Genomic DNA, 144,179 nt, shown 5'->3' on the forward strand with positions numbered 1-144,179 from the left:
GGTTTTGCTTTCCTCCCTCTGCCCCTCAGCTGAAAGCCCAATGTAATTGTACTGGGAATTCGCTTCACAGATCTTAAACCATTAAAAATTGCAGCACTGTTTCCTCTTTGGGCAAAGTAGTTCTGTGAATCTGGTACATTTCTGGATAGTGACAGATCTCATTTGTGAGAGGGTAACAGGCCATCAAAAAGCAGTTTTTCTAGCTTAAATAAATAAAGCATATTCAGAAGCTTTCAGTTGCTGTTTAAGTTTTCCATTAGACTTTTTCCTATCATCTACTGGATGCTAGGTAGATCTAAGTAGGGGACTAGTCTACGTTTATGCAAAGCTGATCCATGTCTTTTCCTTCTGAAAATTTAGTTAGAAACATGTACAAATGCTTATGTTTCCTCAACAGGCTATCCTCATGTTTAACAGAGAAAAAAAAAATAAAAAATATATATATACACACACACACCCCCCCCCGGACCAGAAAGCTGAAAAGAATAATCATTACTTCCTCAGCTTCCGTTTTCCACTGGAGAAAAAGTCACACCTTCAGTGAGAAAAACTACAGAAAGAGCAAGTTATTTTCCTTGTCACTTCACTTTGGCAAATGCAGGGATGCTTACTTCATGCCCATGTAGTGTCCTTGTTAGTTGTGTGAAAGAACAACATAGCATAAATTAATTTCCATAAAGTAAGAGATGCAAAAATATCTGGAAAATGATCTGGTGCTGACTGCTAAACAGAGTCCCATAGAGTCTCTTATTGTTAAGTATTTTTTCATTTCACAGGCTGCTTTGGAAGGCCACTCTCAGGCTTTATCTGGACTCACTTCACCTCAAGTAAAGATTTTGGGGTCTTGGTTATTTTTTATGAACTAGCAAGGAAGTCTAATCAACATTGCCCTGGCAGAATGGCGCTGTCTTAGAGCTAGTCAGCTAAAGCAAATAGTACAAGCTTTTCCATGAACAGTGCTGACATACAAACAGCACTTTTTCAGTTTATCTCACTGTCTAGAAAGCGACTGATCTGACACAAGGTATTTCAATCACTACTGGTCATAAGTTAGGGTTGTCTTTGACAAGTTGTCAGTAAAAAAAAAAATTAATATTTCAAAACTATTGTCTTAAGGAAAAGCTCCTCTAGCCTCAGCTGCACAGCAGTAAACACAAACCCTTCAGAAGTCACTGACAAGAACTATCAACATTTGAAAATGCTCATCATGAGCCCCAGTACAACATATATCTTTTAAAAGCTACATATTTCATAGGAACCATAGAACAGCTCAGGTTGGAAGGAATCTTGATAGATCTTCCAGCCCAAACCTCCATGGGAAAGGGAGCCTAGATGAGATTATCTAGCACCTGACCAATTAAGTCTTGAAAACCTTCAGAGACAAGGACTCTTATTACCCACCTCCCTGGGAAGGTTGCTCCCAGTACCCTAGTATTTTATACTAGGATGTTCACAGCATTCTGAAATTCTCCATTTTGCTTTCTTTCAATTAAAAAAAAAAAAAAAAAAAAAAAAAAAATCAAACCCACACGAAAACATCCAGTTTGACACATTTACATATGATAGCTGCATATTAAAACATTTTTTTCATGCTACGTTGGGAAAAAGAAACTGGGGAACACTGAGGCATCTTCCTTACTGCACTCTCACATTTGTTGAGATAAGCCACTTGACAGTAACTTATTTTCAGAGAAAATGTTTCAAAGAGCTGATTTTTGCCTTTCTTGTGGCTGGAAAAATCTGGTTCACTATAATGCCAGGCTCCACAGTCTCATGGTTTCCAAGGGAAGTTTATTTCCCCCTGCCACCTATGTAAGATGTCTGCACTGTATACAACTTCAGGATGACATTCACACGTACATCCTACCCATAAAGGATATTATGGCTAACTATGGCCAATAGCCACCAAGTAGCTTTGTTATTAATTCTAGTAACCCAGCACTTTTTCCATTTTACTTTTGTTTTGCCTAACATCCTTCACTTATTCAAAGCAGGCTCCCACAGGTATCTAGACATGCATGATAATTAGAAAGCATTTTTCTGAAGTAATAATCAAAAACGGACTACCTTTAAGAAACAGCACTGTGAAACAAGGGCCATGCCGGTTATATTGAAGGTTTTTTCAAAGCACACTGCTTGATCTCACCTTTCATCATTTTTACATACTATCCTTTAAACAGAACATATCAGTAAAAGCATAAATGCTAGCATAACTCTAAATGCATTTCTAAAACCTGCCTTCTCTCTCTGCACCCGCTACAGCATCATAACAAAATTATTCTGCCTCATCTTTTATTATAGAAAGAAAAATAATCATCATAATTGAAGTCTGGATTCTTGATGGACATTGCTTAAACATCTGGAACACAGAAAATATTTGCATTTCATTTTTAAGCATTTTTAGTGAGGTTCACACAATTATTAATATCAGAGTTTACTCTAGTCATTGCTAATCTTTGTGAGATATTGAAATAAATTGTAAAACAAGCAAACAATTTATTAATGCCTGAGGAAGTAAAGAATTGAGATGCTTTCAAGAATCCCCTATGAATCAGTTTGGATTTGTTTTATATATAACTTGTATTATCACTTCTTTTTGAATTCAGTATATCTTTCTTTTTTCATTTGTGCAAACAGAGCTCTTGAACTAAATCAAAATTTGTCTGTTACTAATGCTGCTGAATGCTGTTCAAACAAAATGGAGATAGCAGTCATCTTCCTAAACGTGTTTTGTGGCCTTATGGGCTGACAAGGATGTCTTAAAAGCTTCAACTCTTCATCTATTCTTAAAAGCTTTTGATGAATGAGGTATTTTTGCCACCACAAAGAATATTTTGGACCGTATTCTAACAGAAGTATGCTGACATTCATGAAAACTGAGTCAAGTTTCCAGCAGCTCAGGCCAACTTGAAAGTCCTATGCATATATTAGTAACGTCTCACAGATGGCCTTTCTTCTTCATGTCCATCATTGGGGTTGTATCCAACAAGCTGTATGGATCTCACATCTATATTCAGTCACTCAGCTATGCCAAGAAGCTGATAAGAAAAGAATTTTTACTTCCATTTTAGACTTTGAAAAGAAATGAACTAGCAATACCATATAGCAGATTTTGAAAATAACTATAGATATTCTCCAGATTCAAGAACTTTTCTTTCTCCAAAGGATTTGAAGACAATTAGGTTCTTCTGAGAAACAAAAAATCAACTTCTTTGCTGACTTTTGTATTTCATTCTATTTCCCCAAAAGTGGTCTGAAACAATGCCAAAAATACAAGAACACAACTGCTGACAGCATCAGTTTGAATCTGTAGTCCTCAAGACTATATTCTCACCCTTCTGAGGCCCAAGGAATGCATAGCAGCTTATTTTATGTTTTGCTATTACTCCTTTCCTGTTCACTTGGTCTCATACTGCTAGGCATCCTAATTGGTGAACTGGCACACTACATTTGTAATGCAAGGCTATTTACATCCATATTGCAGTTTTTTCATCCAAATTTTATTCCAAGGAATAGGTTACAAAAATTCACTATAGGATTACTCACCAGTCAGAGACTATTTGAGTTCTGCACATTTACATCTCCAGATTGCAACTGTGCATCACTCTGCATCGTCTCTGCATACAGACCACAGCTCCATATCAACAATTATGAATGGATTTGAATTTGATCCATCAGGTTCTCATCGATTTCAAGACCTTACAATGAACTACTTGCATATTTCTTATTTGTGTCTCTCATCTCTTTCTTGAAAGAAATATATTTTGCTATTTTCAGCAAGAACCCTTACTGAAAACAAGGAACAAAAGTACCACCTATTTGTGATTGAAGCAGTGATGATAAATCAATCTCATTAATTCTTCCAGTAGCTCTAGAATTGTGCAGGGTTTAACTGAAACTGTAGTATTAAAAGACATTCTAACAATACACCCCGATTCCCATATGCTTTTGATGATTTCAGTGGAATTTGAACTTTAATGTCTGTATCTGTGAATGAAATAGAATTGTTTCATGTTCTGCATCTTCCTTTTTTAACAAGGTTAAAAAATAAAGCAAAAAAAGTGCAAAACCATAACAAGACCACCATTTAGAATAAAGCAGGTTCATACTCTAGATGAGACTGCAACTAGTATAATAAGCAGAACCAACACATTGTCCAATGAAACAAGCTGCTCAAGTCAGCAAAACCACATCACATTCTTCTGCCCCTGAAAGAAACACATATAGTAGCTGTTCCACCACTATTTTGTTGGCAGTCTCCTATTTTTGCTGCAGTTAAAAAAAAATAAATAAAAAAAAAAATACAGATTCCATTTATTTCCTGCCTTGCAGCCAATATGAGGATGAGAAAGAAGTCTTCCTCATCTCTTCTGAAAAAGGCAAGACACGTTTTGGTCAACATAGAGTGATAAACTGCAGAATTTCATCTCCATTTTCCTCTTCCCATTTCGTATTTCTACTGGTTAACACTCCTAGCAGTGCACCCCAGTTGCCTGAAGCTATGAGTTATTCCAGACTCCCATCACACTGGTGAACCATAAATCAACCAAAACAAACTGTTGAACAGTGCTGTAGACCACATCAATGAGCAGTGCATGGACTCAACTCTCCTAGATAAATGCCATCACCAATGAGGTATTTAAGCATACACACCTTAAATTGTTTTTTTGAGATCGAGCTGGACTCAAAATTTCCTTTGAAAGATTTGAAAATACCAGATGGGGAACAACTCAATACAGCTTCATTAGAGTCAACAGTTGTGTCTTCTGAAGTACCACCTCCCTCTGTTCCAAATGAAATTCTCTGAGGCATGTGGGCACTCAAAATATATGGGGGTGGGGGAGCGAGTACATATAGTGCATCCTTTTCTTCTATAAGCCAACAAAATAACGTTTTAAAAAAAAAAAACAACACACCAAAAAAAAAAAAACACAAAAAAAACAAAAAACACAACACCACCAACCAAAAAAACAAAACAAAACACCCAAACAAAAAACCCCACCAACTTAGAATCAGTTGCCAGCTAGAGATTGCACATAGAAGCCAGTTTTCCTTACTAATGTAAATATTCTATAATCATATAGTAGCAAATTGATTTTGTCTGGGGTTTATGGTTTGGGGTTTCTTGGCTGGTTTTGTTTGTTGGTGTGTTTTATTTTAGTTGTGAGTTGGTTTTATACTTTTTTTTTTTTTTCCTTTTTGTTTTATTCAGTTTGGTTTTGTTTTGGGTTTTTTTTTTTAAACTCAAAATGAATTTCCATTTGCAGTAAAATGCACCCCTTTCCCCAACATACTTCTTAAGCGGAAACGATAACTCTTCCCCTTATCTGCACAAAGGGGGATGATAATCACAAGAGATATTTCCATGCTTTCGTCTTTTAATGATGAAATTTTTAATTTCTTTCTTTATCATTTCCAAAATCCAGTAAGGCTAAAGCTATGAGATGTATGGGAACATGCCACCCTGCCAACATGCATGGAGCTCCCCTTCATGCATTCTGTTTTGTACATGTAGAAAGAAGATTTTTCACCCTGAAGTAACTATGCATTTTGATACTATGAGAACTCCAGCATGAGCATGTGAAGCTACATATTTCTACCGACCCCTTTATCTTCATGTCCCAGGCCATCCTCAAGGATATTGTAGTCCACAAACTTACAAAAATTAGAAACTTTAAGCAATTGTTAGCTTCCTATTCATTAGCTGAAGTATTAAAGTTACAGTAAAATGCAGCTTATGAAGTCTCACTGTTGTAACCATGTAATGCAAAAACATCCTGTGAAATACCACTCTGAATATTGCTTATAGAGCAGGGCACACTTCCTCCTAGGTAGGGCAGTACCATAGGGTCTTTCATGGGCCTGTGATTTGCAAGAACCTACTCAATGGCAAAGCAGATATTTTCTGAGCACAGAAACACATGCATGACCCAAGTGGATGGGATTCTGGGAGTAAGGTTCTTCTTCCATTTCCCAGCAGGTATCCTCTTGAAGTGGTTACATTAATAAGTCCACAACTTAGTTTTATTTATTAATGTAAAATCTTCATAAAGGCACTGCCATTTTTCACCTTAGGAAAACATTAGCTTAAATAAAACCTTGAAATAAAAATCTCACTTTGACTGTGATTGTATACTATCTAATGAGTTCACAAGTGAAGGAATACACTTCTGTATTTTTTTTTTAATGCAATGTCCATTTTCTGAATTTCTTTATCTAAGTTAGCTTATATGCTTTCTTTATTAATAAATGAAATAAAGTCTTCAGTTCCACATCAGCTTTACCTCTGTAGCTGAATTAAAATTCATGTTATGTTGAACTAAAGACACAGCCAAGAATATTAACTTTAATGTGAACTATATACTTTATTAAAAGATAACCTGTTTTTATGGTTCACTGTAATTTTCTACTTCTGAAGAGCCTTTGAATTAGTGTTGTGATTATGTCAAAGAAGAGACTTGCAAGTTCTAAAATTGTCTCCATTCAACAATACCATATAATCAAGACAATAGAAAATAAATATTTGAAACCAAGTTATAAATATGATCAATCACTAATTTAAGATGAGGTTTTCATATTTAAATCATTTTTCAGACAATTTAATGATTTATCTTATTTAAACATATGCTATATGTTCATTTATACATGTGCATTCAAAACAAATACACATATCTAATTCAGACCACATAGCTCTTAATAAAACAGAAAAGAAACAAAACAATATCTACAGCTAAGTAGTACAAGATGTCTGTCACATCTCTCCTCTGTCTACACTTTGACTACAGTCCAGAGCAGGGTAGTCACACCAGCTTCCTGCTGTTAAGTGTCTGGGGGTCACTCTAACCTCCTGTCAAAGCATCTAGGAGCACAGAGTTCAGATTTTCAGTAACTAGATCATCCAGGAACAAAATAATTGCTATACTGCATCAGAAAAGAGGTAGCAAAGAAACTTGCTTTCATTTTGGCTTCATTCAAGTAATCTTAAGAGTCAATTCAAGAAGATTCAACTGTTTCTAGATATTTTTAAAGGTGAGCTGCATCACAGGCATGATCATGACACATGTAGGAAATGACTACTGAATAGTGACTAAAAAAAAATTATTATATATAGACAAACATCTATTTTATATAAAAATGAATAGTCAGGAAATGAGTACCTCTGAGGCAAAAGCCTTTGGTTACAGTGCATTTGGAAGGGAAAAAGTGTTTCTCTAACATTTTATATTCAAGCAGATACAAGTTATAGAAGCACCAGTTTACCTTTAAATCTGACAAGCAAGAAAAAAAAAATGGTGTTTAATTATCTTGTTTGTTATCAACCTAATCTGTAACCCATAAAATTTTTACCAAAAAGAATACTTATGAAGCCACATCTTAAAGAATGAATCAAAATATTGACTACAAAGTAGGTTTATTAAATATAAGTGATGAGAACTGTTACTGAAAAAATTTCTTTGCTGGGACACTTATAGATTCTGTCTTAAAGGGAAAAAAAAAAAAAAAACAACCAACCAACCAAAAATAAAAATAAAAAAAAAAAGAAAAAATCCAGCTTCAGAAACATGTAGCTGTTCACTGTAAGACACAACAGTAAGGCACTAAATGCAAAAATCTAATAGTTTTCCTCTGCTCTTCCTTTTAAAGGATTACAACAAAGTGTATATCTGACTGAGCCAAAGATTACTTATTGGATATGGATACTTAGAGGCAGCATTGCATGGATATCAGAACAACAGATCAGGTCAGGACAATAATCTTCATAGAGCTATGAAGACAGCTATTGACTTTGAATTATACCAAATGAGGCAGTTTCTTATCAGTAGATATGAGGACTTTAAATTCAGTAAGTGTATGTAAACAATCACTTGGGCACCAAACTGAACTTCAGAATCACATTTTGTATAAACTATTTTAATACATGCTTAACCAACTTAAAAATTAACTATTTCATAAAATTCATAGAATCATTTAGGTTGGAAAAAACCCTTAGGATCAAACCCAACCATTAACCTAACACTGACAAGTCTGCCACTAAATCATGTCCCCAAGCACAACATCTGCATGTCTTTTAAGTACCTCCAGGGATGGCAACTCAATCATGTCCCTTGTCAGCCTGTTCCAAAGCTTGACAACCCTTTCCATGAAGAAATTTTTCCTAATATTCAACCTAAAACTCACCTCGTGAAACTCTGAGCCCTTTTCCTCTTGTCCTATCATTTGTTACCCAGAAGAGACCAATACACACTTTGCTACAACCTCCTTTCAGGTAGTTGTAGAGAGTGATAAGGTCTCAGCTGTACCTCCTTTTCTCCAGGCTGAACAACTCCAGTTGCCTCAGCCGTTCCTCATGACTTCTGCTCTAGACTCTTCGCCAGCTTTGTTACCCTTCTTCAGGCACACTCCAGTACCACAATGTCTTTCTTGCAGTGAGGGGCCCAAAACGGAACACAGTATTTGAGGTGCAGCCTCACCAGTGCCAAGTACCGAGGGAAGATCACTTGCCTAATCCTGCTAGCCTTACTATCTAGCACAATTTAGTGTTTAATATTCTCAGAATTATGTCCTTTCTGCATTTCTATTTAACCACACATACTGAAGAACTGTCCCACGGTCTGCGTGTGCCAGTCCTAGAGGAGTGAGCCTCGGAAGATGGACAGACTTGTTCCATAACACAAGTGAAACAAGTCACCTGCAGAAGCAGGCGAATCTCCTTTGTTCCAATTTTCTGACCTTAAGCAACTCTTAATACAAAAAGTCGCTTACTCAGTTTTAATGTTACTGAAAATTTACGATCTCAAGACTTGCATAAGGTTTTCAAATTATATCCCTTTAAGATATAAGTGTATGATGTACTTATCCCTTCCTCCTTCCCAGAAGGATAAGGCTAGAAATATATTCACTAAAAGGTCTGTCAAATAATTGGATTAAGTGAATAAACAAAGCAGGAGAAACTGTACAGAACTACATCTCTCAAAGCTTTCCTAGATGCCTCCCCATATAAAGCAATTTGCCACACACACATATAGAAACTAGACAGCAGCACAGTGCTTCTAAGAACACCCAGTGGTCAATTACTGAAACATTCTTCTTTCACTATCAAGCTACTCTTAGGCAGAAATACATATGTGCTTATGTATACACACCCCATTGATTTAGTTACACAACTGAATTTCAGACCACATTATGCTTGGTCATAGAAAAGTTCTTGCACTCTGGCACCACTTTCCTGTCTGTTCACATCAGCTCACTGAGCAATGTTCCTTCAACCTATGCTTACTTCCATTTCCCTATTATTTGCACTCATGTTGGAAGCAGAATTATCTAAACACTTTTCATTTAGGACAAACCCTGGAAGAAAGGCAATGCCAAACACCTCCTAGAAACAATTTCAAAGTGTAGGCACAAAACCAATACTGACTTCAGAAATGCTGTATTAACACCAGTCAACAGTCATTTTACAAGACCTTTTCAACACGTGTTTCCTCTCACCACATCTGTAATTCAGTGATGATCAGCACTGAAAGGGTTAAGTAGAAAGCATTAGAAGAAAAAAAACCTAAAGCCTATAAATTTATGAATTTGTTTCAGGAGAAACAAACAAACATGAAATCCCAAACGAATGCTAAAACAAAACCAAACCCCAGCCCTTACAGACATGAATTACAAATACTGCGAACATGAAAAAAGGCATAAGACAGTAAAAGCTTAAGTTAGGAGGGTAGGTTGATTTAAGAATTAATACAACGAAACAATCAAGCAGGGAAATAATATAAGTGTGGGAAGCCAAACAATCAGCTGTGCCTTTTTCATACTAGTAGTCAGCTAAATCTTGTCAGCACAACCTCCTCTCCCCTCAAAACTGCTTCTTTGTCTCTGCACGATAAGCTCCATACTGAAAACTGGAATAGAAAGAAAAGGTGAGAGGAAAGCAGAGACTTTCTCTAAACTCTTTATACTCCAACAGCACACAACTACAGTTATAAAACAGCTGAAACAGTCCCCTAGCATCCAAAAACAGAACAGTATTTTTCAACACTTCAAGGCATCCCTAGAATTTGTCAGAGAAGCATATTACAAAGAAACAGCAAGCCATCAACTGTATTAAGCTTCCCTACCTTAAAAATCATTACTTCATGTAATGGGTCCCTGTACTCAAAAAATACTAATAGAATGAAAACAAAACACACAAACCAAGCTACCACCTCCTTAAGCAACTCCAAAGAGCCATATTCCCAAAGAAAAAACAGCAGCCCAGCAACAGGAAATATTTAATTTAAAAAAATAAAAATATTGGGGGGCAAAACAAACGAACAAACAAACTTTAAAAAAAACCCCAAAAATAAAACCATATGTTGATTACCTTTCAGGGTAGCTGTACTGCTTCAGCAGGTTAGGGCATCAGAAGAGCATATCTGATCTGTTTCTCCTAATGTAAAAAAAGGAACAGTAGGTAGGAATCCAGGTTTTTTAGTTACCTTGTTAGGAGCTTAATTTAATTCACTTGCTGACTGTTTGATTTGGCCTGTACTTGCACTAGCCTCCATCTGGAGTGTGAATTAGAGCAGAGTGGCAGGGGCTGTGCTTGGGAAGAAATAATCTGGAGACAACTTTTAACCCTCAAAGTGGGTTTTTTTGCAATGTTTTATTACCAGAAGTTTTTCTCAAAACTTTTAGAGGAGATAAATAAGTTTTTGCTTCAGGATGTTTATGAATTTTAAACATGCTTTGTATAAACATCTTAAATTTTGTTTATACTTTGACACGGTGCTTATTAAAGTTAAAAAAAAAAAAAGTAGTAGTATCCATCATCAATAGGCTGTGGATGGTGCCTGTATTAACAGCATATTAGCATTCAAGTCAGCAGATAAATGTACAAACTCACATATTTTTGTTCTCTGCATTTCTGCATTGATAAAGATGTATTAGTACAGGAAAAAATGAAATTCAGTCAGGCACATCAAGTTGTTTAATACTTTTAGTTTGAAAGTTAGACACAAATTTATTTCATTGAAGTTGACATGAGAGGCATAAGCCAACGGAGAATACATTCTCTGAGAGCTGCAATGCTAGCAAATATTTTTATATTATCAAAGCATGGACATGGTTACAGTGAGCTGTATACAGTGTTGCTGAGTACTCACAGCCTGGCCTTTTGTAGGATCAAATTCGGCGTAAAGCACTACCTTGTGAAAACAGAAGCTTTTCATACCCACTCTTCAATGTGCTTTCACAGAGACTTTTCATTCTCCCAGAAGCTTACAGGTTCCCAGCTACACGTACAGCAAGGCATCAGGGAGCCGGGAGGGCTGGCTGACCCTGGAGAGAAGGCTAGCCAGGGGCCAAGGGCATGCCCTCTGTGATGGGGTGCAGTCCCACAGTACTCAAGCAGAGTGGGCACAGTCATGCTAGTAACAGGGTCCATCTGCAGCACCAGACATGGCAAGGGGTGAACCAGATCCGGGAATGAGATCCCTGAAGGGAAAGCAGTAGATGGGAGAAAAAGGGGACTAAAGGAAAGACACAGGTCCAGCCAACAGCAGCAAGAGACATGACTGGAAACTGGCACACCCACAGCATAGCTCAGGCTGGTACTGAAGGCTCAGTCTTGAGCTTAAATGGGGCTCCTACGCCCATGTGCAAGATTGTTTTGTGTTGAGGAGGTGCTGGTTCTTTTGGCATCTCAGTATGAAAGACACAGCCACTTCAAGCCAGTTAACAAATATCTTACGTAAAAGATGGAAATAACAAAAAAGTGATAGCAATCTTATGACCCTTCTGATGCTGAGTAAGGCTGGAGGCCACAGGTGGTGCTGTCAGGATCATTAATGGCATTAGTGCACTTAGGACCCTGACATGAGTGTACAGGATCACTACAGTACATTCCAGAATGTGATTAAATTATTGATAAAATGTTTTAACTTAAAAGCTATTGAATCCAGTAGATTTCACAAGCTCATGGTGGACCAAGATAAGCAAGACATCTAAAATAAAATCTAACTAGGTGGTCCAAAACCTATGAATGGAGAGATTTTTGTTTTCTTTGATTTGTTTCCCAAATGAATACTGCATATGTCCAGAATATTGGAAAAGTAGTTTTTTGGGAAAGTACTATGACCATTCTCTAAAGTCCTGAGCTGCCCTTAGGCAGAATATTGAATTTTATTCTCATCATTTAGTTTTGAGAAAAAGAAATTCAAATTGAAAAAAAAAAGGTGAGAAGAGCTACTCAGGAGACTGCAAGATCTTGGTTCATTTGGCAAATGCATTTCCTGAGGTAAACACAAAGGAAGGAAAATAATACTGTCAAAAAAACACACAAACAAACAAACAAAAAAAGAACAAAAACCAACGAATCAAACAGAAAACTGTATATGAATTTAAACTTGCCAGAAATTAATCAGGGCTTGAAATTAGAAAAAAAAGCTTCTAATCATGAAAGCAGTGAGATACTACTTGTCTAAGAGCAGCAGCAGAAAAAGAGATACTTTTACAATGTAACTTATGTTTGTCAAACTGTGGATGACTTTACATGGTGCAATTACCCAAAATAGCCATGGAATAAACCCAAAATCTCAAAAGTCAACTTCCAGACCTACTTACAGCTTTACAGCACACACAGAAATACCACTGTGTTGAAGAAACAAAGTATGTCATTAGATAGAGGAATTAGTGCTATGCAAACAGGTAAATAATTGTTCCCTTCCCACCACCTTTCCAAAATGACTAATTAGGCCAAGGCAGAGCACGGTTACCGGTGTTACCAAATTACTTCAAGCTGGCTTAAGTATCTTCATAGATTACTACCCTGAATTAGGTAGGATCAGAAGTAACAACACTTCTTTTAGTATAGTGCTCCTCAGACCGTTTGACAGAAGATTCATAGGGCAGTCCTCCTCTCTGTCCCAGGCACTGGTTTCATATTCATAGTCAAGCCTACTGAAAGCACTCTATGTTGAAAGTAGTTTAGTGGAAGCTAGGATAAACACAAAGTAAGAGAAAACTATAACCATGACTGTTAGCATGTGTTACTTTTCCAGTTTTCACATTTAGCAATTAATAATAAAATAAACAATAATAATACATAATGTTAATAAATTCCACCACTCTTAAGACAATTCTAAAATCACTACTAAAAGGAAAGTTGCTAACTGTAGAATATTTGCTTTGTAATGAAAAACTTTCAATCTTTTGCTAATACTGTTGCAATTTTTTATCTTCAAGACCTGATACCAATTAAGAAAATTATTTATGTGAAGTTGCTTGCTACTTCATATGTAATTTTGAAATAGCATGCATAATTGACTTTGAAGCTTTAAATCCTCTCCCTGACAACCATGGATTCAGATCAAGAACAACTGTTGCCTTTTTTACAGAAACTAGAACTTCAAAGCCCAGGTGACTTCAACAAAAAGAAAAGGAAGACATTGACAAGGATCAGTAAATTGAAAGTATTTGTTTCTGACTTAGAGCATGAACATCTTCAAAATCTTGTGAGTTATGAGGTATTTTATGTTTTACTGAGATCTAATGAATTCTGAGATTAAGGGCTGGGTTTTCAAGGGTTGAGGAACAACATTCAAGCTAAAACTGGGTCTTAAGCCCAAGTTTTACTTGTTATTCTTCCTGGATCTTTTCTCTAAACTCATTCTGCAGCAAGTCTGAGGGAGAAGCCTTCACTTTCCCTTGAGGAAGTTCTCACTGCTACTTCAAATTTCCTTTGTGAAAACATATAGCTCCTTTAAAGAAGATATAGTTCACAATGTGCCTCAGCAGGATTGCTCACATGAACATTTTCCAAAATCTTGAGGTATTATGTCACTTACTGTGAAAAGAATATACATTAGGGTGTGTTATAGTAATACATTCTACTCATAAATTATCATTTTACATACTGTGTCAATTTTTCCAAACTGTTATATTCTGACCAAATGGAAATGTCTAATAGTTTGGTTGCTGTAGAGAACAGTAAGGGATGGTTTCACTTTGTTCTATGATGTTTCTGAGATAATGTTTATTTGCTATATTTCTTGAAAGAGCTTCCAAGTACAGTATTCTCAAGTAGGCTGAAGAGGAAAGATCAGAAGGTGAATAATTACGCCTCAATATAAATGATTCAGTCATCCAAGCCCTTATAAACAAGTCAAAACATGTTGTCAAGGACTTATTCCATATGAAGAGTAATATGTATTAAAACTATTTTATGTAACTAATTATCACCAAATTAATATATTTTCCAGCAAATTAATTAGCTGAAATAAGTCAATAGGTGTCAAAATGTTTTTAAAAGAGCTATGGAGGAAAAAGTGGACAAAAATAATTTGGTTTTCAGTCACAACTCTGAAAAATAGTTTGGAGTAACAGTGTTGATCAAGTAACAGCCAGCTACCAAACTAAGCTACACCAGGTCTTGCATTTTGGAATAATTTCCCCGATCACTATAAAGGATTCTCTGCAAGTTATTTAACTCATAGAAGAATTCAAGAAGTTAACACTGCTCATAATTTTCTTAATAGATTTATGTCCTTTCTTTGTCCTTAGGCTGGATGTAGCATGTACAGTCAGTAGAAATATTGGAGCTGAGCACAGACCATAGCAAGAGAGGGACAGTGGGAGATTTTCCATGTTGGCCCACATCTTTAGAATTCACTCTCTTCCAAAATTCATACTTGTGTTTGTTAGCTTCCAGAACATGCTGCAAAATCTGTGTACTCTCCAATACGAACAAGAAAAAACACTGTTAAGTGTGGCAGGATGAGAAAATCTGGGTTCAGAGGTTTGATTCCTTCCATTTCACATACACCTGGTATCACTATGACTTTGCTGCATCTGTTCATGGGCACTGAAAAGTGCTTATTAGAAAGCTATTTTTTATGTGTCTATTTTATATATATAATATATATATAAAAATAAACATAAAATACTCCAGTAGAAACAAACTTCATCCAACACAAGCAGATTTTGAAAATGTCATATCTAAACCCCTGACTCTGAGGAGAAATATCAATACAGCCTAAAATATAAACCACTGAGGTGCCCTTTTAATAATTCCATTCATTTTTTTTTTTTTACAAGACCCACATTTTTTCAGCTATATCATTAAATGGTCTCAACCCATACTATGTTTTACACATGCAAGCAATCATATTTCTAGCATCAAAATCCATGTCCGTTAATTTACACAGGTACAATTTGCTTCTCAAAGTTAACTTTTTGTATGCAAAACTATCCCACAGGCAAAGGAGAAAAAAAAAAAACAACACTCAAAAAATGGAAGAAACTTAAAAGTTTCACACTGGGGAAATGGCAGCCTACTCTCGATATTTAAACATTGTTCTGCTATGATTAGCAGGAGTAATTAAATAAAAACAGAGCAAAGCTGACTAACTAGCAGGAACTGTCTCCCTTGAGGGTTGAGACAGCAAAACATTCACAGGGCCGCTGACTCCATCAGAACAGCTCACTTGCTTTGAGTCAAACAATGTTGAACAGACTGAAGCCTTGATTAGTAAAAGGAGCTAATAACAAAGTATGAGCTTAGGTTGAAAATATTTCTGCTTTTGACTGATCTCTGTGCACAGCAGTTCACATGCATTTCTGCCCCTTTTTTAGACCACTGTTTGTTCTGTTCTTTTTTGTAAAACAGAGAAAATACTAACTTCCCATTGACTCTCATTATCTAACAGAAAATCTGTTTATAAACATATAAAGCAAAGACCAGATTTTGCTCCAAGGCACTCAAGACACTGTAGTGAATATAAACATATCAGCTGCACTTCAGCACTTCTTTTCAGTGCTGACTACTTACGGAGTACAAATTTACACTGTATTTATATCCTTGCTTAGTTGTGTTCATATAAAGTGAATATGCACATATTTTGTAAACATAATTACTAGTATTTGATAATAATGTTATATTTAGATATTAGACAATTTCTGGGTGGTATTTTTTACATTTATACCTGTTGATTACAAAACACAGTGGGGTTTTTCATTGAAGTTTCCAATCTGTTCTCCTTGTATCAATATATTTTCCAAATTCTGCTGCATATGCACTTGATATGTACACGTGACATGTTATTACTCTGTAGTATACCACTCTTACTAACATTAGATGAGCTCTAATACTGCGAGTAAAATTCAGACTACCTAACTGCATTTTAATTTCTGCTACTTTGACCCACCTCCCTAGAGATTAGGACTCATAGTTTAGCACATGATGGATAGAAGGACATCAGTTGCCAATGGAACTGGGCAACTCCATCTGAATGAAGAGAATTAAGGCTTAAGATAGAAGGTGCTTAAGAAGAAAAACTATATGAACACCTGCAATTTGTTGGTCATGTCTCAGTTTGTTAAAAGACTGATAATCTAACTAACCATGAATTAGAAACAATTTGTATGCATCCAGAAATTAAATGCAACAGCCAACAGTTATGCAAACCAGACTATTTATTTTAGTTACACCAAGACTTACTTTTGAGGTAATACATTTTGAAGAATGTTATGTTACAGCCTTGTGGTGAACACCTGTATTTCTTATAGAGAGAGCTGGCAAATGCTCTTACACAGACTCTCCACTTTTTTTTCAGAGACTGAAATACATTGCTAAGCCTTTTCTTGCTTATAGAGGAATACTGAACAATTACATTTTTCTTTTTAGTGACTTTACTCCCATATTTTAAAGCTGGTCTTTCTATTTTAGGATTACATTTATCAAAAAACCTCTTTTCTATTTGTAGCTTTGTGTTTGGTAATAGGTCAAAGCCTCTGGGGTTTCACACTTCAATGAATTACATTCTGGGGAATCTTGTGTACCGAGAAAGCCAGATTAATCAACATAATCAAACATGTCTCAGTAAAACCAGAATCTGAAACTACAGTGATGTCATATCCCATCAAAACACCCTCTTACAATGCTGGAATATTCAAACTGGCAATACAAGTGTGGTAAAGACCACATATATGAGATCTTTATTCCTTACCATTAAGATATACGTGGTTTTCAACTCTGTCAACTTGGAAGCCAATCTTCTGTTTGTAAGGTCAATTCATTGCTTTTCTAAGAAAGCACATAACTTTAACTTTGTAGCTGAATATATAATGACAAAACATTTTGGGTTTATAGACTCACATTTTAACACTGGAGCCATTGGTTTGAACTTCTGAATCTCAAGGCTCATAAAACTTTACCCAGTGGCTTCTGGATCAAACCCAGAACATACAGCTGACCTACATTTAAAGAATTTAAATGGTGATCAGTTCCGCTCCCTTTTTAGTTGTTTCAATCTTTTAATTGCTTCAAAGTAAGGTTGTTTTTCTTTTTTTTATTCTGAATTAATCTTTTATCAGTTTTCAGTCTTGTTAATTTACTACCTCTGCTTATTTAAAAATTGTCTTTATTTCCCAGACTTTTTTCCACCATGAAGGTGTCTAAAGACAATTCTAAACCTTTCTGGTTTTTACAAGTTAATCTGCTTTAATCTTATGTTAGGAAAGTATTCCAAACTGTAATGTTCTTGTAGTTCTTTTCAGAAACTTTTCAGATTTCTCAGCATCCTTCTTACAGAATGATTATTTAAACATATTGAACTACAATATGTTCCAGGATTGGGCACACTAAAATAATTATAGCAACTTCTCATGACTACTACTATGATTAATTTGTCTTAATATTCCACAAAGTCTCTGTCACACCAAAAAGTATATCCAGTAATCCTTCAATCCATATCTGCACATTGGCTTCTCTCTATGAATACTGTTGAGTAACTGCATTATCTTGCATTCAATTGTAAAAATTGTGTGTTTAAATAAAAGTGGGTTACTTTATGAAATTGACTTATGCTAATCTTGCTGAGTGCAAATACACGAGGTTGTTCAAGTATCCCCATTTTGGGGACCAAAAAAAAAGGTAATCTACTGTTATGATTCACATTAGGATCATCTCCTTCTAGTAACCTTAAGGCATTTTTGATTCCCAGGCTACTCCTGATGTACAACTCTCAAGCTCGTAAATACAAGTGGTTTATTTTCAAAAATACCTAAATACTGGTTGGACCAGAAAAAGAGTAGCTATACACCCTGCTGGTTATGAGGAGACTTAGAGATTGATATTAACTTATTCTGTTGAAAACTTTTCATTTTAACATAGTATTGTTTTCCATTTGTGAAGACTATGCTTCAATTAACCTCCAATACTACTGAAAATAGATTAAATAGTTCAGCTTTGTATGCGCATGTTATACACATACCAGTTATCATGTTTTGAATGATGAGCAATATTGTTATGTTGTTCTCCAAGTATGTGAGACATATATAAGCAAACAACATGGATATTTTAAACAAATTCATACCACAGTGACACTCCATCAATTGCATTTTTTAAATGGATGTTCAAACAAGTCCTACCTTTGGTTTACTGTATCTACCAGAAGTATCAAGAAATACCATAAAGATCTTCTAAAGATTGGACTTAGCTTTGTGTTCAGATTTGTAGAATAGGTAAGTCTACCAGTAGTTATATGGAAGGAATAAGAAGATGGTAATTAAAACAATAGTGAAATAAAACACTTAAAACAGAGAATATTTTCTCAAAGCTTGTGATTAAAAACTAAGTATGCTTCTATACTTCTAAATCTCACTGAAGTCAACAGTTTGTGTTTGAGTGCTTTGTTGAAATGGAACTTTTCATGAATCAAAGGGAGTTGTCTGAATCCACTCATAAGAGAGTATTTTAATGTTCAAGACTACCTATATGAAAATTTTCAAGAGCTTGAAAACAACATTCTTATTTAGCAGAACAAAATGATGCAACAACAAAGTTGCTACTTAAAGCACAAGCAAGCATATGTTTTTCCCACAGCGATTTTGAGAAGTTTGAACTCTGCATATCTAAAGTATAGCCAATATTTACAATTAATAGAACTGTTCGTACTGGAGAGTTCATGCTGGTAGTTTCAACTAATACTATCATTAAAAAAAAAAATCACTTGCTTCAGCAGAAATAAACATTAGGCCAGTTAACTATTAAAGTACATAATACACAAAGATAAACAGCACATGGAGAAGCAGCCTCACTAAACACTAGTTTTAAGAGGAAAGATAAGACTCAAATGTTCTGAATACAGAAAGGAAGTACTCTACATTGATTCTGTAGAGCACCCGCCTTGACAGACTGTCCTTGAGCAATACAGGTATTCTTTACTTCATTTGCTATTATGTTTTCAGTTAAGGGTTTAAACAGGTTCTTTTCATGATCATTGTTTCCACCCAAGGCTATGGGGAGAACAAGAACAAAAGGATAAACTTTTTGCAAACTTGGAGTACTGAATACAAAGAGTCCCTGAATTTATGTAACCACTACTACTAAAAAAAACCCAAAACAGTTCAGGAAACAGAGGAAATAAGTTAGTGATATTCTAGGGCATTCTTCAGCCATACACTTGATAGATATCAAAAAAGAAATCCAAACTGGATCTAAAATGTTATTATTTAGTGATACCTGCCAGAACAACCTTGAAGAAGAGCTAAAAAAAAAGAATAAGGATATGCCAAAATGGAAAATGTAAGTTAAAAACTGAGGTGAAAGCAACATGTCAGATATTTTTGAAACAAAAAAGACAATATACCTGGAGGTGGAACATGTGATTACTTTAAAGATTTGTAATGAAATATCCTATTTCTAAGACACCCCGTATCCTTGGATATAAGGAATGCATAAAATCCCTCTTTCTTATTTATTTCCTGCATCTTCTCTACTGAACGGTCATTCAATTTTTTCTATTCTGTGTAAAAAGTTATTCTATATTTCATTCTGTCTTCCTTTTTCCGTAATTACTTTATTATACTTCCATCAGATTTCAGTTTCTTTTACTCTGCTTCATGTGCCTAATCTTGCTCAACCTTTGCCTTTTTCCACATCTGCTTCCTTCTTCAGCACTTGATCTTTGTATAGCATTTTAATAGTTAAATTAAACTCTGGCCCGAGACAATCATGTGGGCTGTGCAACCAGTGGAGCCACACAAGGAGTGGGGCTGCTGTCTAACACAAATTAGTGACTACAGGGGAAAGGAAGCCGGCAGATTATATTGAGGCTAACACTGGGAGGGACATACCCAGCCAGATATATTTCACATATGCAGAGATCTCTCCCTGAACTACTCCCAGAGTTCCCCTTCCATTGGGTCTCCAAGACATGATGCAGGTGTTCAAAGGCCATTGCTTTTTAGATTCACAGAATATCAGGACTCTACAATCTCAGACATACTTTCTTTTTCTGTCCCTCTCCAGGTATAGCCCTTCCTCACATTTATTATTTTACTGCATGCACAAACCATACAGACTTCCACAAGAATTTCTCAAACAATGTTTCTCAAGATCAATTCAGAAATCCTTATCATTTCTTAATGCAAGCAGCTCCTGGCTTGCATGAAATGTCGTTTGGTTTCTCTAACAACAACTGTAATAATTTCTCTTTCCTACTGTCATCTGTACTTGTAAACTCATTCTGTTCCTCTCTCTTCTGATTAATAAGTTTCCTGTTTCTCCCCTACAATGTTCTTTCCCTGTTGCTTCCCATAATCCCTTCCACTGTCCTCCCCAGAAAACCTTCCAAACTCTTTGGATATCCCTACTAGTCTGCCTTATGGCACTATACTAACTTCTATGAAAAGTGGAATAGAACAGGATAAACTTTTTGTGTGTACGTCAGCACTGAACTTTCAGAGAAAAGACTGAAATAGGATTTTTTTCCCCCTATTTCCTAAGAAAAGCTCTATAGGAGCTATAGGGAAAGCAGGATAACTCCCACCCCTCTTTCCCTCATCCTTTCTGACACCCAGGGTGCAGTGAATTCACCCCGACCAATTCTTGAACGCTACGTGCCTGACGCAGGCATCATCCTCGCCACCACCTCCCTCTTCCTGCAGGGGCAGGCACTCGGTCAGGGGCTTTTCTGCTCGCAAACACCGGCCCCGAACCCCAGCTAAGCTCCCCCCGCGCCCCCGGCAGTGCCATTTCCCCTGCCAGGGGCAGCCTCTTCAGAGCGCCCCCTCGCCGTCCCCGGTCCCTGGTCCCCGGTGCAGCCCCGCCGGCCTCCGCGGCGGCAGAGCGCTGCGAGGGGGACGGCCATGCCCAGCCCCCGCCTTGCCACCCCGCCCGCCCCGCGCCGCCGGGGCCGCGGCACCCCCCGCGCCCGGGATGCGGTCGGCTGCTGGGTGCCGGCTGCTGGCAGGAGCAGGGGGCAGGCGGGCGGAGCGGTGGGCTCCTGTCGCCGCTGCGGCTGGGATTAGGCGGCCGCTCGCCTGCGATGCGGCTCGGCGGGGCGGGCGCGGCGGGGCCCGGCGGGAGGGCGCGGGGCGCCGGCGGGCTCTAGGACGACGGCGGGCGCGGCTCTGCTGGAGCTCTCCAGGGTTCTGGGGAGCCTCCTGCCCGCGGGGAGCCGCTCAGCGCCGCTCCGAACCGAGCATAGCCGAGCCGCGGAGCACTTCCGATGCCTCGGACACCACTGCTCCAGGGCTCCGCGGAGCCTCCGAGCAGCATGGCCCGGATTAGGTACCTCCGAGCGGCTGTCTCGGGATTTTATCTGTGGGAAGCGGCGGTACTGCTCAGGTGAGTTGTTTTCCTCGGGGAAGCAAAAGTCCCTCCGCTGGCTTTCCCGGGCGGCTGAAATACCCGTGACTGGCTCGGAGAGTGGCCGCGGTCACTGCTTTTCCTCACCACTAACGCCTGGCCGGCTACCTTCGGCAGTCAGACTGTGGGCACAGGAACAATGTGCATGGGGTCTAAGCTTCGCAAATGACTTTTTAACATTGCACTGCCTCGAATTAGATTTCACATTTTGCTAGCTGAAGGCTGTGCCTTTCCTTCACTTGTTCACAGTAAGGGTTTCCCTATTTTATCACTGATTCTTTTTATCACTGTGAATTTTATCACTGCTTTCAGCAGGCATTATAACATTAATGATCTTAAAATTCTTCAGGTGCAAAGTGTCTGTATGTAAAAGTTATAGAAGATAATCTGAGTTGGGAATATATAGACTTCTTTATTACTGTCAGTTCTTTTCAGTAAAAGCAAAATCAAGGATTGCATTACGTCGGAGAAGTCTTATACAGAAACAGAAAGATGATAGCTGAATGAACAGAGAACATGGTCTAAAGGATTTCCCTTGAGAGAGAAAGCATTTGCTGTACTACTAGCAGTCTAGGATTTGTATTATGAAAGATAGCAACATACTCATAAATTATGACCTGAGTAGAAGACTGAGGTTATATGTTTTTTCTACTTTCTGCCCAGCAAACTTTTGTTAGCTAAAGTAATGCTATGATGTTGACGCAAGCATTCTTTTAATACATAGCTCTGGAATTGTGGTGAAAAAAGATTGAAATAAACTTGAGTCCTCTGTTTAAAGGTGAAGGAAAATCAGACATGTAAGGAAGCAGAGTTCAATGTCATTGTGCGTTCACTGCTGATGCAGAGTTAGCCATTCTTGTTATCAACACACATTCTAGCTCTGGATCACAATAAACAGACTGTGGCATACAACATGACAATGCTGGGCTTTTTTAAGAATCATATTGTTACTTGACAAAGATAAAAATGAAAACTTAAATTTGAAAAGTGGTTCTCCAGGAAGAGTTCGGGGATTATACATGTAAGGGATCTATAACCACAAAGTTAAAGTAGTAGCATGCAGCAGCCCACAAGGATGGCACACTTTACAGGTGCCCACAGGTTTCTAGAAATTCTTTCCTTTTGAAGTTACTTTAATGATCTCTTTTGTATCAACATGGGTAAGGTGAATAGTTTATAATGTGATTTTATTGTAATTGTGCCAAAATAAAGAGATTTTAAGAAACTGGGTCATGTGGTAGGGGATTGACACTGGGAGGAAAGAGTAAATGCACGTATATTACAGTTTGAATTTTCACAGTTGTATTGAGTATTTAATGTTCAAAGTAGATGACCAAACCCCTGTGTAGTGTAGGCAATACAAGAAGTACTGTGCTAATATTATTCTATTTCAACGTACTTATACAATTTATTTTTCCTTGGTGTATTATTTAAATGTCATCTTACTGTGGAATGATTCATCCTTTATTTTAATGATATAATAACACATATTATATTCCAAGTGAAAAAAGAAAAATTTTTAAAGTCAGTGTTGGAAAACATACATGTATTTTTCATCACATAATTCTGGACTACTACCAAATTGTTTCAAGACATATACAGGCATTTTATTTTGCATATATTCAAATTATTCTGTTCAGTGAGCAAATAACTGTTGCATTGCACTAGTCTTCTGCTCTTAAATTGTTGTTTTATCACAGTAAACATTCATTGATGTGCAAGGACTATGTAGTGTGAGGAAGACTTCAGCAAACTGCTCAGAACCTATGTATATCTTTGGCATATATCTCTATATAGAGACTGCTGATTTTAGGTCTGGCAGTATTACCTGACATACATGAGCCAGTCTGAGACACACAGGAGTCTTCTCCATGCTTTGAAATGGAAAAAGTGTTTAAAAAAGGGGAGAAAAAGGGTTAAAATACTAGAACCTTTAAAATTCCCAAGCTTCCTGAAGTCATTAATTCTATTTCTTTTCCAACTTAAGTCATGTGAAATGATTTCCATTAGAGCAAAAGGAACAGGGAATAGTAGGATGCTGCTTTCACTCTCTATAAGCCTACAGACTCCAGCCTTAGCACCTGTATAGCCCCATCTGTGAGAAGATGGATGTGCTAGGAATTTCTAGGAAAAAAGAAACCTTGTGTTTTATGTGCTCAGACATTATGAACAAAAAAAGTATCCTCTCTTACATCTTGCAGTATTAACACTTTTCTGTTCTTCATTAACAAGCAGTAAAGGATGTGTGAGAAGAACCTAGCAGGAAAAATATTCAATTCTTGTCCAACAGCCCTGAGGCTGTTGAAAGTGATTGTTTAAATTATATGTCTGTAAAGATAGACATTGAGTTTTATTTTCAGTACAGGTCACATGAAAGTATAAAGTTACAAGCTTGCTACTTTAAAGTCTCAGGATTGGCACGCTTCACTAGAGGAAACTGCACCCAATTTATTTTTTTTAACAATTAATTTTTCATCTCACATCTAAAGGCTTTTCAAATTAAAATGACTAAAAACGTATATTGATCATTGTAAGATCTAATTATTAATTTGATTAATTTAATTCATTTCATTAGGAAAGACTTATGGAGAGAATAAAACACTGTTAATAGTCTTTCATAATACTGTGTATGTTTGTACTACTATGTCTTAGATGAATAACATACTTATTGATAATATCATAGTAGATTTTAGACATGAAAAGCAAGGGTTTAAGAACTCTATTACATTTTCAGGGATATATCTGAGGACTGGGAGAACAGCTGTGTTCAGACACAAAATAAAAATTATTTATTAATAACTGCCCAGCCAAGCCCCAGTGTGATATTAAGAACAGAGTGGAGATGTAAAAATAATAGTAAAAGCTAGGGAAAATAATGTAATGGAGCCTAAAAATAACTCCCTACAAAAGAAGGAAAATAAACACTTCTAAGATATGGTATGAAGTTATAATAATGCCTAAGACCAAGTATTCCTCTGAGTTTTCATTAAAGTAATAGTGTTAATGAAAATTCCTTTTCATTTACCTGGATTCCAACAGGTCACACTGCAAGATAGATCATATGTGTAGAGTCAAACAGTTTTATGACAGCTCTTGAACTTGCATGGGCCCCAGCACACGTCTATCAGAACTACACTCTCTGGGACTTTTCAGAGACTCTGCTTTCCCTCTAAAGAGAGATAGGTATTTTATTTTTATTTACTATTTTTATTTATTATTTATTATTATTTATTTTTATTATTTATTTATTATTATTATATTTATTTATTATTAAAGGTATAGGTATTTTACACGTAGACCTGTGTATGGGAAAGCATAAGATGAAAAGGTAGGTGGCACTATGGAGATGCAAAATAGATTCTCCCTATGATATTTCTTTAGTTATCTATATTAGCATAGACCAAGAATCATGCCATGATTAAATTAGTGCCTCTTTCCTTGTTCTTATCATTACTCCACTGGCCTTACATTGAAGGAAACAGTACCACAGGCACAGCTAATTGCACTTAGAGACCAGATTCTTGTGGAAAAAACTTCCATGTAACCTAACTCTGGGGCATGTCTGAGCTCACGGTTAACTCATTTTGAAATTATTCCTGCATTATATTGCAAATTGATTGCAGATGAATAGCTTGAAGAAGCAGAAGTCAATATCCTTTAAGCCAGCATTAGTTCCTCCAAATAATGAAAGAGAAACAACAGCTAAAAAATATTAAATCTGACATAACATCACAAACATCTTTGAAAATAAAGATTTTCAGATGTTATAATGAGAACTCAGTAGCTTATTAATATGTTAAGAATTATATCTACAATACTATTCAAAAAACAAAACTGTCTGTTAAAATCAGGATGTGAATAAAATAGTGTGCATGTGTCAAAGGCAATGTAGTAATTCAAGATGAGAGCACTGGGGCACAGTGCCTTTCCTCAGCAGCCCAGACTGAATTTGAAAACATAGTTTCTGTGCGATAAATCAGTCAACAGGCTCCAGGTTCTAATAAAAAAGATCTGATATGTCTCAGGGAGCATAAGGGATAGAAAGGTGAGCTAGGAGTTCAGGATCAGAGCAAGGCAGGCAGGAGCAGGATCCTGCCAACAAAGTTTGCAGTCCCACAGCCCCTGTGCAGGAACAGAGCAGATCCAGTCCAAACAACCAATCAGACTGACAGACAAGGTCAGTAGTGATGAGGCAGGTCCAAGGTCAAGCCAAAAAGTCAGGTCAGAAGGTCAGAATTAAGAAAGTACAAGGCTGGGTAAAGGTTTCCTTGCACAGTAGCTTGTGCAGAGTCCAAGAGCATTTCCCCAGAACTCCTGAAGCAGAAATAACAAATAAAAAAACCACAAAAACAAATAAACAAACAAACAAACCAAAAAAACACCCAAAAAGAAACAAACAAACAAAACCCCAAAACCAAACAAAAACAAAACAACAGCCCCAAACAAATAAATAAAAAAAGAAAAACAGTTTTGAGAGAAGAGGGGTAAACCCCTGCCGAGGCTTATACAGCTTTTTATCAAACAGCTTTGCTTCAATGCTGCACTGCTGCATTACCAAAGCTGGATTCCTCCTGTGTCCAAGTAGCCAAACTCCTGCAATGAAGGAAATATGCTCAGGGTCCTTATAAAATGTTAGAGGGAGAGCATCTGGATTCCCTTGCAGAATGTATCAATACGCAGGCATTTATTTCCCAAAAGTCAGACAATAAAGAAGTGTGTATGTGGTAGGGTGACCAGAATATATAATTCAAATTTCAACTATACCAATGGAAACACTGAAATCCCTTTGAACCAAATATGAGTTTTGTCATAGGTAGGAATTTCATAAAAACTTTTAAAATCCATTTTATATCTATTTATATTCCCCTAATTTAAAAATTATGTGTAGATTTTTGAATTTATAACATTATAAACTGTAAGAAACTTAAATAATAGACATTTCAACTAAAAACATGAATCTTTTAATTCTTACCATGCTAGTGACATTTTCTTACTTTTCAACCTCTTCTAATTCATTCTTAGCCAATTGATGCTAACAATAACTGAAAGCAAGTAATACTGTGAGATCAGTGCTGTGCTTCTCTATGATGAAAAATGTAATAGCTCCTCTATCAGATTAGTCTTGTCCAGATATCCTAGGAATCATGACAATTAGAGAAAATGAAAACTTTTATAAGATTGAAGCTTCTTATTTTAACAGATTTAGAATGCGTGCTTCAAATGACCTTATTGGGTATTATGTAATAATACCTATAGGGAATTATTCCCGCAAATCAGCTTTTCTCAAGTTAACGAACAATGAAGAGTCCTTGTGTGTGGTGTTGCATCTTCTCCTTTTTATTGCTTTTCCTACTGATCTTCAAGATATTTATTGGAAGAATCAGCAAAAGGAGGTAGGAACTAAAAAGGAATAGCTTTACTTTCACTGGTACGTAGGCATTGTAAACAGATCAAGTAAAAGGCACCTTTTTGAGAACATCAACTACCAGGAGAAAGGGAACATCTCAGAGAACAGGAAAAGACACAGCTAGAAACTATGTGCAACAAGAATGGAGGCCCAAAGCAGAAAAGTGAGAATATCACCAGGAAGCAGAACAGTCTGCACAGTAAAGTCAAGAGAAAAGGTGAAAAAATTTGATGCTCTACTTTCTTCTAGCACAGAATATACTTCATTATTTTTCATGGCTTCTGAAGGAACATGATTCTTCCTGACTGATGTCTTTAGGTGCTGCATCCATACAAATGCTAAGTAGTGAGAGTAAAAAGAAAGAAAGAAGAAAAAAAGTACAAAAATAAACAGCATGTGGTTATGAAAGCATAAAAGAATGCATTTTGTTATTAGTCTTCCAGTCAGCTGTCTAATGAATTGCTCCAACGTTATTCAACAGCAAACAGGTAATAATACTTGGTCTATACTGCAGTGGACTTTCTACATAACGAACACTTCCTCCATAATTTTCCTATGCCACATACCACCCTCTAGACCTACCACAGACATACAAAATGAGCAGGGAAAAGTGAAGAGTGTTAGGAACATTTCCATGTAGGAAGTTCCCCAAGGAAGATCAGCCCTCTTCAATATTGTTATTACTGAAGTTTCTATTTGGTGAAATGAAACATTAAAGAAATGCAGTTTCCAAGGGAAACAGTTTGAAACCACAGAAAATATAGAAAAGTTCAAAAAGGCTCTGGCCTGAGATAATCTTGTGGTCACTGGTGGGACTGTTAGAATAATGGAGCTGCAAAAATGGTGGGGCTGCTGTCTAATACAGATCAATGGCTACAGGAAAAAGCAAGCCAGCAGATTACCCTGAGACTGTTTGAGTGAAACAACAGAATAGAAAGCAAAACCAGGAGTACTAAATTATCTCAAACTGTGAGGTTAAGTGCTATTAACCTGTATGTGATTTTTACAGCTGAAACTAATCTAGGAAGGATATCATAAGCAGAAACAGTACAACTATGACATTTAAAAAAGCAAACTTTTTTCCTCTTCCTGGTTAAAATTCAAGCTGCAATTATAACTACATAACTTACTGTCTTAACATTTTGCTTTTGTCGCATTCCATCTTTGCTATAAAATACGTACAAAAATACCTGTGATATAAAAAATTAATATTGGAATATGCTACCCATCTCACCACTGCCCAAGGCTTCACATACTATGTATAGTTTGCATAAGAGTCCACTATGTCTAGAATTTGTCTCCAGTTTCTTATAAAATACATTTTTCTTCTTTTCAGAATTTTGAAAGGTAAAAAATGAGTCTAGTGTAATCCTACCTAGCATCTCTGAAGATCCACAAGCTCCAGAATATACCATTTCCGAGATGACTTTCTATAAAACTGGCTAATCTAATTATCTAATTTTTACTAACAATTAATTAACTTGAATTACCTACTCAGCAGAAATGCCCAGTACATACAGTTATACCAATATGGTTATTCAAAAGGTTGGGTATTAAAATTATTGTTACTTTATATTTTAGTTGGAGACTGCAGAGCTCATGGACTTTTTTGTGAAAAGTTGGTTTATAATGCTCTGTGGTACAATGGGGCTTGAATATGAAAAAGATCATGAGGTTTTGTCCTGCTGATGCTTTTAATTTCATAAAGTTTTCAAAACTGCACTGTTATCTGTTAGATTCAGTAACATACAGGAGCATCCATGCTCTGAGCACGTGTAGGCTAAGACATATTCATCTGCAGGGACCAAGTAAACTTCCAGTTTTGTGAGCAACATGTCTGCTGGCTAAGGGTGCCCTACTAGATAAATAAAATAAATGTCACAAAGCAGTAACTTGCTGGCAAAAGTAGGGTAAAACTTTTAATTTTTTGAAGGGAAAAACAAAGGTTTTGAAATCAATCAGGACTAAAGCACTGACTTCACACACCTAAACTAACAACTGCATTATTCCAAGGTAAATGTTAATTCTGTGCCTAAGCACCTACATAACGCCTCCATGAAGGGATGCTCATCTTAGCTATGTTTTCCCTGATGCTATCAGATCAGATCCATTACCTCTGACTCAGCAGTATTAGAATTAAAATCAAAATGGACAGATTTCAACGTCACAGCTGGACTAAATCCCATAAAAGACTTTTTTTGAAATTCATGGTGTGTTTTCTCATTGCTTTATACTACCAGAAGGAATGCTGGATGCAAATTTTCTTTTTTTTTTTTTTTTTAATAAAAAAAAAGAAAGAAGATTTATCAGAGTTTTCAAGATTTCTTAGAGTTTGCTTTAACTCTTAATTTGCAAGAGTTAAAGTAAAATAAACTATTTTCTGTTTTGTTGCAGATCTTGCATGCTAAAGATTGGATGCTCAATTGTTTTCAACATAATATTGCAATTTTTTACTACACAAAGTGAATATGAAATGCACCCCCTGGAAACAGTAATCCATGATTACAAAAGGTACAATACACCAGAGAACTGAAATTAAAAATTATATTTGAAAGGAGTTTCTCACATATGCATTAAAATTTTACCTCTAAAAGTTATCCCAAACTTCTAACACTGTGCAAATGAACTCTAAGAATTTATCTAACTCTTTAGATATTTTTGTTGCTCCTGCACTCTGCTCCTTTGGATGTATGAGTACTCAGATTTTCACCTCTAATCAAAATCTGAGCACAAATACATTTCTTCAGATTCACTAAGTAATGGTTAACAGAATGTCCTTTATCACTCTTTTTAACAGTGATGACTCCTCAGAAGATGAAGTGTCTTGCACGTTACAAAGGCTGCAACAGCACTTGGGGATGTCCTTTATGCCTTAGCGATCACCCAGGGAAGGGTGTCTACCTGGAGCCCCTAAGTCCCCCCATCCAGCCTGCTTAGTATGTGCAGGGGGGCAAAGGGGAATCAACACAGGTCATGATCTTTCCTTTACCTAGCATATTTCCATTTCTTTATATGAAGCTTAGAAGTCTCAGGTGATAATTAATGGGGGTTCTGAGTATGTGGCACAAGACTACAATAGCAAAAACAAAATATATATCTGAGGGGAAGTTTAAACAACATTTTCCATGTGTGAAAGAGAATGTATGTACCTGACCAGGATAATTCTGGTGGACACATGAAAGGCTACAAGCACTGGTTTTTTTACCTTCACATTATTTTCTCTGACTTATTCAGTAAGGAATATGCTTCAGTGAATGCATTAGGGATACTGGATTCTGTCATTATGTGGCATGAATCCTGCCACTCCCATCATCACCCTGAAGCTCAATCCTGTTTTTACTTAAAGAAAGTCTTATGCTGAATTATTATAGTGTTGTTTCTAATAGAAATACTGAAAAGGAAAAAATTATGTAATCCATATATCTCATGTAAATTAACACAGCTGGTTGAACACCACCATTCCTGTCTCACAGAAAATTCCAAAGCTCTGAAAATATTGTATCGCTTTTTCAATGCATAAAAGGAAGTTTAAGTTTCAGAAAGCAGGAAAAACTCTCTGCCAATTCTGGGGGTGAGGGAAGATGTTCAGAGAAGTTTTTGAAAATTAGAACCCAAAACCTCAACTTCAGTTCCTATCAACGTTAGAAAATTGATAGTGGCTGACAGAATGGAAAGGAAACAAGAATATTGCACACAGGCCTGCCAGCATTTCATTAAAACAGCATTGAAATAGATATGTTTCTGTAAAATCCTGTTTCAAGAAAGCAGGATTTTTCCAACTAGAAAAATTTTGGCTTAATGGAAAATTCTTAACCAATAGTAATAACACAGTATCTACACTATAATTAGCTAACTAATCAAAATAAATCTAATGAGAAGTATTTTGGGAGAGAAATTTATATAGCACTGTGTTCTATTTACTGGTAAGTTTTGACTTGCCTGGGTTGTAGTCCTGTTTGTTGAAACACTTTATTTTAAGGTGAGTGACTCTTCAGGATATATTCAGCTTTTTTTTAACTGAAATTATATTTTATCAAACTTGTTTTGGAGATAAAGTCTCATCTTCTGAGCAGCCATCTGACATACTCACTGAAGATACAGGACAACACTGTTGTGCTGATACAAGCAGATCTTCCCTAAGGCAAATGGAATAGTGTTTAATTGAATTGTGCTTCAGTCATCACAGACCCTAAGGTTTTAATTCAAAATCAAATTTTTATTTAGTTTTGATAAATCTCAACCATTTCATTCTATTGTAAGTTTTTCCATGAAGTTTTTTATGAATAATAAAAGAATCGCTTGAGAAGAGACATATCAAAGAACCCCAGTTTTCAGTTTCAGTTATGTTTTTCAACTCATAAATTGGATTTTTAAAGTAAAACACAGCAAAGGAGGAGCAGAAGACTTATGACATTCTAAATGGTCATTAAATATGATTATGACAAATATCTTTTTTTCTACATACACTTCATGGGACACTGTTACTGTTATATTGAGTGAAAGTAAAGCAACCTAGCGGATTCAAAGTAAGCTGCTGGGGAAATGCCACAACAGTATTAAAAAATCTAAGCAGTGAATTATAACTAGAAATCACAGTAATATGCAGCTCTGCAATTTAAAGGACGTGTTGGTGCATTCAAAATACAGGATCAACCAAGGAGCTGTAATCTGTAGAATTCTGTTTTCAGTATTCACAAGTTGCTCCTGGATTTGTGAAGTTTGCCTTGGGAAACAATAGTTTGAAGGTTTTAGCCAAGCAAAAGTCTCATTTTAATTAATTCTGCTTTCAAGCCAATGTTGCGTCATTGACACCAATTGAATTACTATTCATATTATGGTGAAAGACACCAGTCAGTTCCTGCACAAACTCAATTGGTTAGAGGACTTGCTCATTAATCACAAAAATAAATGTAATTATTCAGCTTTGCATGCTTTTATAGAAGGATATCTGGTTTATGAAAGATAATATCCTGAAATTATTTTACTTGGTTATTTTGCAATCTATCCATTACTCCAGTAACTTTTCTTCATTATTCAGTGAATATACAAATTAGTCGTTATAGTGAGATAGTAATGCAAGTTCAGACTACTATAAATTCATGATTTACAGTTTCTGTTTTCAAACATATTCCATTCATTTTAGCCAGGTATTATCTACCTTTTAAAAAAAAAAAGAAAAAAAAATTGGTAATTGAATCTTGGGAAGATCTGACTATCTTTAATTCAAAACTAAAGTTGCTGAAAACTTAACCCATGCAGTATGTCTTTGGAATAGTAAGAGATTTGTATTTATTTATTTGTCAGAGAATGATTGAAATATTCTCTGCTCCTTGTATTACAGTTTGAGTCAGCTTTTTCCCCAAAATGTAGGTTGAATAAATTAAGAAGCAGCAAGAAACTAAGACCTATGCTTAGAACATTTGTAAAAATAAGGTATACAATAGGTACAAACGACTACTAAGGAAGTAGTTGCTTCTTGGAAAATGAACAAATATTCAGATAAGAGTCATAATTCATAAAATATCTTCAGAAAATTCACATGCTGTAGGGGTGAAATTGGCAACAATAAACTTGTCTTAAACAAGAAAACAAAATTAGACAGACAAACTGTAGTTTATTGAATCCATATCTTAATTTAGCTAGAAAGCCATGACCATAGAATTATGAAGAATGCTGGCAAATTAGTTTTTTTCCTTTACCCTAAGAGATTATATTTTTTTCAAGAGAGTGTTAGTAAAGCATTGTGCTTATGTGTATGTACTGAGACACAAACAAAAACAAGTATATGCATATTTAGCCTCATCTAGAATATAAAGCCCTCTGACCTGTAGATGTCACTGTGACCTGATGATGACTTTTCCAAATCTGAAAGAAAAGACATTTTTAATAGTTGCATTGAGATATAAACCTATATATTCTTCATGTAATTTTAATTTCTAGCCATTAAAATAATAAAGAATGGATAACTAGTGACCTTAAAATGGAAATTTATTGTTTGTTGCACATAAAAACTGTTACTGTGGCTGAAAATGTGTTCTGATGTAACGCTACTTATTTCTACAGCATTATATTGAAAAAATAATCTGTTCATTCAAATTTATTTAAAATAAGAGGGTAAAAGGGCAACTAGAAAAATTTAAAACTGTGAAAATCGGTAGAAAATCTAATCACAGAAAATATTTAAAATTTTCCTGAGGATTTTTCTTAGAAAATACCCCTTTAAAATCTTGGTGATACAATACTCCTGGTCCTGTTGAAGTGACAGTTTTTTCCTCTGGCAAACATGAGTTAAGAGTTCTGTGCTTCTCTCTGATGTGCTAAAATTATTGTTATCTAAAACATTGGAGGATATGAAAAGCTCCATTTTCATTGCACTAGGAACTGACAACTTCATGACCTACAAGAAATAAAAGAAATGTCATTTTTAATAAGCAAGAAACACTTTGTCCATTTTAACAGAATTAATAGGAAAAATGTTTGGAATCTCAGCCTTTTTTGAGACATTGCAAACTTCAGTCTTTCTTCATATACTCACTTTAGGTTTAGTACATGTTACCCTCTTCCACTATTCTTCCACCACTGGAAACTCACTTTTTATTTTTCTTCTTATTGTTTTAGTCCCTCAGAATTAAATAAATTTATTCACCAATAAAGCTCAAGCAGAATTTTTTTCTGTTGGAATACAAAGGCGTTGGAAGGAAATTATCTCCTTGCATTAACCTTGAACAGTAGAACTCTAACAGAGCTCCTAGTTTTCCAGAATGGCCCTGTCTTTTCATGAATTAATATAGCTGATGAATGGCCTCCAATCAGAGAAGTGTGTTTGTCTTCTGTGAAGGATTTTAATTTGGAGTAGAGCAAAGAGATTGCTTTAAAATTTTATTGCATTTTGGTTGGCTGCAGTTTTTTCTTTCCCTATGAGCGTGTAATTAATTTCCTTGAGCTTCTCTTCAAAACTTTTTAATGTAAAGTGCATTAAAAACATTCAAATATCAGCTGGACAGAATGGACCACAAATATAAGATCCAATTGCTCCAGGGGTTTAGCCACACTTGCTGTCTGAGAGAATAAGCTATGTAATGAAATGAAAGAGCTACTGGACCTTCATAATGTATGCAAAGCATCATATAACAGCTCTGTAGTATGCATTATAAGACGAAATACAAAACTTCTATCTCTGAATGGCTAAGATGGATTGTGTTTGAGATGGAAGAAATAATTTATGATCAGATGAGAAAAATCAACAAGCCAAATAAGACAGTAACTTGCTGTTAATGTAATACTTTCAAGGTAAAATACATAGGTAGTTTCATGATGAAAGGAAGAAAATGAACATACAATCTAATTCAAAGATAGTTTGTATCAGTTGTATTCAAAACTTAGTGAGACTCTGGAGACTACTTTCAGAATAACTTGGATAAATTAGGCAACTGCTCTAACTTAGACTTGGAAACCTCTCTCTGGGAAGTTTCCAGTAGAAAGTATTATTACAGGACTCCATACTCTTTCTTTACCTCTGTCATCCACCTCGGATTTCAGCTAATGGTGTTAGACTTCTTTATCACAGAATCATAGAATAGTTAGGCTTGGAAAGGACCTTAAGGTCATCTAGTTCCAACCCTCTGCCATGGGCAGGGATGCCGCATCCTAGACCATGTCGCCCAAGGCTCTGTCCAGCCTGGCCTTGAACACTGCTGGGGATGGAGCATTTGCCACTTCTTTGGGCAACCTGTTTCAGAGACTCACCACCCTCACAGTAAAGAACTTCTTCCTTATATCTAACCTGAACTTACCCTATTTAAGTTTAAACCCCTTACCCCTTGTCCTATCACTACAGTCCCTGATGAAGAATCCCTCTCCAACATCTTTAACTTTTTGTCTGTACTACTCTTATTAAGCCCTTCTGGAGGGCTACAACCTTTCTTATACAAATGCTGGTAGCAGCCTACTATTTCTTTTCTTCAATATTTTCAAATATATGGATATTTTTAAGGATGAAACAACACACTAAAGCGATTTTTAAGAATCCACCTTGAAGATGAAAAGTTTAAAAGACAGGAAAAATCACTGAAAACCAGTACTTTCTGTAGCACACAAATGATACAAAAGTCTCAAAGGCAGTACAACTGACATTAACTTTGAAAATGTACTTTTAAAAATGAAGCTTTAGTAAAAATGTACAGAAGTTTGGGGCCGATAGAGAAAAGACAGCTTATGAGAAGGAATATAGTGATTCTTCAAAAAAACATCGGAAAGCAATCTGATTTTTGTAGCTTTAAATGTTTTAGAGAACATTTGTAGAGGTTGTAAAATGTAAAATTCCTTTTGAAGAGTTTTTCTCTATCATTTTCTTTTGGAGGAAGGGAAGAGAGTGAGGTTTTCTCTCACAAATATGCCTACTTTAACTAGACATTTCAGGAGCACAGATTCATGACCCATGATTTTTCTTGCTAGCTAAATTGCCAGCTGCTACAGGAGATCTCCCTTTTAAATTCTGTAGATATTGGTGCTCTGGCTGCATAGCTATGTTAACTTTTTTTTTTCCCCCCAGAGTTCTGTAGTAGTAATTATATTAACTACATAAAAGATTCAGTAATAATGCAAACATATCCTCATCTGAGGGGTTAGAAGTGAGTCCCATCACCTGCAATTGCAGTCATATGAATCACAGGATCATAATTACCTCCATCTTGAAACACACGGGGACTTTCTATCTCTACTCATAATGCTAAACTATTCCTGAAGTGCTTCACTAGTTGAAAGGCTTGTAATTTATGATCTAAATTTATCCCTGGCCTCTTCATATCCATTTGCATTCATGACAGTGTCATCATTTAGCTTAAAATTCTCTCGTCTTTGCAGGTGCATGTCATTCATAGAACATTAGCTCGTTTTTTCCTAGTAGTGGTCAATCTCTGATATTTTAAGATGTCTGTAGTTTATGGGCATCTCAAGTGTAGTTTTCATTCTTAATTCCACAATGTGCAAGGAGCTGATGCTCGTACAACTGCTTGGTAAGTCAAATACCCAGCTATGAAATGAATTAAGCAAAATGGGCCAACAATACCACTTGCAACCTGCAACCCAGATTACATGTTACAGTACAGGCAACTACAAGCCTACAACCCAGTCCCAGCATAGAAGGATCCTGAGAAGACACCATTTTCCACATTGAACTATGCCCATTTCTTCCCTTCCTTAAGATTTTCAAGTCCAGAAAGTGTCTTTTGGTAATCTGATGATTTCTCCATGATATTTGTAATGTCTACTCTGAATTTAGTCAGGTTTTATATGTATCATAGGTCACTCCTTTTCACCAAGCTAGTTATATACGAAACACAATACCTTATATTTTGTTGAATTGTTTCTTCCAGAAACCTGTACTGTCTTAGCCAGTACAGATTGATCTTCCGTTAAGTTACTTTTATTATTAAACTGTTTGCCTAAATTCCCATTTGAATTTGTCTCTCTCATTGATTTTTCTTCTGTCTTTCTTCTTCAGATCAATGTCCAGCATTTTCTGCCCCTTTGAGGTATTTACACTTCAATGTTATTTTTCAATTTTCTTTTTGATAAACTAAACAGGTTGATCTCTTAAAGTCTCTTACTTCAAGAAAATTTCCCTAACTCTCAGTGGTTTAGTGACTTTGTTCAGTACCTTTATAAATGCTTTCATGTCCTTTTAAACCTTGGACAAGGAATTTGATGCAATGTGCAAGAACTGGTCTCATCAATATCATACAAAATAGTAAGTGACCATTATGCTTCTACTCTCGATATTTCCACACTATTGAATAACACAGTAGTGCAGTGAGAACTTTACCACAATAGTGCTGAGTTGTTCAACATGAATTATGAATCCTTCTTCAGACTCAGCTGCTTTCTCCAACTATGTCCATCATTCCCAATTCATATATTTCATAATATCCTTCCTCTGTCTCTTTTAAACAGTTCTATTTAAATGGACTGAACTTCAGAAATGGGTTATTTTCTTACTCTCATTAATATTTATACCCCTCATTTATTTATTTACTTATTTACTTATTTACTTATTTTTAATTCTTAGTTTTAAACCATTGATGATTTTGTTTTTCCTTTCCAGATTGTAGATGGCAGTGCTGAACGGCATTCTTACTATGACTCCCTACAACAGCTTTTTGTCTAGAATTTAGAATGTGGATGCTGTTCTAGAGAAGCCGCATCTTGGCTGTGGTGGGCTGCTTCTTACTCTCTAATATTTCTATCCTAATAGAAATGTCTTCAGTTTGACCTAACAGTTTCTGACTCAAATATGACCTTTGGTAGGTCATGCGCTGTGACAGACATGTTTTTCTATCATCTCAGTCCATGAAATTTCAATGACAGTCTTCAAGGCATGATGCCAAGCTAACCTCTCCTCAGATTTTAGGTGAACACTTATTTAACAGACAGAATAGACCAAAGACAGGGGTGATTATAGACCTGGTGATTCCAATTTTCCATTCATGCCTGGTTATGTATAACAGCCTGTTTGGAACAAAACCCTAAGTTTTGATGATGTAATTCCAACCAATCAGAAATTATTTTTTTAATACATAGTTGGACAATTTCCATTTTTTTCTTGATTTTTGTCCATTACCTTAGCTAGCATATTGTTTGGGAAGGCTTAATTTTCATCTTAAAGATGTCCAGAACACATTCAGGAAAGTGAAATAAAGTACTGCTTTAAGTCTGAAATTGAAAAAATTGTTTAAATCCTTATAACTGTTAGTAATTTTTACCAGTAGCTCACAGGAACAACACAGAATCACTAGCAGGGCTAGCAATCTTGTTGGTAACTTTTCCTGGTAAAATATGAATGGACTAGAAGACTGGGAGGTTATAATGTCTCTCCAACAAAAGACTTCAGCAGTGGGAAGTCTTTGCTCCCTCTACCTGTATACAAAAATGGTAGGCCTTCCTAAAATCCACTCTCTTTCTTAACAAGAAGAGTATTCCACAAGCCAGCTTAGATAGATGAAAGTATTATTCCTCCAACAGTATTCTCGAAATACATATTTTTGATTAAAAGCAATTGGAAAGAGCAGAGTGCTTAACTAGCTTTTACTCAGTAACACACCAAGCTGAGCAAAAGGGAAAAAATTCCTTGAAGAAATATTTAGTTACAAATTACACCTGATTTCAAAAATAACACTTGCTTACAGAAAATATATTAATTATGCTCCATATATTGCCTTCAGAAGCAGGCAATACAATTACTCAAGATGTTCTGACACTTTTAACTGACTAATGAAAGCAAATATTAACGACGTTATCATACAAAAATGTAAATGCCACTTTGAGAAAATCTATAGCCTCAACAGTTATTATTTTTCCTATTCAGCATTTGTTACCTTAATTTCAACATACTCTACTCCATGGCAGCCTTTAAAAGTAACAATTACAAGCACAACAAAGAAAGATATAGGAAAAGTTCAGTGAAATGATAAAAGGACAAACAGATACATTCTCCATTCAGAGAAAGTGATTAATATTGAAGCTAACAATGGACCCTTATATATTTGTGTTCTGGAGAATTTAATTATATCCAAAATAAAAATACAGGAAATATATATCCTGTAGTGTAGGAATTTTATATACCTTGTAGAATAGAAATATAACTTTCTTACACAGGAGTATAAAAAAGAAATGTGTTATATATATATGCATATACACATTAACTTGATTATCCTGCCTTGCAAATAGACAAAATCCAGCAAATTGTAATTGGACTATCATATTTTTTTTGCTTTATAGCTACATGTGGGGTGTTTTACAAAAATATAAATGACTGCAAGTTTCAATAATGTGATTAATAGATACAGTCAGAATTGTTGATAATGAAAATTATGCCAATAGGATAATTTCTAACTGAACTAGAAAAAGAATATGTGAGTATTTACTTTCTCAGAAAAAGGAATTCGTTCTCCAGCTATGGGAAAAAAGTAAGTTAGCTTCTGAAGGAGACTATAAAACATTTTTACTAGAAGATAATACTGAAAGAGATACCAAACTATTCAAAAAAATTTAGAAATATCCAACAATTTCAAAATTTATGAATCTAGAATGAATTTATGAATTTAACAATCTAGAAATATGCAAATCGACTCACACATAGAATAGAATAAACACCAGATAACAAATTAAGCAGAAGGATTTTAGTTCTCTTATTTCAGTTGATTTATAATTTAAAAACTGAATTGCCAGTTTTAATTAAATTACGAGTAAACCACAGCATTCTAGAGGTTTCTATGTTCATATTCTGTGCATGACCAAGTTTGTAATACTCAAGACTTAATATGATATAATTATTAATTTAAGATATTAAATCCAAAGTTCACATTTGAAGACAGATTTTTTTTTTAGCAGACCTTCTAAATGGAATTTGCCATAAAACTGTAACTTTTCATGTCCTGAGTAACACAGTGTTTAGAGGAAAAAAATTACATTCCCAGTCTGCACTTAACATGGCATCTGCATACACAGATACGTGTATGGAATTTTCCCATTTTGGAACTCCATCCATTGTTAACAAGCAAAGTTCAACGTAGGTTTTTTACATCTTAGAAAATTCCTAAGGATTTTAGGGGTTTCCCTGGGCTTACTTCTAAACAAAAGCATTTTTAAGCACTTTTAAAAAAGTGAATTGACATTAATAGGAGACAACAAAGCAGGCAAGAAGTCAGAAGAAATGGGAAAAGCTCTTTATCTTTTTCGAGACTCCAAAAGCCATGAATGGTTTTATTTGCATTGTGTACCACAATGTTACTCAGAAATTTATGTATATGTATATAGATTTGCTGACTGTATTGTTTTTTCAGTGTGTTGGCCAGCACTCAAGTAAGAGTTCCACAATAATAGAGGCCTTTTTGTTGGGTCCACATGGCTGATTGTAGTGTCAATACCCTTCTCACTTAGCATGTGCGGAGCACGCTTTAGAGTGTCAGAGGGAGTTCTGTATGCATATGGAGAGAAGGCTATATGAGATGACATTTGCCATGTGGCCCTGAGATGAAAATTTTGCCCTAAAATAATTCCTTCAGTAAGTTGTTTCTTTCCACTGCAGCAGGTAGTTTTTTTTTAACAGAAAAATAACCTCTAAGACACAGTTAAGAATATCATTTGCCAAGAGACTGTTTAATATGTTGTGTTATGTTTAAATATCAATATAAAACATCAGCTGAAGAAAAATTGGTGGTAGTAGTACTATTCCATGAAAGATATAGAATCAACTAGGTTGGAAAAGACCTTTAAAATCATCAAGTCCAACCTTTACCTGAGGACTGCCAAGTCCACCAATAAACCATGTCACTAAGGGCTTCATCTACATATTTTTTGAACACTTCCAAGGATGGTGATTCCACCACGTCCTTACTATTTTCTTTCTCATCTGGACTTCTGTTACACCACACCCAGTTAAAAAATCTAATCTTAGAGTAGACTCCAAATTATGACATTCCACATGCACAGCCTTTGTGTAGATGACATAGTTTAACTCCGTGACGATGAATTGATTACTGTTGACTGAAAGTGTTATTAATCTACAAAAATCCTGAAGAAGAGGTAACAGCAACCTATAACTAAGCAGCTTAACAAAATAAAATTTACACATAAAATGACAGATACAAAAGCATTTATTTGCTACTACTATTTTTGAAGAATAAACTAGCTTGAAAGGCAATCTTAGCTTTCCTATTCTCTTGTTCATACATGAACTGAATGATCGACTATTAAAGTATCCATAAGAAAATCTCTAACAAAATGTTTTGTTCCATTTGTTTGTTTGTTTGCTTTTCCTTGCTGTTAGCTTGGTAGCCACAAAGGAAACAGACAGTGCAAGATCTCGTAGCATGCCAATGTCGCCATCTGATTTCCTGGATAAGTTAATGGGAAGGATGTCAGGCTACGATGCAAGAATCAGACCAAATTTCAAAGGTAATTTCAAACCTAAACTTTCAGTTTTTCAATATTTCTTCTCACACAAATGCAGCTCCTGGAACAAATATGAAAACTAAGAAGTACACTCACTGGAAACAAAAGAAAAATATTCCTTCTTTTGCCTTTCTTTATTATGACGCTTCATTTCAGTAGTAATATGCTTAATTCCTGTCACTTTTACAGCTGCCCAAATACAGACCTTTTGGAAACGTAGCCTATCACTAGATTTCAGTTGTCTAATATAATTATTTCTTTCTTTTTTGGATTTTTTTTTTTTTTGTTTGGGTTTTTTTGGTTTGTTTTGGGTTTTTGTTGGGTTTGGTTTTTTTTTTGTTTGTTTGTTTGGTTGGTTGGTTGGTTGGTTTGTTTGGGGTGGTTTTTTTTTTGTGATGGTCGTGGATGGATTTTTTCTAATTTTTTTTAATAATCCTTTGACATGTCCAACTCCCAGAAATATAAGTGATTATGACTCTAAAGCCATTGCTATTTGCTGGTGTCAGAATTTGCCCAGACTGATTCATAAAGACCAAGTCTTTTGTCAAATTACTTCCTCACCAGTAAGCCATAAACAGTTGGTGTTGTGTATATAAAGTTATTAACCAGGATTTACTGCAGCTGGAAATGTTTTGCTTTTAACAAGTTAGCTGTGCTGATATTTCTCAGAAAATGATAAATGTGCACTGGAAATTCAAACACATCACTAAAAGATTTACAACAGTGATCAATATCCCCGAAAACCATACAGAATAAGTCCCTTGGGCTTTCCTTGCCAGAACTACTTTGAAGAATGTTCCGGTGCCTGGCTTCCTGAAGGGCTCAAGAATATCAAACAATTTTTGGACAGTAATGCAAAACACTTTATTTGTAAGGTTTTTTCTTACATGAATGCTAGCTTTTACATTATCTTTGCTCCTTATTAAAGTTACCTTGACTTGTTGCCACAGTATTTTTTTTAGCATGCAAACTGCAGGTTCAACCTAAGGTAAAGCTCTGCTGGGCAGAAGACCTCAGGCAAAGTCTAAACCCTGGAGATTTTCTTCTTTCTTTTTTGTGTTTCCTGAAGTCCTACAAACAAGTGTTTAAAAATGAGTTTACAGCTTAGCAGTTGATTTGGAGATTGGATTTTGGAGATTGCCATGGACATCATGCAATCACAATGTTCTGATGGGGCTACAGTGAAGAATAGGCAGGTGGTTTAGAATTAGCAAATTCAATACAGTACTTCTTGAAAATATAACTCAAAAAACTTAGAGCCTTGTTTTGTAACAATTGAAATTTAAAGAGACAAAACCTAATTTGACATCATTCTTTTTCAAAAAGTGCACATTTTAAATCTTCTAGACAGCTATGCAGTTTGAACAAATCTGCCCAGAATGATTCAGACCTATCACTAAGAATAAGTATCTCCTTCAGTGGCTTTGCTACTTTCTGGTGGCAACTACTGGGGCTTACTGTCTTTTTGAGTTTTTAATGTGGCGACAGTTTTAAAGAAACAGAATGAGTACTAATAAGAGAACTCAGAAAATCATTATTTATTCTTCCAGTAAAATTCCTATGTAGACAAGATCTTTAACTACTGATTTTAGTCATAGTTAACTTTGGTCAATAACATGTAATTATGTATTTTGTCTGAGTGCTCTGCTTTTGGATAACGAATTCTGCTTATCTGTTCTTGTTCAACAGAAATAATAGAGAAGACTGTTGGTATTTATTTAGCTATGGAATAAAAAGAGAAAATTAAGAGCTCTTGCAAAATCTTTGTTCTAGCTGCAATTTATTTACTTTACCCAGTACATCAAACCTATACAAATGTGCTTGTCTTCTTACTCAGCTGTTCCAAATCCCAGACTCTATCTTTCTTACAAATATGGGAAATACTTCATGGCCTTTCAAATTTGGACACAATTATGTAATCCATGTGTAAAAATTGTCATGGCCTCAAGATGCTCAGAATTAATCTGATACAGAAGAGGTGTTATAATTTTAAATTTATACAGCTCAGATTGCGACACTGATAACAACCTATTAATGTGGAGATTCTGGGATTTACATAGGAAAGTGTAAAGCGTTCCTTGCCATTGTATGGCCAGGGTACTCAGCAATCATTAGTTTAAGAACTTCTTAAACCAGGATTTAAATGAAAAAAATAATTTAGATAATAAATATGTTCATCTCATCACTTCTGGAAGCAGTTTTGGCCTTTCAGTGCAGATCCATGGGGCAATGCACCAGAAATCACCTTGCACTTTGAAAAATGGCTATTTATTCCTAACATTAAATAACTTTGAAGCAAAAGGCACTGTCTTTCGCTTAATCAAGACTAATACCCTTAAAGAGCCTTTGAAAAAAGATCATGTTGAAAAGTTATTGAAACTCCAAATAACTAGTTTAATTAATTTAATTATATACTACAATTAAAATTAATATTTATTTCATCTTATTAGACTGCCTCTGCCCACCTGCTCATCAGCTCTTTCGAAGAGTTTCAGTAGATCTGAGAGACATTATTTCAGCAAAAATAATATTAATCCACATCTGTTAGTCACAACAGTTGTCATAATTTCTACCAGTTTGGCTGGTATAGAGGTAAGGTTTACAGGGGTAACGTTCATTGTCAATGTCATCCATCATCACACCTGAATTCTGATTTGTTTTTTTAACTCAAATTATGCTTGCTGGACAAGGTACGCATTTCCCCTGATAACAAAACTGATGCAGGTTATAGCTGACTCACAGTGATTTGTATTTCCACAACTTTACAAAGATTTTGATACTGCCTGGCTTGATATCACCTCAGCCTGTCAATTTGGTCCTGATCACTTAGTCTGAAACATATTCTACGGTCTTCATTCAAATCTTCCGTCAGAATAGTTACAGTATTTGACACAGCTAGCAAGTGGAGACAAATACTGCTACAAAGACTTCATTTAGTTTTTCTGTTCTGACCTTCTTCACTTTCATGGATACTTTTAATCATCTTCTCTTGACTTCACCTTCCAGATGTTGGCAGGATTCTATTTTTTAACGCCTTGCAGATAATTATCATTGTTAGCTTTTGTGTTTCTAGTGAGTTTCAGCTCTATCTTTTTCTCTATGTTCCACATGCCTGAGTTCCTGTGTTTGAATATGACTTCCAGTTTTAACAGCTTCATTTGTGCTTCTTTTTAATGTTTTGGGAAGTTCATTTTTAGTCTCAGCACAGTATCTTTAAATAATCTCTAAATCATTTGCAAGCTGCTTTTAGCCTCTCCTTTTGTACTCTTTTTATCCAGATGTTAACTATATTGTTGTAATGCTACTTTTGAAATTAAGGAGCGTTGTAGTGATTTAGGGCTTTTTCTTTATAAAAGCATCTATGTTTGTTGATATAGCACACTTATACCTTAAAGCATAGTACTAATTTAAACAAGCTAGTATTATACCAAATTTGAAATGATGACAAGCACTATAACATGAAAGTGTTTGAAAGGAAAGCTGCCTTTCGAAGAAATAATCTAACATAGCCAGGAAGTACAATTTTCTCCCTGACGGTTTTTACTGACTCTGCCTTTGTTCATCTCCCCTGCTTTTTCTTTTTCCCTTGATCTTTTTCAGGAGTTGTCTATGTCAAACTTCTACTGAATTCTAAGAAATGCTGGATATGCTCAAGAACAGCTCTAAATAATTAACTAAATATCAAAGTAAAAATAGTGTCAAAGTGACTGCAGAGCGATAACTCCTTACTTGAGAATTCTTCTCCATAGGATGCAGTCTTGTATATTACAGTGACTGAAGTACATGTAGTGATGTTTTGTTGAAATTGCATACAGTATTTCAAAACAATTATTGCCTTGAAGAAAGAAGAATGTTCCAAATTGTGTCCTATTGACAGAATTTTTAATGGACGTTCTTGTTCTTCAAGTATTTAATATTGAGTTCATTGGTCACATTAGATTTTGTTAGTTGCAAATCACTAGCAGTGGCAGAGCAGCTTCTTTCTTCAATGACCCTAAAAGAAATATTACATAAAGGTTTGTAAGACCAATCCTCGAATTCCAGATACAGATCTTTCATTATTAGTGGCTGCTTACAACTACAAAAAGAAACCAGGTTCTCAAATGCTGAACTGGATTATTGATATATAAGAATATTAAGGGGCAGAAGGGTGACTAAAAAACCTTGTGATGGAAAAACCTTGTTTCTGCTGCACACAGATTGAAATTGATAAGATTTAAATGACAAATTAACATGCTCTACCACCATGCCATTTTTACAGAGACTTTCAGAGAAATAACTTCAAACCTTTTCCATGAAGAGACAATTCATTGTTCAGTTATCATAATGACTGCGCTGCCACTACTGATTCATCACACATGTAAGATAAGACAGAACGACAGTTGCCTGAAGACCCATGGTAACAGAAAATTCAGTTTAAACGGATTATTAACTATTTTGTGGGTTTGAGAGAAATAAGAATAGAATCTAAGTCTTTCTTTCTTATCCACATTTGTTCTTGTAAGCAGTAGAAGAGCAGAAGTAACGTATTTCTGTTACCAGTGATGACAGATATGATTAAAGGTAGCAGCTGCCTTGAGTGAAGGTTATTTTTTCCCCTAATTGTTGTGAGAAGTGCATACACTGCTTACTGAAACACACATAAAAACCTGTTTTATTATATATTTCAAATAAGATGTTGATTTTTTTTTTTTTTGCACAGACACATCTGTGCAAGTTTATAATCAACTTTGTCTCTTTTTATTATTGCTAAAACTGGCCAGTCAAGTAGCATACTTTTGAGAAAAATCAAAAGGAAATTTATTAGAAAATGTTCACTGTAATTGTGCATTAAATGAGTTGTGCATGTAGCATTATTTCATCCTAATTAAATTTTAAGAAATCATAACTCTTTGTATTTTACAGTCAGTCAATAAGGTAAAGGAACTGGTGTTTTTTTTTCTTTTGCAGGCCCTCCAGTTAATGTCACATGCAACATATTTATAAACAGCTTTGGATCCATTGCAGAGACAACCATGGTAAGATATTTTACCTCAACTGATGATTAAAGTTCAAGTTAAATATGTTCAATGAGCTCAAAAGCTAGCTAGGGCTTCTCTTCACCTGGAACTAAATGAAGAAGGAAATCCGCTTCTAAGAACAGAAGTGAGAACATTTAATTTGGCAGCTGATTTTTTCAAAAATTCATCATTATACCATCAAATACACAAGTAAAGCCAAGGGTTGGGGGTTTATTTTCATTTCTCCATAAGTTTTCTTTGATAATTGTAACAAACTCATTATTTTCAATTAGATATGTATTAGTTTCTATAGTGTTCCAGTTTTCTAACCTCAAAAATGTTGCTTCATTAAGTTGCTTTGTTAATAATATTTTATAATTTCATTATATACAGTGCATATAGGGATGTATACTTCATTTTAAAAGTCCTTCACCAATAGAGCTGTTGCACAGGGATAATAGAATAACTGAAACAGTGATCTGGTATATCATGAATTTTATGAGTGTGGTAAATATGCTGTTTTTATGTACACTTATAATTTGTCTATTAAAGAAAGGCAGAAGATAGAGTACAAGAAGACTGGAGAATTTCAGAAAATAAGGAGAAAGAGAGGTTCAAGTCTAAAGATAGTAAAACTAGATATTGAACTGTGAACTGACAAAGAAAACTTAGACAATATTATTTAACAGGTAAAACATACATGCTAATAACTTGCAGCACAGATTCACTCTTTAAAAATTGGTGAGAGAGGAGATATAGACATTCTTTCTCCATACAAGTGCCTCACATATTTTGAAGAAAGGCAAATAAATACCTTCAAAAACAGTTACATAGCAATTTGGGGACAGAGAGAGTTAAAATATAGAGAGATGAAGGAAGAACTAGGAGTCTGTGAGATCCAAATAAAGTAAATACTCTGAAATCCCAACAATTTCAGGGGTCAGGATATGTACTTGGAACGACAGAACACAGAATAAAAATAATTGGTATAGCCAAAAAAAAAAGAGGGAAGGCAATAACCCTAAGCAAAAGCCATCCTTCTGAATTACCAGTAAGAGCAAAAAAAAAAGACCTTTGACTTTTGAATGTACCCAAGGACCTGTAATTAGGAAATCGATAACATAAATTCATAAAGTTGAATATTTATGCACCCCATATCCAAAGTGATATTCACAGCTGCCTAATCTTTACCCACCGTGGAACACAGGGGTAGATGTTACTGAGAAAAGCAGATGATTTTTTTCAGGTAGAAAATTACTTTAATTTGTATCTGGGTGCCTTGCCAGATTGCAAATCTCAAACAGACTGACATGTCATCCAAGCAGATTTAGCCAGGTTCGATCAGAGGATTAAGTAATACCACATGATTAGAATAGTGCTGCACAGCTACTTTTCAATGGCTGGATGGGTGTATCTGGTACAAAGCAGGAGACAGACCACAGGGTCAGTAAAGTGCAAAAATCCAGCAATTAGATGACTATAAAAAACGTGTTTAGAAAAACAAAGTTGCTACCACTTAAAAAATTGTCCTGAATTTGGGAAGAGAATGCCTGAGTTCACATCTCAAGTGTGTTTTCTCTCTATGACCAGAGAATTAGAGACATTTCCTTTCAGTGCAACTTAGTACAATACTTCTATTTTATAATGATATTCCATCCTGTTCTGTGTTGCCTTGAAAGTACATTAAAACAGTCGAGATAGACTACAGCCTGATCTGTAAAAGATTAGTAGTATGTTACAGAAGATACCAAACCTGGTCAGAAACACAGGGTTTTTCATTCTGTCGATTATATGCATTCAAAAGCTGAACAAGTACAACCTTGACTTTAAGACAAATGCTGCCTTTATGATGCTGGTGTTCTGTTTATAGTGTATTCACTGATCCACAGTATGTTTTGTTTATGGTCAGCAGCTTTAGACCCCTCAGAGACCCAAATCTTCCTTTGCAGAAAAACAGATGATTTTATGTAGATGGGACTTTCATTCGTGTATTTTATTAGCTTTAACTTCTTCCCAATGCTAAAGATGAACATCTTCTGAAAAACATGAACATCTTTCTACCTTAAAATTACAACCAAAACCATCTTTCATTATTTTGCAAGCTGAATTTCCTCATTGTTGAACAAAAGTCACTTCACCGCAGTTCAATATTTTACCAATAGTCACTATGTTACTATTTATTTAATGTAATCCTTAAAATTCAGGTACCTGTGTTCTAACATTTATTCTAAATCTTTATGCATAAAACGAGTTATTAGAACAATTTATTACACTCAAAAACGACTTCTATATTCTTGATACTTTTGTCCAAACTGTAAACAAAAGAGCTCAAGTAAGCAACAAGTGCAAAGTAAAACCTGGCCACTAAGCGGTACCTTGAAGTGTCGCTGATATTTAAAACTACCAGCTGAATAATGAATAAGCATATAATCTATTAGCTTTAAAGAAGTCCGAGTACATCAAGCCACTGTCGTGATTGCTCTTGGCACTTTCAGTGTCTCTCCCTGTCTCTCTGGTTCTCTCACTGATGACCAAAATCTTTGTGCTCCCTCTGCTGCCTCGGCTACGTATAACACAGTAAACACAGAAAAACAATGGGTTAAAAAACTGCTAAGATCACCTGCAAAATAGACTGAGTTATGGGCTCAGGAGTAAACTGAGGTTTTTTACATTCTAGTGGGTCTGCAGCTGTCCAGTTTGTTATATGTCCAGATTAATCCATGCAAATCCCCCTGATGAACTTGCATTCTAAGCAGACAGCATCATGTCATCCTGCCCAAATACAGCGTATTTTCCACATTGTACAGAAATTCTATAGTATGCAAACAAAAGAGCTCCAAATCAGTCAGTTTTACAAGCAGCAATGGAGAACACTGTTTTATGCAGTTCTGCTCTGAAACTTTTAGTCTACTGGATGATATTACAACAGTGCAACCACATGATGAAGCAGAGAAGAACAAGGAAAAGTTAGACAAAGGTAGCACAGCCAATTCCTGTCCATCTCACCAAGTTGCAAGGTGTGGCATGACACCAACTGCTTGCAACAGCTAGCATCAAGGATGCATATTGCATATCGCTGTCGGGTATTGAGAAGAGGTGGGTTTAGGTGCCTATTAAGAATGAGACCAATTGGAGCTGTGCACAAAAACATGAGGGTCAAGCATTCGGCTTGCTGATAAACTGTAATAGATGGTGCAGCAGATGGATAGGTTGGTTGACACTATGCATCAAGAGGCTAGTACAGATAATACTGCACATGATGGTTATCAGGTACCAACACCTGAATTTCCAAATCTGGGGAAATCTGGTTCTCAGTTAACACTGACAATCATCCTAACACCACAAGTCAGAAATGAGGAGAAATAATCTCACTGTGTTTATCTCCTGGCCTCTGGGAAGTTTTTGAGGATGATTGTAGTATTCTATACTTTTTCCTAAACTTCTCTTTCTGTGTTAAAAGATCTGAATATTCCTGTATTCTTTCCTGGCGTCTATACTGGCGACATTTCTCAGGAAGTAACTCCAGCATTTTGGGCTTCTTTGATGACTCTGACAAAGTAAAGCAAATGTCAATTTTTCCTTTTTGATTCCTTTGATGATTTATAAATGATACAGAAAAAAAAAAAAAAAAGAATAACAGACAGTGTTGGGATTGGATCATTCCAGAATCAAATTTCAGGAATTTGGGCAGCAAATGAACTTTGCAGTGAAGAAAATAGTTTTGACTCTTACTTTTGGTTTAGGTTTGGACCAGTAAAAATGGCTACTTAAATTGATCTTTAAAAATCACCAGAATTTTTACCGTTGCTGACTTGATGACCTATGCAGAAGCTGGTGGCAGGCTTCTTTCCCTGGCCCTTCCAGTGGTTTTTAAATTGTTTTCAAAAGCAACCCACTAGTGAGTTATTAGGGAGCAGTAGTATTTGTTCCTTGATTAACAGTGTGATTATGCTATTTGAAAAAGAGGCTCAATTACAGGGATGGTTTCCACAGATTTCATATTTGAAAGCCAGTATATTCAACATGGATATACAGAAAAACAGAAATATAAACTATGAATGCAGACATGTCAGTAAAAAACGGACAAATAATCTTATCTTTTTAAATATGAGGTTAAACTTTTTTGTTTGTCACTGTAAACCAGCAACAAACCAACTCAAGACCAAGTCTCAAGTTTATTTTAGATATTGTCTTGAGGCCAAATTCTGCTGAAAGCTCTAGAGATACAGTGCAATCTTACCTAATAACAAAGTGCATTTGCCTGAGAAAATACCGGAAAAAGTCAGTTCTTGCTTCCAGGTCTCAAAACCTTCGTTTTCTAAATATCCTTTCAATGATTTATGAAGAATTGAAACTTCCTGTATGAAAGGAAAATATTTCGTGCAGTCAACATCTCTAGATTGACTGTGAAGTTACAGTCTAGAATAAGTGTAATGATGAAAAGCTGCTTGAAAATGTCTTGGACATTTTCAATAGCTTTAGATGAGAGTATTGCCACAGAGAATCCAACTCAGCATGTGTTTGCAGCATTAATGGAAATTTAAAAGTGATGCAGGAACTGAAAAGGACTATAAGAATATAGTCCTTTTGTGCATGAACATGTCATAGGTCTGAAAAGATAAAAGCAAGTATCTACAGTAAAACAGAAGTTCAGACTGACAGTTTTCACTGACAGCAGTCATGTAATGGGCACAAACAGAATAAAGGTGTGGTCCCTTTGCAAAAACTGAATGTCTTAAAAGCAGAATCCAGAAACCTAATATACCAGGTTTTCACAATCAAATACTAAAATTCCTCTTTCAGTTGTTCTGACTTGTAAGTTTAATTTATTTTTGTGACTGTGACCCATAATTTATTTCAAGATTATTTGGAAGGAGGTGAATTGGAATAGGCTTTATATTTATCCCAGTAAGGCTTGCTGTCTGAGTCACAGCCAAATTCTGTAACACTTTCAGGAACTTGGAGCTGAAATTCAATGAGATCTTTATGTAATATGGAGAATAAGTATGTAAGTCAGAAATAAAGACTGCTGGTTCCATTTAACTTTCTCTACTGATATAAACAGATCATCTGGATCTTAATACCCATCTATAAGGGTAGTTTATGACTTATTACAGACCCGTGTGGTGTTGTCAAGGTTTCCAGACATAACTTTTATTACTTATTGCCAGCAGACAAATATCTCGTTTCCCAACATGCAAGAACAGTGTTTCTAGACTACGGCACATGCAGAAGACAGGCACTCTGAGCTCATGTAGAAAAGCTGCAGGATCAGACTGACAACAGGTTTTCCCATTTCAAAACAGACTGCTCACTGCTGATCTATTTTTGTGGTGCTTGAAGATGCAGTTCTATACCTACAAATTAAATTAATTGAAGAGAATTGCAAACGGATTTTTACAAAGCAAACAGTGATCTTCTTCCTAAATTTTAGTAGGTTTTTGTCATTCAGTTTAACAAAAGACTAAGACATGATGCTTGAACACTTTGGTACTCTCTGCCAATACATAAATCCACAAACAAATGTTTTCAGTAATGAACAACAGCAACAACAAAATGTTAAATGTTGAATAAAATCTCCAAGATTCTTCATGAAAAACAATCATCAGTTTATAGTGCCAGCTGTCACAGATAACATGGAAAATACTCTAGTACCTCAAGGCCTAGTGCTGAAAGCTGAGTGGCTATATCCACTTGTTCAAGCTGGGATATTCCACAAAATCCCTCTTCTGCTACCACCAGATGCATGCAGTGTCTTCTGCTTTGACTTCCCAGCCCTGGGCAAAATGTCAAATCAGGTATACAACTATCTATACCAACTTGAGGTATACCTGATTCTGTAAATGTTTTAGGACACAGCACTGAGAGATTGTTTCATTGGTCTAAGGAACAGGCCGCAGTGGTAGCCTTACACGTGTGCTGGGCCATGTTTCTTAAAGTTTTACTTACATTGAGGGAAACCTACCTTCATATATTTTTTACCTCATTTGAAGAAAAGACTGAATCCAGGCTTGCAGTTGCCTTAGTACTTTAAGCCTAGGAGTAATTTTTCTGTTTTATCTAAAATAGATATTTCCCGGCATATGTGTGTAATCAGCTCTTCCAAACATACTATAGGAAATAATTTTCTCCTTCTATCTGGTCCATTTTTGCAAACATTCTTTAGATCTAAACATAAAATCTTTAGATTAAAAACAAATTAAAAAATTGTACAACACAGAAAGCTGAAGAGTTCAATTTAAAGACACCAAATTTTCCATTTCCCCATAGCTTCATATAGCAACTACTAGGAACAGAAGACTTGAAGAGACCTCCTACATGATCAGTGCAAGTCCTTACTAGTGCAGATAATTTTGCTTTATAATCGTATTCATCACCCGTTCTAATGCTGTATAAAACCCAAATGGTTTCTTTACATGTCAGCCCCTATGAAAAGTTCTTCCAAAATCTTTATTTCCTCATTCCAAGGGAGACTTAGCCTTTAGCCAAATAGCCAAATATTTATGTACTTTGTTTACCTACACCCATCTGATCTTGTTCTAGAAAAGCTGGAGGAAAGTTCACACCTCCTATTAATTCTTACATATGCTTGCTTACATTGACTTTTCTTTTTCTGCCTGCTTTTGTACAGCATTGCATTATAAAAGCCTATGGCATTACTCCCATCCCCTCCAGAATTTTCTTACTTACTTTTACATCTTTATATTTGTCTTTTTAACCTGTCCGAATAGGAGCTATCAGGTTAGCAGTTACAAAAGGTCTATATCCTACTATAGCAATTGCAGCATTACCCAGAAAAAGCTGTAAAGACAACTAATTTGCAAGCTGAGATCTACTCAGTCACTATTATAGAAAAACTGAGTATCTGTGAAAAGATGATTGTGGCATCACTATATAGCTCTGTTCACACTGTGTGAGGTATGCTGTTTATAAAGTTTCATATTTTGTTGCAGTCATATAAGAAGATTTATTCCATTGAGGTTATATGTAACACTCATAATGTTTCTTTAATTTATAAGAACACAGATACCATGTAAAGACACTAAAAAAAACCACCCCCCCCCAAAAAAACAAAGAAACGCCACCACTCCCTAAAAAAAAAAAGGACTAGGCCAAAAGAAATAGTTTTTCAAACATCTTTAGTGTAGCTACCTTATGATGTGTATTTAAGCAATGGAAATTAATCTCATCATTATATATGGGGATTTTGTCCTTAACTCCCATTAGCACTAATAGGAGTTAAGTCCATAAATCCCCATCTATCACTCTAAGAATATAGCCTTTCTTCCTTGTTATTCCATGAACTTGTAATTTACTAACACTTTGTTTACACAAACAAAAGCTACAGCCATCTTTAGAATAACTGTTACATTAACACGAATTAAGAAAATTAAGGATTCTCCAATTGTCACTTTTGTTCCTGATTTCTGTTCTTGAGTCTAGTAAATATGTGCTGGAAAGGTTCTCCAGTACAAACACATTACATGAAGCATTCACCTTGAAATTCTTTCATTGAATAAGTTTGAGTTATTTTGGCATCATTTAAAAATTCATTTCTGCTCTCATGTCTTCATTCTATTGTGAATATTTGGTACTTCATGCACTCTGGGTGTGCATTTTTAATCGTAATAGCCAAAGCCACTCAGCATGAAAGAGCTGTGCACTCACATTTTTTATACATCATACTCATACTGGAAAGAAATATCCTAAATCATATTCCAAAAAGTTGAAACCATCTTATAATACTTTAATACTAAACAGTAAAATTATACCATTTATTAAAAGAGCTGGTAAGAATATATTTTGTACATAGGTTTTGTCCTTTTCCAAAGGGAATACACAGCATGCTATCAAATATGGTCATTAGCAGCTGGTAGAAAAGGAAGTATTATGAGACTGTGATTCAGGCTTTATTTTTCTTTAAAAGCCAATGGGATCAGCAAGGTGTGGGCTGATAATGCATTTTTAGCTGACATGCCCCTCCCTTTGTCATTACTGGCATTACAACAATGGTGTCAGATCTTTTTTTTTCCCCCTAAATCCTCCTAGATTCTAATCCAATTTACACAATAGTAAAACAGCATGTCTGAGACAGATTTTCTTCAACAGCGCAAAATAACTTGTGTGACTTCAGAATCTGTCTCGCTTATCACGTAGACCTCAGCAGGCCCAGTTAGTTGACTAAAGCTCAGAAACTGGGTTCTGTATCTTCTCTCACTCCCAAGCAATTTCCTTTGTCCCTTCAGCTCGTAAACCATTTTAGCCAGGAAGCACTATCCTGCCATCTAGATCCACCATACAGGTGTCTCTAGACAGGGATCTACAAACTGCCACCTTCTTCCCTCTCTCCAAACTGCCACCTTCTTCCCTCTCTCCAAACTGTAGGTAATTAATACCAGCTCACAGGCTTCTCTGCTCCTCTGCCTCTAGTGATCCAGCTTGATGAGGCTTTTATTTTCTCAACAACTTCATCCAGGTCTTTGGCACAGCAAAGCCAACAAACATTAGCTCCCTTTAGTTGCAGACTTTTCCACAGTTCGGAAAGGTCCCCACTTGCAAGCCTTTACAAAATACTATCAAACCCTAGAATAAAATTTAATCCCATATCTTTCTTTCCCAGAAAAAAAAAAAAAAAACCAAAACCAAAACAAAACAGGCAGCTACCTTCCCAAAACATTTCTTGTTAGACACTGTGAGCCAGCGTGAGCAGATATTAACCAAACACTTCATCACAATCATAAAGAAATTGAAGGTGAATTAAACCCAAATATATTGAATACACATGAAGAACAAGTATGTATTCACTATTTCTTCTTTACCTATTTTTAATGATAAAAAAATAATCTTCAAAAGCTCTTCTGGGGAATCTGAATTTATTTGCTTGCTTTAAAAAATAAGCAGTCTTTGTGTTGCTTGATCTTTCAGTTACTAGATTTGTTTTTCAGTTAATAGATTTCCAGAATATAAATGTACAGGAACATATGAAAGCCAATATATCAGCATAACATAACATGATTAGCCAAAGAAGATTGCTAGTCTGCTTTCCTTCTACAAACATCGAGTGCTACAGTATGTGAAATCTACCACAATCTTCTTTTAGTCCTTTTATCTTCTTTTATAGACTTAAATTGAATAAGGGTTTAGCTACTTGACTCCTAGTAGGATTGAAGGGATAGAGTACTGAAAATTTGATGTTTCTAGTCAGTCTTTATTAGTTTTCACTTAGCAAGAAATACCTTCTGCTGCTAGAGCAAAGGAATCTTTGGGGACACATCATTTGTCTGCAGAAAGAAAAACAAACCAAACTAAAACAAAACCACCCCAGAATCTTTTGTCAACTGAGAACATGGCAAAAACCTATGAAGAGAGAGGCTTAGTGCATGATGTTTGTTCATATAATAGTCATGTCCATTTTCATCTAATTCCTTATTCCCTGCTTGAACTTTAAAGTGCAAACATTTTATAAGTCCCTGAGCTAAAGCTTAAAAAAGCAATTACACTGAACAAGTTGCAAAATGTGATTTTAGAGTAATGCATTAGGAGTTGGATCACACAACTTCCATTAAGAATTGAAGTAGTCTATTCAGTCTTCAGTTAACAAATATTCTAGAACATGCAATAAGAGCTGTGACAAATGTTATTATACAATACGTCAGTACTGTGTTTAATTACTTTTTTAAAGAGTGAACATCTGTCCTGGGTTCAGCTATAGCAGTCATTTTTCTCCTGCTTAGTAGCTGGTGCAGTGCTGTGTTTTTTAACTTTCAGCCTGGGAACAACGCTGATAACACCGATGTTTTTAGTTGTTGCTAAGTAATGTTTATTCCAACCAAGGACTTTCTCAGTCTCATGCTTTGCCAGGGAGGAGGGGAAGCCGGGAGGAAGCAGAGACAGGACACCTGACCCAAACTAGCCAAAGGGGTATTCCATACCACAGCACGTCATGCCCAGTATATAAACCGGGGGGAGTTACCCGGAAGGCCCAGATCACTGCTCGGGTCGGGCTGGGTATCGGTCGGCGGGTGGTGAGCAATTGTATCCTCTCCCCTTGTTATTTCACTAATCGTTATTATCATTGGTGGTAGCAGTAGTGGTTTTGTGTTATACCTTAGTTGCGGGACTGCTCTTATCTCAACCCGTGGGAGTTACATTCTTCCCATTCTCCTCCCCATCCCTCCGGGAGCGGGGGGAGGAAGAAGGAGGGGGGGGGAGTGAGCGAGCGGCTGTGTGGTTCTGAGTTACCGGCTGGGCTCAAACCACGACAGTTCTTTTTGGCGCCCAACGTGGGGCACGAAAGGTTGAGATAAGGACAGATCTGACCAGAGTGTGTTTAATCATATTTGTGATAAGCATTCATTGTTACTACTCGTCACAATGGTGATTATTTGGCTCTCAGACGTGTTGCGCTTGATCTCAGAGTTTCAGCATGTTGTACCTTACTTACAGCCACTATTTGCTGTTTTAGCGTTTATCGGCTGGGGGGCCTGGGCTAAGGTTCTTGTTTCACTGTACTTCATGGTAATGACTTGTAATACAATAGACTCATTGATCATGAAACTGGTCTGGTTTGTGCTTCCAGCGTGGCCATCACCACTATACATTGGGAGGTATATAATGAAATATTTTAGCAATTGCATATCTTTTTTTTTCTCCTCGGGGGGTAAACTTACGAAGGAAGCATTCTCTTTCACCCCCCGTTCCCCCACCAGCCTATTTGCAACAGCAATTGAGAGTTCTGAAGGTTTTAGATGGCCTTTGAGTACCCTTGAAACCTGCCTGCTGATTGTGCTGGGGATCAGCATGTTGGCAAACATACGGAGTGTGTTTTACCCACGGCCATCCCGTCGTAGGAACATCCTATTTCGTTTAATGTCAAAAATTCAGCAGTATCAGGTTCGAATCTGGTCTAGGGTTAGACGACGATATAGGAGGACCACCAGGAGATTTTCCCTGAGGCTGGACAGTTATGAGTGGCAGGGTGTGTGGGATAGTATGGGCAAGTACCTAGGCCAGTGGGCCCCTCCAGTGCTTTGGAACTTCACCACTGAACAAGTGCAACATCCGGAAAAACTAGTAAAACACTTAAACGAGGTGTGCTGTCATCCTGGTTATACCAGAGAGGGACAAATTTTGGCAACGTGCTGGGGCTTGGCCTATGCCTACAGAGCCCTGCTCAACACTATCCAGCACCTTCAAAGGGAAAAAAATGTCTCTGGATCTGATGGCAAAGCAACAGACAACGCAGCTATGCCAACTACAAGCACAGCAGCTACTCAGACCCTGACCACAACAGTCAACACAGCTACTCCAAGTACAGCAGCTACATCAACCCCAGTGACAAGCACAACAGCTACTCAAACCCTGACCACAACAGACAACGCAACTACTCCAACTTCAAATACAGCAGTTACACCAACCCCAGTGACAAGCACAACAGCTACTCAAACCCCGACAGCAACAGACAATGTGGCTACTCCAAGCACCGCAGCCACACCAACCCCAGTGACAAGCACAGTAGCTACTCAAACCCCGACAACAACAGACAATATAGCTACTCCAAGCACCACAGCTACACCAACCCCAGTGACATGCACAGTAGCTATTCAAACCCCGACAGCAACAGACAATATGGCTACTCCAAGCACTGCAGCTACACCAACCCCAGTGACAAGCACAGTAGCTACTCAAACCCCGACAGCAACAGATAATGCAGCTGTTGGCGTTACTCAACTCCCAAGCACAACAGCTGCACCAACCCCAGCAATAGACATTGCAACCACTCCAATCCTAGTGGCAGACACTGCAGCCACTCCAACCACAGTGACAAACACTGCAGCTAAACCAAATGTCCAGTTTGTGACAATGTCTGTTGCCCCTGTAAGCAAAAGCAAACGAAAGGCACAAAGAGCAACCCGTGAAGCGAAGAAAGATGAAGACCCAGTGCCATTACTATATGCAACAGCACCTGAACAAGAGTCACTACTACGTGGGTCAGAGGAAGAGGAAGAAGAAGAAGAGGTCACTTCTCGACCCCGGACCTCAACCGAACTACGGAATATGCGAAAAGATTTCACCCGTCTTCCAGGGGAGCACATTGTCACCTGGTTGCTCCGGTGCTGGGACAATGGGGCCGACGGTCATGAACTAGAAGGTAGGGAAGCCAAGCAGCTGGGATCACTTGCTAAGGAAGGAGGAATTGACAAAGCGATTGCAAGAGAGAAGCGAGCCCTCAGTCTTTGGAGGCGGCTCCTGGCAGCTGTGAAGGAAAGGTTTCCCTACAAAGACGATATTATGAATCGCTCAGCCAACTGGACCACGACAGAGAAAGGCATCCAGTCCCTGAGGGAATCAGCCATTATAGAGATGATCTATCGTAGGCCGGATTCCAGGAACACATCCGTAGACCCAGATGAAGTCGAATGTACACGACCCATGTGGCGGAAACTTACACGGAGTGCGCCATCATCGTATGCCCACACATTGGCATCAATGACCTGGAATGACGGAGTATCACCAACAGTGGATTTCCTGATTCGTCAACTCCGAGAGTTCGAAGACAATCTCACCCCTTCCATCATTTCAGCTGTGGAAAAACTGTCCCAGGAGTTCAAACAATTGAGAGACGATTTATCCGATCTATCCAGCTCTCCACGCGTACCAACCCATGTCTCAGCTATCAACAGAAGGCGCCCTACTGCTCGAGAAAGAAAATATAGGAGGTACACGCCACGGGCCACCCTATGGTTTTACCTGCGGGATCATGGAGAAGACATGAGAAAGTGGGATGGAAAACCTACTTCAGCTCTGGAGCAACGGGTGCGTGAACTGAAGAGGAGAACAATGGTCAAGGATGATCCTCCCAGGAAAGCTGCTGCTCCAGTCTCTGGCGAGCAGTTTCCCAGATGGAGCGAAAGAGCTGATTTTACTCCAGCTCCTGTGATAAGGAATACTAATCCCTTTCTACAAGACAGAAGTGGAGAATTTTGTGATCACTATTAGAGGGGCCCTGCCTCCAGCCAGGTGGAGGAGAGGGATAATCGGGTTTACTGGACTGTGTGGATCAGATGGCCTGGCACATCAGTCCCACAGAAGTATAAGGCTCTAGTAGATACCGGTGCACAGTGTACTCTGATGCCATCAAGGTATCAAGGGGTGAAACCCATTTCTATTTCTGGAGTGACAGGAGGATCCCAAGCGTTAACTATGCTGGAAGCTGAAATCAGCCTGACTGGGAGGAAGTGGCAAAAGCACCCCATTGTAACTGGTCCAGGGGCTCCATGCATCCTTGGCATAGACTATCTCAGGAGAGGGTATTTCAAAGACCCAAAAGGGTATAGATGGGCTTTTGGTATCGCTGCCTTGGAGACAGAGGAAATTAAGCAGCTGTCCACCTTACCCGGTCTCTCAGAGGATCCTTCTGTTGTGGGGTTGCTGAAGGTCGAAGAACAACAAGTGCCAATTGCGACCACAACAGTGCACCGGCGGCAATATCGCACCAACCGAGACTCCTTGATTCCCATCCATAAGCTGATCCGCAGACTGGAAAGCCAAGGAGTGATCAGCAGGACCCGCTCACCCTTTAATAGCCCCATATGGCCAGTGCAAAAGTCTAATGGAGAGTGGAGATTAACAGTAGACTATCGTGGTCTGAACGAAGTCACACCACCATTGAGTGCTGCCGTACCGGACATGTTAGAACTTCAGTATGAACTGGAGTCAAAGGCAGCCAAGTGGTATGCCACAATTGACATTGCCAATGCATTTTTCTCAATCCCTTTGGCAGCAGAATGCAGGCCACAGTTTGCTTTCACTTGGAGGGGCGTCCAGTACACTTGGAACCGACTGCCCCAGGGGTGGAAACACAGCCCTACCATCTGCCATGGATTGATCCAGACTGCACTGGAACAGGGGCAAGCTCCAGAACACCTGCAATACATTGATGACATCATCGTGTGGGGTGATACAGCGGAAGAAGTTTTTGAGAAAGGGAGGAAAATAATCCAAATCCTGCTGAAGGCCGGTTTTGCCATAAAACGGAATAAGGTCAAGGGACCTGCACAGGAGATTCAATTTTTGGGAATAAAATGGCAAGATGGACGCCGCCAGATCCCCACAGACGTGATCAACAAGATAACAGCAATGTCTCCACCAACTAACAAGAAAGAAACACAAGCTTTCTTAGGTGTTGTGGGGTTCTGGAGAATGCACATCCCAAATTACAGTCTGATTGTAAGCCCTCTCTACCACGTGACCCGGAAGAAGAACGATTTCAAATGGGGCCCTGAGCAACAACAAGCCTTTGAACAAATTAAACGAGAAATAGTTCATGCAGTAGCCCTTGGACCAGTCCGGGCCGGGCCAGATGTGAAAAATGTGCTCTATACCGCAGCTGGGGAGAATGGTCCTACCTGGAGCCTCTGGCAGAAAGCTCCAGGGGAGACTCGAGGTCGACCCCTTGGCTTTTGGAGTCGGGGATATAAAGGATCCGAGGCCAGCTATACTCCCACTGAAAAAGAGATACTGGCAGCCTATGAAGGGGTTCGAGCTGCCTCAGAAGTGATTGGAACTGAAGCGCAGCTCCTCCTGGCACCCCGGTTGCCTGTGCTGGGCTGGATGTTCAAAGGCAGGGTCTCCTCTACACATCATGCAACTGATGCTACATGGAGTAAGTGGGCCGCACTAATTACACAACGAGCTCGAATAGGAAATCCCAGTCATCCAGGAATTCTAGAAGTCATCATGGACTGGATGAGTTCAGCAATTTTACAGGGATTGGTCCATGGACTAGGGAACGATATCTTTCTCTGTGTGTGGGTGTGGGTGTATATATATGTGTATATATGGGACAGGGGTGATGGTGTGCTGAGAGATGTGGGATCTGAGCATGACGTGAATGGTATGGAATAAGGGGTGGATACTGTCCTGGGTTCAGCTATAGCAGTCATTTTTCTCCTGCTTAGTAGCTGGTGCAGTGCTGTGTTTTTTAACTTTCAGCCTGGGAACAACGCTGATAACACCGATGTTTTTAGTTGTTGCTAAGTAATGTTTATTCCAACCAAGGACTTTCTCAGTCTCATGCTTTGCCAGGGAGGAGGGGAAGCCGGGAGGAAGCAGAGACAGGACACCTGACCCAAACTAGCCAAAGGGGTATTCCATACCACAGCACGTCATGCCCAGTATATAAACCGGGGGGAGTTACCCGGAAGGCCCAGATCACTGCTCGGGTCGGGCTGGGTATCGGTCGGCGGGTGGTGAGCAATTGTATCCTCTCCCCTTGTTATTTCACTAATCGTTATTATCATTGGTGGTAGCAGTAGTGGTTTTGTGTTATACCTTAGTTGCGGGACTGCTCTTATCTCAACCTGTGGGAGTTACATTCTTCCCATTCTCCTCCCCATCCCTCCGGGAGCGGGGGGAGGAAGAAGGAGGGGGGGGGAGTGAGCGAGCGGCTGTGTGGTTCTGAGTTACCGGCTGGGCTCAAACCACGACAACATCCTAGATATTAACTGGCTTTGAGTTTTGATATGACACACAGAAACTAAAATCCAACCACTCGTACTGGTAATGAACCGGAAGAAAACCCAACTAAACCTGTCCATTTTGCAATGTTTCAATCCTAAAACCAGGAAAATCAGTAGGTCTTGTGGCACACTGCTGAATTCAACAGATTTTCAATGTTTTGTAATAAAGACGAGAGAGTCAGATGCTAAAAATCAAGGAGTGCTCACAGAAAATACTGACTATGCACTTCTTTTAGCTATGGGTTGAATGACAAAGACTGATAGCTCTGTACTAAGCATCCTGTAAATGGCCTCACACTTTCAGTAAGGGAAAGACTGAACTGGAGTAGTGACATAACAGTGCCCATCCTCCAAACCCTTAGCAGTGATGGTAAATGACATATTACTCAAAGCAGAAGAAAAACAAGCAAGCAACATTCATCTGTTCAAGGCAGAACATTAACAGAGACCTTACCACTTTAGAATCTGAAGTTATGAAAGCAGGGGGCACTAGGAAGAGTACTTGGTGAACAAGTAGTGTATATACGTATTTGCTGAACTCTGAATTTTTATTTTGTAAGGGAATCTGAGACATGTAATACTACAGGTAGCAATTTTGAAGTCCTAGTTTTACATTGTTCTTTGCCAAGTACTTTCTAGTTCTATTGACTTCAATATGAATACTGCTGGGCAGTCATTAGAGTCAAATTCTCAAAGGAATTAGGCAAAATTTAGGTAAAATTTTAACAAAACTATTCACAGGACACCCACCTAGATATTTGGTAGTTCAGACGCACAAGAAAAACAAAACAAAACACCAGAAAGATTAAAAATATTAATATACACCTCAAAATCTGCATTTATACATCCATGAACAAATAGAGACCTCTTTGTCCAAAATCCATCAGCAATCTTTTCTGAATAGCTCAAATAATTTCCTAAAGCTTCCTGAGGTCAGAGGCAAGTTAGCCCTCATCCAAATCCCGAAAACATCTGGTCTGTTCTACTTAATGGAGGGGGTGAGAGCACCCACAATTTTAAACTAGTCTAGGATTAGAGCATTTATCCAGGAACTGAATAGGTTCTACTGCTCATCCTCAGCCTTCAACGGCTGAAATTTAGAGATCCTAATCAACAGCAAAGTGCTTAGCCAACTAACTTCAGGCAGGACTAAACAGGAAAGTTTTCCATGTTTTCATGTGTGGAAGTGGCCTTATACGGCAAAATTTCAAGAGCCACAGGATTAGAAGGAGGAAGGTTTTCTCTTAAGGCCCATCAATGAAGACATGAGGGAGGAGTCATGTGGTTCTGGAAAATTCACAAAGCTGTTTCTTACTAAGGTAGCAGTACAGTACTGCAGTTGCTCCCAGCATCTCTATGGGTTCTGTAATGCCAGATTGAGAGCAATAAGGTCATCCTTCGTTTTACACACTGCCAAAAGCAGATCTGGAAAGAGATATTCCACCTATGGAATTATCCAGGGACAGATCATCAGGAAGGATTCTGTGAGTCAGACAAACTATCATAATCAACAGCATATCTACATTGCTTCTTGTAATGAATGCCCTACAGCTATTCAGTATAGAAACGCATGTTCTTAGGGATGTTTGGCACTAATCGAATTTTAGTACTCTGACACAGATTTGATGTGTCAATTAAAGTTAAGTACTCAGCAATCAAATTAAATCACAGTTAATTTCTCTTTAGCTGCTGTGGTATATCTCTGACAGATGAGTTACAGTTTATGGTGGAGCATGGAATCTGTTGTAATTTTTTTTCACCCATTAATTGAACTGCCATAGATATATGCACTATCCTTGCTGCAGTTCAGACCTGCAATAATGCAAAGATGTAATAGGAAAATAGTTTCCTTATTCGCAATAATAAGTCATGCCAGTGAAAAGATCACCAATGTTTATTAGCATGATAAGCAAAAGGATGAGCCATTTCACTGCAGTTTAAATTTATTGATAATTAAGGAAGTTTTTGTCCTTAGATTTAAAATGCTTTCTCCCTCTGGTATTTACCCTTCAACATATTAATGGATGTCAATTAAGTCACGAACCAACTCATAAGTCCTTTGTACTACTGGTTTAAAAAAAGCAAACTTTTCCTGACTACTGTCACAGAACTGGCTATCCTCTTCAGTCCTACATCATCCTTTTCTGCACTTTCTTCTATATATTCCTTTTCTGACCATACATGACTACAGAAGAGGTCTCATCATAAGTAATCTCAATGATCATGCAGTTCCAGCTATTAAACATGACAAAATACAGGGGAATCCTTCAGATTATACAAACTATGTTTACATTTTGTTTATATTTACATGCCAGTGTAAATTTCAAGGGTCTTCTACTTTGTTTTGCAATGACATTGGTAATCTGCATGGAAAATGACTTACCAATTTGAGGGGCTTACTTAAATTTAGATACTTGAGTTTCTATACAAGGGAAATTTCATCAAGGCATATTGAAATCATTAGCTGAATAGCTTTTGTTCCAGTCTGAAATTTTCAGTTATGTAAAGGAAAACTAAGGAAATTCCATCAATTTACCCAAAGTAGTTAGGTTGCCTAAAGTGCAGGCACAGTGTTTAGGGCCAGTGAAGAAATTTGAAATGGAAAGATGTTATTACCACAAAGTAATAATATACCACAGGGCATCCTGTTTATTTATACTAATCAAGGCAGCAATAAAAACATGACAAAGTATATTGAAGATGCATAAGGCAACTACAGTATTTTGTAGAACAAAGACCAAACATTTTTTTCATTTACCCAAGAAACAAAATGCAAAATGAAGTGACAAATGCTCTACATATTTCTTCATAGGTTGGTGTACCAAGGATGTTGTGCTGAAATATGAAATTACTAATACTATTTCACTAGCAACTGAATACCTGATAACTCAGCATCTGACAACCCGCAGGAGAGAGGGGGGGTAAAGGGAGACCGAATAGTCTCATTCCCCATGGGGTGATAAACAAATTCAATAAATTAAATAACCCATTATAGTTATAAAAGTATACTTACTTTGAAGTGGCTCTTCAAGACATTGGTTACTTTTTTAGGCCAGGATTCCCTTGGGTCTTATTTTTCCTGATACATATTCCTCTCCCTTGCAACATCTGCAGAAACCATTTAACCCATTCCTTGTTTCCCCCATGACTCTAGTAGTTCTCTCTAGTTCTGCCTGGTTTTTACCTGCTAATTTTCACTCCTCAGCAGCAAGCAACCCTGCTAATTTTCATTCCTTACTTCAGTCTTCCTGTGAGCAGCTCTTTCCAGTTCATCTGTGGTATCTTCTTAGGAATAGAGGATCATATCCAGTTTTCATTACAACAAAGAGCCATAGTTACCGGATTAAAAAAAAAAAAAAATCTTCACACGAACAATATTTCTCATGTTGTTCATGTGAAGAACAATACAAGAAAAATAAAGCCATAAAGTGGCTTTAAATTTACTTTTAGAAGTGTTCATAGAAAGTCCATAAGATTTTCTTGTTAAAATTTTACAATGAACTAGATCAAATAAAGCGAGAATCATTTTACAATGTTATGTGAAATATAAGTCTAGATTTCACTTGGATATATTAGTCAAAATTGTAATAGTATTTGAAACTTCAACAAGAAGATTATTCATTTATGCACGAAAATTTGATGATTTGGTTCAAATGGCAGCATTCAAAAATTATGAGAGCAGGTGATATGCAGTGTTCAAATGAAGGGCCTATTTTGGAAATTTGCTTTTATATATCCTTCTCTCAGGTCTAGAAGGATTCTACATACAGTGCATATTAAAAAATTCATTAAAGAAACAAGTGATAGTTAATCTCCTGAGGATTTGTGCAGAAGTTTCCATTAGGCAGTCGAGCTATATATTCTGTATGCTGTTGGAATATAGTTCTATAGGTATCAGTATAATGAAGAAGAAATCAATATATTCTGTAAATACTTTAATTTTCACTGTGTGTCGGAAATCGCTAATCAAAATATTAGTACTGGAATCCATAACGGTCTCAGCCTCAGCATGGACAAAGCACAGTTACCTGATCTCCCAATTTTTATTTTGTTGAGCCCTATGAAGCTGATGAACAGTATCCTGACCCTGTAAGAAAGTTACCTTGTGGCTAAGGGTTTCAAAGGACAGTGGAGCAACTGCAGACCCATAAAGCAATATCATTCTGTAGAACCAGGGTACAGCAGCTGTTCAGACAATGGCAGCCTTCAGGTTATAGAAGTGGCTCTGAAAGTCAGCACAACTTAAATGATGATTTGATGATTTCTCTCTCCCCTCAAGGAACCTCCTCAGCACACAGTTGTTTGAGTTGGGAGTCACCCCCTCCAGGCAAGTAGCATGTGAGAATAACAACCCTCTTGTAGGAAAACAAATCAATTCTGGCAGTTAAATTCTGGTTTCTGTGTTTGCATCAAGCAACTCTACTTGTTTAAAGCAGTTAAGCCTTATGTTCACAGTGTGTAATTATAAACTGAAATGATGAATACTTGTCTTTCATACAATAACAATCAAATATATCTTTTTCCTTTTGATAGATTAGGAATTTTTTTTAGTGAATAATGAGAGCCAATTTAAGTCAGACTTTTCAAGAGAGAGAACAGTGAAAAATAGATTTACTTGCCTCTGTGAAAAATTTAACATGGATTCTTTTCATTTTAAGAGCTTGAGACAATTTAAACCAATAAACTTTATGCAAAATGAAATACAGAATAACTTAATATAACCTAGAACAGATTTCTCCATTTGTCTTCCTCCATTTTCACTAAGCTTTCTGCTATGCATTTTCCACCTCTTCTGTCTTATACATATGAGAAGTCCTATTTAGAAATTCATCATATTCTACAGAGAAAAGTATAATAAATAGACATACTTCAGGTTATACAACTTAAAAGGTAAAGCTGGGGTTTGGTTGAAGTGCAGAGGAAGTCCTGAGAGCTGCAGTGCTCACACCCAGAGCCCCAGGTTTAGAGCTAGTGTTTCCTTCAGTGCAAGCATTCCAAATGTTGGGACAGGTAGTAGAGCCATCACTGCTCCCACATCCTGCTTCTTCCTGGCCTTTGATTTTATACAAAAATTTGGAAGGGGAACTGGTACTATGTGGTATTTGGGATATCATGCAAATAAATAAGGATTTTTCAGTGGCTATTATGTTTTTTTGCTACATGGAAGACACTAAAAGCTAAGTTTTATGACTACTGAGCACAAACTCATCTAAGGGTTTTGGCTCACTTTAGAAAAAAAAATAAAAAAATCCCTGGCTCTGGTTTCATCATGCCATGGTGCTAATTATGAAAAGTACTAATAGTTTCTCTTAAGAAATTTTTATGGCTCTTGGAGCTGCCAATAGCCAGAAAAAGAAGAGAATTTTCTCTCAGTCCTTTTCTGAAATGGGGGGTTAAAAAAATAATTAATTCCTTTAAAAAAAAAGAAAGTCATTGCTTTTAAAAGCATAGTTCTTATGTTCCTATGCTCAATGTCTCAATTCTCTCAGTTCTTGATATAATGAGATGCTAATATTCACTTTTATTAAAAACAAATACTCTCATCTTTCAGAGTGGTAAAGTTTGAAGAAAGTGTGCAGCCATAAATACAACATTGTCTCTGACAGAGAGTATATACAACTCCAAAATTACTTCCAGGTGTTTGAAGCACTCCACTTGTCTTTTCTACAAAAACACCCTTGATTAAGGCAGGACTGTCTATAGGAATTAAGCTGACTCCACTTGTACCTAAGCTAATATACCATAAGAACTTCTATGATCTTATATAAGGCCAGGTTGGATGGGGCTCTGACAAACTTGGTCTAGTGGAAGGCGTCCCGGATCATGGCAGGGGGGTTGGAACTAGATCTTTAAGGTCCCTTCCAAGCCAAACCATTCCATGATTCTATGATCTCCACCATATTTGAGAGGAGGAACATGCATCCTCCTCAGACAGTTGCCTGGCAACTTACTGCTCACACAATTTTCAACAGGAAACTGAGGCGTAGGAAGTCTGAGTGATGGGTCTAAAATATGTAAGGATTAGAGAAAGAAAAAGTATATTAAATTATCTTCTTTTACAGTGGAACAGATTCTCACTGCCAAAGAAAGGGAAGGGAATGCCCCCCCCAGGAGCTGGGCAGAAAAAAGTAACTCCATAAAACTCTTTTTATGCTTCTCTCATTTTGACTTCAAGACAAAGCTACTGTATGGGTAGAGTTATGTGGAGTTGTATGAACTGTACGTGAAGGCTGGATTTTCTTAGCTTGGGATTTTTTCAATTGCCCTGAAATACATCTTTATTCTTACCCATTGTGTCCCCACTAATACAAATAGGTATCATGCTGGTACTCAGCTAAGTAATACTTTTGTCATCCACAGATGGACAGGGGATTACATGGCCAAGAAATGAAATAAAAGCTAAATCCCTACGCTTGATAAAGCCTTGCTTGTTTTCTCTTTCATTCAGGATTACCGAGTGAACATCTTTCTCCGACAGAATTGGAATGATCCACGCCTCGCATACAGCGAATATCCAGATGACTCTTTAGACTTAGATCCATCCATGTTGGATTCAATTTGGAAACCTGATTTGTTCTTTGCTAATGAAAAAGGTGCCAATTTTCATGAAGTTACAACAGACAATAAGTTGTTGAGAATTTTCAAAAATGGGAATGTACTTTATTCCATCAGGTGAGTATCTAATCAAATGATTTTTTTTTGCAGATAGAAGCTCAAAAATGTACCTAAGAATTCCTAATGGATATCTTCAGTTGCTAGTCACGTAGAACTATCTCTGAAATAGTTGTGATTTTTGAATATAGAACTTTATCATCATTACTGTCCATTGTTAATACTAAAACTGAAAATGATTCCTCATTAGGCATGCACATAGTAAAAATAGTAGGAAAAGTGTATTTCCCATTTTAAAATACAGATATTGAGCCTAATGGAGCTAGGACACTTGCACAGAGCAAATAATCCTGGAATGTTATAATCTGAACTGGCCTATGTATGAGTTTCACATGTTGTAGCCTCCAATGTCATGACAATCCAATTTTATTTCCTTTTCACCTTTTTGGATATTTCAGTTGCACTTCAACATGGAAACATGACCTGTTTGAGGAAGCATGACATTTAAAGAATAGATCATTACTGCTGGAAATGGAGAGAAAAGTGGGAAGTAAACTTTTGAAAAGGTTTAAGAAGCTGTAAGCAGCAATCATAAGTATTAACAAAATCTAGTTATCCTACTTCTTTTCTCTTCTCACCACTTTCCTTTTATTGATACTGACATTAGTAGGCATTTTACCACTATCTTCAAAAACCTGATCTAGTGAGAAACACATCAGATATAAGTATACTAAAGCCCCATAAGGCAGTATAGATTTCGTATTAATACAGTGACCTACTTGTGCAAAATGTTACACTTTTCAAAATAAATATACCTCTCGTCCAGTTAGTGTTTTGTTTTGCATGCTTTTATGACACTGCATTAATGGGTAATTGGACTTAAAGAAGAGACATCAGGAATTTGTGAGGCAGTTTGTATACTAAAAGAAAATCAAAACATCTGTGACTTGCATGGATGTATCAGTGGCAAGGGAGCCTCCTCCCTCCTTGCAGTGCAAGTAGGCAGTGTCTTGTCAAGCTTACATATAGAGAAAGGGTTGGGTTAAAATTCCTGTGTGTATTTCATATCCTAAAGGAGGTTAGTCTGCCAGTCTGGGAACATAATCATTCTTCAGTGTCACAACATGTATTCTGTCACTAGAAATAGATGGAAAGCAAGTAAAAAGGATTCTTTCTCTGGACCCAAGTAGCAAGAAGAGGTAAATCAATTATCTCCAGACTGTCTGAATCACCCTGAAAGGCACTGGCAGTTTTTCCACTCTGGTTAAATAACTCCTCCTCCTTGCCCTACTGCCTCCAGATACATACAACACAGGGTGTAGACACCACCACTCAACTAAAGCAAGTTTGGATTGCAACTTCAATAGAATTCAGGCCAAATTCAGAGTAGCATGAAATGGAAGGAAGAAAACAAACAGGAGAAATTTATAATATTAAATTATAAAAGCAAACATTGACTGTCATGAAAGCAGATGCCATATAGCTCCTGTGTTTCTTATGAAGCCAGAAAGTTTCTGTTGCCATGATTTAATTAAGAAGTATTACAATTTCTGAAACCGATTTAAAATCATATAACTGCCATCTAGTTGAGTCAGTTCAGCTTTTGATGAGGGCAGACATGTTAATTGCTAACATGCTAGATTTAATATTAAAAGGAAAAAAAGGAGAATATTTCTAAATTTCTTTTTCCTTTCATTCCCTAATGATTCCTCCTTCCCTAATTGCATTGGAATTATAATATTCCAATGAAAATAATAAGAAGGTTCCAGTTCTTGGTTCAATGGACGCTTAATATAAAATATTAAAATATTTACTGAAGCACAAAGCAAAGCCCAGGTGCCTCTTCTCTGAAATTACTTGCCATGTTACTAGCCTACTAGTCAGATTTTGGATATGGGACCATTTTTAATTACATGGGAATAGGGTCTGGGTCTGAGTTCCCTCCTCAGGCTCTCCCCCTGCAGCCCTGTCACTGGCAGGCTAAGCACAAGTTATAGCAATAAAGAATCAAGAAGCTTTGGAGAGTGAAAAAGAAAAATAAAAGAAATACACAGCCACCCTTGCCGCCTACTGCCCACTTCCTTTTAGCGTTAATTCCAAAAACAGGGGAATGAGTTGTGTGAGGTTTTTTGAGAACATTCTATCAACTGACCTGATAAATGAAGATGCACTCATTACACTGGATGATGAATGGATACCTAGAGAACATCAGTGAGGAAAAACATGTGCCTTTACCTCTTAGAACCATAAAATCGACTAGGTTGGAAAAGACTTTTAAGATCATCAAGTCCAACCATTACCCCAGGACTGCCAAGTCCATCACTGAACCGTAACTCTGAGGGCCTCATCTACACGGTTTTTGAACACTTCCAGGGACAGTGATTCCACCACTTCCCCAGCCAGCCTGTTCCAATACCTGATTACTCTTTCTGTGAAGAAGTTTTTCCTAATATCCAGTCTAAACCTCCCCTGACAGAACTTGAGGCCGTTATCCCTTATTACTTGGGAGAAGAGAGCTAACCCCAAGAGACTGATACTCCTTTCAGGTAGCTGTAAAGAGCAATAAGGTCCCCTGGAGCCTTCTCTTCTCCAGACTAAATAACTCTGGTTCCCTCAGCCGTTCCTCATAAGACTTATTCTCCAGACCCTTCACCAGAAATACCACTTTAAAGTTACTGTATTGATACAAAAAGTAAAAATACCCCTTTTGCCTATAGGCTGTAAAGTATTTAACAGGAAGTATCAGGACTAACATGAAACATAGCTGTAGTTCAAAATTACAGGCATGTTTCAGTGTGCCACCAGTATCATAAAATGTTATCTGAAACCTTTTTGTTGACAATTTAAGCATCTTATTTTAGGACAATAACACATAAATTACTTTGCCATCCTGATTTGCAGCTGACATCTGTTATGAAATTCTTGTAAATCTGAGTGAATTATATGTTTGAAACACCTTACCAGTATAATAATTCTGCTGTAACACAAAAAAGCATGCTTTTGTTGCATTCTTTAAGACTTCTGATAGACCTAGGCAATCCTACTGAAAAATTGTTTTTCTGAAAGTCTGTCATAATTTTTTTTCCACATTATCAAACTAGGCTGAGTGAGTGAAATGGGTTCAGATAATCTATATCCCTTTTGAGAGCTTTCCAATAAAAAAAAAAGTGTATTTTCTTTGATTCCTAATGACTTCCAATATTTTCATGCATTCTTCCTGTGCACTTCTATGGTATTTTATGGTATATTTTTAATTTTCTTTTTTTGTGTGCTTTCAGATTGACTTTAATACTGTCCTGTCCGATGGATCTAAAAAATTTTCCAATGGATGTGCAAACATGTATAATGCAGTTGGAAAGCTGTAAGTTTGCGTAATGTATTATCCTATAAATACTTTTTTAGGTATTACAACAGCTATGCAGGAGGTAGATAGACCTCTTGCTGTGGTAGAAGAACAAATTTTCAAAAAAGAATCCTCTATTTTACCAAAAGAATCTGTGAAACATACCTGATTTTCAAAGGAAGACATTCTTTCATCCTTACTTGTACTGAAAATCTAAAGTTACTACTGAATTTAAGTACCCAGTGCCAATTTATCTTTATGTAAAAAACTTATACACATAGGAATTCACCATTAAGTCTTCCCTCTCTTCACACATACAGGGGGGCAGTAATACGGAAGAACATAAATGAAACATGAGAATAACTTAAAGTGATTTATGCAATTTATGTGAATATCCTAAAATCAGTAATAACTCAGTGTCCTTAAAAGCTGGAAACAAAATGATACATACCGAGTTCCTGCTTTTCAGATTCCTATCCTAGAACTTCACCATGCCTACTATATTATAGCTAGATATATATAGTTTTTACCTAATCCTAGAAGGGATTAAGAAAAGGGTTTACTACAAGAGAGAACTGTAGAAGATTGCAAAGAATATATATGCATGTATGTATATGCCTATGCACTGTACCTACATAGGATATATCACTTGCACGGTCCTCATCCCCTCAACTGGGGCCGCACCTTGGATCAGTGGGCCAGCCCCAGAAATATTTTAGGAAGGGCTGTAGTGCCCTTGCGTTATAAGGAGGAGGAAGTCCATACAAGGTATCATTTAGTGAGGGATAAAATGGAGTATGATCTGACCATCAATCATAACACTGGAAAAATTCAGCATCTTCGGAAGACTCAGGGCTTAAAGGAATTTGTAGCAGCACAGATGGCTTGACACTGAAAACATGTTGCAAAACACAGAAAGAAAAAAAGACCTGAAAGCTTTCTATTGCAGGGAAGGTCTGGCAGTTTAACTAAACTGGTGTTACACTAGAATTTCAATGGGAAAAGTAAAATTACAACTCCACCTATTTCAAATAATCTCTTCATAAAGCCCTATTTTGCATTATATGCAAGTATCCTGAGGAGAGCGGAGAAGGTGAAACCAGCTTAGATAAGACAGGCTTTGCAGAATTAGCTTTCAGTTAACAGCAATACTTTTTATGTGAAATAAAATTAGCATTTGTTAACTCAACTCATCATACATTTTACTCATCATCTCCCTTGATATCTTGCTTAGAGCATAAAAGTGAATGGAAAGCATACAACAGATATGCCATTTCAAGGCACAGACATGCAAAAAGACAAAACCAAAGGTTCTGTCTGATGCCATGATCTGAGCTAACACAAGATGTGTGAGGAGAAAGGCACAGATATGCATTAAATTCTAATTTTCCTTGTGATACAAAGTATTTGGGAATTGCCTTTTCCCCCTAAAATAAGTGCACTTTGGAAGAGATTTCTGGCAGAAAAATGATGTGAAGAACAAAAATAAAATGAAGTCAAGCTTTCCTTGAAAAATTCCAGCAATCTGAAGATTCTGAAAATAAATAACAAGGGGAAAACAGATAAATAATAAGTACCCATCTTAGTGTCAGATCTAGATCTACAGTTTTAGAACTAATAAGTAAAATATTATCTCATAAAATAATTTCCTTCATATAGAATGAACAAACTGGATTATTTGAAATATATCATAGATCAGAAACACAACATGCATAATTTTATTAAATTATTTCTTGGGGGGGGTTCTTATTTTACTGGAACAAAATAACATCTGAGAGAAAGAGGAGGTAATTATCTATCAGTGAGTATGTCAGAACTGTTTGTCGTATGGATAATGCAGTGCTTTTACAAAAAATTGCAGGGTGAGTATGAAAGCCTGTTCTAACTTTCATTAGAATGGACAGATGGTAACGTTATAAAACAGGCTTTCAATATGAGGGCAATGGTAGAATCTGACAGCAGAAATTTTCTTGACTAAAATTGAGAGATAGTTATTTGCTGCAAATGTCAAGGAATTTAGGCAGTATTATACATTCAGCATTTAAGCAAAACTCCACAGTCAACCCAAGAAGATAATCCTCCTGATAACCTATGTCACCTTTATAATTAATGTGGCTAAATAGGTTTATTGGGGCATTTGTACCAGAGTACATACAGGTGGCAGGTATATTCACTATGTACAATTATGCTTCAAACAGAAAGTACCATAGTGTTTGACTGAACAAGTAAAAAGTATAATTTTAAAATTAATAATAATAATTAAAAATAATAATATGTTTTAAAAGTTAAGAAATTGTTGTTTTAACAACTTCGTAAAGCTCAGCTGTATTTTTCCTCGCTTTCAGCCCTAGTGAGGACAGGTCATACAACAATTGAGCATTCTTGAACAAACAGGCATCTGGTTTGTTTTATAGCAACCTTACAGGAGCTCAAAATTCCCCCAAACTGCACCACAGGGAACCAACACTTATTAGTTGAATAGCACTGTAGATGTTCAACTGTATTTTTCGGCACACTATTTTTCACTGAAGTCATGTTTTTAATCATTTGGTTCAGTGGGAGTAAATTCCCTGCTGCACATTCACATTCACAGAGAAAGGCAATGTTCACAAAAGAAGACCTGAGCAAAATACAAATGAGCTCTTCAAAATCTTCTAGTTACAGAGAAAGATCAAATTTGATTTCGTAAGGAAGTTACAAGTCATAAAGCTTTCCCCCTGTCGCCTTGTCTAATTCTATTTTACCTCATCTCCAGACATTGAAAAATAGAGACTACAGGTAAAGTAGCTGGCCTGAGGCAGAAAATTTTGCAGCATGCAGGAGCTCTGGCTCTACCTATGTGTCTGATAGGAGAACTACCAGTTAGGTTTGCAAGAACAAGACAGCAGTTCCCTGAGATGGCTTTGGGACAGATCCAAAGAAGTTAGGCTCAGCGACATCATTTCCAACCTCCTAGATCTTCAAAAGCAGGAATTCACCTGCCCAAACCCAGTTTCTTTATACAGGAATTGCAGGAAGAGAAATTGGAGGAGTTACAGAAAATATCTACATACCGGGCAGGAAAGTAACTAGGGTAAAAAAACGTTTTGTACAAGTCTGAAAACTAAATAATTTCCAAAACTTAGAAAAAGGTAGGAAGAAACATTCCACAGTCTTTGGCTGAGAACAGGCACCTAGTTCTCTTTAAAATCACAGAAGAAAAAAGGAGGATGGGTGTATTTAGCATATTCCCAAGCTTTATAGCAAACGTCCTGAGGTAAGAACTGACATAACTCTGAGAGTTTGAATCCATCCAAGCGTCTCTAATTTCTAGGCCATGGTGTCATCCTCTCATGTGGCTGTCTGACTTACTTACACTTTTTGGTGCAAAGTGAGACAACTTAAACAGGGACATCAAAGCACTAACTCTGGTGGTTAATGCACTGTCTGGGGAAATGGAATATGTGGAGTTTCAAAGCAGAGAACAGAGTCATCTCATGTCCTGAGTAAATGATCTGATCATCAGGCTGCGTTATAAAAATTAAAGTGGTTGCAGGAGCAAGACAGCATCAGTCATGCTTCCAGATGTTTCTTTCTAAAGTGATGATCATAGCTGTTTTTTCCACTGAGTGGCAAGTTGGGTAGGATATTTTATAATTATGAATCTATGTCCTGGGTTCAGCTATAGCAGTCATTTTTCTCCTGCTTAGCAGCTGGTGCAGTGCTGTGTTTTTTAACTTTCAGCCTGGGAACAACGCTGATAACACCGATGTTTTTAGTTGTTGCTAAGTAATGTTTATTCCAACCAAGGACTTTCTCAGTCTCATGCTTTGCCAGGGAGGAGGGGAAGCCGGGAGGAAGCAGAGACAGGACACCTGACCCAAACTAGCCAAAGGGGTATTCCATACCACAGCACGTCATGCCCAGTATATAAACCGGGGGGAGTTACCCGGAAGGCCCTGATCACTGCTCGGGTCGGGCTGGGTATCGGTCGGCGGGTGGTGAGCAATTGTATCCTCTCCCCTTGTTATTTCACTAATCGTTATTATCATTGGTGGTAGCAGTAGTGGTTTTGTGTTATACCTTAGTTGCGGGACTGCTCTTATCTCAACCCGTGGGAGTTGCATTCTTCCCATTCTCCTCCCCATCCCTCCGGGAGCGGGGGGAGGAAGAAGGGGGGGGGGGGGTGGGAGTGAGCGAGCGGCTGTGTGGTTCTGAGTTACCGGCTGGGCTCAAACCATGACAGTTCTTTTTGGCGCCCAACGTGGGGCACGAAAGGTTGAGATAAGGACAGATCTGACCAGAGTGTGTTTAATCATATTTGTGATAAGCATTCATTGTTACTACTCGTCACAATGGTGATTATTTGGCTCTCAGACGTGTTGCGCTTGATCTCAGAGTTTCAGCATGTTGTACCTTACTTACAGCCACTATTTGCTGTTTTAGCGTTTATCGGCTGGGGGGCCTGGGCTAAGGTTCTTGTTTCACTGTACTTCATGGTAATGACTTGTAATACAATAGACTCATTGATCATGAAACTGGTCTGGTTTGTGCTTCCAGCGTGGCCATCACCACTATACATTGGGAGGTATATAATGAAATATTTTAGCAATTGCATATCTTTTTTTTTCTCCTCGGGGGGTAAACTTACGAAGGAAGCATTCTCTTTCACCCCCCGTTCCCCCACCAGCCTATTTGCAACAGCAATTGAGAGTTCTGAAGGTTTTAGATGGCCTTTGAGTACCCTTGAAACCTGCCTGCTGATTGTGCTGGGGATCAGCATGTTGGCAAACATACGGAGTGTGTTTTACCCACGGCCATCCCGTCGTAGGAACATCCTATTTCGTTTAATGTCAAAAATTCAGCAGTATCAGGTTCGAATCTGGTCTAGGGTTAGACGACGATATAGGAGGACCACCAGGAGATTTTCCCTGAGGCTGGACAGTTATGAGTGGCAAGGTGTGTGGGATAGTATGGGCAAGTACCTAGGCCAGTGGGCCCCTCCAGTGCTTTGGAACTTCACCACTGAACAAGTGCAACATCCGGAAAAACTAGTAAAACACTTAAACGAGGTGTGCTGTCATCCTGGTTATAGCAGAGAGGGACAAATTTTGGCAATGTGCTGGGGCTTGGCCTATGCCTACAGAGCCCTGCTCAACACTATCCAGCACCTTCAAAGGGAAAAAAATGTCTCTGGATCTGATGGCAAAGCAACAGACAACGCAGCTATGCCAACTACAAGCACAGCAGCTACTCAGACCCTGACCACAACAGTCAACACAGCTACTCCAAGTACAGCAGCTACATCAACCCCAGTGACAAGCACAACAGCTACTCAAACCCTGACCACAACAGACAACGCAACTACTCCAACTTCAAATACAGCAGTTACACCAACCCCAGTGACAAGCACAACAGCTACTCAAACCCCGACAGCAACAGACAATGTGGCTACTCCAAGCACCGCAGCCACACCAACCCCAGTGACAAGCACAGTAGCTACTCAAACCCCGACAACAACAGACAATATAGCTACTCCAAGCACCACAGCTACACCAACCCCAGTGACATGCACAGTAGCTATTCAAACCCCGACAGCAACAGACAATATGGCTACTCCAAGCACTGCAGCTACACCAACCCCAGTGACAAGCACAGTAGCTACTCAAACCCCGACAGCAACAGATAATGCAGCTGTTGGTGTTACTCAACTCCCAAGCACAACAGCTGCACCAACCCCAGCAATAGACATTGCAACCACTCCAATCCTAGTGGCAGACACTGCAGCCACTCCAACCACAGTGACAAACACTGCAGCTAAACCAAATGTCCAGTTTGTGACAATGTCTGTTGCCCCTGTAAGCAAAAGCAAACGAAAGGCACAAAGAGCAACCCGTGAAGCGAAGAAAGATGAAGACCCAGTGCCATTACTATATGCAACAGCACCTGAACAAGAGTTACTACTACGTGGGTCAGAGGAAGAGGAAGAAGAAGAAGAGGTCACTTCTCGACCCCGGACCTCAACCGAACTACGGAATATGCGAAAAGATTTCACCCGTCTTCCAGGGGAGCACATTGTCACCTGGTTGCTCCGGTGCTGGGACAATGGGGCCGACGGTCATGAACTAGAAGGTAGGGAAGCCAAGCAGCTGGGATCACTTGCTAAGGAAGGAGGAATTGACAAAGCAATTGCAAGAGAGAAGCGAGCCCTCAGTCTTTGGAGGTGGCTCCTGGCAGCTGTGAAGGAAAGGTTTCCCTACAAAGACGATATTACGAATCGCTCAGCCAACTGGACCACGATAGAGAAAGGCATCCAGTCCCTGAGGGAATCAGCCATTATAGAGATGATCTATCGTAGGCCGGATTCCAGGAACACATCCGTAGACCCAGATGAAGTCGAATGTACACGACCCATGTGGCGGAAACTTACACGGAGTGCGCCATCATCATATGCCCACACATTGGCATCAATGACCTGGAATGACGGAGTATCACCAACAGTGGATTTCCTGATTCGTCAACTCCGAGAGTTCGAAGACAATCTCACCCCTTCCATCATTTCAGCTGTGGAAAAACTGTCCCAGGAGTTCAAACAATTGAGAGACGATTTATCCGATCTATCCAGCTCTCCACGCGTACCAACCCATGTCTCAGCTATCAACAGAAGGCGCCCTACTGCTCGGGAAAGAAAATATAGGAGGTACACGCCACGGGCCACCCTATGGTTTTACCTGCGGGATCATGGAGAAGACATGAGAAAGTGGGATGGAAAACCTATTTCAGCTCTGGAGCAACGGGTGCGTGAACTGAAGAGGAGAACAATGGTCAAGGATGATCCTCCCAGGAAAGCTGCTGCTCCAGTCTCTGGCGAGCAGTTTCCCAGATGGAGCGAAAGAGCTGATTTTACTCCAGCTCCTGTGATAAGGAATACTAATCCCTTTCTACAAGACAGAAGTGGAGAATTTTGTGATCACTATTAGAGGGGCCCTGCCTCCAGCCAGGTGGAGGAGAGGGATAATCGGGTTTACTGGACTGTGTGGATCAGATGGCCTGGCACATCAGTCCCACAGAAGTATAAGGCTCTAGTAGATACCGGTGCACAGTGTACTCTGATGCCATCAAGGTATCAAGGGGTGAAACCCATTTCTATTTCTGGAGTGACAGGAGGATCCCAAGCGTTAACTATGCTGGAAGCTGAAATCAGCCTGACTGGGAGGAAGTGGCAAAAGCACCCCATTGTAACTGGTCCAGGGGCTCCATGCATCCTTGGCATAGACTATCTCAGGAGAGGGTATTTCAAAGACCCAAAAGGTTATAGATGGGCTTTTGGTATCGCTGCCTTGGAGACAGAGGAAATTAAGCAGCTGTCCACCTTACCCGGTCTCTCAGAGGATCCTTCGGTTGTGGGGTTGCTGAAGGTCGAAGAACAACAAGTGCCAATTGCGACCACAACAGTGCACCGGCGGCAATATCGCACCAACCGAGACTCCTTGATTCCCATCCATAAGCTGATCCGCAGACTGGAGAGCCAAGGAGTGATCAGCAGGACCCGCTCACCCTTTAATAGCCCCATATGGCCAGTGCAAAAGTCTAATGGAGAGTGGAGATTAACAGTAGACTATCGTGGCCTGAACGAAGTCACACCACCATTGAGTGCTGCCGTACCGGACATGTTAGAACTTCAGTATGAACTGGAGTCAAAGGCAGCCAAGTGGTATGCCACAATTGACATTGCCAATGCATTTTTCTCAATCCCTTTGGCAGCAGAATGCAGGCCACAGTTTGCTTTCACTTGGAGGGGCGTCCAGTACGCTTGGAACCGACTGCCCCAGGGGTGGAAACACAGCCCTACCATCTGCCATGGATTGATCCAGACTGCACTGGAACAGGGGCAAGCTCCAGAACACCTGCAATACATTGATGACATCATCGTGTGGGGTGATACAGAGGAAGAAGTTTTTGAGAAAGGGAGGAAAATAATCCAAATCCTGCTGAAGGCCGGTTTTGCCATAAAACGGAATAAGGTCAAGGGACCTGCACAGGAGATTCAATTTTTGGGAATAAAATGGCAAGATGGACGCCGCCAGATCCCCACAGACGTGATCAACAAGATAACAGCAATGTCTCCACCAACTAACAAGAAAGAAACACAAGCTTTCTTAGGTGTTGTGGGGTTCTGGAGAATGCACATCCCAAATTACAGTCTGATTGTAAGCCCTCTCTACCACGTGACCCGGAAGAAGAACGATTTCAAATGGGGCCCTGAGCAACAACAAGCCTTTGAACAAATTAAACGAGAAATAGTTCATGCAGTAGCCCTTGGACCAGTCCGGGCCGGGCCAGATGTGAAAAATGTGCTCTATACCGCAGCTGGGGAGAATGGTCCTACCTGGAGCCTCTGGCAGAAAGCTCCAGGGGAGACTCGAGGTCGACCCCTTGGCTTTTGGAGTCGGGGATATAAAGGATCCAAGGCCAGCTACACTCCCACTGAAAAAGAGATACTGGCAGCCTATGGAGGGGTTCGAGCTGCCTCAGAAGTGATTGGAACTGAAGCGCAGCTCCTCCTGGCACCCCGGTTGCCTGTGCTGGGCTGGATGTTCAAAGGCAGGGTCTCCTCTACACATCATGCAACTGATGCTACATGGAGTAAGTGGGCCGCACTAATTACACAACGAGCTCGAATAGGAAATCCCAGTCATCCAGGAATTCTAGAAGTCATCATGGACTGGCCAGAGGGCAAAGATTTTGGGATGTCACCAGAAGAGGAGGTGACGCGTGCTGAAGAGGCCCCACCATATAATGAACTGTCAGAGAGTGAAAAGCAATATGCCTTGTTTACTGATGGGTCCTGCCGTATTGTGGGAAAGCATCGGAGATGGAAGGCAGCTGTGTGGAGTCCCCTGCGACAAGTTGCAGAAACTGCTGAGGGAGAGGGTGAATCGAGTCAATTTGCAGAGGTGAAAGCCATCCAGCTGGCCTTGGACATTGCTGAACGAGAAAAATGGCCAGTACTTTATCTCTATACTGACTCCTGGATGGTGGCAAATGCCCTGTGGGGGTGGTTGCAGCAATGGAAGCAGAGCAACTGGCAACGCAGAAGTAAACCCATCTGGGCTGCTGCATTGTGGCAAGATATCGCTGCTCGGGTGCAGAACCTGGTGGTGAAGGTACGCCACGTAGATGCTCATGTACCCAAGAGTCGGGCCACTGAGGAACACCAGAATAACCAGCAAGTGGATAAAGCTGCTAAGATTAAAGTGGCTCAGATGGACTTGGATTGGCAACATAAGGGTGAATTATTTTTAGCCCGGTGGGCCCATGACACCTCAGGCCATCAAGGCAGAGATGCAACATATAGATGGGCTCGTGATTGAGGGGTGGACTTAACGGTGGACACTATTGCCCAGGTTATTCACGAATGTGAAACATGTGCTGCAATTAAGCAAGCCAAGCGGTTAAAGCCTCTCTGGTATGGAGGACGATGGCTGAAGTACAAATATGGGGAGGCCTGGCAGATTGACTATATCACACTCCCACCAACCCGCCAGGGCAAGCGCTATGTGCTTACCATGGTGGAAGCAACCACCGGCTGGCTGGAAACATACGCTGTGTCCCATGCCACTGCCCGGAACACTATCCTGGGCCTTGAGAAACAAGTCTTGTGGTGACACGGCACCCCAGAGAGAATTGAGTCAGACAATGGGACTCATTTCCGGAACAACCTCATAGACACTTGGGCCAAAGAGCATGGCATTGAGTGGGTATACCACATCCCCTACCATGCACCAGCCTCTGGGAAAATCGAACGGTACAATGGGCTGTTAAAAACTACACTGAGAGCAATGGGTGGTGGGACTTTCAAACACTGGGATACACATTTACCAAAAGCCACCTGGTTGGTCAACAGTAGGGGATCTGCCAACAGGGCTGGCCCAGCCCAATCAGAACTTTTACGTACTGTAGAGGGGGCTAAAGTTCCTGTGGTGCACATAAAGAATTTGTTGGGGAAGACAGTCTGGGTTATTCCTGCTTCAGGTAAAGGCAAACCCACTCGTGGGGTTGCTTTTGCTCAGGGACCTGGATATACTTGGTGGGTAATGCGGGAAGATGGGGAAGTCCGATGTGTACCTCAAGGGGATTTGATTTTGGGGGAAAACAGCCAATGAACTCAATTGTACGCTGTTGCGTGCTCTATAACACTTTTATAGCCCACCAGCTAGATATCTTCAGGTCACCAGCCATTGACCCTGACTTCCCTCCGATCATCACCTCAACAAAGAATGAATTTTGAGGAAACCAGACGAGCTCAGCAGTGACCAGATGAGTTTGGCGGTATCATCAGCAGGCAACAACCCAACACTATGTACCGTCCCTCCTGCCCTGAAAGACTGTTACAAGAGATGGAACCTGACATCATGGACTGGATGAGTTCAGCAATTTTACAGGGATTGGTCCATGGACTAGGGAACGATATCTTTCTCTGTGTGTGGGTGTGGGTGTATATATATGTGTATATATGGGACAGGGGTGATGGTGTGCTGAGAGATGTGGGATCTGAGCATGACGTGAATGGTATGGAATAAGGGGTGGATACTGTCCTGGGTTCAGCTATAGCAGTCATTTTTCTCCTGCTTAGTAGCTGGTGCAGTGCTGTGTTTTTTAACTTTCAGCCTGGGAACAACGCTGATAACACCGATGTTTTTAGTTGTTGCTAAGTAATGTTTATTCCAACCAAGGACTTTCTCAGTCTCATGCTTTGCCAGGGAGGAGGGGAAGCCGGGAGGAAGCAGAGACAGGACACCTGACCCAAACTAGCCAAAGGGGTATTCCATACCACAGCACGTCATGCCCAGTATATAAACCGGGGGAGTTACCCGGAAGGCCCTGATCACTGCTCGGGTCGGGCTGGGTATCGGTCGGCGGGTGGTGAGCAATTGTATCCTCTCCCCTTGTTATTTCACTAATCGTTATTATCATTGGTGGTAGCAGTAGTGGTTTTGTGTTATACCTTAGTTGCGGGACTGCTCTTATCTCAACCCGTGGGAGTTGCATTCTTCCCATTCTCCTCCCCATCCCTCCGGGAGCGGGGGGAGGAAGAAGGGGGGGGGCGGGGAGTGAGCGAGCGGCTGTGTGGTTCTGAGTTACCGGCTGGGCTCAAACCACGACAATCTACAAGGCCCATTTATCTCAGTTTCTTTAAAATGTATCTGATCTTGCAAGCCTTGCTCCTGCATACATCACTAAGTAAATCAGACTGTTTCTAACAAATCCCTCATCTTTTTCTTACTCATTTTACCCCCAGGTTGCAAAGAAAGACTGACAGTTAGTTATAAAGCACAGATCATAGGTTTTACATTTGCTGTAAAATAATAATTTTGTTTAGTACTAGATACTTTCCTTCAATATTGATACTGTTGCTCCAGAGGAAAATTCATGTATAGCTTTGCTTCTCAAATGATGTATTTATTTTTAGCCAGCTCATGTAATGTTTTTTTCAAAGTCAGTCTAAGCAGCTGAATTTGCCCCTGGTTAAAGTACTTCACTTTTATCATGAAGTGCGTGAAAAATATGTAAGTGGAAATGTCTTCTATTTTTAAAGGATTTATTTTATCAAATGATTTCTCAGCAACTAGAATGAGCTGCTGTTGTATCTTAGAAAGCAAGCAAATGAAAATGCACATATGAAATGATCCCTTCTATATTTCTATGCCTTACGCCCGGGTAGCCTATAGGCATGTGAGATAATTTTAGTTTTATTCTGTTTGAATAAGATACAAAGAAATGTCAGCTAGACACATATTTATTTCTGTGGCCTGTATCCTAGGAAAGAAATGTTTTTCTTTCATATGCTAGAGCTTGCTGTCTCTCTCTTCTATTGTAAGTGTCACTTTTATCTCATAGCATTCTTTTATTAATATATTACAACCTGATATGACATTCAATATCCCTGAATATTCAAATAATTATAAAAAGACTAAGTTACAAAAGAAACATACTGCATACTAATAGAAATATATTACAACATATGTGAGGGCTTAGTTCCTATACTTTCAAAATTGCATGAATGAAATATTATATTTATTATTAAAATTAATAATAGTGTTAAAAAAACACAGACACTATGTTTTTATTTCAGCCACCTCATATGGGTGTTGATAATAACTTGTCAACACCATTTTTTAAAAGGTAAGATTTTCTGGGAAAGATGACCAAGGGAAAAGTTTGGTTTTCTCTTTTTCCAAACACTATAGTTTCCCTTGCTGCTTAGAAATACTTCAGAAGAATCGCATTCTTTTTGCCTGCAATTTTTCTTGAAACTTATAATTGAACATGCTGAAAATTTTCACTCTAGTTAGACAATTTTCAGTGTTGTCTAAAGGTTAGAGTTAGTACATCTGTCTTGTCCACCTTCTGCCAGAGTTTTGCATAGATTGGATACATTGAATAGACTATCACTACAGTTCCATTTTATTTCATGTCCCGATATTCAAAACCCAACAGTTCGAGGTACACGTCCTGACAACCACTCTTCATTCAATGCATTATCTTTTCCATCTCCTTCCTCAGTAAGTGTGACCACGTTGTTTTACTTTCATTTTTTCACACCTAGCAGCAGCTCCTTGGCTGACCATTTTCTAAAGAAAAACTGCAGGCCAAATCCAATTTTCCCAATTGTTTCAGGCCCTCTACACTGCCAGTTAATTCTGAATTCTACTTAATTTGCCAGTTCTTCATCTTGGCCAGAGGTCTCAGTCTGCCAGTACATGTTTCGCTAGCTAATTACCTGGAATAACTTCAGGCCCCTAAAAATGAGTTGTCTTTTTAAAGGGAGCTGGTTACTGAGAGGCTACAGTGCCATGCATATACACGATTCCTGAGTTTCCCTAAGAAATACTGCCTCTGGCAAACTTCTGCTCCTGGAATGATGGCGTTGTTATTACCAAAAATTTATCATCTGTTTTTGCATTACGGATGTGCAAGACCTCAGACTTTGGATTAACAGAGGCAAAATTAATGTAACCTAACCAGTCATGTAACTTCTGAGCACTGCAGTTCAACATGACAATGTGAGGGTTTTGTTCTTTCTTCCCAGTTCTATGATGATACCAGTTAGATTTTGTGTGATTAGTAACATCTTTATAGAATTAAGCAAGAACAAATATCTGGACAGTAGCCAGACAATAATAAATACATGGAAAACTGCCCTCTACTTCAGCCACAGCAGCTGTTTTATATCCCATAACACACACAATTTGGCACCTCTACTTCCTTTCTCAACCTTTGTGCATTTGCACACTGCAAACCCAAACCCTATCACACTGCATTTGACTAACAGAAATCCTTACTAATCCACATTATTTTGGCCTGGTCCTGCTGATAGCCTCCATCGCTTTCAGCTATTTCTGTAATATAAAAAGATCATTTTTTCTACTAGCAATGAAAAAGTGAGCTATGCCCTCGTATACTAATTAGGCCAGTGACTGACTGTCCTTTTTCAACACTAGCACGTAGCCACTAGGACTTTCCTTAGTAACATTGTATTTCCCAACCACCAATAATAAAAATATCTGGTAGCAATTTATAATAGTCACCAAAACCATCTCATAGTCAAAAAAGAAAAACTCCTTTTCAGTGAAAGTTTGGATATCATGTTGGGCTGCAGAAAATGCAAATAAGAGATATATATGTTCTGCTCACAAAGCAGCAGCAAGAGAGATAATATAGTAAGACTGAACAGCAAGAATTTAAAAACAGGAATAACCATTATGTAGCAAAAGTTTACCCTCAAAGACAAGTGTGCTCAGAAATAGATTCACAGATTTTAATTCTGGACACATAGGCTAGGACTCCCTTCAGGCAGGCACACCACATTTCCTATGGAAAGCAGAATACAAAGCAGAACAAGGCACAGAGAGAAAACATCTTATGCTCAAGTCATACCCAAGAAGTCAGAATTCAAGAGCTAAGCACTTATGTTTACTACAGAATAAGCTCTGTACATCTATAAACAGAGTTAAACATTTAAAGTTATGTGTAGTTCATAAAAGCACTCTTCTGATTGACTTTGGATCATCTCTGTATGCTCAGAGTCGAGTAGGACACTGAAATGATTTCCCTAGACAAAATACAGTGCCGTCCTGATAGAAATGTTAGAGGCATACAAAATGTGACTGTGCATTTTGTTATTTTTGCAAAAATGAAAAAACCCAACATAACAAAACTGCAAAATTCATCACCACATTGACATTTAGCATGGGCTTTTATGGTATAGCCATCTAGAAACAGGTATCACTGGGGAGATAGCACTTTTATAGGTGTGAATCTGAACTTGAAAAACTGCAAGATATACAATTCCTCATTCTATGACTCTGCTGCAAATTGATTCTTCTATTTCCACAAAATCAGAGTCCTAGATTGTGCCAGCTCTTCCTGACAGTTAGTTTCTGTGAATTCGGTATTTATGGACCTAACAGCACAGTAAAGACATCTTATTCTTTATAACTACTACATATTTCAATGCAGTTCTTACAAGACACAGAACATATTTAACAATATATAACATATAGTGCAAGTTTGTACCAGTAACCACACGTCTGCTGAGAATAAAGTCTTCACATTTGAAGCCCACAGGTTTCTGAGATGGTCATCTGATCACATCAGTGCTCTTTACCACTCCATTTGCACAGTGATACCACATAATGGAGTACAGCTTCTCAGATATTTTATCAGATAGGCCGTTTGGAAAATATACACAGTATATCTTTAACGTTTTCATTTTTATTCCTGTAAAACCCATTTCAGTGGATGGACAAGTGTACTAGTAGACACCTTCTTTGTTGTAGCAGCTAATCATTTCCATTTTGTAAATATAGACCTCAGTATTGCAAATACGTATGCATGAAAGATCTGTATAGTCCCATTGAACTCAGGCAGTGGCATTGGAATTTTAAAGTAATCCACATAATTCTAATACTGTACACTTTTATGATTGGCAATTCAAGGATCTTAAATCCAAAAAATAACACTCTGCCCTTGAAGCTTCAAAATTTTCATTACCAAAGGTCCCTACATTTCTGCTACTTGCTATGCACTTAAAGCCCCTCCACCCCCTGCTCTTGATGGCACTGAGCAATTTGATGCCTTATCCATATCAGTATCATAACTCTACTTTGTTGCTAGGACTGAACTCTAAGGTATTTTCAAAATCTGCCATGATGTCTCCTTCGGAGCCCAGACACTTCAATAAGGGACACTAATTACATTAACCAGCAAAACTGACAAAATTAGGAGGACTGATTTATAGACTTCTTGTGTATGTAAATGTAGCAGTATATATGCTACAGTATGGTAATCACTGACTGCTTCAAAAGGCCATTTCTATAGAAATGTCTTTTTCCCCTTATGCATAGTGCACATAATACCATGAGCATTCTGTGTTAAGCACTGTTCTATTCAGCAGTTCTTCATAGAATTATTTCAAAACCAAAAATATTTTCTTGGTTTTTGAGATATTTATGAAGCTCAGTGAGTTCAATTAGTATTGCTGTTCCTCCTGAATAATTTCTAAACCAGTACAATGTAGGGTTTACCCCTTTCTGTGCATAGAATACACTGTGGTAGGCCTAGAACATGAGCTGCAGTTTGTTCTTGCAAATTCTCTGATTCTGTCTTATTTTTGTTGGTGAGTAGATACTCTCCACTGTAGTCTTTCTTCCTTTTCTCCATGCTAAGAACAACGATGTGGTAGTTGGAAAAAAGAGAAAGAAACAGATTTTCAGTTCATCTGGAACTGTACCAATTAACAAAATTTTTTCAGTTGGAAAATCAAAAATACCTGTCCTTGTTAATAGTGCTCACTAAAGAAAGTTTAGAGACAAATTTGTGCTAGCAAATAGTTTAATATCTTAAATAATTTACGTTTTCTCACTTCCCCAGTTACAGGACTATTACAAGATTTTAGATTTCCCTAATTCCATGAGCATGTTTGATTGGGCCATGTATTTCACATTTAATAAAGGCCCATAAATATAATAGATATTTAAGTTGATTAATTTAGCATACATAGTGGAAATATTATACACATTATACTATTTAAAATTTCTTTGGTATAACATAAACTCACTTCTCCAATATATTTAAGAGCTCATCTATATTTTAAGACATACTTATTTTATAACTATGATCTTGACTTACAAAACAGAAGTTACAATATTGAATGTTGAAGCTATATTTGGGTATTTGAAAAGTAAACATGATAAAAATTACCTAATGTATCAGCTTTTTGCATACACTGCTATTATTTTTACCAGATCAAACTAGAGAATAATTAGTGGGCAGGGTAGATAATCAAAATTAAAAGCATGCATGAGAGATGAATGAATCTGATTTAGTGAAATAATACATTTTGACACAGCAGTTGTTTCTTGTCAATTCAATAAGTTTTACTCAGGGGATATCACTTCTGGCCATAATCTACATGCTTCAGATGATAATCTGTTTTACACACAACTGCTTTTTGTCTGAATTCATGCAAAGTTTGATAAGTGCCATACTTTTGATTTTTTTATAGTTTGTGGCATTTTATACTGAATTTTAATACTGTGTATACGGAATGTCATGCATTCAATAAGACAGAAAAATACATGTTTCCTTGCACAGTTAATATATACTTGTAACGACCTGAGTAATTTCCTATGTCAATTACTTATTTAAAAGGATATGGTGTCCTTTTCAGCATATTCATCCAGCCCCAACAGAATACCAAAGTAAACCACCAGTCAGCTGGTGTGTCTGTTATAAAGCCTTATGTATAGGTATTCCCCAAAAGAAAGAATCTAGAAGGAAGGAGAGGTCTTGAAAACAGTTTAAAATTTATAAACGGCAGATCTTATAGGCGCATTCAATATTGACCAGAAAAGATGAAGTGTGTCTCAGATTTGAGGTCAGCATATCAGTGCATTATAGCTGAATTGCATTTATTCATATTTACATATTCAAAGAGTAATGAAGTCACTGAATATAACAGGGGAAAGATTTATGCCCACACATCAAAGAGGTTATTTATTTCCTTCACTGGAACTCAAGATTTCAGTATTTGCTGCAGACAGTTACTCTTAGAAAGTTCTGAACAATATACATTTAACAGTTATTTATTACTGAATAGTTAAAAAATATTTGCAGTCATCAGTAGGTTATCCTCAGCAGCTCATGAGTATTGGACTAACGCAGAAAGGAAATATTGAAAAGAAGCAAAATAAATGAATGAAAGATATATAATTTAGATGTAAAAATTACTCCCTTTTCCTTCTGGCTCAAGCTACTGTATGTGTCTGAAGTGTGCCCTTGTTGTTCAAACTATTACAACAACAGAAGCTATTTAGTTTTCGATTTCAATATTAAAAATTCACTTTGTCCAAATCTATAGATTCTGAGAAAGTCTTAATGAAAACTGAATAAGAATAAGAATCCTTTTTTTTTTTATTTGTCATAACCAGATAAAATATATTCAGAAAAGTAATAAAATGAAATGCCAGGAATATATTGGAAAATTATTATATGATATATTCAGAGGAAGTAGAGATAAGTCCCCCAATTATATCCCATGCATATATTCAGCTGAGAGAGGTAAATAGCAGGGGAAAGTACTTGCCCTTTACAAAGTCTGGCCCTTGATTAGTACTTCTATTATATCTTTTGCTGTTTTATTTAATCTTATACAAACATACACGAGGTATGGATAAATCCAAGAATCTGGATATTTAAACTGATTGCATTTAAATGTCATAATAAATCACAGTCAGCTAATATGAGAAGATTACAGTCAATTGCTCTACCTTGTTTTGCACCAGTTTCAGAGAAAAGTACTTTTTTCAATTCAAGGAATACCTCACTCCTGCAGAAATTTTCTTTCATTGTTCTCTGTGAAGAATTTGCACCTTACAATTCTAATTGACATGCATCCATAAACATAGCTTTCACAATCCACTCTTTTATCTCAAATAAAAAGAGGAAAAAATCTGAGTGTGAAGGGCCTATTGGATCCTTCACAGGCAGGGTAGGGTAAGATGTTCCCAAGCACCCAAGAGAATTGGATGTTTAGCTCATTTTGATGTTTTTGTTAGTTCCATTAATAGACTGACCATAAAGATTTCACAAAGAATGCAGAAGACAAGCTTTTTTTTCTAGTTCAGAATGTTTGGTGATTAACAGATGCAAGCAGACCTCTGTGTTATCTCCATTTTGTGACATTTACTTGAGTTAACTCTATTTGCTATGTCCCAGCTTTTCATAGTTTGCAGCTGACTTAGAGTTGATTTGTGATTTTTGTTTGTTTTACTTTTCTTTTTAGTTGGATACACAATGAATGATCTCATTTTTGAATGGCAAGAAAAGGGAGCAGTTCAAGTAGCAGAAGGTCTCACTCTGCCACAGTTTCTGTTGAAAGAAGAAAAGGATTTATGTTACTGCACCAAGCATTACAATACAGGTAGGAAAGCATATTAGTGATTAAAACTGGAAAGACATGTAACATTTATGCTATTTTGGAAACCTGTTTTATTTATTTAATTATTCTTACTGAACTCACACGAAGATTAAGATGTCCAGGTGCACTGTGCAGGATAATGCAGTCTTAAATAACTGATACGATGCAACAAAACTACCTGAAGGCTAATCAAACTTCTATTTCAGTAAACTTAAGAAACTACATAGTTCAAAAAATTCAGAAGCAATTCAGCCAGGAGTTTTATTTTTACAGTAGGTGCCATGAACGCATCTACACTGTGGGATCTGAAGAACTGCTGAAATTAGAAAGTAATATGCTGTGCACTAAGCATGGCCTGGCTCAGTGAGGAAAAAGGGACACAGGGTATCCCTGTGAGCTGCTGTCACATTTAGATGGGAGGAAGGGTTTATTGTCATAACTCTAGAGGACAGCATGGTCATTGTTATATTTCTGTATCACATTCTGTTTGGCCAATCTGCATTTCTGTGGCCAAACAGGTGCTCTAAAGTGTGAGTGCAGCCCAAAAACTTGAGAAGATGGCTGAGGTTTGTACCTCTACTTAAAAAACCAACTGGGCCATATAATTTGCCCAGAAAAGTCAGGCCATTTACAAGTGTGGAAAAGTGGGAAGCCTGGATGCAGGCACCCACCATATGCTTCAGGATAGAGACTTTAAAAGACCTCAGCAGGCGAGAAGACTATTACACAGATGTGGGTTGTGCCTACAATGGGCAGGGGGAATAAAATGCAGTGCTGAGTGGCATCGGCTGCAGGCAGAAGGAGGGGTATGTCCTCACCAGAGGAAGCAGCAGAGTGGCCTGCTCTGAGTTACAGAACCAGAGATTCAAGTCTAGAAGAATTTTGTCAGGGCAAACCAGAGAGAAAAGACAGCCTTGCTCATGCAGGACTGTATTTTTTTGTGAGATTCTTCTCTTCAAGTACTTTCTCCAGGGTATTTATGTTTTTCATTCAGGTCTGCAGTATGAAGTTAATAAAATTTGAGGGGTTTGATTTGGTTTCTAGGAGGGTGGGAGTGCTTTTCGTTACTTTTTACAACCAGAATTATTAACTACTGATTGTAGGCTTAAAAATCCTAAATATTATATTAAAAGACAACAACTAAGAATTTCTTTTCCTCTCTTATATCACTCAGATATGTGACCAGTAATGTGCTTTCTAAAGGCTTCTGCAAAGAGATGCTGTAGACAAATACCCCTTTAGGACACTCCATAAGAAACAAAACAAACAAAAAAAATTTCAAAACCAGAAATAAAGCCTATTTCTCTGGCCTACAACAGCTTAGATAAAATGAATTCTTAAAAGAATGCTAAGCAACTGATGCTTGGTATGCAATAAGGGACCAAACAAGAGTATTCAGTTTCAATTTAGTTACAACACAGGATGGAAAGCTCGTCTGAGGTATCCTGTAAAACAGAAAAAAACCCTCCCAAACATCTCCCTGTGAAGCAAATTAATGTGAAGCTTCAGGACAATATGTGGAAGCTCATCAGTGCATGTCTCATCAGTGTTTCATGCCCAATTGAAAATGGATCACTAATCACAGCTTGAAAAATAAACTGCTTCTAAATATAGGCACATAACAGTTTCAGAACAGTACAGCATAATGGCTCATCAAGTCTTGTGTTCTGAAGTGACGCAACATTTCTGAACATTTTCATGTTGTGTCCACTGGCATATCTGCAGTGACAAATTTAGGAAGTGAAGTAGAATCATAGCAAGCAGAAAAATCACAACATGTAAACCATTCACATTACAAGGATGGTCTTTCTTTACCACATCTTCATTCACTTCCTATGTGACATGCATTGCTCCCCTGGGCTGTCATGCAAAACCCAATTTTAATCACTTTGAAAAACTAGCAGAGTCCATGACAGGCTGAGGACGTGACCATCGCTGGATGCAGAAAACAGCACTGCGTGTCTCCAACAGGGCATTTTTCTCTGCAGAAGAGACCTCAGTTATCATCCCTGCATCGATAAAAATTGAAACATTCTATCTTAAATATTCATTGCGTAAAAATTTATTGGCTACCCTTGAAGCAGAGACATTACATCTAGATGTCCTTGCTATTTATGTTGTCAGATTCTCCTTAGTTTCTACTTCTCCCCTCTGTAACCTTGCTAACACAGTAGAGCATGTGATTAGTCTTTCGCCTTGCAAGACTTCTGTTCAACTCATTATCTGCCAGGCTCCCAGACCTTTCCTGTAGAACTGCTCCCTACCCAGCCCATCCCCAGCCTGTACCTGTGCATGGGGTAACCTCAATTTCATTGCAGAACTGTGCATTTATCTTTACCAATTGCCATGATGTTGTGGTGGGTCCTCTAGCCTATGGAGATCCCTCTGAATGGCAATTTGGTCCTCCATTCTGAGCAAGTGCAAATTAATCAAGTTGAAAAAAAATTAGTTGCTCCTTTCCACATTTATTTTCAACTCTTTTTACCGCAGTCATTACCAGTCTTACACCAATGTTAAGTTTACCACCTGCCTCAGAACAAGCTGTGTAAAGTCACTTCCTTCCTGACCAAGGACTTACGCTTATGTAGTTAATGGCACGTGAGATCATCAGCACCGATATTCCCCAATATGCCACTGACATTTGCAGACTGTGACTTGAAAGAAAAACTGAATGGTAGCACATTCCTACAGTCATTTTGTGAATCTTGGTTTTAGATACATAGATACCAGCCATATATATGAGAACTTGTCTGGGACTATATGCCAGACACTTGAAAATCATTATTTCTAATCAGGCTGCATGATCATAGATACGGTCTTAATGTTTTACAAGGAAAAGACAAGTACTTTTATAAGCAGTTTTATCTCACTATCTTCAGTGTGTGTTGTAGTGCAGTAGACTTTCGTTTTGAGTAAATAATGGTCCTTTTCTCCTTCATACAAAGGTAGAGAGAAGAAACAAGAATACTCAAAGCATTACAATAGCAACTATTTAGGTGGAAGCTGGCAATCCAAAGTATTAAACCTTAGAAAACAGTGTCATAAAGTGCAGCAGCCACGCTGCATCAATCCATACAAAATCTGAGTCTACCTCTTGAGCCTACCTATTGTTTTGTCTTAGAAGATGCGTCTTTCAGCTTTTGCTTTTAGAAAAGAGGATCGTCTACTTTTGCTCTATAGAGAAAAGGCTTTTGCTGTACATCTTTTCCACACAAAATTAGGAACTGTGACTTCTACAAGTCTAAAAAGTGATAAACACTGCAGTGGTTCAGGACTACAACTAGAAATAAATACCAAAATTTTCAAGCTCAGATTGAGCTCAAATGCTTAGGACCTTTATGGGTAGTACAGGAATTAGCTGCCGAAAGAAGTGATTTCCAGAAGTCAGACAAATGGTAGAAGCCCTATATTGTATTAAGAGATCTAAATCTAAATCGGCAATTTTGGCTAAACCGGAGAAGTCGTCTCACTCTCCATTTCTCCTTTCCTCCTATCTCTCAGCACTTAATTTCATGTTAAACCTGTGTCTCTAGCTGTTTCTCAGGGAGGAAAATACAGTGCTAGAGGAGCATCATCACAGTTCAGTTGCCCCAGGACTCTGTCAGCAAATCTCCATAGCCAGCAATATTCTGGCCCTTGGGCTGGCTGGCTGTTGTTCATCAATCTCTGGTAAAAACAGAATTGTGTAGTCTGCCTCCGTACTGGTGGATGTGATGGAATCAGAATACAAAATATCTGTTTCCCAGATCAAACACTCACACCCTGCAGGGCTCCATAAAGATTTTTTCAGATTTGCTGAATTTAGTTTAGTTCAGTTTTGCTAAGCTTTGAATTATTCTCTATTCAGCGAATATAAAATACTTACATAAATGAATAGTTTTATGTAATTTCATTAAGCTATACAGTCTTTAGGCCACAGTCTTCTCTACATCCACAAAATATCTCCACAGTACATCGTTTATTAGCATTATCAATGCCTTTTCTTACATGAAGGCCAGACTATGACTCACTAGAATCTAAAGAAGTATCAAGAAGCAGAACCTTCAGCAGATATCTCTCCATTCTCCACGGATTAACAACTGAATTTCTGCATGCTTAGTTCCTGTATTTACTTTTTTAATACTTATTCCTTTTATACTTTGCTATGTTATTAATTTTCAATTTCATAGTGATATTATTACTTTTATCTTTATCTCTCAGGCATCCTATTTCTTTGGCTCAGTTTCCTAAGGTGATTCTCCATTATTAAAACTTTCTATGTAGCTTCAGAAACAGCTACTCAATCTTCCTGGGAATTGTAAACATAACCGTGATATTGTGATAGTACAGTAATGAAATCTTCCCACAGGGAATGTCTTAAAGGTTGCTAAAAGGGGACAAATATATTTAAGTTCTACCAACTACTGCCTCTGGAGCAGTTTGAGGCAGAGGAAGCTGAAAAGTACTCCTTATGGCCTGAAAGATACTACTTATGCTTGGTTTCGCTTGCATATCCCACACGGCTGGCAGTACCTTTTAATTACACAAGTATAGTCCTTTCTGCTTAGCCCACTACTTAAACAGCACCTGCCATGGTCAGAAGAGGCTGTACAACATGAAGGTGTGCTAAGGCAGAAAATTGCTCTTCTCAGGTTACTCACAGTTGGCCACAGCAGCAACAACCTAGACATTGACTGTGACCTAGACATTGACTCCAAAGAAAAGCCACTTACACTTTCTGGGGGAAAGAAAAATCATATAGACTGACTGGAATATTGGATTCAGTGTGGACATTGCATGGAAATCATGCCAGCCCAGCAGATCTGACCTTGTTACCAAAGAACATGTGTAAGAGGGAAAAATGCACTGTCACATGCATATACACCAGTACGTTCACTTCATATGCATAGGTACAGCATTCAGCAAGCCAGTACGTTTGGTGCCTTTAGCACGCTTGAATCCCTGGTTAAGCTGGACTTCCAAACATGAAGAACACTACCTCTGTTTCAGGAAAAAAAATGTTTATCTTTTAAGAAGCTCTTAATAGCTGTTCTTTCTTTTGCATTACAAAAATCTGTCCATTTTATGGATTGTGTGCACATCTCGATTTACCTTTAGTCTGAAATTAGCATGAGGCTTTAATTTGTTACTCAGACTCAGCAAAACCACAATGCCACAAAGGTTTCATATACTCCCCCTAGCCATTTCCCATGACATTTACAGTGAATATCAGAATGAACTAGAGTTTACCTTCTGTCTACTGCAAATGAATTATTAGAACAATGTTTTTAGCTGCTTGAATATCTCTTTCTCCAACTGAGATGACTTCACGGGTATGTCTCTTCTGATCCAGTCAAGCATCCAGTCAAAAAGATTAAACCACAGCTAACCTGGCTTTGGATTTGAAATAAAATACAGGAAGAGAACGGAGACCCACAGCTGGAAAACAAAAGCACAGCTTCTGCTGGCTGCCTCCTAGTTGAAGCTCACAGCTGCTAGTGCAATCTATTTTTTTTTTTTCCATTTTGCTTCATTAACCAGGTTTATGCAAGTGGTTCTGATCTTAGTCAGGAAGGGCAAAAATTAACATCGCCCCTTCCACACTTAGACCAGCAACTGTTATAACTGCAGTGCCAAGACTGACTTCCAACTGTTGCCTTTCTCCAATAGTCAGCAACGGAGTAACAGAGAGAAGTGTCTACCTGGAGAGACAGCAGTCTCCCAGGGAAGTTGCCACATATTAATTTTTCAGTGCTGCTACTCTGGAACAAAGCAGATGAGGAACACATGAGTGGCATGTCCATAAACTCACTGGGCCTGAGACAAAAGCAGGAATCTAAAGTCACACATTCTGTAGAGTTAGGCAAAGGTATTTTTCCACTTTGACACACACTTCACTGTCTTATTTGACTGTAGAGGCTTGGGTTTTTTTCTTTGTTTTGTGGGTTATTTTTAACCTTGGTCAATAATGTCTAGAAAAATACAAATCCAAGCAAAATAGTCTTTCAGCATAGTTCCTCTGACACATCACTCATCCTGAGTTCTGGCCTCTTCATAATCCCATTTCTTTTCTAACCTTCTCTGTGATTACAATATATGCCATTTGTACTTTTTTCATTTAAAATCTCTTTCATTTTCTCAGGGTTCTGTTCTCCACAGCTGTTCTTCTCTTTAGTTTAGAAAAACCTGGCAAACTCAAAACTATGTTAAAAAAAACCCACATCAGACCTAGTACATTATTTATTGCTCTCTCTTTAAGATCATGGTGCTGAGACCTCTGTAACAATTCAAGCCCATTTGAGCACTCAGGAAAGAGACGCAGATCTCTTATCCCACCTTTCTCTGGAGAAAAAAAACCAAACAAAAAAACACTGTACAAGGAATAGCCAATGTTTATTGACACTCCAGTCATGCACATTACTCATTCTGATGCTCCTTAGTTTTGCTTCCTAATTTGTTTTTAAAGAAGAATATAGGACCCTATAAGACGGAAATGTTCCGTGCTGAACTGTAATTACTGTGATGCCAAATAAAATGGCTTTGCAAGAGACCTAGCTCTGGTTGATGCATTTCTGTCACTCCTTACCCCCATGATTTCCTGTGATGTATGAGAGAGAGAGAGACTAATGCTGTCCAAGTCTGTTGTCACAAAAAAAGAAATCTTCAGGGTAAGGACCAGTTTGAAGTAAGAATATGATTCTGACAAAGGCCCAGTGCAGAACTTCTAGTTACGTGGGCTGTACTGAACTGCTAAGTAAAAGAATGCATCTTGTAGTTATTCTTTTGAAGAACCTGGAAGAGAAATGTAGGGGAAAATCCTGGCCTTTTCCTGTTCACTTTGTTAAACCAGGACTTCATCCCTTGATTGAAGCAGAAATCAGTTTTGAAGCTGGGGCAGCAGATGGTTGAGACAGGATTTGGGACACAGCTTTCAGGAGTGTAGATAGGATTCAGAAAAAAAACAGCAATTACGGAATGGAACTAATAATTGAGCTGGCAGATATAAATCTCCTGAGATATATCATGTCATTTTGAAATTGAACATAATAACTACCTTCTTTCTAAATAATTTTTTTCTGTCTCAACAGAATAAAAATTTTATACAATGATATTTAGTATGACATCATAGAAAGAACTAATGGCCTATGAAGAGAACTATTATGAAAAGAATTAAGTTCAGAAGATATTTCCAAACCTAGAATAAAAACATTTCCATTTGACTTTATCTAAAACTCATTTCTGTATGCTTAACACTTGTCACAGCATAATACACAATATATGATATTAGTATAGCATAAGCTCATAAGTAAGTCCATTACATGAATTTTGTTAATATGATAAATATTAAAGCATTATTAACATGGAACAATTTGCTCTAAAATGGTATTTTGGCAAATAAAAATGGATTAGGAAAATATCTATCAAAATAGATACTTTCTATAACCAAAAAACTTCATACCAATTAAGAAATAAACAGCTATACAGCTTTCCATGTTAAATTAAGAAATGCTTTCATTCAAATAAGGAAGAAATCTGAGCTATGCATATTTCCTGCTATAAGAAACTGTGTACTCACATATACTCTATTTACAGTAACAGCATTGCCATCAGCACCACTCATATGTGACTAATATGAGCATTGAACAGAATTAGAAAATCTGATGAGACCAGGTCAAGATCTGTGAAACAATCTACAGTTCACAGGGTAAAAAAAAAAAAAAAAAGCAATCTAAATAGGAGAAAAAAAATGGGTTTATGGCATTTCTATGAGCAAACAACAATATTTTTGTTCTGGTTTAAGTTGTTTGATGTTCAGGATGCAGGAAAAAATAGTCCATTTAATTAGTTTCCTAAAGTTGCCTAATCTCAAATCCTCAATTTCTGTTTAAATCTCGGTCATCGTACTTTTGAACTGAAACAGTTTGAATGGGGATAAAGGAGAGATTTAGCAGAATCCTAATGCCCAAACTGATCACACTATATTTTTCTCAAATTCATTGGACTAAAAAAGTAAATTTCAGCTTCAAATTGAACCAAAAGATAAAGGAGATGTTATACAATGGGAGAGGAAGCCTTCTCTTTGCATACAGCAGTATTTCCAAACAATAGAAAAACAAGTATGATCACACAGAGGAACTTTCCTATGTCATAATGAATTGTGTTTTGGTTTTTATATGGAAAGAAGAGTTCCAGAGGTTAGTGAATTCTGAAGTTTTCAGGTTTGCTGTCCCCTTTCTTTCCAGTAAATACTCCTGTTATAATACAGATCGTGCATATTAAAAATCACTGAAGAGAAATCAGAACATCCATCTTTCATTAGAGAACAAAGAATTTGATGGAGTGTAAATTCTCTAACGTGTGCACTAGATGTTGACAGTAAAGAACATTCTATTTCTATTTAATATTTCTTTTTTGCTATAAAAAGGAAAGTTTACGTGTATTGAAGTCCGATTTCACCTTGAGAGGCAGATGGGTTACTATCTCATCCAGATGTACATACCAAGTCTCTTGATCGTCATTCTCTCCTGGGTGTCGTTTTGGATCAATATGGATGCAGCTCCAGCCAGAGTGGCTTTAGGCATAACAACTGTACTGACCATGACAACACAAAGCTCAGGTTCACGAGCATCTCTTCCAAAGGTAGGCAGAATTTCCTTTGTTTGCACCACATTAGTACAAAGTCATAATGCTGTGTGACAAATAAACACCTTCAGTCAACCTTATAATGTGTGTTTGAATTATTAGTATTCAAGCATCTTCTAAAGGAGATAAATAACTTGGAAATATTTAGGTGGGTTTGAGTCACCAATCAAGTATATTCCATTCCTCCCATCTCAACTGTTTAGGCAACTATCTACTAAATTCCATAAACCTCAGTAAGTAATGAAAGCAATGTTATTCAGTACTACATAAATGCTGTTTAACACTTGACTAGCTCATCCTTTTCCAGATCTCAATATTTGATGACATGCTAACAGATATCACCGAATTTCTAAATGTCATAGATTCCAACCTGCTCTCAATGATATTCCTTTCTCAAAACCTGCCTACATTATGAATTAACTCACTAGCTACAATCACATTTACATTAAAATATAGTAAAATGTGAAGCTAAAGTTCCAGACAACTGTATAAGAATGGTTCACTACACACTGTATACAGCTTAAATCATATTTCTATGATCAATTATTTAAGTTTTCTGACTTGACATTGCTTTAAAGATTTTCATTTTAAGGCTTATTCCTTGACCACCTTCCTGTGCCACTGCACTTAATAGAAATAAAATATATACAATAAAAATACACAAAGTCCACTTCTGTATTTAGTTTTAGCATGGTATTTTTCTGCTGGCTAATTAAATTTTTTTTCCAAGTAAAATAGGTATGCCTAACAGGGGTGTGTTTTGTGCCTCAAATATATGGATCTAAATGCATCTGAATCTAGCATCAACAGATGAGAAACCAGAACTATATAAAAACTCAGAAAAGCAAGAATGTAAAAGGTTACCAAAGAGAGCTACAGATGGGGTTTTTTGGTCACATTTTTTAAGCCTGACGCTAGTTATGTTGGTTTATATGACAAAGCTCTTGTAAATCTACACATAACGAGAGGCCCTACTTTCCTAGTTCAGATTATGTCATGTCCTGCAGCAGAGCTTGGCAATAGAGGATTGCAATGAGTTTACTCTGTAATTGGTTTTCAGTAGTTCCACAGTGTCAAAATTACAGGACTAATTTGAACCTATATCTTTGATTTACTGTGTCTATATTAGCAGACAATGAACATACCAGAGTTATCCATCTCTCTCCCTTCTTCTACCTAATTTCTATTCCAGGCACTTTAAATCAGATCCATTATAATACAGGAATTCCCACTGGTCCCACTATAAGCTATTCTTTGGCTCCTTAGTATCATTCACAGATCTCAGTGGGACAAATGGAGGAAGAGCATGTGCTTCTTGTGTATTATTTGGTTTGTGATACAGTGTACACAGTACATTACAAGGAATTGCTAATAACGTAAACAAAAAACACATTTTGTGAAAGACCACATTTTTTAAAAAAATGTTTAACACTTATAGCTTGAATTGTTGTCCCTCATATTATCTAGCTTTCATGTTAAGTTTTGTTTTATAAAAGTAGTGTTGGGATGTGGAGACGTTAATGAACTTCCTCCTTTCTGTTATGAAATACTAAACTTCACATCTGTGGTTTTAACACATTCAGTCTTCTTCTCTCCATAGGTGTCATATGTCAAAGCAATTGACATCTGGATGGCTGTGTGTCTGCTCTTTGTATTTTCTGCACTTTTGGAGTATGCGGCTGTAAACTTTGTGTCAAGACAGCATAAAGAACTCCTGCGATTCCGCCATAAGAGGAAGAAGAATAAGGTAAAAGTAACAATATTCACAACTTTGAAAGAGAGTCCGAGATTGATTTATGCCAGGATCTAAGGTTAATTTGGTAAACACAGTGCAGCTTAAATTTGCAATATAAATAAAATAGTAACATTCACTATAGGTAGAGGGTCACTACAATGACTATGCACTGCATAAATCCAACCTGAAGTCTCAAAGAGGGATTAAGAAGGATTTAAATGAGGCATGGGCCATGTGGGAGCCATCTGCACAAGCATGAATTTCACTCCGTTAGAAGAGTTAGATCCTTCAGTGGATGAATGTTACTGGTGTTGCAGTAGTTTTTACTACATTGAGATCTAACAAATAATGTTTCCCAATTTCATTCTAGTTTTCAGTTCAAAGCCTTAGCAGCAGTGTTTTATGTAAATATTTTTTAATATAAAAAATAATTAATATTGTTGGTGAAAGAACAAACATTTTATTTTAAAAGGCTGAGAAGTGGTTTTCTTCTTCTGACATGTTAATTTAGAGTAAATTTTTCAAACAACTAGTAAGAAACTTGAATATGGCAATGGCTATTAATATTTATTTTATAGCTGAAGCTATTTAGACTACCAGCAAAATAAGCCACCAAGTACAAAGTCAAACAGCTAAGGCTGCAGGTTTGAATTCCAAAGCTGCAGTCAAATCAAGCAATAAGCAAGATTTCTTACAACAATATGTAACTCCTACTTCGGATTTTTCAAAGAGTAAGTTTTTCTCCAACCTACTCATTAAATGAATATCCACCACTGATGTCATGCAGAGCCTTTCTGCTGGCTTTCAGTTACTATCTAGTGTATCATTGTGGATGAAAGTCTGACGTAGCAATATGACTCAGCTCAGTCATCTTTTGCTCCTGAAGACTTACCTCAATTTATTGCTTACATCACAAGGAGAGGTCATTTTACAGGTTGTTTCCCTTTTACTTAGAAGATATGGAAAATCTGTAATGCTGGAAAGCCTACCTAAGCAGTCGCTGCAAGCAAGACTCCATGTTCAAGGCAGGCTGGACAGCCAAGCGAATATGACATTCTCATACATTTGCCTGTTCCAGTGTGTTGGGTCCTAGACTTCTTCAGCTGCAGAGAGAAACTCATGTACAGTAGCATACAGGTTGATTCAGACCGCCTGTACCTGCTTTCAACATTTGTCCCTGTGAAAAAACGTGCTTTTTTCTTTTCACTGACAGTAGCAGAAAAAAACGCTTTCTGAGACACAGTTTTGTGAGAGGTTATTTGTTTTTTAAATGTGGAAGCTCTCTGAAAGCTGCTTAGTGGTTTGGAATGGGTAAATGGGACAAGCAGAGACAGATTACTGGGCAGGGGACAGGTGGGCCACAACAGGTGCGTCATGTATCAAACAGCAGTGGTTAGTGATACATTATGTGACTATGCCTCTAGTCCATTCATTTTTTCACCATGTATTATAGCATCTTCTGGATGTCAAGCAAATTTACCATATTCAACTTTAGCAATATCTTTCTTGAACACAAGTCAATTATTATAACTGTAGGGTTAGAAATTGGCAGGCAATGTAACCTACCTTCCTCAGAATCAAACCAAACCTTTTCCAAGCCCCATCTTAGCAAGACTTCAAGTTCACCGAAGACACTTCTTCAACAATCACAATCAATCAAATTTCAGCTTAGATATATATGAGGAAAGATCCACAATATACAAAGTACTTCTAAGAGTAGACCACTTAACAAAAACATATGCACATGAATAGTCTTATTGACTTCAGTGTTTTCCTGGATCAGTGCTTGACATCATGGTATTACTTAAAAGTCCTTATTCTAACTATACACTTCATTAGACAGTCTTCTACCTCCATGTAGGTTGCCTGTTAGATTATCATGAAATTAGAGGGTTAGACTTAGAGACTGGAGGGTCTATAGTAAACTATCAAGTACTTCCCTTAGATTCTGAAGGATGAAGACACGCATTTCAATGCTTTTCTTCCTAACATACCTAGGTGAGCGTATTAAATATATTCAGGGGGATATGGCTTTCCCTTCCTCCCTGTATTGGGATGTTTCATCATGAGACAGGTTTCTTAGCCTAAATTTACCAATAAATGCTTTGTTCCCATGCAAAGTTATGATTTTGAGAAGTAGACATTTTTTCTGAAAAGATTAATTTAACTGAATGTTTCTTTACTGACTCCATTCTGTAAAGCTAGAGCTCCCAGCCAGACTTGTCTTTTGAGAATACACCTTCTCAAGATCTACAGACAGCTCAGCTAATTGCTTCTCTTTTTCTCAATGTTTTATTAAACACTCCTTGCCCAACGAGCAAACTAGAAGTTGCTCTGACTAGAAGAACTGACTAGAAGTCAGTTGCTATAGCTTATGATTACAAAGTTTTGTATGTGTTTGTTATCCCTTTGGACTAGGTTAAACTCTCAGGAAATAGATTGCATTGACTTTTAAAATGATCATGTATAAAGAAATGTTCATTTGACCACAAAGTCAAAAGACATGAAAAGAAAATAGGTTAAAAGGCTATGTTTAAAATAAACTTCAGGGGCTTCCTTGAACATTAAAACCTCTTTCTTTTCAAAGTGAAAATGGCTATTCTATTCAGTATATATGTCCAAATAGATGACTGAAACAGAACAGTTAGGATAACTTATTAGATTTTTTCATCCTATGCGCTTACCATTTGGGGACATTTTACTGGGATTAGGTTTTTCTACCAGGTGAATTCCAGCTGATGAATACAGAATTTTTTGGCTCTGGCTTTTTATCTGCAAAGATACAGCAAAATTCTTAGTGGTTTAACTGTGTTGCAAAAGTCCAAAAATAGATGGGTTTGGAAAAGGTTCATTTTAGGTATATGTTGACAGAAGAGAACATGTATGCACAATCTCTAATTGCAATAGGGCAGCTGAAGAATTTCCAAACTCTATTTTCTTTGTAATTAAAAAGATGTGCTTGTTGCAAGAAATATTTACTTTTACTTTTTATTTGCTTTTTAGCAATGCCCAGATGATTGAATTTCAGTGCTGGAATGCCCCTCAGAGGTCAATGAATTCATTTTCCTGACTTAAGTCAGGATCAGTTATACCTAATTCATCACACTCATAAAAATTCCAAAAGCTCTCCTGCAATCTATTCTAATGGTTTAGAAAGATTTTTTTGATGGCTTGTCTAGAAGGAACACAGAGAAGAGAATATTTCATTCCTTTATGTAGCCATTTGTACAGTTCCATTCAGTCTCCTTTTCTTTAAATATTCCCAGTTTTGGTGGTTTTGGTTTTGTTTTTTTTAATTCTCCTTCCCTGGAAATTCTCCTATTCTCCTAATAAGTCCATGTAATTCCTCACAACTGCGTTTGCAACATGAAGCCTAGCCAGTAACAGTTGAGAGCAGCTGAAAGATCACATGGTGTAAGTTATACATTTGTTCATTCAACCCAGTTTGCCATTTGCCCTTTTAACAACAGCATGTTTTGACCCATACCAAGATTGTGACCTTCCATAACTCACAAGTCTCTTTCCAGAACTACTGCAGAGCCATTCACTCCCCATCTTATGTTTGTGAAGTTGATTATTCCTGGCTAAATGTAGTACCTTTTATTTGTACCTACCAACTCTCGTGTATTTCTCTGTCCAAATCATTGAACTCAACTTTAACTCCAGACATCATATCCTCAAACAAATTCACAGTTTTTCCCAGGTTGGAGTATTTTGCAAATTTAATCACAACTATGGGCTATTCCTTTTCAACGCTGATGATTAAAAACAAAGGAGGACTGAAATCTCTCTCTCAAAAAGCATGTGATCAAACTCAGATAAACCCTTTGCAGTAAACAAGTGCAGCAAATAAAAGAGCTGCTGAGTTCTAGGAGAAACTATACAGTTACACAAAATGTAATTATGTACAGAGCTGTATTAAGACATTTCGGTATCCAAAGCTCATCTATCTCTGCCATTGTCTTTATGCTTTTTCCACCTACAGTCACTGCCCCTTTTTACACCATCTAGTACATTTGCAGCCTCCCTTCCCAAACAACAGTAACAGCAGCATCAAGGCAATTCTTAGGAATAACTGCACCCTCTGGCTACCATTTTTTTAGTTGTAAGTATCGACCTTGCTCAATGACTCCAAATAACTGAAAGACAAATTTCTTTTCAGAGGCCAAATTCAATTTGCACAGAATAAACAAAAATTTTGAAGCTCTGGGACTGTGTACAAATACAGTTATAAATAAACACTTAAGATGCAGCGTACTCATTGCTGTTTTCCAATAGGCATTGGAATAGGTATAGGATATTATTCAAAAAGGGCTTAATTTCTTTGTGGTTACACCAATGGCATAATGAATCCTGAGAACAGGGGAGTTTTGGTTCCAAATTTGAGACTTCATTCGGTAGTCAGTATATGTTCCATAGCGCTTTGTCTCCATCAGAGAAAGAAATCTGGTCAATGAACACAACTATTTCACAAATATTATATTACTAATATGATGGAAACATTCCTTCTTGAATGAATGAGTATTAATTATTCATTTACAGTTACACTCCTTTCAGTCTTGAAAGACAAAAGGAAAAAAAAAAAATGACAAAGTTAGAAGTCATACAAGGATACTGAAACACACCTATAATCAGCGCTTTTTCTTAGTTGCATTTACATTGTACTGGTTAAAACATTAACTGTATACATATACTGAATAACACTTTGATTTTAGATTAGCTTTTAATATATTTAGTTTTCAGGAACAGTAAATTTTTTAGGTCTATTTTCACAAATCTAAAGATCACCCTATCTTTAGTGAGGAAAATAGACATGCAAACTAGATTGTCTTTAATGGTAATCATACCTCTTTTCTTTTGTTTTCTTTTTGGTCAACCCATCCATTTTGATGAAAGTATTTTGAGGGAGTTCTTGATGGAAGTGAAATCAGTGAATCATTGCAGCTTAGCAATGGCTTGAGATGTACAGGACCCATAGATGGAACTTTGCCTCAAATCTACAGTACAAATTTAAGGGTAAACTATGAAGAAGATGTCCCATTTGTCATAATGTGATATCCAATCATTAACAGAGGCCCTATCCTTTTGTCTGAAATAATGTCTTCCTGTGTGAACTCCTTATACCTTCATTGCTACCTGTATGTGATGACGTGAAATGTTAATAAAGGTATTTGTTTTGTTAATTTTGTAATCCATCTTGATCTCTTTAAGTCTGGATTCAAACATAGTATTAAAATCATACTTCCTGCAACTTCAAAAGAACAGTGACATCAGTTCAAAGAATAATCATTTGCTACCAGATCAGTATTTAAAACCAAGCTGTTTGTAGTGCATGACAATCCAATACTACTTTTCTTCTCAAAAATGAACAGTAAAAAATATAGTGTTCAAATAACTAAAACCAAAGCTTCAAATAATTCTTCAAGCTGTTACCACAGCCTACAGTCAAAAGGCTATGGAGATATTTTCAGCCGTTATCCATATTGCTCCTCAAGAGAAAAGTATTATCAAATATATGGATAGAAAACAGTATAGTCACAGGGCCACAGAAACTGACAGCTTTCAATACTTCATAGCTAAATATTTTATTAACTCAAAAGTTAATATCCATAATAAAAGCAATTTCATTTTTCCTGCTGTGCACAAGCACCCTTACATATGAACCTGGGGCCAAATAAATGTTTTTTCTGCATTATGAACCTGATGAAAACTTGCGTAACCACAGAAAAAAATTGTGGTGATACCTGGCATATTACAACACTCCAAAGGTGCCGTTTCCTGCATAACCATTAGCCTTAGCACTTTGGTCTGACTTGGCAGGCTCCAATCACCCTGCCTGCCCTTATGGAGACACCATCGAACAGACACTGAGCAGAAATGCAAGATTCCTAGAAGGACCTTCACATCACTTCCTCAACAACAGAGAGCATTTCCAAGCAGCCTGTTCACAAACTTATTTTCAATGTCAACAGAAACATAAGCAGAGATTTGGCCTTTATAACTATTTTAGGGGATCACTCAATTCAGGAAAGCATAGAACAGAGATAGCAAAGTCTTAGCATATAGTGCCTCATCCTGAAAACATACCCAACTGAAAGCTGCTTCTCAGAAAGATTATTTTATTATCCTTTTGAGCCTCTGCAATCGTAAGGATTGTTTTCTGGAGAAGCATGGAAAGATTTAAATCCGGAATTATATGTATGAACGTGTTTAAATTGCAAGCTTAGTGTAAATTCTCACGCTCCATGTATTTGTAACTCCTGTTAACTAGAATACAACTCCACAACTTTTCTGGAATACAACTGTTATAAAGATGTTGTTTCCCATTCTTTTCTGACAGGAGAGGAACACTTTCGTAGTAATTGGATGTTTGTTGTATCACGTCATCAAATAATGACCTTATCATTTTGTATTTCTGTTATTCATTTCCATATTGAAGTTATTTTCCCTCCTTTTCTTTCATGTGACTTTTTCTTTTGTGTTTTTATAGAAGAATTCTAATACAGATTGTAAGTATAGAAATTTCAGTAAACTATATTAGCCAATTAGTTTATTTCTTTAATTTACATGTATGAAAAAGTATTGCAGTTTGGTAATAATTACAGCTCTGCTGGGTGCTCATGCTGATTGCCAACTAGTTCACTTCAAATGTAGTAATTTGTCTGCATTCTTTTGTAGATAACTCCTTCAACTAATATTGATGATAAACATCATTGGATTTTTTTTTAAACAAAGTAATTAACAATGGTTCTTCTAGCAAGTACTGCTTAAGCGAAACTCTAAATATGTTTAGAATTAATTCTCCATTCAAAAACACTTTCAGATTTTCCAAATCTCACAGGCATTTTCAAAATGTAAAATTTAGAAGTTTGGATTTAAACTGTGTTCACTGAGAAATTGTGTTTGAGTAAAGTAAGACATTTAAATTAAAAAATGCTTTGGAATTACTGAACTGAAACACTAATTATTTGACTTGCCTTGGTAAATAATATTTTTTTATCCTTTCATTTTCATTTAAGCTAGGAAGAGCTTCAAAGATGGCAAAAATTCTCTACAAAAGGAAAATTGACTGCTGATTAATTTTTTTTTTATATACTTATGGAAATTATTTTCAAAAATACCTATTTAAGAAATCACGTATACATAATACTTTGTCATACTTCATAAAAGTCGAGAATCCTAAAGCAGCTAGGCTAAATTAGACATGAAATATAGGAAATCCTGAATTTAAAATCAGTATATAAAAAATTGTGAATAACATCTATATCACGTTACTATCCTTGAGTAGCATACATATTGCAAGAATACACTGGAATACATTTCAGGGCAAACTTTGACCCAGGCTTCACAGCTTATGTATTATTTATTTGCCTGCATTTGTACCTCCATTATTACTGGAGAATACCTATAGCCATTTAAAGAGAAGTACAAAATGTGTCTCCCCACAGAAGTCGCATTCTTGAAATGCATGCTGTGAAAATATGTGTATCTTCAGATCTCCCAGTTTTGTTTCTGTGCCACATGATTAAAACCTGCTTTCACTTATAGATCCCTAAATACATAATGTTTTTGCTAGTTTTCCCCTGAACTGTCAGAAGAATGAATCAGAAGAAAAATCTGGCCTTTAGATTTTGTTAATTTTATTTTAAACTAAACTAAGACACTTTACATACTATTGTATGTATGCCAAATAGGCAGAATTCTCATTAATATAATTGCCATGAACATCACTAGTGCTTCTATGATGAACATCTCCAGTGGCCAAGATCCCAATTTGTTAAGCAACATAGAGAGTTAATGGCTGTTGTCTTTTTAGACCAGTGTGAAGTTTGCCCACTTGAAGACTGCAAATATTTACTGTAAATGGGGAAAATTAAACTTGTGTGCCTGATTACCAATAGTCTACCAAGCTCTCTCTTTTCTTTAAGTAGATTAGAGAATCTATAAACAAATAGGAAAATTCTGCACTTATTAAGGCTGCTGCAATATTTTTGACAGACATTGATAGGGCTGAAATTTCAGCCAGTTAAGATAAACTGTGGATTCAAGAAGTCACTGAGGTAATGGTGCAATACTTGCTATTTAGCTGCTGGTAAGATTTCTGTAAGTAGAAAAACACTATTTGATTTTTCTCTTTCCTTTCTTCCCCCCCCAACCCCCCACCAGGATGATGATGTAAGGGAAAGTCAGTTTAGTTTTACAGCATATGGAATGGGCCCATGTCTGCAAGCAAAAGATGGAGTGACACAAAAGGGGCCAAATAATCCTGTTCAAGCTGCACCAAAAAGCCCTGATGACATGAGAAAGGTATTCATTGACCGGGCCAAGAAGATAGACACGATATCCAGAGCTTGTTTTCCGTTAGCCTTCCTCATTTTCAATATTTTTTATTGGGTAATTTACAAAATCATTAGGCATGAGGACATTCACCAATAACAAGATTAAGTCTTGCAATACGTACATATCTGTCTGCTATGTTCAGCACGAGGCTTTCTGTTAGAAATGCACGTTGGAAGAGTGATAGGGAGAGATAAAAGCATTGGCAGGGAAGAAGATGGGGGGAGGGGACAGGAAGGTGGGGAGAGCCTGAAAGGTCTGCAGTGCCCAGTCAGAGTGCAATGGAAGAGTAATACCCAGAGAAGATATATCTGCTATTGCAACCTTTCTGTGTCAAACTAAGTATCATTGTAAATCACTCTCTACTGAAGCTTTACTGTCAAGTATTTATACATACTGTTACATAGTGGTATAATTGTACAGTACTCTTTGATGTTCCTTAAATTTTTTTAATTCTGGTACATTTTTAATTTTAAAAATGGATTCAGAATACCCTAAGTAAATCCCACAGTATTACAGAATAGATTGGTATTTGAAACCTTTAATTTAATTTTACAAGATAATGAAAAATTACTGATTTGAGATTACAGTTTTAAGGATATTTTCTTGTCTTAAGGACAGTACCTGTGGTTTAGCAATGAACATATTTGACAGATTTAAGTTATGTAGTTTATTCAGTGAACTTCATATTACTGTTGCCCTGGAAGGTGTATGTTAAAATCATCTCAGACAGCACAAGGTATCTACAGGCTAATAGCCAGCATATCACATGATAAATATATTAAAATTTATGAAGTATTTATTCCTGCAAATGGGTTTTTTTGCTTTCAATTATCTACACTTTGATAATTGAAACTTATAATATTTTAATCCTTTTTCTATTTCTGAAGGGTTTTTTTTTTTTTCTCAGTTGATAAAACTCATAAGCTTATGAGATAGGCAAACTACGTTGAAATTTTGCAATGCTTCATTCTGATTCAACACAAAGATATCTTGGACAAAAACTAAAAACAAGTAGTCAACTGCTGAACTGAAATATTTGGAGGAAGACTACAGCTGTGTTAATGCACATTTATCTCCTACATGTTACATAAATACAGGAATTTTAATTTATGAATATATCAAGTTTTCTGTCTATTTCTTTGAAGCATATTGATATGACTTAGATACTGGTTAAGAAACACTTCACAATTTTAGAAAAAATTGCAGTTCTAAAACATGAAAAAGGATCTGGATGGTCTTTTACATTTACTGTACTTTGCATTTATAAACAGCAAAACAATTATTAAAACTCTTAGAGAGATTTTCCCTGTTTAGGATTAAAGAACTCAGTTCCTTCTTTGAATTGTAACACAATAGATCACATTTATGGCTTAGTTTGTAGGCAAGAGTGTTTACTTTTGCCAATCTTCTCTATTGCAGAACAAAACCAAGCTAAGATACAGAAATTTGACATTTAGAACTACAAGATACTTTAAGTCCAGTAGCTGAGGCTGTTTCTCACTACAAAATATTTTTATTTTGAATATGTTTTAAATTTTTGGTTTGTTGTTGCTCAGAATGTGTATACAAAAGCAAAATCAGCTGGAGGCAAACATCTGGTGCACTGTCAAAAGACATGGTGCATAAGAAGTAACAGAAGCAATGTAATTCTGCACTGAGCACTATAACATAGCAACCTTGGGTTTGGTTGGGTTCCCTGTTCTTTTCCTCCAAGTATTAGTTAGAGAGTTTCTAAAATAGTAAGTCTCAGATTTTGCTCAGCTGTGTCAGAAAGAAGCTCTATAATCCTCCTTTATTTTAAAACTGTATAATTTTTTATAGTTTTGCCTCAATTATGATCTGAACTTAATTCAATTAACTTTAAACAATTATTGTTTGCTGAGGTTGTCTCCTGATTTTGTTGATCTCTTTATGTGCATGTTCCAAAATACATTGTTCACTTATGAAGGTGCTCATCTGTGTGAGGGAATATCATGAACTAATGACTGACATTTCGGTTGGGTTATATTCATCTCTCTCAAAGTTATCTTTAACTGTATTGCATGAAAAAGGATGTCAATTTAATTCTGCTATTAGCAAAGTCAACAGTATTTTATTTAAGGACTGATTGAAGTACTGGATCCATAATCAAGAGGAAATCATAAAAAATTACATTATCTTTCAGGCTCATCTTTCTTCTTCTAAAATATGTGACTTGCTCTCAATAAAGAATGTTTGAGTGGGTAAGTGCATAAAAAATGCTGGCCAGATCAGAATAACTCCTAGTTATTCTAATTTATAACACTTGAGTAGCAGCTTCACATTGCCTCTTTCCCAATCATTCAATAGTCTATTGCTCTCACACATGTATTACTACCTTACTTGGAAAACATTAACAAATTTGAGTAGCGCAGTGCTAAACAAATTTAGGGCTAATTTCTTTCTTCACCCTTTAAGGCAGAAAAGGTCTATGCTCTTAAATAGAGAAATCAGGAAATCTTGAAAGTGATATAAGAGAGATTGGATTACAACACTGGCAAAATACAACGGAGTCAGAAGGAATGTAAACTATTAAGCAAGAAGGACAAGATCCTTCATTCGTATATGAACATATTACCTCAGTGAGGGGGAAGAAACCTGTGACACATTTCTCTTTGACTAATGTATGCTAATCTAAGGAAAAATAACATCATATAGCATATATAAAGTAAAGAGCATAAATCTACATTATGGCCAAATACATGTCACCTCTTATACAGCCAAAATCTTCAGGACCTTGAGAAAGATAGATACACTCAACTACCACAATAGCAAACTCTTGCTTAAATTCTGAATAGCAAAATACATTTTATTTTTAAAACCACCAACAAAATAGGCTTGCATGGTTAGAGGGATGGCGTATTTTTCTATAATGAGGATAAACTTGAGGAAGCTTGAAAGAGAAAGGGAATGGATACTGCTGTTGAATTTACCTATTTTAACACCAAAGTAAAACGCACTCTACTTTCAAAGAGTTTTGACAGCAAGCACTACTATTTAAACAAGTTAGAGGAATTCGGAAAGAATGTGGGAATTAATTCTTTTTTCAGCTCAATCACATATTGATTTTCTTTGGATTCTCTTTATTAGAGTTTGTTCCAGAACCTTTGTGATGTGTGAGAGATGATTCTGTTTACTCACTAAAAAGACTTATATTTAGGTGATTTAGCTATGCATTTTACATGTGAGGAGTAAGATATTGCTTCCAGTTTGTACTATAACCCCTTACAGAATGGTAGGTTGATAATGTAGATAAGAATAGAGTATAATAAACGGTACAAAACCTTATATTTTTAATAGTAGGGAAAGAGAAACAGTCTTCCTTAAGCTTAAAAAAAAAAAAAAAGTATTCTTTTTAGCAATAATTTTATATTAGATGGAAATTAATTTATTTATACAGTTCCTAGCCCAAGCGGAGATGGTTGCAAAAGATGGATATACTTTATGTGCAACTTCTGCTCTCATTTGAACTATCATAGGAACTAATCTAAGCCAACAGAGCAGAATTTGGCCTTAAACTGTGAAACTGCTGAATGAGCTGTTAATTTTTATGGTACCCCTGTGAGGTAGTAAAATAACTTTATCCACATCTTACTGTAGAATGAAAAGGTTATTTAGATGAGAACTATATCAGATCATCACAGCCTTTTTTCTTTTTGAGACAACTAAAAAGAAAAGCTTAAATCACAGACCAAACTACTTCTTAGTAATAAAATGGGTATTCTATTTCAGACTGGTTATGGAAAAGGTGCCTTCAGGCCATGCACACCACCTACAGTAGTTACTGAAAGACTATCAGTTTGGAAGGCTTGTGGAAGCAGGTTAGATTGCTAGAAGCAGTGGATTAAATGCTAGAAAGATGTTGGCTCATCCTGTATTCTTGACATGTTTGAATATTACTGTACTTCTTCACTTTCATCTTTGTGAAATATGCAAGAAACATTTCTTATGTTTGTATTTTAATGTATGACAGAGTAATGTTAACAGATGAAATGGACTAAAGTAGTTACTGATGTTCCATGATATGTAATTGTGAGCTGTATAGAAAGAAATTGTGCCATAAGCTTTTGACATAAAGGTTTAACATAATATGCAGTATTTTGTGTTAGTGATCCTGGCTTTTTAAAGGCACGAAAAAAGAAAAAACTTACTATGATAGTGCATTAATGACTTTTCTGTGAGTTTTCAAATTATTCTCCTGTGAGTTCTGTCTGATGGCAATTTCATCTCAAAGTACTTCCTTTTTAGTAAATGTGTTGTGCATGGATTTGATTAAATTCCTTTTGATTGTATTACAGTATCATATTGCACTTAAACTGACATTCTCAGCAGACAGAAAGTGTTAAAATATGTGAAATTTATGGTGTCACCCATGTCATTGTAGATATTTTGTTCAAAAAAAGAATAAACTTAAGTTTTTTGCAGAAACCATGCATTTATTTTTATACTATTTTAGGGAATGGGTTTAAAGTGACAGGAGGGACTATCAACACTATTGGAAAAAAGGATGAAACCCTCATCAGTAGTTAAGGTGCATTACTGTTAAATATTTCAGAAGTGAAAACTTGAGAGAAAGAATACAGTGCCATCAATTGTTACATTATTCAGATTAAGCTTCAAAATACTTTAACTGCATGAATGAAATATGCAAAGAGGTGTTTTCAGGGAGCATGATGGGGGGTAACAGGCACTGAATTAGGAGTTTTCTTTTCCAAGGTTTCCTTTATAAGTTACTGGACAGAAAGAGATCTTTCCAGCACACAGGGGGAGGATGGACTCCAGTTCTGAAAAAAAACCCCAAACCCTCATTCTGAAAACTCGGGGAAAGTTTTTTTGCTAAATGCCCATTGAATTAAGTACAGCCACTCCAAAATAGTCCTGCTGATCTTATCATCGAAAAGGCAAAGAAATTCACTGGCAGCAAAATAGCCTTATGGAAACTTTATAGATCCCTTAAGTACTCCTTGATAGGCAAATTATTTCCCACAGAACTGCATGATCAGACAGACCCCTGCTATTTATGACAGCTGCAGCTCCAGCAGGTATAAACTACCTTGCTTTCCCTCAAGCAAAGCATAACTGGTACCAATTCCCTTGTTCACATAAGTTCACAAGCAACAAAGTAATGAAATTACTGGAGTAGCAAATGTTTTCATGCTGAGATGCACAGTTTCCAAAGCATGAAAACTGCAAATACACTGTACCAGGTGTGCAACAAGCAATTGAACAAAAAAAGTAACAGCCAAGTAACGGGAACCAAGAGTCACAATTAAAAGTAACAGATCTTAAAGAGATCAATATGTGACTGTGTTGCATCTAATTTTTTACAAAGATTGAAGAGATTACCCCACAACTGGACACAGTGTTCCAGGTGTGGTCCTACAGGTGCTGAGTAGAGGGGAAAGATCACCTCCCTGAACCTGCTGGCAACGCTCTTAATGCAGCCAAGTAAACCATTAGTCTTTGCCACAAGGGCACATTGCTGGCTCATGTTCAATCCTTCGCTCCTTTTTTGTCCATATGCTTTCCAGTTGGTCATCCCCCAGCGTATACCAGTGCATGGCGTTGTTGCTCCCCAGGTGCAGAACTCTGCACTTTCCCTCACAATACTGAAATCTTTTCTTGTAATGTTAGCCTCCATTTAAGTAATCTGCATTTAAAACCTCTGCTGAGGTAATGAGTTCAGCCTGAAACCCACTTACGTCACATGCCTTACTCACTGCCTTAACAAGCCACATAACACAGCTGACCTGCCTTTAAAAACCACCCTATTACTTTGGATGTGTTTAGTCATTCTCATTAGGCATGTTCAGTAGCTACAGAAAACATTCAAACATTTGTTTTTTAAAAAGCACGTGGTAGAGCAGCTTGCTTGCCATCGCATCAAGTAGGAGTAAACCTCATGTAGATGTATTAGATCAGAATAAGCCCACACATTACTATAATTTGGCTAAATTTATTTAAAGTAAGAGGATATTGGTAATTATTAAAAATTTCAATTATATTTGATTAAATTATATGCAAAACAGGCTTCCCTCTCCAAACACTTCTTGTTTCATTGCACTATCTTCATTTTTTAGGAAAGTATAAATTGCACCACAAGATGGCTCCCTCTCATACGGATTGAGGGACGCATGATTGTCTGCATTTTGTTCCAGGAAATGAACTTTAGCAAAATGCAGTCTTCATGTAGAAACTCCATGCACTGACATTCATTGTTAAAAGGGAAATCTATGAAGCATAAGCACTACTCATGCTACAAAAATCACACTTCATTTTGAAAACGTTTTGCAAATGTTCTGACATGGTGTTATCTTAGAAATAAAAATAGTTGATGTTAATTTATTAAGAACAAAACCAAGGGTTTATGTCTAAATACACATGTGAAAATGTAAAGGTTTGTGTACCTGAATATTTTATTAAATAAAAATAGCATTTTTAAAACAAACACCAATAATTTACTCTAAGTATCTGTTGATTCTCAAATACTTATTGCTACAGACATTTTTTTGTCCAACAAAAAATGAACAAGTAACCAATTTTTAAATCAATCTTTTAAAAATTAAAGATTAAATCAATAATTTACACTCTGCTCCCAAATCTGCTAAGGTTAGAAGGTCTTTGGAGTACATTCCTCATGTTAAGGATGCCTTCAGAGCACAGGTACAGGTAAAAATATGGCAGTTATTGGCTATGCACAACAGCATAGCCACAACATGTATGCTATTATGCTGTAATAAATGCAAAGAAGGAAGCATATATAGCTTGAGGAATATACAACACCATATTATATCTAAGGTTAAGGTAGCAGTATTTACAACTTAAAAAATCAGTGAGAATTGTGTTTGTTGTACACTTTCCTTTTTCCCCCCAGGCTTTGCAGGCTCTCCTGAATGATGAGTCAACTAAACTACTTTGACGTAACAACCAACTGCTTTGTATTTAACTGTATTGCCAATAAAAGCAGCTCAGTAAAAATAAAACAAGAAGAACATATCTCACTTTAATAGGAAACTTTTCAATTTTATACAAATGTGGTCAGAGGTTATACAGAAACAATTTTATACCAACACACAGTTTTAAGAAAAGAAATTTAAAGGCACTTTCAGAAGTGTTCTATCACATTTTCAGTAGCCTCAGATTTACTTAAGGTTTCTAAGTGCCAAAAATACACCCTTGAATTTTGTTATTGCAAATATATGTGAGCAAGTAACTTTGAGAAGAGTTTTGAAGCAGTACCAAAGCAGCTTCTATGTGAAAGAACATAGAAAAGGTAAAAGGTCTTTCCTCTCTCTCCCTTTCTATTCTTTTTTTCCCCAATAGTTTTGAATTTCACAGCAAATATGATCCATCTAGGAGACTAGGACATTCCTGAAGGATTTTGCTCAATAGTTGCAGTGCAAGACACCATTGGTTCAAGTCCCAACTGGGTTACTGGTTGTGTCAGAAGGAGTTCAGTGTTCAGGTAAAACCCCTTTCTGAGAGCTCCTTCCATATTGACCTGAGTTGATTTCACCCCTGCATTAATTCTTTTATTTCTTAATGACAACTTCAGAATGCTGCATTCATTTGAGAGGTAGTACATTCCAACACCACAATCTGACATAGAGCCAAATGTACTGAACTGGTTCGTTATCCCTGCTCCCCTTCTACTTATTTATTTCTCCCCACTGATCAACATTTCACACACCTACTCCACTTGTAGAACAGTTATATTGTCTTTCAGATTATCAAACTTATAATACTTCATTTTTACCTAAAAAACTCATGCTTGTGCTGCCACTCTGGCTCCCCGTGTAAGGTAAAGTATGGACCCAGATTAACATGAAAAGCTGTCCTCTTCCCTGATACCCCAGGCAACCACTTGGGATATGAGTTACAAGAAAGTTCAGGTACTTAGATCCCTCCCTCACCTCTTTCCTTCCTTTACTACCTGATCTTGGAAAAAGTTCTCAGTTTTCCGTGTTAGCATGTCCACATCATGCCTAAAGTCTTCTATAAGCACCTTATTCACTACACATTTTCAAAGTATAAAACCCCTGTCTAAATCCCATCAGAATTTACAAAATTTATTTATTCCTTCCATGATTTCACTTGATGGGTACAGTTCCTTTTGGATGCCCAAAGGGACATCTGGACAATCTCTATAAAAACACAGAAAATCCTATACGCTGTCTTTTCCTGTCCTCCCCAATAATCTTTCTTAAACCTACACTAGCTCTCATCCAACCATATCTCATTCTCTAATATTTATGAGATGGCTACAGGGTAATTCCAAGGCATGGCCAGCGTTTGCTCATCTATGAATTTTACAAGGTCACTTAACCTTTCTAAAATTAAAGCAGAATATTTTACTTGTAACAAACAGAGCAACATATCCTACATGTTTCTTTTGGCATGTGTGAAAACCATCCAAAACAAAAATATTTTTTCCAGTGTGATAGAAAGTGTTAGCATTTTCCATTATTTGTTCCATGTCTAACAATTCTCTAATTCAGGGTCAATATTAAGCCCTAGCAAATACACAATTCCAAATTGTATGTTTCGTTGTCCCTGCCAGGTTCTACATATATCAGTCACAATTTACATATGCATCACAATCTTGCAGCTCCAGATAGAGCAGATCTATTTAGTCACAAAAACTGTGTGCACAAATTCACAAGCTATGATTACATATTCATCATAAACAAAAGAGGATAAAAAGTTATTCTCTCATTGATCTCTACGCAAAGCTGCCTTACCACACAGCATGATCTAATTTTCATGAAAGCAAGTGGTAAATATCTACTCATCCAAATGAAAATGAGTCTGAGTAGCTGTCCTCCAAAGATTTCTTACTTCTGTTGGTGCTTTGCACATGCCTACCCAGATGTTCCAGAGAGAACAAAGCTTTTAGCGGAAATAAAGACAATCTGTGGGAAGTGTACTGTAAGACACCAGTCCTACTGAAGTGCTGAAAATGTTTTGTTTATATTTCCAACAGAGCATTCATGTGGTACTTTGGGTAGATGCCTATGAGTGCACTAAAATGCAGGACAAGTTTCCAACAGAATTGTCCACTCCTATAGTATTTTTATAGAAGTATGCGTAAAACATATAAAAAATCCATGGTTTTACCATTTTGATTTTAAAAAAAGCATGAAACAGAATATAGGGGGGTTTTGTTTGTTTAATAAGCACTGCTGGAGGAAGAGGCTGCTAGGCAGAGTATGAAAAAGTAGCATAACAAAGTAAACTGACCTTTTACCCAACACTTAACCCACCAAAGGAAGAAAGGTTAACATGTAACTACTGTGTGAAGCCTCTCACAGGTTTTTGAGATGAAAATCTTTAAGAAGATAGGAGGCATTTTATTTGCCTTATTCTTACTCTCAGAATAACAGTAATGTCTTTGAACTCCACCAGTTTCACAGTACCTAACACAGCTACCTGATGACTCTGAGCTGCCTTCCTGGGAGAGAAATCTCCTCATGTCACCTCTCAGTGGGAAAATCACTGAGGATATTGAAACCTTATGAATGATACAAACCATGCATCCCCATCCATCTTAACCTATAAGTCTCCCAGGAAAAAGATATAATAGGTTTTCCAAATTGTCTAGTCAATTGCTTAAAATCAGTGAGTGACAGTTCATTCTGATGTCACAGTTTTCTGAACTTAACATCCTTGATACAGTTTTAGTGGCTGGAGTTTCTGTGAATCTGGTTTGAGCAAGAATTTGCTGTCAAGCCTACCTCAGTAGTTCCCAATAGCCCTGTTATATAGGTCTGAAGTGAATGAAAAGACGTCTGAGGAAATTGGATCAGGCTGGCCTACCTGCTTATAAAAGGCAGTGTTTATATATCTTATTGCAGCTGGAACTTTAATTATTACTTTTCCAAAGGAAATCGAATCACCATCTTTGACATAATCACTCTGAAAAATTTCTGTTTGCTTCAGACCTTAAACAAATATTCTGGACTCAGGGAGTTAAGCTATGAGTCCTTTACAGTGTCTTATTGCTGTGTGCCTACAAAATAATCAGCTATTTGGAAAAAGAAATCTCTTCATAAAAATAAAGTTTAACAAAATCTAAACTGAACTTGAACCTCTGAACCAAACTAGAGCATGTGTAAAATATGCTTGCATCTTGCCTCTCTTATTTCTTCTGTAATCCAGTCCAGCTCTGTCTGAAGTGGAAATACTTCTACTGACATCAGCAGTGGCTGGCAGAGGCCTTTCAAGATTTATTCCAGCCGTACATGTATAATTTCAAGAGTTTCAATTACACTACCCTTTAACCCTTCTTTTATCCTTCAGTTTATTTTCCTTAAATATTCAGGATAAAAGCCCATAGAAACAGACTATATATTTTTGTTTCTTTTCATATTGAATCTTTCATTTTGAATCTTTTCATATGGCACCCGTGACAATAGCTCTATGAATCTTCAGCATGTTTTACAGAAAAAAGTCAGCCACAAAAGTGGAAGAACTAAATTATCTTTCTTGTTTCTCCAGGACTCCCATTAAACAACTGGAATTATAGAAGAGCAAGAAAGGATAACTTGGGCCCTTTCCAATCTCAAAAATAACCTTATTGCTATTAGTTAGACTCAGGGCCACATCCATACCGTAGATACTAAACAAACACATTAAGTGCCTTCAAGTCTTGGTCCCCATTTCTTCCTTTCCCTCCATGGCCTTATGATTCTTGCATATTATCTTCATGTTAGTAATGGTAGGCACAGACTCAATCTTCACAGGACTCATATTGCCCAAAGTATCACAATATCAATAGTTACAACTTCATTTCAAAGCACAAAATGACAGAACTATTTCAGGAAGTTGAAAGTAGGAATCTTTCTTTCTTACAGTAAGTATCCTTTCCCTGACCTCCTCAGTCAGGCTAGGACCTGTATTTTGCAGAAAGCTTACAATCGAAGTAGCTTTCAGTACAAGACCCAGCTCAGCTCTCTCTATCTAAAGTTTTTTCCCAGAAACCTAAGTTCCCTGCACGCTTTGCTGGCAAGAGGGAATAACTTTATCAAGCTGATGTAAGGTTCTTTTCAAAACTGCTGGAGTGGACTGGCCATGCACAAAATACTACCTGAAATTCTGGAAAAAGGGCCAGCAGGAGAAAGCAGGAATACAGGGGGATGAACAATCAACAGCAGGGCTACAGTGAGACAGGCTCAACTGCACGGGCAAAGATACAGATCCCTGCTGTAACATAAGCAATACTGTCATAACCCAGATCCTCTGACCACCCTCTTGCAATAAAGTTTTATAAAGCTCATCCTGCTCCTAACACACGTGCCCACACATACGGAGGCACTAGCTAGTTTAGCTGCCTGGTGAATTAAAGAACATGTGGAGACTTAATATTCCACGTGAAATAAATCTGTCTGAATAATTGGTTTTCCTATACCTGTGCAAAATAAAATTTGAACAAAAATTCACCCTGATGGTTGTTTATTTTTAATCATTATAAAAATATTTTGCATGCGAAATTAACAGTTTTACTGGAAACAAAAGTAAGTAATATGTAATTACACTGAGTGAAACTCTACATTTTAACATTATTATTTTTAGACTATTCTGGTCAGTTGATCTTGGCTGGATGCCAGGTGCCCACCAAAGCTGCTTTATAACTGCACTTCCTCAGCAGGACAGGGGAGAGAAAAATATAACGAAAAGTTCATGAGTCAAGGTAAGAGAGAGATCATTCACCAGTTACCATCATGGGAAAACCAGGCCTGACTTAGGGAAAAAGATTAATTTAATTTATTACCAGGCCACAGGTGCTACCAGGAGCCTGCTCCATCGTGGACTTCCCCTGGGGTCACAGCCTCCTTCAGGCATTCACCTGCTCCAAAGTGGGGTCCTCCCCAGACTGCAGGTGGATATCTGCTACACCATGGACCTCCGTGGGCTTCAGGGGACAGCCTGGCTAAACATGGTTTTCCCAACAGGCTGCAGGGGAATCTCTGCTCTGGCACCTGGAACACCTCCTACTCCTCTTCCTTCACTGACCTCAGTGTCTGCAGAGCTGCCTCCCACGTATTCTCACTCCTCTTTCCTGCTGCAATTGCTCCCACATAGCAACTTTTCCTCCTTCTTTAAATCTGTTATCCCAAAGGCGCTACCATTATCACTGATGGGCCAGTGGTGGGTACATCTTGGAGCTGCCTGGCACTGGCTCGATCAGACACAGGCGAAGCTCCCATCAGCTTCTCACAGAAGCCACTTCTGTGACCCCCCACTACCAAAATCTTGCCATGCAAAACCAATGCAATTACACACCTAAAATATTCCTTAACTGTTTCAGTTAAGAAAAAAACCTCTAATACCATTTATGTAATGCAAATTCATATATTTGTTCTCTATGCCTAAAATTTGCACTGTAAGAGAACAAAGAATCACAGAGGTAATGGGGACTTCTGCATTAAGATGGAGTCAGATACATATGTCTGGACAAACACTTGTTAAACCTATTTTTAAAGAACTTAAATTTCATCTTCACTGTTCCACACGGCTTTATTCCAGGAAAACACCCTTAGAAGTTTTTTCTAGATATCTAATATAACTCCTCCTTTTTGCAATTTAAGGTTATTATTTTTCATTCTATCTACAACAAACGAGGAAAACATTATTCCCTTCCTCTTTGCTAATGGTTTATTTACCACATTCCTTTTTCTCATCATATTCCTTTATTCTTCTCTTCTTTAAAACAAAAAATTATCCCAGTGCAGAGGGGAAAGATTACTTCGCATGTTTTGGATATAGGGTTCTGTTTATACATTTTCATTTTCATAGCAGCATGCCTCTGTTGATTCGTGTTCAACATGTGAGCCATGATAATCCACACATTCTCTTTCGTGCACAAATACTAGTTAGCCTCTTGTTTTGTTTACTTGAGCAAAATATTTTGCTCAATTCTAATATGAAGTGACATGAAAACAATGTAATTTTAATCTTTTCCAAGGAACAAGAAGCTCCTTTTAGAATTCCTTCCTTCACAAGACCTTTCAAAATGTTTAAGGCTGTCTGTTTTGGTAGAGATGTCCCCATCGCTCAATAATAAAGTATCCCTGTCACAGCCAAGCTACATGTTACTCATATGCTGTAATAACAGTGCTTTTAAGGAAGAAAGCACTGTTTTCTTCCTTATGAAAATAAAAAATGAATATTTCAAGTAAATATTAATTTGATGCTATTTCTTGCTTCCAGAAAATAAAAAGCAGGATTTCCAACCTTTCTTTTTCACACATGTACACTCACAGGCACAAATTAATTTAGCATGGAGGATACAGGATTCTGTCACTGTTAGAGAGCTGTCAGAATACTTTCAACATACAGCCAGTGCCTAGAAAAGAGGACTTTCTGTTGTTGGATGGAAAAGTTTCATGATAAAAGTTAAAGGAACATTTTAGGTGTAATTCCCCAAAGTATTTCAGCTGCATGATAACACTTTTCTAAAGTAAAAAATAAAGTAATCTGCAGGTGATGATTAAAGCACTGACACATTTAGGTCCTAGTCTTACAGCAAGGGACTCATGCAAAACAGTGATTTCAAGAGAGACACAGAGGGTCACCAAAAAACAGGGGAAGAGTCCAATGAAACAAATTAATAATTATTCTATTATTTTGAAAATAGTTGGATTATTCAAGAATTTCAAATAAATAGAATTTACAGGTTCATTTTAAATGAACTATTCTTGGTTTATTTTTCAAATAAACCAAGGTTTGGTTTTGGGTGGTTATATGAGAAATACTGAGTAAGCAGATAAACAAAAAAGATTTTAAGGAAAATAATGACTTCTAATGAATGAACTGTGGAGATTCTGTTGTGTTACTGTCAAATCAATTATGTAATTTCTCAGGAATGACAGCTCAAGGTCAAGGTAAGATCAAGCTAATAGACTCGTGGAAACAATACCATTGCAACTGACATTATACAAAAACTGAGAGTAACATTGTGTTGCTCAAAGCATATTCACCTTTCCTTGAACATGTCCTTTGACTTTTTGCTAGCTCAACAGCCAAACTTACTGTTTTTCATCTCTGCTAATTGATATTGTAACTAATAAGGAATTAAAAACAGTTCCTGAAGAATGCCTTCCAAACACCAAGTGATAGACAACTTATTTATACATTAGATTTTCCTCTAGTAGCATAAATATTTTGAAACCTTATAATATCAAATTGATTGATTTATACTGACAATTTTCAATTTCAGATTTTTCACCTATTCATAACTGAAGATAACTTCTGTTGCAGGCAGTCCCCTGGTAAAAGTTAAGCTATCATTATCTAAAGGATTTCTCCTAAGAATATGGAGATTATTAAGGTTATTTTATGCATTTCTGAGGCCACAGTTAGCAAACTCAGGGAAATCTGCCCTCTTAGAGAGGCTAGGTGGTTAGCATTCATTTACCAGGTTAAAAGCTACCTTACAGGCACCTAAAAAAAAGGGAGAATTTACTGCCAGAATAAAAGACTTCAGTGACAATCTATCAATTAATAACATAAAGGTTATAATTTGTGAGTAGCAATGATGACAGATTCATATAAAAAAAATTAAACATTAGATTTTCAGAATGCTAGGAAACTTGCCATTGCTGGATAAAGGTAACACTGACATCCTCACATGTCATAAGGAAAAGAACAGAAAACACCTATTTCCAATAAGCAACTGAGATATTTTTAACCCATTTTCACCTGAGTATCTAGACTCAGCCTCCAGGAGTGCCCCCTGTAAATGAACCTAATTAACGCAAGTGACATGACCTACTGCCAACTGGCAATAAAGGTATTATGGATTTTTTTGAATACTTTTCATTCCTCTGCTGGTATTGATAATCAGAACATAAACTGGTCTTTCAGTCTATGTTGCCCAGCATCTACCTTTCCACTCTTTTGCTGGTGAAAAGAGTTTCTATGCCCAAGAAGCAGAATCTGGGAACGGTGGAGAATAAGCCAAGCACAGCTTTTTTAAATGTCACATTCTCATCTGTGTAGTACACATTTCCTTTACACCTTTACATTTCGTCTAAATGAGTTTCAGCCATTAGTAGGGAAGAAAATATAACTTTTTAGCACTCTTTGCCTGTAGTCCTAACAGTTATGTTGATGCTATCCCCACAAGGCAGTGTCATTTATTGAAAGACAGTTGGATCTGGAGAGAAGAAAGGCCTTTCTGGAAGGTAGATTCAGGAAATATGTAGTACTGCTATGAACAGCTGTTTCTAATTATCTTTCATTGCTCTTAAAGAAGATGCAGTTACATGTTTTGAGGTTTTGTATAATTGCTGTAATATAAAATGCAGTAAAATATAGCACAACAATTTAATATCCTTACAGCTGGGTTTACAATACTTCTAAGAACACACCCACACTGCTTTTCCCTCCCTCCTGAGGCTAGGGAAAATTTGGTCAGAATCAATACTTATTTTTAAAGGACGTTTTTCTCTGAACTTGCCAAACTTTACAGCATGTCAAGAATTATTAAATGGGAATGTCAGTTATTTCAGAAAGCACATGGGGAAAAAAGAGACCTAGATAGTTTTCCCAAATCCTGAAATGTCAGCAAATCCAAATGCTTCCTTTGATGTAATTTCAAACATCTGAAAAATATTATTAACCCAATGCTAAATATTCCTCTTGAATCATTAAAGGCACAAAGGAGATAATAGACCTGATTCTCGCTGTCTTTTATCTCATATAGTTATTAGCTGTTTAAAATGCTTACACAAGAAGATGCTAATTTTAAAATTGAGAGGGAGGGCAATGAAATATTTCACCTATCAAAAGCAAGTTGTTTGGTATAAACAGGAGGCTGATTTGATATTAGCTGGCTCAGGTTCACTGTGGAATATTTCTTCTGTTAAGCATTTTCTAAAGAAAAGACATTAACTATCAATTGGTGAAGGTGAACTGTCCTTTTGCTCCCCTCTTCCGTATCAGTTGCATCTCTGATTCCTAAGTTGGAGAAGTACTATGAGGTTGTGTGCCCTCAGGGAAGTACAGTAGTTAGCAATGAATAATATACTGAGAACTTCAAGATTTCAAGAAAAGTCATTTGTTCTCTTCACCTGAATTTATTTTTCTTTCAAGGCTCTTGTTTTGTATTGTGGTTCGTCCTTAATGGCTGTCTTGGTTTACTAGTTATATTGAATTATGTGACAGAATACTATTTCAGACATGCTATATCTGCTATGCAGAAAGAGGTGTGTTCTGTTGCAAAAGGAAGGTAGATAGAATACATTATAAAGCATGGTAGAAAGCATTCCCCTGCCTTTTTGTTAGTTTCTTTTAATTCTTTCCCAGTATGTCTGGCATTTCTGTATTTACTCGTACTGCATTCAAGAGGTTGCTGTTACTTTGACTTTGCTCTTTTACATGCTTGCGATGGTGTAAATGACCAAAAAAAACCCCAAGGTATTTATATTTTATAAGATATTTTAAAGATATTTATTTAAAAGATATTTATTTTACAAGTTATTTATATTTTATAAGAGAAGGGCTGGTTGTGACAAGGGACAAATATGACAGCAATTCTTTAGCTAAACAAATTGTAACTTTGCAACAATGTAACCATTTGCTTAGATTTTTTTTATCATTATTATTATTAGTTTTAAGCCATAAGTAAAAGGAGACAGTGAAAAGATAAAAAGACATAACTGGCTGAATTTTCCATATAAAGGTGAAGCCTCAATAAATTGCATTACACTGAACATGGAAATTCCCTGGGCTTCTGTCACGTTAGAACCATTATCAAATCACAGACATACATATTCCTGGTAGCTCAAATTTTCTTAAGAAGTAGATGCAGTTGAATAAGTTAGATTTAACAGCTATTGTCCAGTCAACCATTTGACTACATTAGAAGGACAAGGCACAATGCCAGATCAGCATCATCAGTACATGTGGTCTATCACAGCAACTTCTGTAACTCTCCATTAGTGTGTGGCTTAAAATTCTGTTTCACAACTTCTGAACACAGCTGTTTGGAAAACAGTTTCCATAAACTTCTCGATTATCTTGCATGCTGGAGAAGAGGGAGGGGCTGATTTTCGTTCAACAGTATAACACAGAAAGTCCTAAAATTCTGCTTCAAACTAGAAGCTGGTCAACTGGAAATGCTCAAGAAGAAGGAATTAAAGGTGACTATAGAATGACAGTAAACTTTCACATGTTGCAGGTGAGAAAAAGACAAAAGGAATCCTAGGAAACATCAGAAGATACACTTTTATTAGGAATAGATCCCATTCAATAGCCCCTAAATTGGTCTGAATGCATATGTTCAAAAACCTAAAAGAGATTCAGAGGAGGACTACTTGGATTACATGAAGATGATGAAACTTGTCTTTCCCACGAGAAGGCTCGAAGACCTTATTTTTTTCAATCTGCTAGTAGAAACAGCAAGGATATATGACTGATCTCTGAAAACTGAGCATAACCTTATAATCCTGATGAGGGATAAACACCAAGAACAAAAAAGAACTCTTTAAGCTAAGAAAGAATGTCAGGAGACAAAAAAATAATAATAAAATTAGTCATTAGTATTTTAGGCTTTCTTCTTATAGATGAAAGAGTTCTAACTTTGGAGCATTCAGGATTTGGAATAGACTTCAAGTGAAAGCAACATGGGTGAAAACCTTCAAGAAGAGAACTCTTATGGAACGTAAAGTGATTGCCTACAGCAGAATGGGATTTCTCTCGATGACTAAGTAATTTTCTTCTAGTCTGTTGTTTCCATTACTGTGTGAATATGCACCTGTGCACATGCATACACACACATATATGTATATGCAGATAAAATTTTCAGTACATAGAGACTAAATGTTATTGTATAATGCATTTTACCCAGATACTACAGTGTGTAGTATTTGATCTGACTATATACATGTGAACAATAAAGATAGATATGTGAAATGTTGGCTAGGAATTAAATGCCATAACCTCTTGTCACTGCAAAGCAAAATATGTACTTTGGGTGTGTAACCATGAGTCAGTATTTTTATTGATGTTAAGTTGTTATACAATATTTTTATTTTAGATAAACATAACAGCAAATGAAGAACAAATATATTTTTCCAGGAACTAGTTAGGATCTAGTGTACCTTGATATGTCTTGAAAAACAGTGACTCAATAGGACACCAGATTTGGTGAATATGTTTAATTCCTGCTCTGTCATGGGCTTATAATTAGCCAGAAGAAAGCCAAGTGGGGCCTGTTTTTACTACTGTTAGCTCAGTCATGATATTGGTAGATTACTGAAATCAGTGCTAACTCATTCACTACACTGTGCACAACACAGTCTTCAAGACGGTGTGATAAAATTTAAGTCAGTCCAGCAATCCACTGACAGTGAAGGAAGTGATCTCATTACTTCCACTCTCCTCCCTGAGGCCCACATAGGCAGCCCTGCCCCTTTCCTCATCCCAGCACTGTGGCTACCCTTCAGAAATCTAACTCATATCACTAAGCCCATTATTTCTGTTCTACCAATAAAAACAGGGAAAGAAAAGTCAATTTTAGCTCTCAAAGTCACGACCATGGGACACAAGGCTACATCTTTCAGTATATAATGTTCTTCAATTGGTTCATTCATCTGAAACTGCATTCACAAACTGCATTCAAAATGGATGAAAAAAACCTATTTCTCGAGAAAAATAACACCTTTTTCTCAAATCTCTTTTAGGCAATCATTCTACCAAAATGCTGAGGAGCAGCAAGGAGAGGTAATTTGCCCAGGATTATTATAGAATCATAGAATGGTTTGGGATGGAAGGGACCTTGAAGACCATCTAGTTCCAACCTCCCTGCCATAGGTAGAGACACCTTCCGCTAGACCAGGTAGCTGAAAGCTCCATCCAACCTGGCCTTCCCAAATTATACCCCAAAATGCACTCATTTACATTTAGATATTTCTAGTAAACTATTAATCTTTAGATCTAAGTTTCTTCTGGGTAGGTAAAAATGTGAATGTATTTGTGTGTTGTATCTGTATAAATAAAGATCTGAGTTACTCATTTCATATTTCAAAACCTGTGATTAACATTTATAGCCAAAAAGACCTGCGCATCGGTGAATTTCTATTCTGGATAAGAAAGGGGGGGAAGGAGAAAGAGTGTACTCAAACTGCTTTGCTTAATTGCTTGGAATTAGATCTGTCTTGTACTGACAGGAAATTCTCATGAGACAGATTGGTCTGTTGACTAGGGCTTATAAATCTCAGGTTGATAGGAATCTCAATATTAGTGGCAAATAGCCAATCAACATGACAAATAACTAACCATAATACATTGCGTAGTTACACTGAAATAATCATTTATCTAGTTAAGTCTATCTACATACAGGAACATAGCAAAATATTCATTCCACAGTCATCCTTGACCCACAGGAGCCATTACAAATCTCTAAATGAAGCTAGATGCTCTCAGCATTTTCTTGCATAAAAGCTGTTCTCGTCTTTGAGATGATTGTTAGTGATGCATTCATTCAGTTTATTCAAACTTTAAAGTAAGAGACAGAAAATAGGACAGAAAATATCTCTGCTTGTTGACTTAACATTTTTTAATTGGATTGCTAAAGTGAGATTCCCACATCACTAACAAAATATCAAAGTAGAAATAACCTAACGGCTGCTGAACACTTAATTCCCATTAGTGACAAGATTTACTTTATTGTGTCTGGCATCATGTGTATAATCATAATTTATCTCTGTTTATTATTTGATTTCATGGTACCTCCTCTTTAGTAGCAACAACAATTTTTATTGTCTGTATTATGTAGCGAAGCATATTAAAAATAGGCATGGTATTCTGGAATAGTCACATAAATAGCAGGTATCTGTTGCAGGGCCTATTATAGACAATGCTTGTGCAATAACAGTTCTTTCAGACTTACATTAGAAGCAATGAAAACAAACTGGCTAGAGCTTCTGGCTCAGAACTACAAACAAGGAAAGCTAGTTCAAAATTTTACTTAATGGACTCCATAAACATACGGGTCTGAACCATTGTATATCATATTCATCCCAAGAATTGCCCCTCTGAATGCAAAATAGTGAACAAGCTAACTAGCAAAAAAAGCAACAGTATTTGTTCCGTAGTACCTGAGGGTTTCTTGGGTATTTCTAAAGAAACAAAAGAAATTATGTTATTACTTGAAGCAGCTGACAAATTGCTTACTCAAGGCCTTTCTTAGGCTAGGAATCTGTTAGCTCAGTTTCCCAAGTCCCCAAGCAGCTTTCTTCAAAATGAGGCGAGTTAGTTTAAACAACTGGACTTTAACTGATTCATTTTCACTGAGAGGAATGAACATACGAACAGTTCATCTAGCAGAGCTAATGGGACAGTAGTCTCTGGCAGGACTTCCTAGTGTACATCCAGGATTAAGCTATTCTCTTCTATCCACAGAGGGGCTGCTGAAAGAAAGCAATCCCTAAATGGCCAATGCTTAATGGCATGTATTAATTAAGGTCTTTCTTCCACCACAATTCTAGCCAGCCTATTGCATTTGTGATGAGGAGCCACTGCCTCAAGCCCCACATGAGAGGCTGGAATAAGACTGGTGGCTTGCTATATGCAGCACACACAGGTAATTAAACATGAGCTGTTCAATCACTGCTGCTGCAAAATAGAATCTGGACATCATCATTAAAAAAGCTGAAGTTTTTTTGCATTATATTCTACATTTTTTGACTGTATCTAATTGGCTTACATATACAGTGTCTTTTCTACAATACTGAACACCACATTAATATCTCTATTTGTAGTTTTACAATATCACAGAAATGATAAATTAGTACCAAGAAAAATTATTTTAAAATTTCAAAATCAGAAAAACCCTAAAGGAGATCAGCAGAGGGCCTTATGCTGAACCAATAACAGCATCAGGCTATTTCAAATGATGCAATGATAACACAAGAAACACAGGGTTAATTTAGTGGTTTACTTTACTGCCTTCATCCACCTCATACGCTTAGTGGTATTAACAAAAGCAACATAGTCTCAGCCAACAGAAAAAAATACAGTAACATGTAGGCTGTTGGAACAACCTTTCCTTCTCTCTTTAGTGACTCAATAGCTGCTCAACATGCATTTGAGTAACACTGTTTTTCAATGCAACAGGTTATGCTTGTGCTGATTTATTTGCATTTTTTCCTAACTGATAGAACAAATCCCACCACAATGGACTATGCATGCATATACAGCCCTGCATGCTGTATATGCATGCTCTCCTTTTCTCGAATGCTGAGGTAAGTTATCATCAGACCCATGGGTCTACAGATTAAGCTATGGTTTTGTGCCTCAGCAGACTGCAGTCAAATTTTTATGAGTACCATACATTTCCATTTCCCCTAAACTCTCTAGTTTCCAGTTCCATAGGTATTTTTGTTGAGAAGTTTCCAGTTGTGAAGGGAATTACTTGAAAAGCACAAGTGCTGGAAGTATACTGAGGAAATATTGTTGTGCTTTGTTAAAAATCAGACTGTATGGAGTCAAAACACATGACTAGTTCTTAAGAAAGATTGGCTGAAAATAATGGAAATCCCAGATATACATCTGCTTTTATAGAGTTTAGAATATCTGGGCTGAAGTTCTTCCGTCATCCAATTCCAACTGATAAATATTCTCTTTCTCTTCCTTCATTGGATCTACTCTAAACTACAAAATTATTAATTTTTTTTAATTAGAAAATATATAGAAAAATCTTGAAGAAAATTTCTGTATAAAATTTATGATGTCTACAGCCAGAATAGTTTCTTTTGGTTCCTCTTTCACATAGAGTCAGTGGTGAGTTTTTGTGTCTTTATGTGACATCAGGAAGCTTTATTTCACCCTACACTAAACACAAAGTCCAAAAAACAAGTTACAGGTACCAGCTTCACTATCAGTGTAATCAAAGCCAGTGACCTTTGCTCTTCTTTCTCTTTTGGTATCTTTAGCTGTATTTTGTACTTCCTGCACCTTCCTCAAACTGCAACACTTACATGTGAATTTCTGTCATGAATACCATCCCTTTTTCACATCTGTATGACAAGAGACGTTTTGGAGTATTTTATGTACCACAAAAAAAAAAAAAAATCATAAAATTCACTTTTCTCAAAAGGGACGAATGCAAATACTTGTGCAATTTTAGAAAGCTGGGTTTTGGTATGGCACAGAGCTTTAAATCTTGCTTCCTCAGAACCATGGCAATTGCTCTTCAGAGTATAGTGTCAGAAAGGGGACTGCTATGAAATGGGAGAAAAATTAGAGATCAAACATATGGCTGAAAAGCTCAGTAGAAGTGTATGGGTTTGAAACTTGAAATAAATTATTCTTTTTGTGTAATTCAGATTTTTTTCCTTAGAAATGCAGAAAGATTTCGCTTATTTGTTGTTTCCCTTTTTTTGTTTTGTTTAGCTTTGTTTGGTTTTAATTTTTACTCTGGAAAACTCTGAATTAGCTGCCTTGACTGCAAAAGTGGTATTTGTTAGATTCCTCAAAGAGTGTCTTTTAAGAGAGAACACAGCCCAGGAAGTTAGCGTACTAGAATTCGACTTCATGTCTTCAGTGGGGGTGGATAGTGGGGGTGTACTTGGAGGAAATAAAATACAAGTCTCATTCATACAAATCAGAGAGCTCACTTCTCCTGAACCTTTTTCTTTTTTCTTATCATTACCTCACCAGCTTCATCTGCTTATTTGAGAGACTTCTCATCTTTGTATGGGAGGGCTGGTGGACTACTGTCTCTCACTTGATCCTATTAACTCAAAACCATGTAAAAGGGAGGTTTTGGCACCACTGATGAGCGTTCCTACTTGTAATGAATAGCTTATTTCACATGGCCTAGGAGAATAAGATAGAGAACTCTTTTTGCCCTGAAAATTGGTGTGACAAACGAGGGAAATGGTACACAAAGGATTCTGCAAAATAAATTTCTTTCTGTTTTTCAGTTAAAGCAAACACCTCCTGAGCTCGAAGTGATCTCCTAAATTTAGAATTCTCTTTGCCCTCAGTTGTGTACATATTCTTGGGGACAGTACGAAAACCAGAAGTATAAGAAGTTAATTGTTGCATATTAACTTTATGCAGAGTCAACTTGCCAAGAATATTTTCAGTTGACTTAGAAATATGCCAAGCTATTGCCTTGGAAAACAGGATATTAAAATGCTTGCTGTTAATTTTATTTCCCCTGGAAAAACAAACAAACAAACAAAAAACTATGGTGAGTTCCTCCAACTGTCATATGATCATAGTGACTATGTATGTTTCAAATCACATTTATTTTTGTTAAAAAATGCATGAAATCGATTACTGATATGCGTAACTGTGTCTGCCAAGTTCCAAAAATAAAAGATATGCATTTTAGTTCAAAACATATTTAGTTCCAAGATGTGTTATGCTATGCTCTTTTCATTTTGCATCCATCATTACTATTATAAATAACTATTTGATGCTATTAGACAAAGAGTAATCAGTCTAGTTGAAAATGTTTAAGAATATGAAAGCTTAATAGGATTTTAATTTGTTTTACAAGACTGATACATAAAAGATCCTATTCATACTAAGGGCATCTTTGCTTGGAGACTGCATAAAGAAAGATTACTTCGGGTTTTACAATCCCAATGAGAGCTGTAATGAATAACCTCATTATTGCTACCCTTTAAGTTCCCTTTTTCATGAATTCAGCAGTTTCAGATGGACATTTGTCATAACTGACCAGAAGTTAATTTCCCTACCAAAAAACTCAAGAAATATTCATGGAAAAAAGACTTTACACCACAGATATGTACTTTCCCCTCTAAAGAATATTATAAACCTTTAATTATTTTTCGAAAGAATAATAATAAATAAATTGAGAAAACTGCTATCAGTGCAGTGTGCAACTACTCTATTTTTAAATATTTATTCTTTTTTACATAAGAAGTCAATCTTCTGCATACATTTCATCTGTATAACAATACAAATCTAAAATTTTCTCAAGACTGAAAAGAATGATTGAAGCATAACTGAGCCATGCTACTTTAGACCAAAAGTCCATGTAGTCCAATTGCCTCTCTGTGAAAAGAGCCGATATAACACACCTAGAAAAAGGGTAAGAACAGGAAAAGCACATAACATTTTCTGTGAGTATTCCTGATTACCAGTGTGTGCAGATATTTCCAAGCTATAGGGAAATATATATAGGTAATGCATACTTAGAAATCCCTACTGGAGTTCTATCCTGTGAACTTGTTCAAGTTTCCTTGGGAGCAAATAAAAATTTTGGTATCTACAGCATCTGTAGGATGGAGTTTCACAATTCAGCTATGCATTGCATGAAAAATACTTTTGATTGGAATTCAGGAGTTATGACTGATTACAAGACCAGGAATTTCTTAGTTACAGATTGTTTTCATGGTAATACATGGGGGGTTATTTTGTTGCTCAGTATTCATACATGTGAAAAAACCTAGAGTACAACAACAACCATTTTTGAAGTCTCTCAGGTCATGCTTTACATAAACATGTGTAAGCCAGGAGGATCAAATTGCCTTAAAATAAAATCAAATCAGACTCAGCTCAATTGTCACATTTCCATGTACATGTAACAATTCCAGGTTGCCTGGGTAAAACTGCATCAGAGACATGTAGCGCATTATCCAGAGTGTGCTAGTAATTACAATATAAATTCTCCAGAGATCCTGTCTATGTGCTTCAGTAACAAGTGCATGGGAAGCTCATATTGCTACATATCATTGCTAATACCTACAGTGCACACCACTTGTCATGTATTATCTACATAAGAATAACATCTGTGTGGTAACATATGCTGAAATTCCAACTTGGTTTTCTTTGCAAGCTTTTCTCCATTTAAAAACATGTTTTCACCTCCAAATATATTACACAATGGGGATTTTTTTTGTCTCTGGTGACTTTGTATTCCTAAAAACTGCCTGGCCATGAAGACAGCTCTTGTTTTGTAAGACAGAACTAAGTAAAATATTGCAATGGAAAAGCACTTGTTCCTCATAACACTTCATCTTTTTTTCTGGTTGTTTCCTTAATCCAGCATTGGCCTCTCAAACACATATGGTTTATCCCTGTATATTGAGAAACAGCATATAAGAACATAACCCAAAAAAAGTCCATTTGCTGTGACACTAAGGTCACTGTCATCTTAATTTACTCAACACATGCCAATTTTTAATCTTATCACCTCTGAAACTTCCAAAACATATACAGCTTCCCCACTGCCTTGGTTTTTATTCAGTAGTGTTATTGCTACTGAAAAAGCTATGGAAGTCACATCAGGTGTTAGATAAAGGCTCTAAAACATAATATCTCAGTATCACTTTTTTTTTCCCCTTTGGCTCATTTACATAATCACAAACCAGCCAAAAAACCATCGTAAGTCCTTTCTGAAATATATCATTAAAAGCAGGAATTTCTTCCACATCTCTAATTAAAAAACAAACTGACGCATATACAGAACTAGCAAGCAAACAAACCAATACTATAACCAATCAGGTCCCATACACTTTTAACTATATAAATTGCTAAGCAAACTGCAAGGATGAGGCTTCACCCTATATGCAAGATCATATCTAATTCACTTCTCTCACTTTCCAGAGATTCCAAGGTGATTCAGTCTCACCAGTTAGTATTTAGCCATTACACAAACTAAATGAAAGCACTAGGTATCATATGATCCAGATTTTTAAAGTGTCTGTGTACAAGACTTTATAACATCGGCTGAACCCCGATGTGATATATGACCCTTAGCAGATAATTACTCTGCATTTTACAACCTTGAATAGGTAAGTGAACATAAACATAGCCTCCCACATCGAAAAGCCATGCTCATTGGACAATCTGACCAAGGCAAGCAATGGGTTCGGATGCTTTTATCAAACAAAAACAAAAAAAAGAAAAAAAAAAAAAAAAGTGTAACCAAAAATTGTAGATAACCTCAATATTTTAAATAAACCCTTTCATTTTCAATTCTTAAAATAACATGTAGTCTTGTAATTTCAAGGAAGCCCAAGAGGAATTCAAAGTCAAATTAATTTAAAACATTGTTTTACACACTGAACTGAACCCAGGACACTAGCACAATAAAAACATTTAGGCAGGATAAAATATGAGATCAATTTGCATAACTAACCCTGAACGTAGTCCTCACTTTCCTGCAAAGACCTATGTCGCAATGTGTACAGTTATCACAGCAAAACTGTATCACTTTGACAATTACTGTTGGAGATTTCACTCAAGTTTCTCATTTTCTTTTCACTAGACTCAGTAGGTAGATCAGTTAGATAAGAAAACATTCAAGAGCAAGATTTATTCCACACTGATAAAAGTTGCTATTTCAATGCAAACAAAAATACATGGCAGTTGTCCAATGAAATGCACAATGATAGAAACATTATCTGCCACATTTTATGACTTGATTCTGCTCTGTGTAAAGCCAGAGCCATTATTTCACATATTCATCTGAGTGGAACACCAGTGAGGACACAAAGTTGGATTCTATAAACCCCACCTTTTTGTACAAGCATCCTCTGAGAACTAATGTGAAGCTGAGTGGTTGTGTTTGTTACCCGGATGGTACTGACAGGGAAACTGGGATAAGCTAGAGATCTTACTAACGACACGTTTCACCCTACGCAACAAGTCAGAGCAGGTCAAGCAGCTTGTCTTAGACCAAGATGCCTTACTGTCACCAGAACTAAACAGTCTCTACTTTGTAATCTTGTTTTAGCATATTATTCTTTCTGCTCAAGTAAAGAACTTTCATAAATTGAGTACACATACAAACATCCATTTCAGTTTGCATAATATACCTTCATGCATATAAAAATTTTCTCTATTACCAGTTTTGTATAGATGTTTATATGTGACAACTGGCTTTTGACTAAAAATAGAAAAATCTCTTTAAGGGCTCCATGTATTCTACTCTTACTCTCTTTCTTCTTGGATCAGAGTTAAGAGCCCTCTCTATCCTGCCAGAGTGAGGGAGTCAAAAACATTGCTCCAAGATGTTCTAGAAGTAAATTAAATTAACTTCAGCACATATTGAATTTACCATTGGAGAAGCAATGTAAACTATGCCTTGTTTTCACTACAATTATTGATCTGAAAATGTGAGATTCTTCAGAACACCTACATCAAAACTTTCTATTTGGGAAATATGGTCTGTTATACTAGATGTTATAGTGATAATTAGCATGAATGTTAAGCATAATTAGATAACTGATTACAGACTGACCTGCTGCTATGCTGTTATGGAACCACTGATTCAAAATATGGTCTGCAAGAAGAAAGGGGAACAAAAGAAATCAGTTTAGATAAACTTAAGAGTATAAAATGTTGTTTCATAATTGATAGTTGCTGTTAATTTCATTGAATAGATTAATTCTTGAGCTATTATTTTTATCAATTTATATTTTGTATTAATTTGATGAATTACTGATACTCATAAGACAGGGTGAGAAAACAAATGGCTATATATTTCCTAATTATTTTTAATTGTATTGTTTAAATACATCTATGTATGCTTATGTGTATTTATACATGTACGTAAACAGTACCACATACATTAGGCTCTTGAAGTTACCACTATATGATTGACATGCAAAAGTTGCAATTGGATTAACAATTTCTGCCAAGATTATCTGTCCTAACTGCAAGAAAAGTACCTTCCTACATCCTCAATTCACTCCTGTATACCCTGCTTTCTCACAGTCATAAGTGGCTTAGTAAGACAATTTTTTCCTACATTGTTTGTTTTCAGTCTTCGATAACAACAACAAAAAAAAAAAGTTATATTAAACAGTTATTGCAAAATGAATCATTAGCTGTCATACATCACAAAACAATTATAAGATTAATTATGGCATGTTGTAACTACAGCACTTGGAATCTTGCCATTTGCTAAATTTGTTTTCAGTTAACTTTCTGGAAAACAAGTAAAACTCCACCAGTTTTCTTTAGGTAGTAGTTTCTGTCAGGTTTTCTTAACAATCTCAGCTATGTTGTTTATCTACCCTGTAGCACCGTTACTATTTGTTCTTTAGGTTCCACAAACTTTCTACTACATGAACATACTCTTATGCAAATGAACAAAAAACCCCACTAGAACAAACAAAAAAAAGCGACCTCCTGTTAAAAATATAAATATTAGCTAAATAAATTAAACAAAACCCTACTGTACATAGCTCTCTAAGCAAAACCTTTAAAGGTCTGCATAATGCCATCTTCCCCCTTGACAGCAGAAGGGGGAAGGGCCATAAACTCTAAAATGTAGGCTGAGAGCCACAAAGCATTTAGCAGCTGCTTAATTTAAAGCAGGCAAGTAGTCTAAATGACTGTAAACTCTGCGTGTGGGAGTCTGTCTGTTCACTTACTTGTCTGCCTGCAGCTAGCAAAACCTTTTCCAAGCATGGAAGCCACTTTCATGAAGAATGTGTCTTTACTAGGAAGCTGGGTGTGTCTTCACCTATGGTAACAAACGCCTATTAAATTCCTCATGAAGACAGGCAATTTGCAGCTTTCACACATTAGTAATTTGCCACAGCAGATTGTGCTGCAGTAAAGGTCCAGCCTGATCTCCAAATTCATATTGAAATTATGAACTGATTTATCTTCATTAGGATTTTACCTCATACTGGTAATCTTAGTTATCATATGCTAGATGAAGTAAGTAACGAACACCTTGATTTTTTGGAGAAAACAAGATGTATGAGATAGCTCATCTGTTTACCTAAGGTCTAAATCAGGACTTATCTGAAAACAAAGAAGTCTACTAATGATTACATTGAGAATAGTCTGGTGATCTTTATCATCTCAGTGTTACAAAAGAAGGAAGTTTCTCAAACTGTTAAGGTGCAAATAATTCATAATGACCCCTGCGGGGGAGGGGACGGGACGACTATGTTTGGGCATAGATACTGGTCTTTTGTCAAGGTCCATTCTTGACAAAAATTGCAAGTTAGACTGAATCGTATAGGAGGTTTCAAATAAAATAGTTTTGTTGTTGTAGTAGGTTGGTTTGTTGGGGGGTGTTTTGGTTTATTTTGTTGTTGTTTCCTTGGCAAACAGCCTGCAGGTTTACATTCTTTTAAAATTCTAAGCCAGATTTCTTGTGATTTGCCTGCTTTTCCAAATGAAACATACACAGGTGATGTTCCCAGAATCCTGTTTGGTTTTTTGGTTTGTTCTGTTTTCCAGTGAAAATAATTTCTTGTTTTATTACTTTAGAAAATGGTCATTTGAGAGGGATGGGTTTTTTATTGTTCTTTTTGCTTTGCTGTATTTATACATCCAGAGTTACAGACCTATGCTGAAGTAAAAGCTTAATAAAGGCAAGATTCTTCAGTTTTGCCTTTAGGTAACACAGATTAGGTCAGCAATATGCCTTCAGGTCACTAATGATTTTTTTTCTTTCAGCTTTTCTATCATGTAAATAAATATTAAAGTTCCTTGTCACTGTATGCATTTTTTCTTGTAGTAATTACCCTGAAGTAAAAGCTTATTTAATAATGAAAGCCAGTTTAAGGTTTTATAATAACTTTTTTTGGAGTGATGGTTGCATGACATTGGTAAGAATATGAAGTCTGATGCCTGCTCTGGTAATAGTCTGAAATTATTACTGTTTACTAAATACTAACAAGTTCCCTTTTCCTTTCCAAGAGAACATGACATGGAACCAACTTAACTTCTGTGTCACTTTCAGATAATTTTTTTCTCAGATCATGTCTCTATATACATTCTGACTAAAATTTTAAAGCAACTCTATCCTGCAGTACCACACCTTTACCATGGCTCCTGAACAGAGCAAGCAAAGTCAGTATAAACCTAGAAGAAACAACTGCACATAAAAACTCTTACACAATAATTATTAAATGCAATTTTGCATGTAAGTTTAGTAAACTTAATTTAATGGTAAAGTTCATCCAGTAATTTCACGTATGTAACTACATGACTTTTATTCATACTCCTCATTAATAACATGAATAACTTTCTTTGGACAAATTTGGTTCTCTGGTACATTTGTTAGGAATGCCAGTGTAAATGAATCAGTTTCAACAAAGCAACCACTGAAAAGTACTAATGCAGAAATTAATTTTATTTGCAAAAATAAATATAAGTAATAAGTAGACTATGTAAATAAATAATGAACCAGAACTGAAGTACAAAAAACTATGAGATCATGGCTTCAGCATAATGTTGTTATCCCAGTATCCTGATTCTAAAAGACAAAAGAAGTAACTAGGGAAAAGCAAGTACAGGGCAAGTACAGATTTTATTTTCTCGAAGACTTTCTTGGCCTCAACTATTTTCAGTTTATTGAATTTCTTGAAGCTGACGTAATTTAACTACTTGCATCATTTCTAAGTATATTTACAGTTGCTTGAGTCCATGTTACTTTTCTGACTATAAAACATCCTTTGGTGAAAAGTTCAAAAGATATACAATCCCACTGCATGATCAACCACCTCCTTCTGTTTTAGATTAGATTCATACCAACTTTATTCATTAGCCCCTACTTCTTGTCCTGTAAGAGACATTAAAAGGTCTCTCTAGCCTCTCCACAACTATCTCCAGATAGCTACTGTTCTGTAGAGCTTTACCATATGCCTATCCCGTCATTTCTCTTTCAGTCAAAAATCATTCAGTTTAATCATTACTCATACTGAAGCTATTCTATATCTTTGATCATCCTTGTTATTCTTTGAATCTTTACAATTCTGTTGCTGGCCTATATTCTGCTGTAGCGAGGTAAGAAAAAATCACAGTATTCTAAGAGATGAAGCATATATTTACAAAGTAGCATAAACATTTACTTAGTATTTGCTCTTTTTCCCTTTTGTAATAATTCTCGACATTTCTTTTTGTCTGCTGCTGAATGGTAAGCTGATGTTTTGACATAATTATTTATCGTAGCAGCAGTTCTCTTGTGAGTGGTACTGGCATAGTTGCAGACTGCCACTTCACATGTGAAGTTAGGATTGTGTTTCCTGGTATGCATCATGTTGTATATGTTCACAATGAATGTCAACTTCCCCTTCATTGCATAGTCACTTCTAAGGTACATTAAGCTGTCTTCAAATGCGCTAGTAAATGATATAACTTGAAAACTCTCTCACCCACTGATAAGTTTCTAAATCATTTATAAATATGTTGATGAGCACAGCTGCAGTGGAACAACAGTGGTAAGCTCCCTCTCTTGTAAGAAAGATGCATAATTTTTTTTATTATTATTAATTTTAACCAGCCATTTATCAGTAGGACATTCACTCTTATTCCATAACTACTCAGCTACCTTAGAAGTCTTTGGACAAATACAAGCAAACTGTCAGCCAGATCACCTTTAGTTACGTTTGCTGATGCCTTTGAAGATCTTGAAAAGGTCTTCAATGAAGGACTTCCCTTTGGTGAAGTTATACTGAATCTTCTGGAAGGATTGTATTTATCCAGGTTTCTACCATCAATTAATTTAATACACATAAAGTTTCTGATCCCATAGGTACTTAAATGTTTAAGTATTTTGCTTACCTGAGTCACCTATTCAACAGCATGAGGCTATTTAAATGAGTGAAGTGGCATGAATGCTACATATTTTTCAAGCATGTCCTGCACTCTAATATGAAGAGAGGATATGATTCTTTTTCCTCTATACTAAACATAGAGGTATAAAGGCACTCAAAAAAAAAAAAAAGTTAGTACAAGCGTATTATACGGTAATGATGCTGCATTACAACAAGTCATTTCTAAAAAGTAAGCTTCTGTTAGATGAAGAAGTTGGAAGCAGCTCTCATATGAAACATACTTAGTCTGGAGGACTAGTGATAGAGTATAGTTTTTGGCAAGAGAAGTTTTCAACATCTTTTGGTCTCACTGTGAATTCATGCAGTATAGGAAACCAACAGCTGCAAAACATTGTGTCAGAAGTGACACCAGCTGGGTTAAAGCAAGAAGAGGTTATTTTGTCTGAGATTATAGGCATATGACCAAAAAAAAAACCCACACCCCCCAAATAAACTTAAAAGCAATATTAAAAAAAATACAGTAGAAGAACTATTTTCAGCCTAATTTCTTCTTGGCAATTTCACAGAGAAGTTAAGGTGATTGGACTAGCACTCGCCATACAGCTCAAGCCTCCAGAAAAAACTAAAGTAGAAAGGGATTTAAATGCTCTGTTTTATTTCTCATAGAAGCTAAGATTCTCAAAGCTCATAACAGCCTTTTATTATGTGTAATGGTTATGAATACATTTTGATTTTGACAAAGTCTTCAGAGCAATTACATACAGACTATCAATTTTTCTGTATAGGAAAAAAACAGTAACACAGGTTTGTAATACAGCACAGGTAAGATGAAATGACATATTTGGAAATATCAAAAAAAGATGTAGTCAGGATGAAGCAGGAGACAGGAACAGGTGACTTTAGAAAAGACTATCATAGATATTGATTTGGAATGGAAAAAATTAATAGTTATTAGCAGGCTTTTACAAAACATCGGCACAGAAATAGAAATCTCGTTCCATCTTTACAATTCTTGCCAGCTTAAAGCACCCTAGAAAGTACCACATTTGAGAGTCAGCAGTTACCTCTGAAGTAGCATTCTATTGCAGCCCCAAAGCACCCTTGTGAAGCAAGTCCCTCAGTTGTCTCCAATAACTGCATGCTGATTTACATTGCAGGGCAGTCTCAGAGTGCATTAGTTGATTTTCTTTTGGATGAGATTGAGATATAGTACAGGACTTCACTTTATGCACTTCTACCTAATACGCTTCAGCTAGTAACAGACATTCATCTCCTGCAAGCCTAGGGCTAACCTGCAGTAACCTCTTGACACTGCAAACATGTTTTGTGGGTGTCCTCAGCAACTTATTGCTAGCTAATGTAAATATAGCCAGAATAAGAGAGACATCAATAGCTCACACAGAGGAAGAGTGCATGTATGCTATAGTGTATAGGTACTATGTTTTGCTCCACTTTCAGAGTAACATGTTGAAAAATTATAAAATTAAGTAATTACACTTTTGCATGCGAAGTTGAAGCAAGTTTACCTGTATGGTAATACTCATACTGCATGGATGAAACTGAATCTAATTAAACTTGCACACAGAACAGAATTATGCTGAGCAGTAAGAATAGTTCAATATGTAGAGCAAATCTCAGTTTTCCACGTTTTAATAATCAAGGCTGACACTTTGTCTGAAGTTCAGTTTTCTCAGTTCAGCTTTTGAGACAGATGCCAAGGTCCCACCTACTTTGGTGTTATGCTTATAACAGATGGCAGTTCCAAGCTAAGCCCCTTGAACACCATTTAAGGTCAAGTCTTCAGTTCTTTGTCTATCATGTTAGACTGAGAAACCGCAACACTTTAATACAACTCTTAAGTATGAAGGCAGCCAGCGCACATGAAAAAATTTGATTGTATGATTCAAGAAGCCCTTGCAGGCCTGTAAATATGCCAGCTGAGCACACATATCAGTCAGCCACTCTTAACAAGAGGCCAGAAAAACAGCCTCTTTGCAGGAGACAGACTCAAAATTGTACCCAAGCATCTTGCAAAGGAAGGTCAAGGCCAAAATGACCATATCTGCAAAGGTTTATAATTTAGTCACAACTGAAAAAAACTCATAATTTATCCTAATGCCAGGTATTTTAACAGGTCTTTTTCTAAGCATTATTCCATTTGTTCATGAACAGATGTTCAACATAAACTACTTGGTGAAAACATATTTACTCTTCTAGGCAAAAAAAGACTGATATTGGCAAGTCTGTTTAAATAAGGAATCATCTAGACTATGGAACTCCTGAGGCAGCTACAAGATAGATAACATCTACCTTTTGGAATAAGGGCAATGAGGAAATTATTTCAACAAAACAACAGTGAAACATATGGAGTTATTATAAACATCCACATAATAACTGGGGACATTATAATTGCAGTGTCAATCAGGGTGGAACATGATCAGAAACAGAAGAAAGGGAAGGCACAGATCCAAGTAGAAAATATTAATTTAATTCTAGTGAAGGCTGAAAGATATAGGCAAATACAAAAGGAATCTAGATGGATGACAGCAAAGATGAAGACTTCAGCAGTAGCAAAAATGAAAATTTTATAGTACAAGAAGCTCTACAAAACATCCTGCAGATAATTAGACTAACCACAGAGGGCACTCAAGGGAAGACAGCTCTGCTGAGACAACAGGATAACTTGGCAGTGGTCAGAGAGACATGATGGAGCTTTGCAGCAACTAGATACGGTGCTCTGTTATGTGTGACTGCAGTGCTTGCTGTCCAATACATGGACATAAATTCATAGTTTTAACTCTCCAATAGTCTGACTTTCCAATCATCGCTTTGATTTACATGCGCTTTATACTTTTCTAGACTAACCTCTCTGGCCTAGCCATCATGCAGCTGGATTGGGAACTTCTTACTACAAGTAATGTGCGCTCTCACTGAAACAGAATGAAATTTTATGGAAACCAAGAAGGAGAACATGGCTGCCATTTTAGCCAGTAGGAAACATAACACACAAAGCTTCAATAGCAGAAAATGGGACAGACGCAAGAGAGACATGCTTTGCTGTTACTTTACCATAAACAGCATCTAATGGACTACCGTACATGATGTGAAAAGCATTGATCTATGTTATGAACTTCAGTTCTCACAAATTAGGTGACTATGTAAAAGTCTGAACACATAAAAATCCTGCAATGCAAACTATAGGGAAAACTGCGGCCAGGTTGCAGAACAGATTACCAGAGGAGCCCGAATTGGCTGGGCCTGTGGAAAATACTATTTTCTTACAATACGGATTGTAGGGAGCAGATGACTATGTGCTTCATGATTTCTATAGTAAGGCTTTCAAAGCACAAGATCTTGTACTAGGCAGATGATGTATTGGTTAACTAAGTATAACTCAATAAGCAAATCAATTTATTGCTATATCAGAAATAGACGATTAATAAAAAACATATACTGTTAGCATGAAATCTCTAATTAACAGCTATATACATTAGTATGTTTTTCCAACATAAGCAACTCCTATGATTAGCTCTTGTAGAGAAGCTTGGAAAGCTGTTCCACATTGTGGTCAGTCCATTTTCTGTTGAACAAGTGAATACATTCCATCATTGCTGAAAAGCGTATTTAAAAGACAAGGGATTCCTATAAGTCACAAAATACCTGTAATGCAATTTTGAACGGATACATTTTTGAAGTCATAGGGAAAGAAATCTATTCATTCCAGGTCTGGATAATGATAATTCCAAAGAAAATGGTCAAATGTCAAAGCCAATGTTTCTTGAGATGGATACAAATGTTTATCCTGGATACAGAACATCTTTGAAGCAGAGGACTGCATCACTGGCAAGTATTTATTGCTTTCCTGAAAAGCTGTTCACAAAGGACATTAAGAATGATTTTTTCTATGTGACACACACTGCTATAATTCACAAGGTCTCAGTAAATTTACATTATAATAAAATATTCAAAGGTATGAAGAGGGTACTATGCCAAAAGAAACAGTAAAATGGTTTATACCACACAATATAA

General features: G+C 37.0%; 1 protein-coding gene across 3 annotated transcripts; it reads left to right on the plus strand.

The window, feature by feature from the left end:
• The first annotated feature begins 21,235 nt into the window (after positions 1–21,235).
• On the plus strand, positions 21,236–108,902 carry GLRA3 (glycine receptor alpha 3). Of its 3 annotated transcripts, XM_030493002.1 has the most exons (11): positions 21,236–21,607; positions 40,861–40,988; positions 45,936–46,003; positions 67,955–68,178; positions 71,397–71,479; positions 89,790–89,927; positions 98,329–98,543; positions 100,147–100,293; positions 105,178–105,297; positions 107,039–107,041; positions 108,448–108,902. In XM_030493002.1, the coding sequence occupies exons 1-11, from the start codon at positions 21,489–21,491 to the stop codon at positions 108,715–108,717; spliced, it is 1,515 nt and encodes a 504-aa protein (XP_030348862.1). In that variant the 5' UTR covers positions 21,236–21,488; the 3' UTR covers positions 108,718–108,902. The 3 variants fall into 3 exon arrangements, with proteins under 3 accessions (XP_030348862.1, XP_030348860.1, XP_030348861.1); XM_030493000.1 differs by lacking the exons at positions 105,178–105,297; positions 107,039–107,041; XM_030493001.1 differs by lacking the exons at positions 21,236–21,607; positions 105,178–105,297; positions 107,039–107,041 and adding an exon at positions 37,187–37,247.
• Positions 108,903–144,179: the final 35,277 nt, after the last annotated feature.

This window comes from Strigops habroptila, chromosome 7 (genome assembly GCF_004027225.2).
Source record: "Strigops habroptila isolate Jane chromosome 7, bStrHab1.2.pri, whole genome shotgun sequence".
NCBI lineage: Eukaryota > Metazoa > Chordata > Aves > Psittaciformes > Psittacidae > Strigops > Strigops habroptila.

What these genes read in the sequence shown, in the direction of transcription:
- GLRA3 (XM_030493002.1), top strand. Translation starts at nt 21,489, where the DNA reads ATGCCTCGGACACCACTGCTCCAGGGCTCCGCGGAGCCTCCGAGCAGC. An exon ending in GAAGCGGCGGTACTGCTCAG is followed by an intron (nt 21,608 to 40,860) that starts GTGAGTTGTTTT and finishes CCTTGCTGTTAG; the next exon opens with CTTGGTAGCCACAAAGGAAA. An exon ending in CACCAAGCATTACAATACAG is followed by an intron (nt 89,928 to 98,328) that starts GTAGGAAAGCAT and finishes TGCTATAAAAAG; the next exon opens with GAAAGTTTACGTGTATTGAA.